At 40.2% G+C, this 144,179-nt stretch overlaps 3 protein-coding genes and 1 long non-coding RNA gene across 4 annotated transcripts in view; 2 read left to right on the forward strand and 2 right to left on the reverse strand.

The window, feature by feature from the left end:
* The first annotated feature begins 3,196 nt into the window (after nucleotides 1-3,196).
* LOC133223113 (uncharacterized) lies at nucleotides 3,197-7,033 on the forward strand. Its single transcript, XR_009728469.1, has 3 exons — nucleotides 3,197-3,310; nucleotides 5,855-5,960; nucleotides 6,522-7,033. It is a non-coding gene; the product is annotated as an uncharacterized LOC133223113 (long non-coding RNA).
* Nucleotides 7,034-17,833: 10,800 nt separating this feature from the next.
* EIF3H (eukaryotic translation initiation factor 3 subunit H) lies at nucleotides 17,834-102,727 on the reverse strand. The gene is made up of 8 exons (XM_061373426.1): nucleotides 102,571-102,727; nucleotides 82,663-82,819; nucleotides 34,850-35,017; nucleotides 33,259-33,358; nucleotides 31,727-31,876; nucleotides 23,267-23,387; nucleotides 20,600-20,732; nucleotides 17,834-18,094 (listed from the first exon to the last, which is right to left on the reverse strand). Exons 1-8 carry the CDS (start codon nucleotides 102,688-102,690, stop codon nucleotides 17,997-17,999), a joined length of 1,047 nt encoding a protein of 348 aa, XP_061229410.1. The 5' UTR covers nucleotides 102,691-102,727; the 3' UTR covers nucleotides 17,834-17,996.
* A 12,333-nt stretch (nucleotides 102,728-115,060) lies between these two features.
* On the forward strand, nucleotides 115,061-119,392 carry UTP23 (UTP23 small subunit processome component). Its single transcript, XM_061373427.1, has 3 exons — nucleotides 115,061-115,306; nucleotides 117,825-117,999; nucleotides 118,896-119,392. Exons 1-3 carry the CDS (start codon nucleotides 115,119-115,121, stop codon nucleotides 119,280-119,282), a joined length of 750 nt encoding a protein of 249 aa, XP_061229411.1. The 5' UTR covers nucleotides 115,061-115,118; the 3' UTR covers nucleotides 119,283-119,392.
* A 23,614-nt stretch (nucleotides 119,393-143,006) lies between these two features.
* RAD21 (RAD21 cohesin complex component) overlaps nucleotides 143,007-144,179 on the reverse strand; it is an 18,794-nt gene continuing 17,621 nt past the window's right edge. Inside the window, exon 13 of the mRNA XM_061373428.1 lies at nucleotides 143,007-144,179. This exon is cut by the window's right edge and continues 662 nt beyond it. The gene's annotated coding sequence lies outside the window, so the exon portion shown is untranslated.

Below are 144,179 nucleotides of genomic sequence, written 5' to 3' on the forward strand. Positions count from 1 at the left end.
CAGGGCAGCAGGGTATTGCTCTTCATGTAGATTTGCTGTTGCTATAACCAGGAATGGGCTGCAAAGTGCCTGAGGCAAAATAGCAGGATCCCTCTATTTTAAGGAATGTGTGTTTACGCTGAGTATATAAATGAGATCTGACATCCAAAGCGGCAGACAAAATTAAAAGAAAATGAAAAGAATGCTATTTATGACTGGAAAATAAAAGAAATCACTTTAAGATTAGGAACAAGCAAAAGAGAGCCGGAGAACTATATTATCCTGTTGCCTTGTCTCTTCCTGTGCTTTGAGACAGCAACAAAACCAGCCACAACATCAATGTTTAAAATGCAGCACATGCCCCAAGTGTTTTTACAGTGGCTGTTCAGAAGCAGGGTTGAGCTCTGCTGCGGTGTAGCCAGATTTATCACTTCAGCCAGTTACCCACAGAAGGAGATGTATGTACCCAAGAGATCAAGTAGTACAGCCTATCATCAGCCACTCCCGAAAACCTCGGCCTGACCACGCAGATTGAAAGCCCAGCTGCTAAACTGTGACCTGCCTGCTTATTAACCTTTTCACACATAATAATTAATTTACGTTCTTTATCATTATCATATCATTACCTGCCTTTCCTGAGCTATCTTCACCCTCTATTGCTGTGGGAACTGCCCCACACGTAGGTGGATGCAGGGAGCGGGAACCCACCATTGTTACAGGACCACCATGTCTCAGCCTGAAGTTGCAGACTGTGCGTTAAACACTAGTACATGGTGTCTTTTTCAGGCAAGAACAGCTTTTTCTTAGTGTTTACCCGAAGCCTCGGTCACAGGGATTAATGGCAGTTAATGCAGTGGTATAAATCAGGCACTTCCCACTCTCTGTCGCGGCCATGCATTCTCCTGCCAGACCCCCACTGCATCTGTCAACTCCTCCTCGGGGAAGAGATGATTTTCAGTTTTAAGCTGCTGGCCACCAGCTAACACCTACTGACTCCAATGTCCACAGGCTCCGATTTGACACAGCATTAAAACCGTTGCCCAGAAGGACCCAGCCAAGGTGGGTACAGGGCAGCACACAGCTCATGCCAGTCTCCTGCCAGAGTTTCATTCATCCCCAGGAAGCACCTCGTGTTCCCTGCGAAGCAGCAAGCTCAGCAAACCAAGACCACACTGAGCTGGCCTGGAAGCCCAGCTCCTGTGGAACTTTATTTTTATGTTCAGATGGGCTAAAAGGAGCGCATCCACCTTCCAATTTCCTGTCTGCAGGCACTTTGAAGTTGGCTCATATTATTTAAGTGTATTTTTTTTAATGTTAAATTAAAAAATTCCTTCATTTAATACAGAACTTATTATTACAGAGGCTGGAAGGCTTCTAATGTTTCACCTGAAATGCACACATTAGATTAAAACCTTGGATGCAATGTGTGAATTAATGTAGAGCACTGCAAAGAAATAATTGCTAAACTTAAGCCTATATGAGGACACCAGTGAAGGTGGATCATTTCAAAACAAGGCATGTAGGACTAGATAGGAACACAGATTGTACCTCAGCTGCTTGTCAGTATCAATGTACCTGAGACAGGTGATTATTTCAGGGAATATATGTAACAGCACATAAATCCTTCATCTATAATGCCTCCGGTGCAGCCTAAGTTCATGAGCAATAGTCATCCAGCTCAGCATTGCTCCGTGGGGCCCATGGGCAACCCGCAATCCATACGGCACCAGAAGGTGGTCCATGAACTGATTGCAGAAGTATAATTAAGAAACCAACCAAAACACACACACGCCATCCCACGCGGTTGGCAGGAGCTTATGTCAGCGCCTGCCTACAGGCACCGATCGCTCCCTGGCTGCTGGTGCTCACATCAAAGAGGACTCGGAGGTCCTTTGATTTTTAATGCTTGTTTAGCTTCTATGAAACAGGACAGAGCTGTGACTTTGGTTTCTCACCGGCAACCCACCCATGGTCCCCTATCTGGGAGCAGGACAAGAAATGCCTGACCCCAAAGGGTCTCTAGTGCAATAGAGGATAAACCACAGCTGCAGCCAGAGGCATGCAGCTCATCAGTAGTTAAATAAAAGGTGAAAGGGCCCCACTATTTACCTTTGTTTTCACCAAATGAAAAGAAAAACTGGCAAATCATAGCATATAAAAAATATTTTCAGGTACTACAGACCCCATCACTTTCCAGTGAGCAGTTAGCATGGCCTGCTAGGAGGTACTGGGTATACATGTTTAGCTGATTGATGGATTTTATTAGCAAGGCAAATTTTTCTGTTTCAAGACCTGTTTAGGGGTATGAAACTGTTGTTTCTCCCCAGCAGAGAAACCAGTATCTTATAATTACTCAGAATAAAAATGTTGTTCAGGGATATTATTTAATTACCCTGTATTTAAATAAAAGATGTGGATTTTCCCCCACCATTTGTGCGCAGAACCAGCACCAGCAAGCTCCCTGTTCCTGCTTGTTTAGAGCCAACATCAAAAAATTGCCTGACAGTTTTCCTAAGAGCCAAGAAAGTCAGCTAGTAATCATGTGGGGCTGTGTGGCCAAAGGTACATAAACTGACTTCACATGGGACCAGCAGTAGATCAGATTGCATTGGGCGGAATGAAATAAAAAAATCCCAGAAGTCTAGTTTCTTTGGAAATGTACCAAAACTGTCTCGCTACACCAACCTGGCACATCATATGTAAAAAAGTGACTATTTCCTAGTAGAGTATATGGGGTGTTTTATAGAAGTCAAAAAATCAGAATGGCCTTAGTTTAACATCATAAACACAATATACTGTAATGTCATTGAGAGACTACTTGTTAACCTACTTGTCCCAGGATTAAATGCTGAAATCGAGCGCACAGACCTACCTTCAGTTTCCCTCTGAGCACAGACATGCCAGTAAAATCTCTTTGCCATACAACTTGGAAATAATTACAATAACTATGTAATAGTAGAAACCACTTCTGTTTAATTCACTGATATTATTTACATCAGCCCAGAATTTACTGCTCTGGAAAGCGATGCTATGAGAATGACACCTTCCTGTGCAGCAGTTCTCCCTGTCTGCAGTTACAGTTGTTCTGCTTGCTTTGAAAGCAAGGCTGTGTTCAGAGCTACAGGGCATTGTTCCCTGAAAGGGACCTGGAGCATCACAGTGGGAACAGGAGCCCACCACCACCAGGGTAGGGCAAACAGCCTGCAATGAGGCACGTCTTCAGCTTGGGTTGACATATCTGATGCCATCCAAGATTTATTTCCCATCCCCTATTCAAGATGAGGCCTGCAATGGCGATTTTGCAGATAAAAGAACTGCAGAGGATTAACAGGTATCTCTATGAAGCTGATATGGTTTAGGGTTTAATGAGAAAGAGCAGAAGCAATATGCTGTGCAAGAGGTGCAGTTATAGTTGCTCTCTTGGCAAGAGGGCAGGAGGGAGAGAGCTGTCATGATCCCAGAGTCACAGACTTCAGTTGTTCAAGTTACTGCATCCTTAATCTATGCATATATTTAGGAAGATTAGATTATGTTTTTTTCTAACAGGCTGCACCACGTATTGGAGTTAGTGCATCATCCTTGCTGAGTGGGATATGTTATCTCCAATGTAACTTACAGATCAGCAGCAGCCTGGAAGCAGGGACTTTCAAGAATAAGGAAAAATATACTTAAAAGATCTTGCGGACGAAAGGATAATATGATTTTATGCAAATCAAGGTTTTTTAAATGTAAACCATTATTTGTTAAGAATATTTTCTCATGGATTAGCTTGTGAACTCTGAAAGAAAAACATTCTCCTCTTATGTAAGATGCCCAGCCTTTCACAGCTATAAAATTTGAAATGAAACAACAGCAGTTATATCGACAATGTTAACTCCAGATACCAATCACCAGGTGTCTATAAGCATGTAGGTAGCAAAAAAAGTGAGGAAGCACTAGGAAACCAGTACAACTGACTTCCTAAGCAGCACTGGACCTAAGCTGAGAAGCTTCTTCATGCAGCTCCTGCATGCCTAGCTGCATTCAAGTGAGAGTAAGTCAGTCCTGCTTGTGGAAGAACTGCTCCCACAGTTAATGGTTAATGGTTAATAATGGAGCTGCCCTTCCCTGCAAAATTGATCCATGCAGTTGAGATTCTAAATTCTACTTACGACACTTGGACCTAAAGACCAAAGGTATTTCCCAAAATGGGAGTCAGACACAAAGACTTAGATGCTCTTTTTTTGCCTTGTATGGTTATTAACACGTAGCAATTAACTTGGCTGCTTTCTTATTGCTGCTATCCCCAGCAAGCAACGCTGGGTCTCAGAGTTTGCTCTCCTTGCTGCATTCCTCAGATGTACCAGATGTCAGTCCCTTCCTTTCAGAAGGGCTGAAAGAGCATTCAAAGAGAGAGAAAGTTCACAGCCCTTTCTAACCTCTCCATGTCTGTCTTGGGTTTTTTCCCTTTCTCTTGTCCTGAAAGGACAGAGCACTGAGGAGCTTAACCCAGTACAAGGTTATTCAAGTTATCTGTTTGTCATTAGGTATCACTGTGCAGCACTGAATTATTTATTCCAGCTTCTTAGGCAGGTGTGTGGCAAATTTCCATACAGCCTTAATGGGAATCAGATTGCCAGCTTCAAACCCAAATTCTTCATCTGCACCACAGCATGACTGTGGAGTGTTGCTGAGCAAGGGTGGGGTGAACAGCTATGTAGGAACAGACCGCACAGTCACAGCTGGAAGAAGTATGTGGGTCTCACTTAATAAAACTTGATAGGAAATATTTGTAGCTATACAAAAATATCGACAAAGCCGGCAACACGATACACTGCATGTAACCAACACAACTGTCCCACTCAGACAAGCACGTACTGTATTTCAAAGCATGATTACCAGTAGGAAATCAGTGCATGCAGGAGCTCACATGCAAAGAACCTGCTGATAGAGCTGAAGGTGGCCCAGCTGAGCAAAGGACACTCTGGTGTTCTAGTCCCACTACCAGGTAGAAGTTTGGAGTCGTACATGACCAGGATGAAGAGATGGATCTCGTCTACTGGTGCAGGTCCTGCACTGGAGTCGGAGCAATCCCAAGCACTGGGCTGCAGCAAAAGGAGCATGACCAGCAGGTCGAAGGAGGTGATCCTGACCCTCTGCTCTTGTGAGATCTCACTTGAAGTATTGTGTTCAGCTCTGGGGTCCTCTATGTAAGAAGGATGTGGAACTGTTGGAACAAGTCCAGAGGAGGGCATGAGGATGACCAGGGGACTGGAGCACTTCTATGAAAACAGCATGAGAGAGGTGGGGTTGTGCAGCCTGGAGAAGGCTCCAAGGAGACCTTAGAGCACTCTTCAGTACCAAGAGGGGGGCTACAAGAAATGTGGAGAGGGACGTTATACAAGCACATGTAGGGATAGGTCAAGGACAAATGGCTTTAAACTGAAAGAGGATGGCTAAGGGAAATCTAGATTAGATATGAGGAAGAAGTTCTTTACTGTGAGGGTGGTGAGGCACCGGCACAGGTTGCCCAGAGAAGCCACGGCTGCCCCATCCCTGGCAGTGTTCAAGACCAGGTTGGACAGGGCTTGGAGCTGCCTGGTCAGGTGGAAGGTGTCCCTGCCCATGGCAGGGCATTGGAACTGGATGAGCTTTAAGCTCCCTTCCAATCCAAACCTATGGATTCTAAGATTCTGTGAGCTACATACAAAGGGCATACAGAAGATATGGATGAGCCACGACAAACAAGGTGGGACCCTTAATCCTAAAGTGCTCTCACCAGAGGTACCGGGGGCTATGTTCATCTGGCTGACAGTCTGTGTGCACCTGAGCAGGTAACCCTGTGCCTTCTCTGCAGATAGCAGAGCTCAGGACACAAACGTCTCATCTGAAAGAGGTGCTGACATCTGGTGCCCTGATTATCAAAAACTGCACTGAGAGGAGCCCAGAAGATCAGGTCCAACACAGGCAGCAGAAGCCAGCTGAGATGAATCGAGTTGTGGGTGAGCGATACTCAAAAGCCCTTTGCAGGCGGTAGCCTCTAGATGAAAGCCAGCTTGTGTGGCCTCATCAAAGGGCTTGCTCAGGCCAGCAACCTGGGTGGCATGGCAGCCTGGATCCTGGTGGTACCAGTACTGCTGGATCTGGGCTAGCAGTAGCTGGTGGGGTGCTCCCTGGGTGGTGGCTTCCAATAGTGCTTTCCTGCCAAGTCAATTGCCAAACATTTATCCTACCCAGCCCATGATTAGGAAAGTTTCAAGAGGAACTATGGGATGGACTTTCTGTGAGCACAGCACACACCTAAGTGCCCAGGAACAAGTAACATTTTTCACAGCGAAACAGCAGAATCGCTTTGTGTATTCCTGCCAATGTCACACATGGCTCAGAGACAGATGTTAAAATAAAATGGCCTGATTTTTACTGCCACTACTGCTTTGTGCTGATTTGGTCAAAAAAAACCCAACCTGAAAAACAACAAAAACCGGCACGGCTCTGGAATGACAAACCAGGTCAGTGCCGAAGAACAAAAAGTCAGCACAGACTGAATTTGTTTCTTTTAATAGATAAATGTCTGTGATTATCACAAAAGGGGTAGAGCCAGCAGTTTCACTGAAGGGTCCTCAACTGAAGGGTCCTCGCTCTCCATCAGCTTCCACACAATTGAATGCAAGGCCAAGCTCATCTGCCTGCAGGGCACCAAGGGTGGCTGAGAAATGATGGCCTTGGTTATGGAGGGGAAGAGCTGGATACCGGCTGTGTTTGCAGGGCTGTAGCTTGAGTGCGTGACTACAGCAGCTGTAGCTGCTCAGTATGGTGGAGCAGACAAAAACGTTCAGTACACCTGAAATCTCAGAGCTGCCTCAGATTACTGAGTCTTTGAATTAATTCAAATCATTCTCTAATAATCATAATCTAAACACCTTTAAGGTGGCTTCTGTGGGTCCAGGGCACCATGCAACCTCAGGTGAAGCAAGTACTTGGGGGCAAACTTTACCTGAATTATTCACTTAAATGAGTAAGAAAATAAAATGGAAATGGAAAGAACAAGTTAAAGAAGTTCTATTTTGGTTATTAGTTTGATGCACAACATGGAGATCCATTATTTGCTGCTGTCTCATCTGGATCCATCCCCAAATAAGGTGTTTCAAACCATGATAACTACCCTTGTGAATTAACATAGAGGGCTGCATAGTGAAAACAGAATGCAAAAGTGAAATGGAAGCTCTGCAATGCTGTTAAAGTTTATTCCTAAAGAGAGACACACGTGAATAGAAACTGCGATCACTGGACAACACAGGACAGTGCTGGGGGATGCAATGAGGACGGGAGCCTTGGTGAAGGGACTGGGCAGTGGTTTTTGCAGGCCTAACTGGTGAGGACACACTCCAGTTCTCCAGAAGAAAGAGCCAACTGTGAACTAATACCTGAGAATAACTAATATTTAGGAAAGTTTCCTTTTCTGCCAATTTCACTTCTATTTAGCTTTGCCTCTACTCAAATCTCTACTTTCTCTTCCCAGCTCACTGTCATTGTCCCACGGCTTGCAGCACACTGCTCATCACTGGCTCCAGTCTGCTCCCATTCATGATTTTCCTATGGAGTTTCAGCTTTCTCCAAGCAGCACTCTTCCCACTCAGTAATCTGAAAACCCACATTTGCATCCAACTTTAATGTCTTCCTCACACATGGGTATTTCTTCAAGCCAGCTAGTTTGCTAGGGCAGGGAAATAGCTCTGTGTCTTCCTAATTGCTCCCCTTTCCTCTCCCCCACTAAGACTTTTCTATATGATCCACCCTTTGAATATCCTGATAATGATCACCTTCCTACCTGTGTTTGTGAAACATTACCCGTTTCCAAGCTGGCCCCAGCATACTGGACTGGCCAAAACACAGGCACTCACTTCCCACAGCCCTCCCAGTAACCTCTGTGTCCTCCTGCCAAAAGCACAACACTCATGAAAACCCAAATTAAGAAACAAAGGCCTAAAGCAGGTTTTTCAACCCTTCCATGACAGAAAAGACCAATACTCTCAAATACCCATTAAACTTCTTATACTCCCTTTAGAGAGTTCAGACTTCATGTCTTTGGCAAACCAGTCTTTTTAAGATAACCTGTGATGGGCATTCCCCTTATGAACAGCTGAAGAAAGTCTTGGCTGGGAGATGGCAAAGCTCTTCATGACCACTATGAACAAAATCACTTGTGCTGAAACAGAACAAGTTTAAAACATAGGCCATTAGAATACACCTTTTCTTTTTTTGTCACCTGCTCTTTGTGACAGATTGGAAAAGGCCCTGTTATTTCTGTATGTATTGCCCTTCAGAGCCTAACAGGGCTCATGGCTGAAAAGACCACAAGACAGCAGAAGACAAAGGCATCTTCCTAAGATGGGCACAAGGGAAGAGGTATCTACTTGTCAGAAGTGTCTTCTCCTGTGGGACCAGAGCAGCCATGTCCTCTGCCAACTGGTCATCATGGGCTGCTTGCCATCAGCATGCTCCATCTCTTCACATACCACCCCTTTTTACAGATGGCCTCACCTGAGCCCACTTCTGACACTTGGGGAAACCCATCTTCTTATCCCATGTGCTGCTGGCACTTGCTTTTCAGGAAAGCAAGCTCTCTCTGGTTCTGAAAGCCCAAATCCTCCCCTGGCTTTCCCACCTTCTCGTTCTCCCCTGCTCTGAGAGCCTTTACCAGGCCCATGGGCCACAGGAGCTCATTCCTTGATGGACATATGTACCTTCTCCAGCATGAGCCTAGCTGCTGCTGCATATTGCTTCCACTGCACCCTGTGCTCACTGCCCATAGGGAAATGTAGAGTACAGTACAGCTGGATTTCCAAAACCAAGACTGCGCTGGGAAACGGCATCACTTAGGCAGCACCTTCCCACACTCCTAATGAAAAACAATACAGAATTGGTGAGGCCTAAAAGACAGAGAAATAATGTAGATTCTCTGTGTAAGGGTCCCAATAGCTCTCAGGAGATGTTTCCTGGCTTTTTATTGCCATGTTGAGCAATAGAGATGGAGAAAAGTATGAGTGGTCATCTCAGGGCACAGCAAGAAGAAGCAGTTATGATCCTGAGACGAGAAGACTTCATTCAAAGGGACAAATAAAGTCATGAATTAAAGTATTCTGGTGGCGAAAAGGCTATTACACATGAAATAAACAACTTTAATGAGGTTGTAACCCTGGATTTATAGTCTCATCTCTGTGCACAGGACTTCAGGTGCGTAACTCCATTAGCACTAATGGGACGTGCACAATTAAAACCACACACACCAAGATGCTGCTGCTGCTATTAAAATCAGCCACAAGCAAGGTTCAGAGCAATCCAGAAGAGGTGCTCATTTGTAGCTGATCTGATCACTTTGCAAGGTGGTAAAATAAGAGCACTCACTGTGAGATCTCTGTGGTGGGTACGAGCTGGTGGATAGTCTGTGTTTTGGGGGTCAGATGTTAGGCCTGTCCCTGCACATCTCATGGGACATCAGCTCCGCTCTGCTGGGAACAGGCTCCAGGAATGCTCAGTAAAACCCTTGGCTTCAGTCACCATCACCTCTTGCTTTCAAACTGGGAAGGAGGGAGCACAGACTTCCCATCGTGGTGACACAGAATCCTCTCATCTCCCTGTCTGGTCCCTGGCACACTGTGAGGGATGAAGTACAGGCTGAGCAGAGTGGCTCAGCTCACAGGTACAGCGTATTTGCCCTGCAGGGCTCTCAGACTATGTACTGTGCATGTCAGTGCAGTGAGAAAACACTCCAGCTAGCTGGGCTATCACAGCAGGCTAGGAGGACAGTTCTCTCAGGCAAAGAGAACTGCTTCCTCCAAAAGCCAGCCCTGCTCTGTCCTGTGCCCTCACACAGCATATTGAGCTCTGAAAAAAAAACCTCTCTGGGAACTGAAACCCAACATGAAACAGCATTGAAGGTACTGCAGACTTGCATGGGGGCAAAAAATTGCCTCACGCATACAAAACAGAGGACAAAACAGATCAGTATTTTAGATCTCTCTATGTCTCACCTGTACTTAGGAGCAGAGCACATATTGCTATGCCTAAGTGACGATGTGCCAGCTGAGACCTTGGGATGCTGCTTGTTTACCTGCTATTTAATAGTGGCAGTGATCACCAGTTGAAAAGGGCAGCAGCTTGAATTACCAGGTTTTTTAGCAAGTAATGCAAGCAATATTCCTGGAATGGCTTTCTTGACAGAGAGTGGTAAAAGCCATTTAAATCTGAATAACACCACAGCGTATCTGAGGGTGATGGAATAAGGTGCAGAGGCTGCAAGCAGAACTACAATGATAAAACATTAAATACCAATATGACTTTGGATATAATATTATGCTCTCCCGAGAGCTGTAATTCTCCAGATATATGAAGCATTCAGAAAAATGGAATTGAACCCTTCATCACACTTTTTTTTCCCCCTACAATATTAAAAATGTAGTTTTACCAGAAACAATGGGGACTCCTATGTTCTCACAGGTTTTTACAAGCTAATGTTAAAACTGACTCAAATGCCACACAATGTTCACACTTAAGTCTGGTCTGAAAGCTGATAATTTCAGTTTTGCATTGTAATGTCTGTATCCTTGTATTCTTAATGCTCACAGATTTCAACAGTGTAAGATTCAGACATTATTCCTGTAAAGTCCATGTTCCCACACAATCCAACAGTTTTACCATCAGCTTTAGTGGCAGCAGCCTTAAGCCCAGAAGTCTTAAATCTGATAGACATTAAAGATGGAGAAAATTTACTCACTAATCTAATTTAGCTAACACAAGAACATTCTCTACAAGGCCAAGGTTATTAATGGCAGCACAAGTGGCCACATTTATGTGGAGGCTACTTAACATTTTCCATTGTAATACTCCGCTTCAGGATAACTTTGAACAATTCAGGCTCAACATTCCTGATGTTAGCTGTCTGACTAATAGGATCTTTTTTGGGAAGCTTTTGCTCAAGGGATTCAGCTATTTCCAAGACTGAGGTTACAGAAAAGAAGAGGAAAAAAAAAAGGGAGGAAAACTACAGTTTTATGTGAAAGGCCGCAGTGCTTCCATAGAGCCCTACCAGAGTTCTGATCATCACCCTGCTGACAGCTCAAAGAATGACCATGGACGAAGGCTGAAAACGAGCACAGAGGAGGGCTGAAGATTAATGTGATGAACTAGTTACAGAATTAAGAGACATAAGAAATGAAAAGCAGGTGCTAAGAAGAGGCTAGGCAGAACAGCCTTATTTGGCTGATAGGGTTACATCTACACATTTTGGCCTGAACACTGCTTTGCTGTCTGGCAAGTGGCAAAGAAGCCCATTAACAGCTCTCTGCTGTCAGGTACATACAGCAGGTAGTTGCATTGTGCTGCTGCTTTCCATTCTCTTGGCTCTGACAGGATATCTGTCCTTCCAATGCAACCTCAGAGTACCACTGGCATGACAGTCTACACAGATTCATAAAGTAAAATCTTTACTAACTTTGGAAATCTGAGATATCCAGAGACAGGAAGAAATTGAATTGTCAGTGCAACCTTCATCCAGTTTCTTAGCACACAACCTTTTAATGGCCTTATCATGTACTATTTTCTCCATAAGATGTAATAATCAGGCAATTATACTCCACAATTATATCAAGGACCTGCTGAGCATGGGCTGGATTGAGCACATGAAGCACTTTAAATGCCCATGACTGACAGCATGTCTTAAGGAGCTCGCACTCTGAAAATACAAGAGAAAGAATCATTGCTTATTGCATCAGAGGAGGAAGCACTGGGATTCCAGGACCTGCTCCAGGTATTTATCTGGACCTACTGTATCCAAGTTTAGACACAGGATTCCTACTGGGCTCACATCTACATTGGCAGGCAGTTGTGAACAGTGAAGCAGCTCATGTCTCATATCAAGAAGAGCTCCTCCTGATATGTAATATAAGGACATTACTCACCTGTGTCTACTAACAGCACTACTCACTCTAGTAACAGGAGTGGTAAATTCCCAGATATTGCCTGGGTGGCAGGCAGAGGAGGTGGCAAGGAGAGCTCGTGGCTAATGGGCCACAAGACAGGGATGAGTTTCTCTAGGCATGGTGGCTTTCTCCTTTGGGACTGCTCAGCTCATAGCCCAGGTCCCCTTTCGCCTCCTGCAGTGAAGAAAGCCCTCCTACATTTTGCTGGAGAGAAGCAAAGCTTTGGTTGTCCCAAGAGAGGAAGCAGCAGCTGCCTACAAAGCAGACCAGAAATTCAGAGAGATGCCTGATGTGTACCTCTTCAGTCATTTAAGATAGCTAAAAAATGCCTTAAGAAATATTCACACCAACAAATGCTATAGGATTTGATGTTTAGGCCAGTGTGTGCAATTTGCAGACACCATCCAGTCACTTCATGACCAGGTTAACTAGTTTAGTGCTCAATTCAGAAGCCTCTCTTCTTATAAATCACCTTACTTCCCTTCTACAGATATATAAAATCTCTAGATATCCTCCCCAGGTGGAAATTTCATTGAAATCTTATGAAAATCAATAGCAAATGGGAAAGTTTTTCATTTCAAGTAGCTTGTTCAACTGCAGCCAGTTATCCAGCCCAGGACAGATGCTGGTGGTCCATGAGAACAAAGATCTGCACAGCTTCCTCTTCATGCACACACAGCCTGTACCATCCACAACCAGTGAAACCAGCATAAATGATGGGGGATGTTGAGCTTTTCTAAAGAAGCAGACCTTATGCAGCCTCTTAATTCCTCTCTGACAACTCCCAAACTCATTGGTCAAGTGCACCAAGATGGGTGGGCTGAGGCACCGAGGTCCCAGAGCAGAGCTGCACAACACACAGCCCAAGCAGGGCTGGGAGCAGCAAGTAAGAAACTGCTGTAGGGAGCTGGAGATGTAATGTGGCTGTTGTGCGTAGGAGTCATTGTGAACAGCTATTTGTGGTTGAACTAAAGTGACCAAAAACCCACAAGAAACCATGTCCACCACTGCTTGTGCTCACATACATCACTGTACAAACTGATTTCCCCCCCACACTCCTCGGCTGTACTAGAAACCTAGATAGTCTTAGAACATGACTTCAGGAGTCATGTTAAAAACAATTAAATGGAACATGACCTTGTAGTCCATGTAAACCAGCTGCTAACATCATCAAAGCTCGTAACTGCTAATCCTTTTGGAAACTGCTTTTTCCACAGCTACAAATAAGGAGTTTGCCTGACTACTGTGTTGTGTTAAATGTTACGGCAATTAATGTGACTATGCTTTTTTTTTTTGCTAAAACACCAAAATAAATGTGTGAAGTCACACATTTGGTCCAAAGCAGAAACTGCTCAAGTGTTACAGTCTATTCCAAGACAGACGAGCCTTGATCATCATGTTGCTTACTACTTCACCTAAAATATATGAATTGGTCATTATTAGACTTCACTTTTAGGCTTATTTATTACCACATCTTGAAAGAGGCAAGTCTGTCGCAACTGGAGCATTCCAGTTGTATAATGTGTTTTCCTGCCTTAGATGCAATCTGCAAGCTAATAATTGAATTTGCTAATGTTCAAGAAGCCAAGTGAAAGATTCAGGAACAAAAAAGTTAACCAATTCTGTGACAGACAAAATCTACTTCAAATCCCCTGGTTTCAACATCAGGATAAGCAAGAAAGAAAACATGGGATGTGGGATGAGGCCCTGAATCTTTCGAGATGCTTTCAACTTTCTGCCCTGTAGGATATGACTCTCCATCAGTTCTACTGAGATATGAGAGATGAAATCACACACTGAATGATGAAAATGATGAAAACAGCATACACTTTTGCATATTGCTCAAATCCATAAGGAGGAAAGATAAGATCAAAAGCCTGATGTACCATACAGTATTTAAGGAACACCACCCTCAGTAATAGTGAGATTAATAAATCAATCATATAAACCGGAATGGAAGTCATTGTTGCACACATTTTTATCTCATGCAGCTTTTGAAGCCTTTAGCTGTTTCTGCTGGATAAATACATTGCTACCCTTCCTTGTTTATTTTACTGACACTCTAATGTCTTTTAATATCATTGTAAAATGGATCTGGCCATTTTTCCTCACATATAAATGTTTGCTTTAATTGAAATAAGACATTAACTTTTCTTCCGCTAAGGAGCCTTTTGAGAAGCTGTTGTTTTTAAAGACATCCTTTACGGTTCTGTGCAATTCACTACTGCTCAGCATACGATCAGTTGTGTCAACAGCAATCTGCTCTGTCAATTAAAAGATAAAAACATAAAACACAGGCCCAGCTTTATATAAACTGCCTTCCAGTTGTAAAGTTGGTATGAAAAACTCCTGAATCACCACCTCTGCACAAGCCTCATAAAGCAGCAGCACCACCTCCTTCAGTCCCCTGCACCTGAAGACTAGGGGCACAAGAAAGTTGAACTCAGGACCATACCTGACACCCAAGTGACTGTTACTTCTACCATGACTTTGATGTTCAGATCACAAAATTTACAGCATATTTCCAACTGCAGAAAAAGCCTTCCAGAGGAATTTGCAGAAAAACAAAGCACACAATGACAGATGGCACCAGATAAGGAACAGTATGCTCTTTTTGCTTAAAAATCAACAAGCTGTGGGCAAAATCTGAAGAAAATTAAAAGGAGGCATAAAATCCAGGGAAAAAAAATGCACAGGCACAGAAAATCATGAGGGACATATCTCTCGCCCCAGGGCTGGCAAACTGGATGAGAAGCAGTTCTACAGAGAGCAATTCAACTCCTCTTACTGCACACATTGCACATATCTTGGCTGGGGATATTATTTGCATCACCAGCTCCTAATGACTTCTGAACAGAGCACTAGGAGTCCTTTGAGTATCAAGTGAGAACCATTAAATAGTGCTTACTTCTTAAAGATGTCTCAGATTGTCACCAGTGATTTGTCATATCAGAAATTCATCAGAAGGCAAAAAAATGAGGCAATACAAGAAGATTAATGAATGACTGTACTCAGAAATGTGCAAAGCATAAAAAGGATGAATGTGAAGATGTCAGATGTTCTTTTCAAGTGCCAATCCCATCCAACGTCTTCATTAGCACCCAAAAGGACATCTGCAACCTCACCCAGACCTTCATTGCTCTGTGCAGTTGTTTACATCTGCACAAACACACCCATTCTTACACTCGCACTGCTCAGCTCTGCACAGATGTCCAAGCTTTGACAAGATGCAGTGGAGCAGAAAATTAGCTTCCACAATGTTTAATTATTTGGGTGAACATCACATGAAGCTGAGAAGAAAAAGTCCATGCTAACCTGTGGAGAAGGAGGGACAACAACCCAGGCTTCCTCTATGCAGGCGGTCGGCAGCAGAACGCTTACAGTTTAGATGGAGCTTGGTCCAACTTTGAGAACACAGAAAGGAGAATGGAAATAGCGCATTGTATCTTGATGTTGAGATAAGGGCACACCAAGTACGCTTGGATTACAGGCAGTAGATGCTACAACAAAACTGAACCTATCCTTGTGAAGATCCCAAGTATCGACCAACTAAAATACTGTGTTTCTTCAGCATCAAAACTAAAATAATCACCCCCTTTTTTTCCTCTTTTCAAACCTCACTTTTCAGCTTAGGAGACTTGCCTGTAAGACTCACACCCATTGGAGATGGATTCTAAATTAACATTTTCTCTTACAAAGGTTATAGTTCTGCACAAATAAAAACCAACTACAAGCTGCTTATCTCAACACACACCTGCATTGTCAGGAGTGTGACAGGAAAGACAATGGCTTGATCTGGACTGTGTGTATAATGACTGCAGGGACAGTTTTCCCTTACATGCACATTTTGTCTCCTGTGCGCATAACAAGTTACCTTCGGACACTTGATGGAGATGGAACCACAAGAGAGAGGCCTTTCATGCCCCTGCAACGCCAACAGGATCGCCAACCAAAAACAGTGCTAAGTTCTTTACAGGTGATTTTTAAAGACTCCCATGCCACTACATTTTTATTAATATGCAGAAAAACCTTTCACAGCCAAGGAAGGAGAAGAAATAGGCAGGGCTATGATAATTAGAAAAGGAAGGACATGTCTTACAGTGTATGAGCCGCCAGTTCACTCACACTGGGGAAGGAACATCTAAAAGCAAAGTTCCAGGAATATAAACACAATGGGAGAAGCTCATACTGAACACAGCACAAAGACACAGCCCCATCCCCTTTTAATTCCTAATCTCCACAAGCCATTTTTAGAGCAACATCTTCAACTGACTCCACCTCCCTCACTCAGGGAGAGTGACAATTCCTCCAATTATTTCCACCATGACAGAAGCCTAAAGCGTGATTCAAAACAGAATAGTCAAATAATCTTCGAAGTCTACTTACATCTCACCTACTTTTGTATCTCATTCCCCTGTCTGACTTGGGTCCATGCCTTTAGAAACCATGAATCTCTACTGAAGTCTTCCATATTTCTTCATGGACTTTAACTGACACTCAGCCCATTCAACGTAGCTGTATAAAATTCACCCATCTTGTTAAACTCTAGAATATTACTGCCTTCTTTCTTGCATTTATATCCTCAATCTTAAAGAACTAATTCAAAACACACAGCTTGTTTTTAACCTATTCCAATAATTTATTTTGCTAACACCTTCTAGTATATATAATGTTACTCCTGCTTCCTTCCGTACACAGACACTAGAGTCAGTCTTCTATTCCCAGTTATCCAGATGATTTTCTATCTCCGATGTCTCATCTTAGTCTAATTATCTGCTCCTGCTTCTGTTCCCTGGCGGTTATTTTGGTCCTTCAGAAAGCTAAAAAATTCACACTGAATATTATTTGTATAGCAAATGAAACTCAATCATGTGGCACTGTAGCAGGATCCTTAACTAATGTTTGACCTCAGAGATGTTCACTGTATGAAAGCTAACACACAGGTGCCCAAAGTTTCCAAGGCAAAAGGTCAGACTGGCAATTTACAAGATATGCAAGGTCTGAACAAAATCTGCACCCATATTTACGTAAATACTGCAACCACTATAGTTTAGACTGGAAATAATAAGTTCTATGTCTAAGCCCCAGTTTTCACATACTTCTGACTTTCCAAAACATTCACGTTAGAGGCTGAAATACCCCATGCAAGGACCGCATTTAGAGGATCTTATTTATTTGAAGAGACCAAACCACAGTCCTTCAGCCATTTTAGGCTCTCAGAACTCATCACGCGATGAGATGCAAAAAAGAACTCAAAAAAGAAGAAAAAAGAACCACATGAGTTGCCACATGTTAAACCTGCAAATTAACATTCTTGTTAAAGAGGTAAGTAGCCTGAGTTCAGGAATAAAGCCACCTCCAGATGGCAAAGTTAATACAGAGTAGGCATGGTGTCCATAAGCATCACACTAGCCGCTCCAGGTTAGCTACTTCTCTAGTTTCTGTCATGAAGACTTCAGTAGCACCACTGGATTTCACAGAATCACTTCGGTTGGAAAAGATCCTTAAGATTGAGTCCAACTGTTAACCAGCTTGGGGATCACTCTCCACATAAAACTAGTTTTGTATGTTCCAAATGTGAAGCCTATGAAATATGGAAGGTCCATCACACCAGACTGTCCAAACAGATTAAAATAAAAATAAGCAACTGCTCCAAGTGACTGGCACATTATGGTTGTAAGTTCTCAACCAAAACTGGGAAATCTTCACAGGTTTCTTCTGTGAAGTCAGCTATACCGAACGTTTGTAATAACTTGTTTTCATTTCAGATTCCAAGTTAAATAAAACCTGTATTATTTGCTATGACTAAACATGAATAACTGCCAGACACTTAGAAAACCTGAGTGACCACAGAAAATTCCAGTCCAATAGGGCCAACAAATAAGGAAATACTAAAATATCATTAAAATTTGCCTTTATTTTTCTTACAGCAGAATTCTACACAGACCAAGGTGACTGTTTTACAAGACTCTTTTCCCAATATACTGAATTTTCAAGAGAATCATGAGCAGTATAAAACTGTAAATAACTTTTCCTGCTGAGGGCAACAGCAAAGTTTCTTCAGTTGTTGTAATCTTGGAGAGCTTGAGCCATGAAAAGCTTGCCCAGGTTCTGTGCATTGAACTCCTTAATATTCTGGCAGTAGGTATTAATTTGACCTGTCAACAGGAAAGAGGAGGAAACCCTTGTCAACTTTCAAATTCAGAAAGATGTCCTAGAACATAAATTTTAGAGAGCCAAACATGCATGAATCATTCAGGATTATAGAGAGAAGCAACCAAAACAGCTCAACTACTCTACACATGGAAATTTTACATTTTCAGTATTCCCGAATAGGTTTGGGAAGAAGAAGAAACTAAACCAGAAGGATAAGTAAGCTGGTATGCTCAAAGTCCCCTTGATTTCCCTATTATTCTATTACTTACAAGTTCTGAAAAGATTTCTGACAATAAAAAGAATAAACAATTCTTGCTGCAGTATTAGAAGCTTAATCACATTAACAGTTCAATTTAGTTGCTCTAAAAATACTACAAGACTGATTTTGACTTCTGTTCTTATGCATCTATGGTCCCTCTTAAAATATTTGTAACAAAGATTTTTCAGTAGCAGATTGAGAATTGTGGTACTCCTGTTTGACATTTTCCTAGCCTTTTCTTCCACCTAATATTTCACTTTATTAGCTATTTCAAGAATCATCAGGGTATGAAGACTTGTCAGTGCTTTACAAATCAAACGTGCCCATCAAAACATTTTTATACACGTACTGCTACAAGTTATTTCCCTTGTTAGCTAGGAATAGCAAAACATGAAGCCAGTTTAATCAAAATTAAGGCTGTTTAGAAGGCCAATAAACTCTCAATTTAATGCTCTATTTGAAAAGTTTTTAAATGCCTCAGAGACAAAAGAGCTAAGTTTTATTCTTTATCCACAAACTTTACTTCATCTAAGTTGAAGTGGATGCTTTCAATTCTTCCCCTGACTATGGTAAAAGAACAGAGAGAGTGCTTTGGCTGAAAACTGTTCTTTATTTTAAGTATAATAGTTTTTAATTCCTCTTCTTATAAGAGATGATTCATCCTAAGCTATCACTTTCATAAAACAAACGTGTACACACATACACACTTCTGTTGCATTTTTAAGCTATGTTGAAGCTGAATGTTTAAGTACTTCAGTGCTGCTAGGATTCATTAACTGGTAAAAACTAACAAAACAGTAGGGGTTTTGAAAAACTCTGAAAGGAATAATAAATCAAGAACCCCATTTCTTCTAAAAGCAGCACTTCTTAGCAGTGTGAAACAGTATTAATATTAAAACAATCATCTCTTGGTTACTCCAAGATTTAAGAGTGGTAACTCAAATGCACTTTTTTTTAATGTCAAAGCACTCTTTTCTGTGCAGCAAATGACAGGACTTTGGTTTAATTTTCTCTCAGTGCAAAACGAGATAACAGCTAACTGATCCAAAAAGCCTGCTAAACAATTTGCTTTCTAATGACATTTTCCAAATTTAGATTACTGAGCAGGGCATCCCGGGTTACTGCTCTCTGCTGCCATTGTGAGGTCCCAGATATTTTCACCCTTGCAGGAGGCACAGGACAGGCACTGGCTTTTGTACCAAACTGTGGCTACACCCTGCATCATAGCAGCAAACTGAAGAAACTGGGTGGTGGTGAGGGGAACACCTATTCCTATGCTTTGTTCCACTTCTATTCTTCCATTTCCCATGGGGTACAGGAAGATGGGGATAGTTTCCCTAAAACTCTGGCCATAGAAATTAAAAAAAAAATATCCCAAGTCAGTGAAATCTAACAAACTAAAAGTAAACTAAAAGTAAAAACTAAAAGTAAAATCTTCTCAGCTGGGGATTCAGTTCAACACCTGAGGATGTTACCAGTAACTCAGGGCTGCAGATAACTGCTCTACTTTCAATCAGTAGTTACAGCCCAAACAGCTTATTCCTGCCTCTTGTCTGTACAGCCCCACTCCTGGAATTGAGTGTACGAGCTGGGGTGTAAGTACAGGGAGCAGCATATTGACTTCAGTAATCGCTATACCCATTTGTGCAGAAAACCTGCTCCGTGGGGTATTTCTCCAGCTTTCCTTTACAATTCTACTTCATCCTCTCAGAATGGAGCTAGGAAGAGGGTCTGGCTGCTTCTCCTGCCCTTTCCCATCAACCCAGGAGGCACAGATGGTCAAGCAGGAGCTAGGTACCATGGTACAATAAAAGGGAGAAAGTGTCCATATATAAAATTTAAAGCTTTATGCAGCCACTCTGGTTAAACACAGTGGATTGCTTTCAAAAAATTACATATGTTCACACATACATGAGTAAAAATCTTCTGTTACTTACCTGGATGGTTAAAAATTCTGCTGTGTGTGGAAGCTTACTTCCTAACAGAGGCATGGGCTGCCTACTACCACTACTGTTGTTCTTAGCTTCTTTATTTAATACTTCAGACACTAGGCTGTATACCACAGGTTGAAACCACTGCCTTTGCCTAAACAAATGGTGGTATTTGGAATACTACCAATGCCAAAATATCACACCATAATGGCAAAGATAATGAAAAATTAAGATGCTTTCTAAAGTAACAACTAACTTTTTCCCAAGCTAACATTCATATATGAAACGACAAGTTGAAGAAGCTGCTAGAACATTACCTGCAATAAGGAGTGACTCCATTCTTGGAGGTGGCTGTGGTGGTTTAAAGAGTTTATTTATGTCCTCCTCGGGAAGAGGGGCTTCTCCTCGGCTCTGACGCTGCATATTTTCTTGCTGACGTCTCTGCTGGTACTGAAAATGAAGCGACAGAAACAGAATGCAACAGGACTTCCAGAGCAGCAAAAACCTTTTCTCTTCAGATGCTCCTTGTCTAACTAGCAAGTATGATTTTAAATTATGCTTAATCAAAACAACTCAGTTTATTTCAAATAATGTAAATGCAATTCACAATTGATTTTAATTCACTGGTAACAGGCATTTCCCCCCAAGCTCGCACCTTAAACAAGTGAGAAGTCTGTGGTTCTGAAGATGCAGGGTTCATTTGTAAATTGTTTTTCATTGCGATAAATACTGTAGGTTACGGAAAGAATACAGCACGGTAGATGAAAGCCTCCATTTCCCCACATAGAAAGGAAACCAAGTTTGGAATATGTAGGTATGAGAAGCCATTACCTCAAATAGTTATACAGACCAGAAATACTCAATTTTATGCCAGTTAAAGGTCAAAACAATATTAGTGCAAAAGGGGAAAAGAATCTCATTAAACAAGGTACTTTAAGCTACAAAATATTAACTCTAAACTGAGAACAAAGCGGTGGCTGAAACAAAGCATAACGGTTCATTTCTCCATTCCAGTTATTTAGTTATTCTGCCACTCTGATGACATTTCTTTGTGGGTTACCAGAAGATGCACTAGAGTAGCAGCTTGCAGAAATTACTCTGCTTTGTCTCCAGTGCTTCCCTTTGCCATGTAGATTACTCAAACTTCATACAAATTAAAGCAGACCGTTTCTTCGGCTATTGGGTATGTATTTGTTCTTTCAGAAGTTTCTCACATTCAGAAACACGTATGTGAGATTCTGTACTGTACGTCACAGCCAGGAATTAGTTGCAAGGTTTGTCTATCAAAGCCCTCACGTTCAACACACAGAAAAAATATCTTTAAAATAAACAGGCCAAAGAGTACGGGGTGTTTTCTCTCACTTACTTAAATGTATCTGTGCATAAGACCCTGAAAACGGTTCAAACTTGGTGGCATACTCAAATGAAGTAATATTTTTTCCAGTAGTAGTGACAAATACATGTTTTTGGACAGTGTTAAAAATAAAATCTTAAATGCCCATATTTGTATGTGAATTGCATGTAGTTTCTTCTTTCTTTGCATTACCCCATTCACTTCTCAGCAGTCTGCCTATTATTCTCTATTGAAACAGCTTGCTCTTAATCACAGTTGCTCCGTTTTAAAAATGAAGTTAAGACCACTAACTATGCTGCAATGAGCCACTACTAAAGCAGCTATAGTTAGTAAAGAAATTAAGTGAGACACCATGGAACCTACTCTGCTCTGCTTTTCAAAATAAATAGACCCCCTTGTTGTTAGCAAAAGCCTTTGAAGTGGATGCCATCTTTCTATTAAAATTAGGCAGCAAAGGAAAATAAATGTTCTGAAGATAACAACCATGAAGCTTTTATGTCCTCAGGAAATACAAAGCCAGAAGGGACCACTGACCACTGCTGCTTTCCTAAGATACTCCTTGTTCGAGCTACACTTCACTGAAGTGAAAAAGCCAATTTTGATTTTAAAATAGTCAGTGATGAAGCACTTCACATGAACTACAGGTGCTCTTTTCTTAATAATTAGCTACTTTGTGTAGCAGTACCTGCAATATTTTATCTTTAGAGTGGCCTGGCCCATTTTCAGTTGGCCAATACTGAATCTTGTCATATCTCTGTCTGCAAGATTAAAGAGTTCAATTTATTTTTCATGCAGGTACTTCTTGAGTAAGCAAGTCACTCATTAACTTAATTTATTATGTGAAGTGAATTGCATTCACCAAGATCTGCTTTCCAGGCTTTTACATCACTCTCATAGTGCTTTTTTCCAATTTACCAGCATTCTATAATTAGACACAGTATTGCTTTATCAAATGCAGCAACAGCAAATGAAGTAACACCATCTCCAAAGCATAGAACAGCTGAGGGTGGAAGGGACCTTTGGAGGTCACCTTGTCCAACTCCTCTACTCAAGCAGGGCCACTGAGAGCCAGCCTCCATACTTAGTATTCTCTATTCAGACTACTTAGCATTTTAAAAAGGCCCTTAAAGCATCAGGAATTAGAGACTGGCATCACCTGATCAGTATCACTATTTAATGATACAAAACATGACTAAAATGTCATTTCTAATCAGAGAACAGTCTGCTGTCTTTTAAATATGGACTGTGTTTCTTTATCTCTAGATGCATGACTACATGTGATGGTATTAAAACAGTTTATTTTGGAACAGTTCACTTGTAGTTTCAGCTCTTTCATTTCATTTACTAAACGCTTAATCCCTGTGTCCACAGCATATTTATCAATGATTCTGGTTTATCATAAATTACTAACAAACATGTAAAACAGCAAAGGAAGACCAATCCACATTACATGTCAGCACAAGTGAATCCATTCCTCAGGGACTAGCACATTTTATAGAGCTACTTAATAGATACGTTTCTGTAAGAATTTTATCTTGCTTAAATCCAAATTCATCTGTTTTACATAACACCAGCCAAACCATATTCTGCCGGAAAAAATCTTCTCATTCAGGTTTTCCATGCAACTGACCTGGTGTTTCTGCTGCTGCTGTTTGCTTACATTCCTCAGGTAGGTATTGTATTTAACAATGTCTTGGCTCATCTCGTCCACTCTGTCCATCAGCAGCTGCAGACTCTTCCCTAGGTGGTTACTGAAATAAAACATTCATGAAAGATTAAATTTGTTTAAAAAGTCACTTGACCAGCATTTCTGCACTAATGGCACAGTTTGCAAATTTTTAAGATCCTGGTTATCTTTGTTCACATATTCATTTGATGATGCTTTACATGGCACCTCCTCTAGCAACCTTGCCACACTGCAAACGCCAGTCTTTCGGTCTTTGCAGGGAACCTCATAGTTAAAACACCACCTTGCATGGTTTTACTGATATTGCAGATGCAGGTAAAATGCTTAAAAGGAAAAGCCTGATGTTTTTGTGGCGTGCAACCCTGGTTTCAGGAGATATGTTCAAAGAGTCTGGTTTCAAGCTACTGCTAGCTCTTTCACAGATATTTAACTACCCCTCTGCAGGGATAGTTAAATATTCTTCATAACTCTATCTCATTAACTGGTCCATCAGACCACACCTGGAAGTTCGGCAGACATCGCTGCTGTTGAGAGGGAGTGAAGTATTGCGTCCAGTCCAGCCAGCTTGACATTCCATACCATAGGCAACATGGAAGCAGCTAGGCTGGGCGCATCCAGCTCCAGTTATGCGATCTACTGCTTTGGCCAGACAAATGCTGTCTGTTAAACAACTTTTATTGTAACCATTTTTAGCAATGGATTCAGTATTTTGCAGGAATGTTCAATTTAACGTATACCTTCCAAGTCAAAGTTTTGGAAGTTTCTAGGCTGGTGCCCATGGAGACAGTATTCATCCTAAACTGTGTTCACAGAGCAGTGCAGTAAAAGAAGGATACTTACTGCTCTCTGCTGATCCCTTTGATCAGAACCTAGTTTGCTGGCTCTGATATAAGCCTTACCCAGTCCTACTTGGCTGAAGACCAGTGACTCAAAAGCTAAACTCCATCTTTCTCCTCCTCAGCCGAAATCCACTACTATTCGCAAGAGTTTCTTTCAACTAAAAAATCTGGTACACTTCTCTGTCAGAGCAATATCCTTCAGTCACTGCTCCTTCAGGTTATCTGAGATTCTTTCTGCTGTTTGCAATGCATTTCTACCCCATCCTACAGCCTATGGACTGGAGAAACTAACTGGAAGAGACAGGCATAAAGTGAAAATGGAAACACACGTAGTACTATGTACGTCACTTTTAAAGTCTGAATTATTAACCAAATCCATAGAAGCCATAGCTGGAGACAGAAGCTCGTAACGTACTGAGGCACTAAAGGTTACCTGCTGAGAACGTAGCTAAAGACACCCTTATATCCAAGAACTAGGACAGCTACTTCACTACCTGAGCTGTCTGCTCACTGAACAAAAGGCTGTATCAGTAACTTCAGACCACAATTTATTCACAAGCTAGAGCTTTAAATCTCAGTTGCATACAGAGGCAGATGGTGAGGAGGACTTCAGCTACACAGCAGCAAGAAAGGCGCCACTATAATAATTATTTTTAAACTCCTTGGGTTTTCTTGGTTGAGCATTTCAAGCACACAATATTTAGAACTGTGGAATACTGCCCTGGCTAGAGCTGTGCATATTTTCAGGTTTTTACAGAGTTTATATTATACAGAGTTAACGTTAGAACTGGAGATTATCAGAAATGCCTATGTAGGTACACACTTGTAGCCTTGTAGAGTATGTGGACATCAGGAATACATAATTATTTTACAGATAGTGTCCATATGAAATATAGCTGGTTACAAGGAATAATTTTATGTGAATATCCTTGGGACCAGCTTAGTACAGCAGAATACAGAAACAGAGAGTTATTGTTAGAAGTAGCAGTAGTATAGTGTTTGCTCTCATTGCTAGGGAAACAAAAAGCTAAAACCAGATAACTTAAACAGATGTGAACTGAGACATGAAGTGATAAGTATGCTGCAAATACAGGACCAGTTTTTTCCTCAGTTCTCAAGTCACTGATACCCTTTCTTGCTTCATCTCTTAAAAAATAGCCCAACAGGAATTAATTTGTAAAAACCTATAGATATGATGCTTAAGCAAGTTTTGTTCAGCTGAAGCTTATTCTGGTGAGATTTAGGAAATTAAATCGCATTGCTCCAGCCCATGAGACTCATCATACACTTATTCAGACCAAAGGCTCTTTTAGGCACCTCCCTACCTTGTGCAGTCCCCTAAAGCAGACCTTAAAGATGTCACTGCCAGGTACCTAAATGCCCCCTACATGTAAATGCAACTGAAAAAAGTAAAAAAATTAAAAAGAAAAAAGAAGTGGAGTGCCAGTAAATCCTGCTCACATCCCCATCAAGGCCAATTTTCCTGTAAGTCTCTGTGATAGTCACATGCTGAGAAGGTGGAGCTCAGCATCTGCGTTAGTTGTTCTGAGGCACTGGCAATAAAGTCATGCTTTTCCAATGGAGGCATTTCAGCCAGCTGATGCAGTGAAAGAGTCAATTAAATTGAGTTTACATTTAGATTAGTGAGTAGTGTGGAGCAACAGGAACAGATCTATAAAGCAGAACAGCTGGTGCTAAGAAACCAGTGTCCACACCACATGTGTCCACTGGATGTGGTCCAGTGATCTTAAGCCTTTTTAGTGGCTAAAGCCTGAAACAAGCCAGGTCTCAGATCACCCAGTGATGATGATCTGAGCACAGTCCTGAACTGAACTAAATGTTTCACCTTAATATAGCACCAGGGCACCACCAAACCTCAGGTATCAGTGAGTCTTCCTGGCAGAAAAGTACCAGCTGCAGAACTGATATCACACTAAGCAACAGGAAGTCCACACATGGGGACTGCGTTCTTATCTGGGGAGAAATATAGATAACAAAAGGAGAAAAAATCTAGAAGGGAGCTTTTCCTGCAGTTAGGACAGGCAAAAACAAAAAAAAAAGTCATGTGGATTCTTACACATCTAACGAAGAAATAATGTAATGTGAGAGAACTCCTTCACCAGAATTATTAGGATCACTCACCTGCAGTGAGTTACATGTAAAACTTTCAGAAATTTATCATTTGAGCCTTATCTATACAGCTTGGATGACACAATCAAACATGCCAAAACCGGACAAACAATACAAACTGCCAAAGAGAAACTGTTCAAGTCTGTTTAGCAAAAACCCAAAACAAAACAGACTAGAGAGTGTAACCTGCAAAGCAATTTCTCATGCTGTGAATTTTTGCTGTAACAACCATATATTTGATGAATTACAATCCTTCACCCAAAAGGGCAGATATGAACTTGACTCCTTGATACATGGCTTACTTTTGACTCCTTGATTAGCAGTTATCAAAGGTCAAATAATTCTGATGGTGAGAAGTAGAAACCTGTGAGCAGAGTAGCCTCATCTGCAGATAACAGCCACCATCCTTTCCGTCTTCTTCCTGTTGGCGAGCCTTGCATTTGGTGGTGTTATGGTCTAGCATCCACAGAAGGGTAGGACGACAACTGTACGTTAACTACACGCATGGATCACTCACTACATGAGGGCATCCTGTTAGCATATGGATCTGGATAAGGGACCTGAATGAATGTCTCCCCCTTCCTGAGGCAAGGCTCATACCAGCAGGGAGAACAAAGGTGCAGTCTGCTGTTGCCAGCAAAGCCAGTTTAAGAGGTTCCAGCATCAGCATCTTCCTGCCTCTCCCTCCCTCTTTGCCCAAGGATTACAGCACTCTCAGCTGCATGGATTCAGCTGTTTACGTGGGCACACTTCAAACCCTCTCAGTGAAACAGCCTACTGTAAATGCAAAAACACCCTCTGTTGGGGTTTCTTTTTTGTAGGGAGGCTGAGGGAAAGGCTTGAAGGGAAGAGTGGGAGCCTGACTTTTTCCACCAGACTATTCCACAAAGCTATTTGTACAGCCATATTCTGAAACAGATGAGGGAATAAAAATCTTTGAGGGTGGGAGGGGTGTAGAGATGAAATGGGGGTAGTGGGGAGAAATGATGCAAGCAGCTGGGGCTATAACCTCAAACTGGCTCTGCTTCTGTAGCATTCGTAATGGGGAGCTACACATGAAGCCCATATTTACTTCAGCATCTTTAATCAGGAAAGAACTCCAAACACACACTCGCTAAAGGTCTGAAATACCCAAAACGTGGCCTCCAGTCAGACACAAAATCTTCAAAGAAAGGCAGCAATTCACAGCATGCTAAGCTTGCCATGTCGTACTCATAACTGTCTCTACACACAGCTCATGAGCCCCAGCTCACACTCTGCCCACTTACATGCGCTGGCCTGGGAGGGAAGAGAGGCACCCAGCCTCTAAGATCTGAATCACTGGTGCACCCAGGCACCTAACTTTCCGGTATAACGATTCTGAAGCTGGAGGTATCCAAAAAACGACAGTCCCCTAAACTTGCCTACAACTGCCATAAATTTATCCCCTCACTGATTTCATTTTGCCCACACCCTGGCCAAGGAAGATGAGAACAAGGAGCAGCTGGAGGAAACGTAAGAAAATGCTGTATTTGCTGCTCATTTTTGCTACTTTCCACCAAAGTTCCTCTCAGAGTCGCTGTTTTTGGGGAAAGGTGCCAGCCTGTGCAGTATTTCTCCTACTGGTGGAAACAGTTTTGGATGGATTAGAGAGGTATTGCTGGGCAAAGCACATTTTTTTTTATTAAGTATTTCTAAGGAACATTCCCACTGCTTAGCAAAACTTGTTTACATCTCAGCATTTCAGCCTGAGTTCAACCTGTGCTCTTTTTAAGAGGATTTTGTTTGAATGAGATATTTAAGTCAGGAGTCTCGAGTTCCATTCCCTTTTCTACTCTGACTTTGATGTGTGCCTTTGGGCAACACATTTACCCCCTCTGTGTCAGCTTCCCCCACCTGTAAATTAGAGATTTTCATAATTATTTTAATAATCCGTTAAGCACATTGAGATTTCTGAATAAGCAGTACAATGTATAAAGGTTAATAGTGTTTTCAAAAGCCAAAGGAACCCTCCTTATGTCACTTTCGCAAACATACTGTGTCTGATGTTTAAAAAATGTATCTGCCAAGTAGATGTTGCTGCAGTAAATGTTCAGCACATGTTTGCTTCCACTGACGCACACTATTAGAAAAATTGCTTGAGACAAATTGAGATATTATAGAACAACCCTATTATGAAGCTAGACCACAAAAAAGCTTTTTTTAATTTAAGCTACATCATCAATAGAATAGGGAAGAGATGGATGAGAATGGGAAAGTTGGTTGTAATTATTTCTCTGAAGATCTGGAACATTATCTGACAGGATTTTAATTCCTGAGTCTCTATCAAAAGACTGGCAGTACTCCAAGGTCTTCAAGACATTTTGGTCCTTAAGGGTAGCAGGAGGATAACAGTTTGAGCAAAAGGCCTTTGCTTGCTATTACTTGCTAGTCTTGTGCTATTATGCCTGCAACTTCTTTCCCCAGAATATTCCAGTTAATTCAGATTTCACATGAGAAACACAAATTTATGCCCCAAAAAGTAAACTGCTTTATACAATTATCAAAATGTACTTCAAAAGGAGAAAGATATTAAGATGCAGACAAAGTACCTCAAATGGGTACAGCTTCAAACTCAGACAAGGTGGGTGGCTGAACACGTGAGAATCTTGATGAAACAAACTCCAGAGAAGAACTATGGGTAAATAATCTCATTGCCAAAACCATTGCTTCAGAAGATTAAAAAAGGTTCAGGGATGCTCACAAAAGTCCAAAAAAAACCCCCCACAACCAAACACCAAAAAAGCCCAACCAACCCCAAACCCTAGAAAAGGAAAAAAAAAATAAAAAGAAGAAAGAACAGACAAAAAAGAAAAAGTAGCTTAAAGTTACTGCCAACTACTTCTACAATAGCAAAGGTAAGGGAGGAAGATATGCACCAAAATTAAAAGTTGGTATCTGAAGTGTTTTAGCCACAACTCTTCAAAGACAAAAATAAGGAAACACGAAGCGAAAAATAAAATTCCAAAACAGTGGGGGTTTGAACTCCCCTACTTCAGGCAATATATGCTCTGATAGAGAAATCTTCATAGTTGAATTCAAGTAAAAACTAGTCAAGTATTTCAACAGGCAGTACAAGTCACTCTACCTTGAATAAACAAGCATTAAAATGTTTTCACCTGCCAGCTGCTGAGTTATACCACTGCAAGGTATTACTGAATGTAACCTGCCCAGTACCTAAAAGCAGTTATCAAATATTAATAATAAATAAATATAAAAAGTACAAAAACCTCGAAATAAACCCACTGGGGTAATTCCCAAAGTTTTCTCTCCTTCAAACTAAACTAAGCACCTTATATTCCTCAAACAGACCAGGCAAGCCAGAATTCTGCCAGGAAAATCAGTTCAGGAGACATAATGCAGAAAACACCTCTGAAAACTGATGAATGTGTTGAATTAATTCCCCATTAGTGGGAAATTTTAGACTTCAATAAGGTCAAGAAAATGCTGCCAGTATATGGGATAGTAACTGGTTAAGTTCAAAGAAACACACTTAATTGAAAAGGCACTTCTAACCAGGTTTATGAAGAATCCCGTTCCACCTGTGTCATTGTCAACAACAGCACTGCACTGCTCCAAAAAAAGCCACCGAAAAGAAAATCTGACTCATTAAGAAAAAAGTTATCACTTTTTTTCCTGTTGTGAAGGGTTCCTACACACAAACGATGATGTTTCCTTTTTCTTTGGGGCTTGTGTTTTTCCTGTTAACTTCTCATCCTGTTTACCTACATAAGGACCAACATAAAAGCCTGTCTTGCACCAGGCTATTAACACCATCATTTCAGAAAGGAAATTAATTTGTACAGCTCTTACCTTTTATCTTGAGTCAGGGCAGTGCTACAGAACAGTTACTATATAAGATGTAAGGCCAATGAAAAACTTCAAATGTGCTTTGTGATCTGTTCAAATCAATTTCCATTTCCAAAACTGTACTGCATGACTAGCAACAGCCTGTGCTAGGATCCAGGCTGCTGGGTAGCCCCAGCCTATTTTACAGGAGCAAACCCATAGGAACAATCCCGGGAAATGCTGTCTGGTCACCTGGAAAAATTGCTCAGCACAATCCTCCTCTTCACAGTAAAGTGGTAGAATTCATTAGGAGTCACTATCATGTCTTAGATCCAGTGCCCACCCTCTCCTCAGATGGAGAAAACTTTGTGATCTTTGACCAAGGAAAGAACCTGACAGAAAGCCTGCAAAGTCAAGCATACTGAACACCTCAGAAAAAAATTATTGCCACTGTTAATTCCAAGGTGCAAAGTCACAATTTGACTGGGCAAAATTAGGGAGTAAGTACCTCTTGTGGCAATTTGTGAATTCCCTGGCAGCGTTCAACACTACATCTGCTCTCTCTTGACTGATTTCTCTAAAAGCAAACAGACCCCTCGATACATCCACATAAGCTCGAGTAAAGAAAAAGGAGTAGAAAATTTCTGCTAACTCAGGCAACATATGGACCACTAGCACTCCTGGTCCATTAACCAGTATTAGCCTTACATGTGAAGGGGGAGAGGGGAGTGGAAAAAAGTAAAAATTAAAGAGGCCAGTAGTATTCAGCTAGCTTGGTTGTCAGAGTCAGAGGGGATCAGAATCTTGGCAGACAGTATCTTGACATAAAAAGAAGTGTTACACCCCAAAAACCTATTGGTGACTACATCCCAGTTTCTACATTCAGCAAGACATTGCATCATTTTACGTATGTGGTTATTTTGGTCAGCCCAATAATAATCTGATTAACTGTACTGTGTTGTGTAAGATTTGAGTACCACCAAATTTCTAATCATAATGCTACAGGTCATGCCTATTCTGTTATCATAAAGGTATTTTCAGGGGGAAAAATACTACAGGAACAAAAAGTTATTCCTACATAAAGTTATGAGAAGATCATTCCAAAAACTCTTAAAACAATTTCTGACATCATGAATGCTGGCTGTCATGACAATCAGTCTGAGCATTTTTGCCAGTTTCTCAGATAGAGGCTTTATTATGTTAGTTTAGTTTCAAATGCATCCTGCTACCAAAGTAGAACAAATGTGCTTTATTTTTTATTAAAATAATTCCTAGAATTACTTAAGAAATATTTTTTTAGAAGCAACTTTTATTTCCAGATCTATTTGCCTGAATTATCAAGGTCAGTATTTTCCTGAAGAAACATACACTTCTGAAAAGATTACACTTCAAGAAGTACAGGTATATACAGATTACAGACTGAATTTAGCCCTTCAATCTAAAATTATAGTTTTACCACACAGTTTTTTCCTTCAGCAAAAGAACATGAAGGCTAAAGTCTTAACCCCACTAAAAGTCAAGGCAAAGCTTCCATGGACTGTAATGAGACTGGGATTTCACCCAAGGTGTTAAACTGTGGTTTGGGAAAGCGAATAAAAATACATCCATTATTGTAACAAGTACTTACCTGCTAGCCAGACTGAGCAATTCATGTCTATCGGCTACTGCGGATTTCTTTTCCAGTTCCCACAACATCACATTGATCAGGTATGAATTCTTAATTACAATGGGCACTTCTTCAAACATATTTTCATAAGCAATATTTGCCTTTTTCAAGCTGTGAAAAAAAGTTTAAAAAACTTTTATTAATATAACCAGTAGCTTCCTTGTTCTTTTTGCTGAACTGCTGTTCCAGCAACTGGCGATTTTGTAAAAACTCTTGATTTTCATAGTTCCACAATCAAACAAGAGTCAAGTTTTGTTAAGAGAGCATCTGCATGGCAAAATCTCACGTTTACAAAGACTAGGAAAAGCTGCTCTAGGAAAAACTCTCAGAAGTCAAGCAGCCGCTTTGCTTGCTAATACATTAGTTACATGAAAAAGCCTCCAGCAAAAGACTGTACTAACAGGATTAACTCTGCCCCTTCCAAATATTTCACTGATCTCCCTGCCATCAGGGTTTCTTAAACAGAAGTAAGCAGTTAGTTACCACATGACACTGATATACCTTTAAAATCATAACTACTACAATGAAAAACAATTTCCCCAACAGCTGAATAATTAAAATTTTTACTGACCAAAAATTAGATTGGCAAAATAAAACAGTGTGTGTTTTGGAATAACTAAATTCCATGGTGGATATTAATATAAATTTCCAGAGTATATTTTTTTAACAATATACACATAAAAACTACTATTACTGCTTTATAACAAGGTAGACCTTTCATAAAAGCCTGGAAATGCAAGCATGATCTGTAAGTTTTTAAGGAAATATATTCTTAACTTCTTTGTATGCATATTGGTTTTATGCTTTTCCTTCCCTGCTCCCCCTCGCCCTGTTTTTTTTGACTAAGCACAGATTTGTTTATCATGGAAATGTTGTATTTTCACTCCAAGCAATGAAATGTTTCCATCTTTCCTCAACAAAGAATGTTTAACAAGTGCTTTTGCTGTTGAACACCAAGCTGTTTGAGGAAAAAGACTACCCAGGCCTACATCTATTACAAGTGGCTAATCTTTTATTACAGACTAATTATTCTGCTTTACTCCAGAAACTTCTGTCCACACGGGGGAGTTAATTTGGAATAAATACAGAACAGCAGCTATTCCAGAATACCTGTTCAATTTTCCTTCTGGAAAAAGAAAAGAGCTTTTAAAGACAGACCAGCTATTTCCTTCTCCATTTCTGTTTTTATATTCTTGACCCTGTTCCCAGATACAGCCATTTTCACCATGGTCTTTACAGCCAGTCCACTGACCACCTCCAAAATCAGTTCAAGTCCCACCATTTCAGCTCTTACTCAGATGCCCAGACAGATGTTCATGCCTTCGCAGCCCACTGTATAGTGCACATCTGTCGGTACCCATATATAGCCAGTTTTCCTGGCACACACTATTACATGGGATATTAAGATACAGTATTTCACCACCCTCTGTACCCCTCTGCCTCTCAAATTATCCAGCAAAACTGATGAGAAAACATTCTTTTAAGTCACTTACGCTTCTGGAGAGAAGTCTTTTTCTTTGCAAACTTCCATCAGTTTAGGAGTCAGCCTATACGCCTTCAGTGACAACGACCCTTGGGCAGTCTTAATGGGATCTGTAATTTAAAATAGAGGAAGTGTATTATTACTAACCCCAGATTGGTTTTCTTTCTTTTTTTTTAATATCTAAATGACATAAACAGGAGGAAAATAATAGGAGGAAAATTCAGACAAGCAGCACAGAAAAGCCACTACAGCAGAAGTAAACCTATTGTATTGGAATATAAAATACGTCCAATTATACACAGTGAAGATAACTAATAAAAATAAGTTGGAGAACATGGGGGGAATCTAGATCCATTCTACTTGCAACATTATTTCCCTATTAAAGGTCTAATTCACATTTTCTTAATACGAACTCTCCACAAACTTATGTAAGAGCTACCTCATCTAAATACAGACTTTTCCCTCCAGTCATTAAGCACTAAATTAAAAATCATTAAACTCTACTTTATACCAAAAAAAAAAAAGTGATTTTAGAGTTGCAATAAGCTAATTCAGATCAAGTTGCCCTGCTGCTTTGTGCATAACGATGTAACTGGTATATAAAAAGATTAGCTTTGCCTTGACAAACTCTACTGAATTTAGGGGGAAATTTTCTAAACAAACTGTTACATTCCTAGGACAAAGAAGCTTAACACTTGCAGCATGATAACGGCTGTAGCATGCCAACATGAGAATAAAAGCTGTGTTAACATTCATGTTGTCTGAAACTTAACACAGTAAAACTTTTAGCAATCGGTGATAAAATGAAAACCAAAATAGACTGAAACAAGTGGAAAATTCATCAAGGTCTGATGATGCAATGTTTCCAGCCAATATAAGTATACTTTAACAACTTGTTCTTTACTGTAATCCAATTGTTAACATACTGAAACAATTTTGGGGCAGCTCATAAGATTGATCGTATTCATTAGTATTTTTTCTGACAGATACTCAGGACGTTACATTTACTTCTCAGCTGGAAACTATATGCAAGTCTGCCAGATATGGCAAACTGTGAGTGTTTGGGGAGGGGGAGGCTATAAAGCTGTTAAATTGCCTACGGTTCTGATACAGCACAGAACATCTGGTCTGGAGAGCTTGAGGAAACACCATTAAATAGTCAGAAAAGAAAAAAATCTTTGTGCTAAGAAACAGTCCAGGTTTTGTATGCTTCTGTCAGAGGTATAAAAAAAACTTGGCAATTCGTGCGATGATTGGTCAGTCACGTACAGAGCCAGACACGCTAGCAAGCAGGGTTTGTTAGACATCTGGTCGGGTTCCACCAGCCCCTTCGACAAGGGAGGGGAGATGAAGGAATAAAAATGAAGCAGCTACTCCAGCATTCCAAAACGTACACATCAGGGCTCTGATAGCAAGAAAAATAAACAGAAAGAAGGAAACCCTGTCTAGACTTAGCTGCTGCTGAGGCTGCCGTAGACACAGGGTTGGTATTTACTTGAAAAGGCCTGCCAGGCTACTCTTACAGGCAAAAGACAGAATACAAAAATAGTAGTAATAATATTAAGAGGGGAAAAGAATAATAAAGGAAACCTCATACTAACCGTAAATGAGAACTACAGACTCCTCAATTGCGTGCTGGTAACTGAACTGGGAGTCCAGGAGGGCACGAGTGACAAAAGAGCCATAGTATGTGGACTGGTACCAGCCAACGTGAAGATGATCAATGTTTACATGGCGAAGGCTTCGCATCATTTCCATCTGGTATTGAACTAGGTTAAATAAGAAGTATGGTTAAAAAGTAAACTTACACAATCTGTACTATTTTGAGAGACAGCTTGATATTAAATGAGTAAATTGTATTCTATTTTGGTTTCATTTTTGCAAAAGCCTTTAAGTTTGTTTGTTCACTGCTGGACTGTCTTCATTAAAATCCAGAGCTTCCTCAGAAAATTAGAATAAGACTAAGCCTGAGTAAGCAGACTTTTTTCAGCTGCAGTTAATTGCTGAAGTGATCAACAAACTGTTACACGTCATTTACAATGTGCATTACCTTGCTCATTCATAAAAAATAATAATAATTTGGATACTGGGTTCCATTAAGCACTAACATTTTACCATTCAGTGACAAAGAAATACTGTGATTTAAGTTGAAATACTGTCTGGAATTAAAATAGCTTTTGGAATCCAAAGGCAAATTATGTAGTGACTATATGATACAGAAGATAAACTATTTATGTCTTTTTCACAATGTAAAACTACATTTCAGTATTAGAGTTTAGGGGACCAGCTATAGCTGTCAAATAGTTTTGACTGCATTTATCTTCAATTTTTCAACACTGTTTACTCTTTTTAGATGTATATAAACACATAAGTTTGCATGTATGTATATATTCTACATAACAGACATGCATATTTATATACACTAAGTTACCTTAGACTGTAAGGAGTATTTTTTGTCAGGCTTTTTATACCAACAGCTGTAATGTTTCAATGTACCAACACATAAATCCTATTTCTACTAAATGCTTCATTCAAACAGATTGCCTTGATGGAACAGAATTCTGTTCAGGAATGTTTAGCATAATCCCATTAAGCAGATCAGCACACCTTATCACTTACCAGACCTTTTAAACAGACAAGACACTGTGCCTGCTAGTTAAATTTAAGGAAACAGATTGCAGGGCGATTATCAGATGAAGCAACGCTCAAGTGATAGGAAATCATATGCAATAACACCGCACAATCCTTAAATTTTGTCTGCAGCTGCAAATATGATATCCATTATAAAAGAAAGCAACATAAATTAAGGGACAGACCATGCTACATTTTCAGACCCCCACTTCATATCCTTTCAAGAGCAAAATAAAAGTCCGACCATATTCCATAAAGATATGAGGAGACATTTTTCAAGATTGAGCGAATATTTTTCCAGCTTATCAGCCTTTCAGCACAATCTACATTCTGCAGCCTGCTGGCCCTTTTCATTTAATTGCCGTATCTTACTGACTGTATTTTTAAAGTAATCTATGCACACTTATACAAACCCTTGCAGACTTTTTCCATCAGCAAATGTTGGTGCTTGTATTCTAGTTCACAATATCTTAATAGAAATGACTTGCAATTTGTGTTTCATCCAGAACACCACGATAATACAGTGCCCCAAAACTAATACAGCAAATCTATCCAGGCTACAGTCTGAAATCCTGTTACACACAGCAAGGAAAAAAGAGAAGACCTGCACCATTTGGGCAAACCTAAAGATGCCACTGCACACTTTAGGACAGCCAGGTGGCAGAACTGGTCAATCAGCTGTCCTGAAGTCAGTATGAAAACCTTCCCCTTGCCACATCAAAATAAATCTTAAGCCTGCTTTTATTGCACAACTTTCAGAAACATATTTTGGTGTTGCAAGCACACTCTTCACACAGCAATCCCCATACTCTAGCAGGTAGCACCCCAATGTTGCTCACAGCAGCAAAACTAGGATCTAGCTTGTCAAAGCAGCTCAGTCAAACTTGAAGATTTTGCTGGGTTTTGGTGGGGGGAGAGGGGGTGGGTGGGAGAGAAGATGCTAAGTTACTAAATTTTACAATTAAAACAAAGAACAAAGACCTCCCCAGAACAAACTAAAAGCCTCCTGCTGTGACCACAATTTTGAATTGAAAAAAACATATGATCTATTTATTAAATGTAGGCAGAATAAACTATTTTGGTTTAAAGAAGCTTTTCAGAGATATCTCTCTGAAAGAAAGACTTGCTTTCATGACATGCTACAACATGCTAAAACATGAAATTATGGCTAGATCCTTTCAAGCCAAATGAAGCTATGAAAAGGAAAAACTAGAAAGGGATTTTCAAAAGGAACTGAAAGAGATAAAAGATTTTTTGAGAATTAATGTAAATGTGAATTTTAGATGGCTGAGGCTAGACTGCTCCTTGCAGCGGCAATTCTCTTATAATAGAGGATACTGTCAAAGTAGAGGTAAACATAATACTGGGAAAAAGACACATCTAGATTCCTATGAAATCAAGTGATTGACCCATTCAGATAACTTCTCCCTTAAGAGATGTAATGTTAAAGAGAGGAAATCACTAGAGGACATCCAGATCTTTTACAAACTGGAACAAAGGTATATCATGCTCTTAAAAGTGTGCATCTGAGAGGTAACTGATAACCAACTTCCAGGACAACTTATTTTCTTAAACACAGAATAAGCAGCAATATGTAACTGAACATAAATGTAAGTGATACTGTCCAGAAGAAAAAGGACTCACTGAAAACCATCCAGATTTCAAGTCAGCAATTCCTTCTCTCATGACTGTTAGCAGTTAGATGATAATGAAGGCACTAGCGGAAAAATCTCAAAGAACCAATAAAGCATCAACAGCTAACATCTCTGCCTTGGGAAAACAACTGCAGAAATTAAAACATGATGCAGTCCCCACCAGGGAGAAATGGAAACTCTTTTAACCAAACATACATATTTTATAACATATATTAGTAGCTAGATAGCTCCAACAAGCTGCCAACTTGCACAAATGGATAACAGCCCCCAAGCTGCTTTTATTGGTATCGTTACTGCTGTTTCTTTACAGCTTTTGCCCAATCTACAGAACGTGGTTTTACCTAGAGTTTAGCACAGACTAGGCAAGGGCTCTCTCCTACACAGCCCTCAATCTGTTAGGACTTGGGAGAGTCATGTGCTTCCAACTAGGTTTCACTGACTCAATGATAGCCCTTTCCAAGCCACACTACAAAGGTGCAACCAAGCAGTGCCACTAAGCCTGACAGTCCCCAGAACAGAGGTTAGAAAGGCAAAAGGCAGGAGAAGAGCCACATTAGGAAGCTTCTCTCCTCTCCCTGTCATTTAGACAGTACCTTCATTTTTAAGCAAACTATTTGTTCAGGAGTGTCCTTATGATGACGAAAACCAACAGCCATGCTTGCACTCTTTAGTGTGCTTCCAGCATTGAGAATGCACAGCCTGTCTCCTGGGCCATCATCATCTCCTGAACATCTCTGTTTCTTTTTAAATAGAAGATTCTCTCTTTTGCTATTATTTACAAAAAATAAAATAAAATAAAAACCCTGCCTCTAAAAGGGCAATTTTTTTGTTAGTCTGCAAACAGATGGGGGTGGGGGTGGAATTAATGAGGCTAGAAAGTGTTACTATAACTTGTCTAAAGCAGATAAAGTGCAAAACAGTATGGGTGTTTTGCTTAAATATGACTGACTTGTGTGAATTTGTACTAATAGAATCCCTTGACTGAAAACAGTAAAACCTGTTACAATAATTTGGTGGGTATTTTTCCCCTGAATCCAACTACATTTTAACAAACTTGGAAAAGATTAAACAAAACACTAAAATAATATGAAAACATCTTCCTTCTGTAAAAAGTACTGGCAACATTAGAAACTTTATCTGGGCCTTAACATAAAGGATGTATATACCCTACCTTACCAGTAAGAAAATAACATACCCAAAATTACATAAAAAATCAGAGACAAGCCAAGAACTGAACACTAATGTGATGACCCATTCAACAATGGGGCAACTCAGCCACGTTCTCTAAGTACCTTAAGATATCCTCGGTGAATAACTTCACTATTTGAAAACCTATTTTAAGAATAGGTCAAATCAACTGAGACACTGAAAAACAGAAACAAGGTCCACGTGAAGATTTCAAAATGCAAATTTAAGACACCAGAGCCTACAAAAAACTGGCAAATTCACATCCTTCCTGAAGTTACAGTTTATTTCTGAAACAATTCCAAAGCAAGTGCTCTTGTAGCAACCTGATAAATGCTGCAAGTTTGTCATTAAAACTGTATTATTTGTATTTCTTTATAAACAAGTCATAAAATCCAGCTCTCAGGAGGTCACATATCAATGTACATGTTGCTGAAATTTAGTCCTTAAATAGTTATCATTACCATCAGGTGAGAAACAGTTCAGCCTGGCTCACTGAGACTGCTAGTAAATATTATGATATATGAATCCCTGATCGAAGATGGCCTGGAAGCAATATGGTCAATGGCACCTCAGATGCTCAAGTCATTAATTTTCAAAATTTATTTTAAATTGGTATGTTTTAAGAAATCTGGTTTTAAGAGCAGCAACTAACACAGCTCCTAAAACGCCAAGCCCCATCAAAGCGGAAGGACTTCATACCCAGTACCATATGCCGTAGCCTGGCTTTACCTTGCTGCTCACCCAGCTCACTGCAGCTTATGATGGACACAGGCAGCACTGCCAAAGGAGGTAATGAACAACTCTATGCTAGGAACCACTAACATCTGCATAGCCTTCAGTCCGGATTTCACAGTGAAGTGTTTGTTTTGACTCACAGTTCACAAATTTGTCATTTAACTATGAGCTCAACCAGGAGTTACACGTGTCTTCATAACGCAAGTCACTGATTCAAGAACAAGGCAGACCTTCACTGCTCCCTCACTCACAGCAGCCTCCTCAAAAAGATTCTTTGGAGTACCTGTATTTCCTTGCAAAATCCTGGGCATGCAGAACACAGATAAACTGAAACTTAGGGTTGTCACTAAATAAAATTTACTCAAGACTCTGCATGTTTTCCAAGGGACACAAAAGTCCATCAGAAGAAACATACAGCCTCCATGCTAGCAATTGTCTGAATTTAACTGGCAACAGGAACATCACAAATTTCAGTTTTTCTGGTGAAACTATACTGAAAAACAGCTAAAATATTCTTTGCATGGCACCACTACTAATGTGGAGAGTATTTGTAAGGCAATAATTTGTTTCTTTTGAAGTGCTACCATGTGGTAGCATGCGTACTGAACAAGTGCTATACACTTAGCACAAAAAATTCTGGTTTTCTATACATATTAAGCTTTGCCAAACCACATGTATGCTTCAGACAGTATCTTCAATGACTAAAACAAGTTAGCAGATGCTAGTTCAAGGAACAAGCGTATGCATTTGAAAAGATGGAAAATTGATTTATTTAATTAAACACAGAGAATTATGAAGACAACAGATTCATTCATTTCCCTCTATAGACACAATCTCAATTAATTGCCTAAAAAACTGTGAATCATCATGACTGCATCTATTGATAACAATTCCAATTGTGAAGATACAAATCTAATTACTACCACAACCAACTTATTCTGATTAAAAAGTAAAAAGGATGGGCAAAAAGAAACAAGAATTCAGAGATAATTCCGGCAAAAGCAATATTTTACCTCAAAAAGACTTCAGATACTGCTGAAATATATTTCTTAAGCCTTAAGTGTGCAGAACACAGGCTTGCACATATTTGCAGATTTTTATCTATATCCAAACCCACACACACTTCTAACCAAGACAAATGCACAAGCTCAGGAACTCAACAATTCTCCTATTCAGGGAGAAAAAAATTAAAAGTAAATATTGCCTTCCTCAATAATATTCATTTCCTTCTCTGAAATATCAAGTCAGGGTTACAAAACAGTACTCTATTTTATGCACTTCTGCTGTACTGGGCTGAAAGCACCTGATCTCCTCTAAACTTGGAGGCTAAGCAGACCAGGGCCTGTAAGTAGTTGGATAGGAAAAAAAAAAAAAAAAAAAAAAATCACTAAAATCACTAGAAAATAGGCAAAATTCCAAGAGTCATAGTCAGTCATAAGACCACAAAAAGAGTCAAAAGACTTAATTCAACTCCATTTTAATTTCTAAATTCAAGGATTTAAAAAAGGGCAGAATATATTTGTCCAAAGTACACGATTTTTTTCTTAAGGAATTGTTATATTTTAATAAGTTAGCCACTCTGGTGGAAAAACTGCACACCATCTGAAAAGCATGCTTTACTAAATCACCTTCAACTATGCTACTGATGCTACTGTTGTAGTCAGTACTGATGTACTGACTGAAGCCAACAGTCTTCCATGACTGAGGCTTTGCTAGCGCCCTGATGCTTTCTAAAGGAAAAAGTCCTTCATTTTATGAGAAGGGGAGAAACAGAAAAGGGAAAACTCTAAAGTAACTATTCCTTGTGTAGGTTCAGTGAACTCATTTTTAACCTTGATCACAATTCAAGGCTAGTTTTACTACAGCACTGTGCAATACTGTGCTCTGCAGAAAAAGGTATGGGACACCCAGAGGAGGTACCACAATCAGTAGGTGAATGGTGAAAAATAACAGCAACATAATAAAAACATGTTTGGAGTGCTTCTGTCTGGAGACACCTGCCCAAGACGTAAGCATGTATCTTGAGACTGTCATTTACTATCAATTTAGGCAGCAGTTGCCCCTGCATGAACTCCACCAGAGTCGATGGGTAGAAGCTTGACAGACCAGGCAGAGACAACTGTCTTCATATTTGGGACATGCAACCACACCATTGCACGTGGTAACTGCTCATCACTTCCTTGTTGCTTTATAGAGGCGGCTCCAAGACATGGGCCAGCCTCAGGGCATACCTCCTTCCAAGGCAGGGCAAGGAGGTAACTCTCTCACTAGTGGGAATAAAGGAGGATGAAGACAAGTTTTCAGAGTAAAGGAGTAAAGCAAGGGACACCGTAGCATGGGGATGTGCGTGACAGGACAACAGGAAGCATACCACTTCCTGCACATGTGCTGGCACTCGCCCAGTGTTTTCTGACGGCAAGCTTAGGGCTCTGGTCTAAGCACATAACCACTGAATTAGGAGGCAATCAAACCAATCAAGCTATCATATCATTTTATTAACACCTGAGCAAAACATACCAATGAGTCTTTGACAGACTGAATAAAATTCACTGACCACACAATTCTCTACACAACTCAAGATAATGGAAATTTGTGCTGTTCTTAAACAAATACACCAGAGCTTCAGTAATAGTCTAAAGAGGACTGTCAAGATAACTTGCAAAATTGCCTTCTAAGGCATGCAACATGATTTTAAAGGATAAAAGCATTTTAATACTATCTTCAAAAAATATTAAAACCCTCGAGTCTTCTAAAGCATTTTTTAACTCAGAAATCCATTTTAAACAAACATCTTGAAACTGAAGTAGAAACCAAGAGATGTAATTTCCCCGTTTGGTTGACGATCAACTTTAAGGAGCAACTGCCAGAAGAGAACGCAACCTATTTTGAGGGTTTTCTGCCATCTATTTGGAGGAGTTTTCTTGGCACTTATAGAAAGCTCCATCTTCACAGTACCTTACAAACATTCATCACTTAATCCTCAATCTCCTCCTACACTGCAGGTAAACATTACCCATATCTAAGCACTCATTTGACTTACTACAGTGTTATTTTAATGTTGACTGAGATGGATTTGATACAAAATCAAAATCTTTATAAAGAAAAAAAACTTCCAGTCAGCCTACACTGTCACGACAGCAGTGGATGGTATCACTAAAAATGCCATCTGAGCAAATTAATTCTTGCTTTCTTTTTAAAACAGCAAGAAGAGACTATCTCATTTCATAATAAATATCAAATGCCTAATGAAAGCATCAAATGTTTTCTATTAGGAATGCATTCCCATGAGCTTCAGCACTTTGAAGCCTTTACTTACACGATTTTTGTCCAATAAATGTCATTACAAAGCAGGATTAAAGGCATGAATAGGAATCAGCACAGTTAAAATCCAACTATATGTTAAAGTAACCTCATATCTGACCAAGCACCTCCTTAAAAAGAAACATATTTTCAAAAATTTAGTAATATTTCCTAAAGTTTCTTTAGTGGCCATTGATTTCTTTCTTGTTTACAATGTGAGGCTACCTCAAAAGATAAAAGCTCTTTCTTTACAAAGTATCTACCTTAGTGCTACACATTACAAAGCAATTGAACACACACTAACACAAAAATATATGGTGAAAATCTAATTACTTTCCTACATAAATGGTAATCACATTAACGTATTTTTATGGCATTTTATATTACATAAATGCTCAGAGAAGTTATTAAATTATCTGGAAAAAATTGGGAAATGTTTAAAGATTAACAAATTACATGGTCATTTTTGCTTTTTTTAATTTAACACAGATTTTCATATTCTAAACAATCTGAAAGCAGAATGGGGACAAGCACTGACATGGAAACAGCCCAGCAACCACTGCACTTTGAAAATAAGTGTTGTACAGTACATACCACAAGGAGGTCAGTCTCATTGTGTCAATAACTTTTCAGTAAGTGAAGAAAAACAATAATGACTTCACAGAAGAGGTCTGGGGGCTTTTAAATGCTCAGTTCCCCTTGAAAAGCAGAAAAAGAATTTTTGTAAAGCTTCAAAATTTGGGTATCTTGTAGCACTCTTCAGTGTTTGTACTGCAAAAATTCAAAGGGCAGAGGAAAGAGGAGGGACATCTTCAACAGCTTACTTAAAGCCAAAACACTCGTCTTCTGTTACCACATACAATAGAGTGAGTGGTTTTCTGATGCTTTAGTATTAAATATCCACATGTCTGTTTTGAAGAATCTCTCACACTGTTCTTCAGTTTCAAGCTCACAAAATGTGGTCCATACACTGTAGCAGACATAGCCACCATACAACAGTTTTCCTGAATAGTCCTTATGGTAAATCAGGATTCATTAAAAGAAAAATCATTGCTACAGACTGCTTCTTCAGTTTAAAGTTACACAAGCTATTTGTTTTCTATGACCTGCATCAGTCCATCATGCAGGGATAACACTGCTAAACATTTGGCAGGGAGAATCAGCCAAGAAAAGTTCTACTTTTTGGCAAAACAGAACAACATGGTAGCTACCCCCATAAACACATCTTTTGAATCAAAATTACACAAGCATATAGCTGTCGAACATGTTACATGTGCTTGGAAAAAAGACAAGCGTGTTTTGAGCCTCAGGCTTACAGCTTCTTCCATTGGGGGCCTTTCTGCATAGAGCAGTATCTCCCCATGCACCAGGCAAGGCTTAAAGCAGTTAACATCTACAGCTCCTTTAAGGAAGCAAGGAGGACCCCACATAACCCCCAAAATTCACATCAATTTTATAAAATCTACCAGTTTTATCCAGCCCAGGTGCTGTTACTCACTGAGCAAACAGCAGTAAAATGTCACATTCACTTCTTTATTTTCAGTAAAAAAACCACTTAACACTCACCCCTCATTTAAAGCAATAACTAGGACTTTTGTATAATACCTAGATGAACAAAATGTCACAAGGACATTTCAGCATATCTCTTGCAACACTCTTAAAACACCACCTGACATTTTTCTGTAACACATCCCCGTTGAGCAGAGAGCCATTTAACTGTCCATGACACAAAGAAAGCCTGAGATATACCATCAACTAACGTAAAGAGTACTGATTAAACTCTATGAAATCTCCAGTCAAGAGCAGCTTCCACAGATCTCAGCTGTAGTACCATCTATGTGCACTCCTCACCACTGTCAGCCATGAGCAACATAACTTTAATTCACACAAGGTACAAGTAAGAATCCAGGCAAAGTCCTACCTAGTAGATGGATGAGAAAACATCTCTCCACTATGAGACCAGGGCAAGACATTCGCTTTACCAAGCACTGACTTTCAGATAAACTTAATCAAGCCCTCATGCTTGCAATCTTTTCCACAATAAACATCTTTGTCTTTCTTTAGTTTGCTGACAGAAAGATCTGAGAGTGATGGGCTCCCTGCTCGTTTAGTTCTTGAGCTACAAATCCAACTGCACAGGAGACAGACATATTCAACATTACTTACCATTACGGGACAACTTTTTAAAAGGGGGGTGGGGGGGGAGAATCAGCTTTTACTATCCTAATGCTAATACAAAAAGTTCTTAACATGCAGGTTTCCAAAAGGATAAATAAACTACCCATCCACCTAAACATTTCTATAGACACAGTGAAAGGCTTGTGTGGAACATGTGGAGCCCGTGGATCCACACTTAGCTGATGACTAATGACAGCCAGAACTATCTGAAATAATCGTTCCTTTTATATTTATATATATTAAAATATTCATGGGGATACATGTTACACTGCTATTTTACTGTAGTATGAAGGTTACCAAGAGCTGCTCTCAATTCTCACTTAGGGTAGTTCAGAGTTTGTGAAACAGTATGAAGGAAACTGATTGTAGGTGGGTCCAAGAGTACAAGATCTTGGTTAATATTCCCCACAGTGCTTGAAATATACAATTTTGAAGGAAGACTGTGACCAGTGGTTCAGAGCTTGTGAGAGAAGGGGCTTGAAAGATTCCTGAGTTATTGCAATTACATGATGAGACATTTTCACATCTCATGAAAACCTATGCTTTTTTATTAAGTTCTCTGTGCCAAGGGCCATGGCACAATCATTTTGGAAACTGGTGGCTACACCAAGAAACAGCATTTTAAATCAAATTCTGATACAGGCAGTCCCTTCCTGCATGTACAAACTAGCCTCATTCAACTCCTGAAGCCAAACAGTACTATGTAAATGTCACTAGGACAGGCAATAACATTAGCATGGTATTGGAGATGCAAATAGTTATTCAGTGACCATGGATGTTAGCAGGCAGCCACAGCTCCCAGTGACAAGAAACATGACATTCTGACCAGAAAATTATCATCCAGAACTGACGGCAACCAAATTTTCAACACATCTCATCCCATACAGCTAAGCACCGATGTCAGAAGAAAAGCAACGTGTTAAGAATTTTGGAGCTGATCAACTAAGAACTGCATTATGCTTCATTAGGTGAAACATTGGGTCTTCCGCAAATTCCAACACAAGAGATGTTCAAGAACATCACTACTATATCGTTGCACTGTCTCCTTATGACTGCTGCCACAACAACTATCAATTAAGTAGCATGTGAAACATTTAATTAGTTAAACAGTCTTAAGGTACTTAACACTTTAAAAGCATAACAATACAGATTTCTAAACAGTTCCAATACAATGCTTTAACACAGGGTCAGCAGCTTACAACACAGGTGCCACGGAAAGCCAGCAGGTAGTTTTGAATGGTGTAGTTGCTTCCAGTGAGCCTTTCTGACATAAGAACCATGAAAGTGAGTTTTTCCAGTTCTCACTATCTTTCTACCAGAATGCTCACTCCTTAACTGTGGGAAGACAACCACAATTTAGCATGCCATATTTGAAGGTGGGGAACACAGTCCTTGTTTTAACATACAAGAATCTACAGAAGTATTTAAACAAGCATGGTTCAGTTTTCAAAGGCTTTCCACATGGATGTGAAAAGTAAACTTGGTAAACCTGGTACAACTGTGACATTTCAAGTGGCTGAAACAGATCCAGCCCAACTGTGCTGCCACATAAACATTCTCCTAATCCCCAAACTATTTCTATATCAGACTTCTGACCTGAATAATTAGCTATCAGATTACCATATTCCTTCTTCCCAAGGAAATCAGATTTATCATAATCACTTACTGCTTCTTTATTTTCACGTATGTGTGTATGCATATGTACATATACACAAATAAATACGGCATGGGAGGTGGAGGGGGGTATACTCCCCCCATATTAAACATACATTTAACCAAGAATCAAGGTGGACACAACGGTAAATGTTAACACACATGGTCATACTTTCATATACTTGGAAAAAGGACGTTGTAAAGCAACTTCAGCAATAAGTAATGGAAAGGCAACTTCTCAGCAACAAACGACACAGAAGCCTGACAGCATGTTTCTTTTCAGTATTACAAGGTTCATCTCTAACCCCCTCCCCAACAAAAACAACCAACCAACCAATCAAAAGAAAAATCCAGCTTATGATTTCACACCACTGCCCAGATAATAACCTGACAGGGAATCCAGACCAAGGCAACTGAAAACAATTTCATTGTGCGCTAGTGCTGCAGTTAGGAGCTATAGCACTGCACAGTATCTACTGAGTAGCATTACTACTGCTATTACTCAGTCAAGTTTCTAAAGCCCAGGCTAACACGAGCAATGCTTGTCATTAATATAACTTCTTCAATGTGTCCTCAAAGAAACAATAAATTCGGTCCAGCTTCAAAATGTCTTTCCCATAGCACAGCAAGACAAACAATAAAAACAGGAGTGGTTAGATATTTGAGGTGGAAGACAGTCATGCCTTCTCACAACCAGCCTTTGGCATCTTAACAACTTAGGATCATGCACTATGTTCAAATACAAGATACCAATTAATTTAAAGAAAACTAAAACCCACAACAGTTTCAGAATATTAAATTTGGACAATAAAAGCTCATGGTTTTTAGATCAAGCTACACAAGACAAGAGCTGGGGTGAAGTTCTCCCCTTTCAAGGGCTTGTAACATCATATGGCAGGATTCTGCAAGCCAATGCCAGTATTTCAGCAACACAGCACTTGCAACTTTTATATCTAAGTGTGGCTTGTTCTTTTAAAGTAGCCAAGAACTAAACTCACACCCTGTTTAAACAGGCAGAAAAAGTGCTCTGTGCCAAGGAGGAAGTTTTAAACTTCAAGTAGGTTTTGTAAATGGGAAATGAGCTGGGAAGCAGAGGGGCAGATCCAGTCCAATCAATTCTCTACCAAGAGAAAAAGCACAGTGCAAAGTGCATCAAAGCTGGAGGCAGGAGGCTGCGGTTCTGCTGCTCGCTCAGCTGAAGGACTCTGTTGGGGGGCTGGACAAGTCAATTCTTTCCATTCTTGCATCTTCTCCGAAGCTTATAAACCCTTGGGACAGCATTCACCATTTACTTTGAACACAGCCCCAAAGCAAAATGGCCCTGTTCGAGAAAAACATGAATCACTGGATCAGTTGGTTCTACCTATCTGTGTTTCACTGACTGCCAAAATGCCTTTGTAACTGAATTATATTTACAAGTCTGAGTTACAGCTGGAGGAAAAGTAAGTTCATCAAGATTAAAGCTATCTAAACAGACTTCAGATAAAAGACACAGTGACAATGTCAGGGTTGTTGATCAGCTGCACAAAGTCCAGCTGGAGGCCAGTCACTAGTGGTATGCCCCAGGGGCCAATACTGGGTCCAATACTCTCCTGTCGTATTCATTAGTCTTCTCAGCCTGGAGAAGAGAAGGCTGTGTGGAGACCTAACAGAAGCCTTTCAGTATCTGAAGGGGTCTATAAGGATGCAGGAAAGGGACTCTTCATCGGGGACTATAATGACAGAACAAGGAGTAATGGGTTTAAACTAAAACAGGTGATGTTAGATATAAGGAAGAAGGTTAGATATAAGGAAAAAGTTCTTTACTGTGAGGGTGGCAAAACACAGGGACAAGTTGCCCAAAGAAGCGGTAAATGCTCCATCCCTGGCAGTGTCCAAGGCCAGGTTGGACAGAGCCTTGGGGAACATGGTCTAGTTTGAAGTGTCCCTGCCCATGACAGGGGGTTGGACCTAAATGATCTTAAGGTCGTTTCCAGCCCTAACTATTCTATGATTAATTACCTGGATGACAGCACAGAGTATGCCCTCATCTAGTCTGCAATGACACAAAACTAAGAGGACTGGTTGTTACACCATATATTTGTACCGACATAAAGAGTGACTTCAACAGGGTGGAGAAATGGGCCAACAGGAATCTCAAAGTTCAGTGAAGAGAAGCACAAAGTCTTGCCCCTCAGGAGGAATAACCTGAGGCACCAGAACATGCTGAGGCTGACTGGCTGTAAAGAAACTGCACAAAAGCTCTGGGGTCCTGGTGGAGCCTGCATTGTCCTCTTCCAGCGATGAAGGCCAGCAGCCTCCTGGGCTGCAATAAACGAGTATTGCCAGCAGCCTGAGGAAGGTGACCCCTCCCTCTGCTCAGCACCAGTGAGACACATCAGGAGTGCTGCATCCCATGACAGGCTCCCCAGTTCAAGAGAACCATGGGCTTACTGGAGAGAGTTATGGGACAGGTTCTTGAAGATGACTGGAGACTGAAGCTGTAGAGCCTCCATCCTCAGAGATGATCAAAGGCCAAGTGAACAACCTGTTCTAGCTGCCCCTGCCTTGAGCAGTGGGACTGGACCATAGACTTCTAGACATCCCTTCCAACCTCAGCAATTCAATGATTCTATTACTAGAAAAGATGGCTTAGTAAATTAGAACACAGTAAACTAAAAAAAAAAAAAAACCAACAAAAAAAAACAAACACAAAACACAAAACCAAAAACAACTGAACAACCTCACCAAACCTTAATTCACGTCATATAAGACATTGTTGATTATTTTATTCTTTGAAAAAGGCCAAGATAACAGAAGTTCTGCTATATACTAAAGAAAAATCATGGCAATCTAAATACTCTGAGTTTGGTTTGAGTGAAATACAGGCTTTTAGAAACAACGAACCATAGTGTGAAATTTCACCAAAGAAGACTTTTTGTGTTTGAAAAGTAGTTATTTTCATTCTGCATTCATCTTTTTGTTAGTTATTGAAAACGTTAAAAGCAATTATGCAGAGCAGTATGTAATTCTCAAAGGATTCAGCCTAAATACTTTTTCAAATGCAAACAAGACACTAGTTACAATAGGTACAAAATTTCTGGTTAACAGCCACAGCCTATATTTATTTTACCCACTCTCATTGAATGTCAAAAATGTAGCAGAAATGGATTCAAAAAATTAGCAAGGGTAAGCCAGTCTGAAAATATTTTGCTTCACAAACTGTGCTTAGATTTGAAACTGCAGTTCAATATGGTAAGTAAACATGAAAACACAGAACTGTCAAAGGACAGAAGGGAAACAAAGCCAAGGACTGAATAACACTGAACTGCTATGTCAAGAGGACTTGAAAAGAGAGGCCTAGAGAATTCATTTTATTCAACAGATGGGGAAACACGGCAGAAAGAAATACAGATTAAAAAGCGTCTTAGCACACTGACCATGATCACCTCTGTTTAAAACTACCTTTAAATCAAGAAAATTGAGAAATACTGCTGCAGCCATCAACAGCAAAGTCAGTAAATTCTCCTGAATAATAATCTAACCAGAAAAAAAACCTAGACAAACTGCTGAAGATCCCTCTGTAAGATATTACGAGGAATATTTTCTGAAGTATTTCACTGAAAACCACAATTATACATTCCTATCAGAAAACAGTTCAGAATAACGAAAATTTAATGAGCTGCACAGTGACAACTCTGAGGTATCTGGAAGGTGATAATTCAATTAAAATAAGCTCAATTTTTGTTTACTTATAATAACTATTTTAAACTTCCCAATGTATTTTATATATCATAATCATAGTTCCAGGTGCCAGCAGGAAATACTGCAATCTTTGTCAGAAGCTTTCTCTGCCTCAAAAGAAATATGTTTATAACATTCTCAGAATCACCAACCAGCCACTTAAAAACTGCAATTTCTGTTTCCAACACCTCCTCCATGTTTTATCGTAAGCATATATTCTATGAAGCTGAAAGTAAATAACCCAGCCTTCTTTCTGTAGGAAGACTGCAAGCCGCAGCGTTGTACAACAAAAAAGGTTTTTTTCCACCTAGTAAGTTGTTTCAGTTACTGATTAGCTTAAGAGTCTAACACACTTCCTACAAATAATCTTTCTTGAGTTTTTACACTTAAGAGTTGAAGGGTGTTGGAAACCATGTCCCACTCCTCTGGCTGGTGAAAAAGAAGATTCTGTGTGAAAAACGGTCTCACCAGAATCCTGTGTGTTAAAAACACTCAATAAACTCACAATTGCACTACCAAAACTTCAGTGTGGGAGAGCTGAATCCAAAATGATTCCACAAACCAAGACTTCCACTAGGGACTTGGCATAACCCAATCCATGGTAAAACATGGGCAGCATTTGCAATGGACAATCCTTCAGTGAGATTTTTTTTGGCAACTGTCTAAACTACTGATATGATCCCTTCAACACAGCTGAAAATTTGCCTATTCCACTGTTGTCTTTTAAAGAAGAAGCAGAGCCCAGGCCGTTATCTACTCCTCTACTGCCACACGGCCATGTGGCAATGAAAGTCTACCCTCAAGGCCTCCTTTCTTTGGTATTACGTTGGAAGCATGAGGAGGAACAAAATACTACCCCAGACTTCATGACATGCCAACTTGCTTTTATGATAGACTTCCAAATTCTATTTTGGAGAGCAATGCTGATCACATCACGCTGGCTCTGGTAACCAGCTGTTGTTTTAAAAGATAGCTATAAATACATGAAATACTCTCCTGATACTACTTCTTTATGTAAGCAATTGTAGCTGTCACAAGGAGGCTATGTAATTAAGTCCCAAAGGGGAGAGATGCTTGCACAGCCACAAAGGAGAGATCCACAGACGGAGGAGTGTGTACATAGAAGAGCCTTTTGTTAAGTCCTGCTCCATGTTACACAAGAGTTCACAAACTCTTGATCCAAAGTGCTTTTAAAAAATGTCTCCTACTTCTCCTCTCAAGGACAAGAGCAGTAAAGAACTTGTTTTCCAGTACTGCAAGCGTAAGAATTGCACTTGATGCAAAGTCTGACAACTTTTCTATAGAACTCAAGCGTCATATTCAGGTCTACAGAACAGGGTCAGATTTAAGTGTTTACTTGGTTCCTACTGACCTTCTACTCGAAGCAGACTTACAATTCACCCTGAGGTTTTCTTTGTAAGTTTGTGAACAGGGTATTTCTTTTTCATGGAACTGATACAATGAAAGAAAAAAGCAGAAAGCAGAGACAGTGCCCAATGAGCAGTGCCATTAAATGTGCTTTGTAAACAAAAATCACTAAACAGACTTTACAGACATTAAACTTAACATCCTCTACAATTTTCACTGATAAAACTTTCCAAAATGTGGTTCTGTTAATGTTCCTGAACCATGAGTAACAAGTACTAAACTTTTTGTTATCAGACACCAAACATGCATCAGCTTTAGGACAATCTGGTAACTCACACATGGCAAGGACAGCACACGTTTTTACTCCATGCACTTCACAAGCATGTGAGCAGATGGAGGAACACAGAAGATGAATTTCTAACACCCTGTCAGGCACAGAGGTGACTGTGCAAAGACAGGGAAACACAGAAGTGTCCCAAAGATCAATTTTGTTCTACAACTACCCTCTCTGAGGGATCTCTTCTTAACACTCCCAACTGTGGCTGAAAATAAACACTGAAGCTTCTTCCACCAAAAGATTATTTTAAGCTGTAAATGAATTTTAACAGCAAATATGTTAGATATTAAATCACATTAGCTATTAATGATTGAAAAAATACACAATGAGCTTACATAAATGAACAAAACCTGCTCAGTTTAGGGCTACATTATCTTTACAAGCAAGCTTAGGGTAAATCAAATTGGATCAACACATGATACTATAAAGTATCTTGTTGAAATAAAGTTTAAAAGAACTTTATATTTAAAAGTTTAAAAAATTATATATTTAATGTGAGACATTACAATGCTTCTCCAGGTTATAAAAGGCTTCCTTTATCTCCAAATGCCCATAACATGTTTAAAATACATTCTGAATTTCATTTCTCACAGTGTTTGATATAAAAAACAAACCAGAAGGCTGCCCTAAAGATAAATGGAACATCTGGTGAAATATGTAATAAGCTTCAGGCTCACATCTGCTACTGAAGTTTGTATTCCCGCATCATAGCTACAAGCTCCATGCAAAGCTCTAAAAGAATAACTGAGAACAGGGAGGATTATAGGGAACACATTCCTCAATCTAAATTGATATTTCCTCTTCCATCTGAATCAACATTGTGCTTCCATATGTATGCACTAATGTCCAGCACTAATCCTCAGCAGAAAATTATTTCTAAAAGTAGAGTTGTCCCATTTAAAACCTACCCTATTATTTTATGTCACTGGGGGGCTTAGACAGTTTTATGCATGTACAACCATTTACCTAGGCAAATTTATATACACATTTACAGATGAATGTGACCTACATGAGATCTACATACGTATATATAGTTTTCACTAGACTTAGACCACAAGCAAACTTACAGTTAATTCATCATATGCCATTGCATTTGACAAATCTTATTCATAAAGAACAAAAGGCTTAATTATCATAATTAAAGAAAAGTGAAGACCCAAGTACTCTCAAGTAGTAACTGATAAAACTGAATCTAATATATTTCATAAGGAATAAACTATGTGTAACTTGCATTCCTGTTTCTATAAGAAGGTTGCTCAATATTTATCTTATTTTTACCCATTCACTCCTAAACTTTCAATTTCTTCCATAAACAATGACAGCAAAATGTTTACATTTAATGCCAACATAAATTGTTTTGTATTTGTGACATTTTTAAAAGACCCTTTTGTGCCAGGGAGAGTTTAGAAAAAGGCAGATATCTGCACAGCAGGGGAAAAATCCACTTACATTTTGCAACAGCTGTGAAAGATCAGTCCTCCGGAGTAACTGAAATCAACGGCAAACCGAAAAGTGTTTAGGAAATAAAATGTTTCCATCACCTCATCCTATCATTCACTTCCATTAGCACTGATGAAAGAGAGGCTGGATTTTACAAAGTGTTATAAATAGTAGGAACATTACTGACAGTGGAAACAAAACTGGTCACTAAACAACGGTTAGTGACCAAGAGAACTGGTCACTCTTGACACTCTGGAATTCCGACATCAAATCCGGGACAAAAATCAGACGAATAAATACCCTTTGTGGACATTTGGTTTTTCAAACTTGGAAGACAAGGACGTGATATCCAGACCCAAACTTACTTTTCTCAGATACAAATTTCATAGTAGAATTGAGTAAAACGTTTAATGCCGTCACAGGAACAGATACTTTTTCAACAGATCACATGTTAACATCAACTGTGCCGCAGAGAACTCTCTCAGTACAGGGGCCTCTTCTCCCACCTACCTTTGCATAATAGCCTTTATTATTATAACAAAAAACATTTTACATGAACTTAATGCAAGACATGAGGCAAAAACAGGGAACAGATGAATGTGAAGCGGTCAACTGGGGGAAACAGAGATTAAGAGCCGGTCGCGGAAAACACAGTTAAGGGAATCATGTCATGATATAAATCATGCATGATACCAAGAATCTATCATGCGGAGATAGAATTGCGATACCAAGCATACCAAATTATTAGGTGTTGACGTTTGGCTTGTGTCCTGCCCCTTGACACCCTGCAGAAAAGTGATGAAAGGTCCAGGAGAAGAATGGATAAAGAAAGAGACATAATGAAAAATGGGGGAGGGGGGCACTTGTGCTTCTTTGCCATTAAGAAAAAAGCAAGCAAGCTTCAACTTCTGTTCAATAACTGCTGGAATAATCTACCTTGCAATGTAACTTTGAAATTTTTTGAATGTAAGTGTGACGCAAAAGGCTTTAATAACTCAAATCAGCCTAGGGGGGGTGGGGGAGGTGCGAGACCACAAAAAACCACCCTAAACCCTCAAAAAACAAAACCAGTACAAATGATCAAAATGTGATTCTAGCATGGATAGCCCTATGATATCTATGCTAGGGTCTATAAATCATTATCTGCTTACGTTACCTTGTCCATGTACGGCCCTTTGGGGGAATCTCAAGCAAAGTATCCTTTAAAAATAAACACCTAGCTAACCTGACTTTGTGAGCTCAAAAGTAGTTAGTTCTTCCCTTAATGACAGACACAACGGTTACTCAGCTTTTCACACAATTTCACACATAAGCTGTGAGACAGATAATGTTTTGCTCAGGTTTATTTCAGAATTACTGTATCTGACATGTTATTGAGATATTCAGCAAAGAGTAAAACAAGTCACCTCCATAATGCTCTCTTGATCATTTGATAATAAAATAAACTCCAGTGTGTTAGTAGAGAATAACAGAAATAAGACAGGAACAAAAATGATACTTTTATGTTACACTCAATCCTTTACCCCAAATTGCTGCTGAAACGGGTGGTCCCTCCCCTTCTTCCTCCAGCTACGTGAGCTGCATCAACTTGTTGGATTCACTCTCTAGTGGACCAACAAACTAATCTGACTCACTTTGTGGCCATGCAATTGCAAGGGAGGAGGCAGAAACACACAGCCAAGCACACAGAGAAACAGCCGGGACCCCTCCCTTCCCTTGGCTGTTAGATTCGATTACACGTATTATGAAAGTTCACCTGCAGACAACAAATCACTCCTGCTAGAATGAACAGTATTGTAACTAGAAACACCCAATCAATTCTTTTTCTTTTTTAATACATCATCTAAAATGAGTTCTAATAAAATAACAAAGAAGGGGTAAATTACATGTTACAGTTAATTTACTATTCTTGAAACCATCCAACCTAATCAATACACTGCTGCTTCCAGGCCGCAATATAAATGCTTCTGTTACCTAAGATTTGCTTTGCCAGGGAGTGAGCTCTGAATGACAGATGCTTGAATTACAAAATCTAACAGCCAAGAGACCGCTGTAAGAATATACTTGAATTAAACACTACCTCCAAAGGTCTCCCTGCAACAACCATCATTTGCTTCAGAAATGGCAGTGCAATGAAATGGTCTGCTCCTAGTAATGCATGCCCTAACAAGAGCTATAACTCATTAGGAGTATCACAAGAAACTTAAATAGCATTAAAATGATTAAAGCCATTCAGAACTTACAGGATTTATCAAATAATATATACGCTTTAACTTTGTTTTTCACTTACGAGAAACTGAAAAATGACTGCAAAGCTCAAGACAAGAGCCCTATGACATTAACTAGAAACTTCAGTTCACTAATACTGGACAAATCCATATTCAGACTACCCTACTTATGGAAATAGGATTTATGCAGCAAATGATTAAAAAGGAGTGTTGGAATTCTGAAACAATAAATCTTTTTTTTTTTTTTTTTAAAAAAGTCTTCTGTGTAAAAAGCTGTGTGAAACATAAGCATTTGCTTTGTCAGCTAAAACAGGTATTTTGCCAGTAGTATGTATCAATACAGAAAGTACCCTAATAATAAAGGAAAACTCCAAAACAGTTAGAAATAGAAAAACATGCAACAGAAAACTGTGTTAATACTCAAGGTCTCCTGGCTGCTTGGAGTTAGAATTACTGATTTATTTTTATACAAAACTACATTATTTGGAAATAGTCTCTGAAAAGTTGTATCACCAAGTAGAGTTACAGGTCTTGGAAACATTACTGACATATCTTGCTTTAAGTCATTCCTTATTCTTCTGCCCATCCTGCAGTGCATGCAAACCACTTCCCGCATACACATAGCTTTGTGGTGCTGGCAGCAGGTTGAGCAGGATCAAATTGTGCAGAGGATGCAATGGTACATACTGTATTTCACTCTATGATCAATTAACAACTACATGAAATTAGTCAAGATAGGAATCATCAAATGTCTTTCCCTCTGCAAAACTCTACACAGACAAGATGAATCAACGAGTACTATTCAAATTCCAACTGTGAATTGCATTTCTTGTGAGAAAGAGAGAGATTTCTATTCTTGGGAGACTGGTGCAATTAAAAGGACTGAAGCATACGTTCAATTTTGCAGAAAATGCAGGATAAAGCCCCCAAACTGAGTTTGATCCTTGAGATTAGATCACAACAGCTGAGTTTTCCCACCGCACTAGCTAACACCTCCATGCCCTTTCTACAGAAGTGACATCTTTGAGTATCTTTGTATTGAATGAATGCTACTTCACCAGTTCAGGCTTTATACCAACAGTCTGAATCACCTTTTATCCATTCCTTAAAACCTCTTGATTTCACCTCTAAATAGGAAAGCTGATAACAACTAGGCAGTGTATTTTCCTCCTCTTTCCAGTTGGCCTTCTTCCTTAGTTTGACATTCCCTATGGCTCATTTTCTTGTCAATCCAAGCCCACTTTACTTCCCATGGAAAATCCCACCTTGGAATACCATCTACTTTTACTGATACATAAAGCTCAGTAAATATACTTCGTACAGGCAGCATGTGAAGATACTCTCAAGTTTTATCCTAGACCCTCCCACAAGGAAGTCAATCACAACTAAAAACAGCCATTCTGTGCACAGGATTATAAATCTGACATTTGGTTTTACCAGAATACTTTCTTCATATCAATTCACAAGCTGATATAGGTAGTTATATACAACTTCTTTAGTCCACTCTAACGCAGTATATAAAGGCAACTGGAACAGAAAGGAAGAGGTGTTAGTTACAACAAATGCAAGTTGATCTCTCCACTTTTAAGGCTTTTGTCTGCCTTCCCATTTTGTGCATGTAAAATTCTATTCAATAGTGAATGAAAGGCTCGTTTCCTTTTCACTATTCCCACAGCCCATACCCGTCCCCATTTATTTTTTGTAGTATTTAGTTAAAACTTCAGAAATGCACAAACACTGCCCTTTTTGCTTATGAAGAGCCGCAAATCCTTCTCATTACTTTTTGAGAAACCACTCCTCTGTCAGGAAAGTTAAGAAAGCTCAACAGAAGTCTATTAATTTATCAGTTATATTTTAATAGCCACGCTCAGGTTGCTGAGACTTCCAAGCAGGTAAACATGGGAGTTTATGCATCCCACAAGTGCAAGGTGACCACATTTTGGTTTGACAAATATCTTCACATAAATAAGCAAACATGTAGCAATCCCTTTGGGCCCTCTTTTCTAATACAGGATTTAACTGCTACACCACCAAATGAATGCTGCAGGGAGTAGGACACTCCTATACATTTAGGAACCGAAGACCCATTTACAACTTCTGAGCCATTTAAATGTAATTTACGGGAATTGGGTGAAAAAATAGCGAGCAGCTTCTGAATGACTCAAAATCCTCTGAGACACTCAGCTTTTAGGCACGTAAGAAACAGCAGAGAAAACATGCTTGTGTTTGAACAGAGACAGCTCATTAAACTGCATACTAGGAAGGCTGAGGTACCAAAAGGATGCAAATAGTAGAATACTTTTTAAGAACTGATCCAGTATAAAATTAAAAAAAAAAAAAAAAAAAAACAAAAACACTCACAGATACAGTCCCCTCCATCTCACCAGAACATTAAGTGCAATTAGTTTAGAATGTGCTTAAAACAAAGAACTCATGATGGGCTTTGCAAAAAATCAACATGTATCAGCTAAAGCACAGGGAAAGAAAAAAAAAAAAACAACAAAAACAAACCAGATTAAAAGCTAGTACCTTCTTTTAAAACAAATGGTGTTACACTGAAACACCATTTGTTTTATATACCTTGAAAAGTAATTCTGTCTCTAGTAAAATACAGGATATCTCACCTTATCCTCTCTTCACTTGGGTGTTTCTGTGAGGGTGTAACATAGTAATGCCTTATAAACTTGGAATGAAAAATTATCTCTTTCAGTAAACACTTTCAACATTTAACAGCTTAGTTATGCACTGCTTTAAATATTTATTTTTACCATTTGTTGCTTAGTTCCATTCATTGATGTGCCATTGTTATGGCTAGATCACAGATACCTCCTCATTTTGGAGTGAAATGTCAGTTGAGATCTTTCCTGCCACCAAATCAGCTACTCCTTTTGAGCTTCTCCCTCACAGAAATGAAGAGCCAGACTAGGGAGATCTGTGTCAAATTTGACCTCTGAGACATTGCCAAGGGACTTTAACAAGCTACTACCCTATCTTTCCTCCACCTCTGTGAACTGCTCTCTTTGTCTGCAATTGCCCACCGCTTCCACAGCAACTACAGCCACCAAGATACACAAAAGACTAGAAGTATGAGAAGAAACTACATGATACTTTCATGTAATTTAAGAAAGTCAAAAAAGGAGTCTAAGAAACAGGATTCCTTGTGTCCAAAGTGTCGAGTGTGACCAGATCAGGGTCAATGCAACTTGTCAGTGTCGTTTCTCTCAATTATCTATTAAAATTTTCAGAACTGGGTAGGCAGCTGTCTTACTCTAAAGAAATGCTTAAAAATCTTTCCCAATCTGCGCACTGCAAGGAACAGTGCAGCCATCAGGCTTTGTTCATCACCTTTTGTGGAACTTTATTTAAAATAACTGAAAATCTGTTGGGTTTTGTTCCCTCCCCCTCCCATTAGTCATAACTGACTTATACAAATTACACTGAAAAACATTCAGAGTCATTAATTAATTACACTTACAAAAACAGCACGTTAAAATATTTCTACAAATTTTACTTCTTCTTCCCCTTCAGTATTATAGTAAGAACCACAAACTTTATTTCAGAATGACTTACAACCTATTTTCTTCTAGCTGCTTATACCATTGTCCACTGTCTTCTAAGAGTTGTGTTAGCAAGTCAACTGTTTTTCTTTCTTTTTCAACTTCCATGAAAGCCATCCACATATAGCATTTGCTGCAATTTATTTTCTTCTTACTTGTGAATTGAAAATACTCCTACAAAACCCAGCAGGCAGAGTAAGCTTCAACTACCATGACTCTGGTATCTGTTCAGGTCTTGTTCAGCAGCTGGGTTCAAAATGACACAGTTAAACATCCCGGGTGATTTTTGAGAAGTGTGTTTCTGTCAGGGGGAAGGGAGAGCACTATTTACATGACCAGTTTTCAGATAAATTATGTTTAAAATAAAATCTGGCCCGAAACATCAGAATACGACTAAGTATGGCGTGCCAAAAACACATACCACCATCTGATGGCACCTCAGACAGACTCATCTAGTCATTAGCTTTGTGTGTATACTCAAGTGACAATATTTTGTATAAACAGATCTCTTGCTTAAGAAAATGATCTGGTTTTGTTGAGTAGAAGCAAACATCTTTCCTAGTATGCAGATAGATCACCTTCCATAACATCTATACAGTACACTAGCTTCTTGTAATCTGTGCCTTATGTTTTTATCATGACATACTGTCTACCATGACGAAGCACATGATCAAGTATTTTCAGCAATATTTAGAAAGCCAACAAAGAACGTTCCTCTGAAAAGAAGGGAGGGAGCTGGTATGCTTTAGCTCTTCATATGAAGGACAACTAATAAATACTCAAGAAATGAGATGTTTCAGAGCTATTTCTTCATTTTTAGAAAAGCAAAGACATGGTTTAATATCAACTGAGAAGATCAGTCCATGAAAGACTGAGGAACAATAAAATTAAAAAAAAAATCTTTTTTAAACAGAAGCCTAACTGAAAATAGAAATTATTATTACAAAAAGAAATCACCAAATGTTCTAGAACAGATGCCTACTCTTTGATTTTGTAGTGTTTATTTAACTGAAAAACTGAAAATCAGATGAGGTGACACAAGGCAAAAGATTACCATCCTCTTTTCATCCAAAGCACAGATTATTACCAATTTATGGTGAAATACATTCATTGCTGTCAGATGTTCAGCAGTTGTATTACTGGGAGCCACAGAAGAGCCTACATGAAACACCCTATCTGTATTTCTGGCATAAATAAGGGAACACATACCAGGCTTCCATGCAAAAGTTCTCTTTACTTAGTTAGCAGCAGGAGTTATTTTAAAGAACTGCACATTTCCCTCAGTGTCAAAAACTTGCAGGTCTTCAAGTCTCTCCTGGAGGTAAAATAATCACTTAGCACACAGTTCATCAAATTTTGCAAATGCTGGTTTTATGCACTGAATCAAATACTTTGATTTTTACAATGTAGGAAATAAACTCATCCATTTTAGCCTTATCTGGATGAAAAGAGAGACTATGCTCAGAAAGAAAGACCAGTACTTTGCTCTGTTACTTCTACTTCCCACCACCATTTCACTCCCAGTAACACCAAATACAACTCACACCACAGTAAATACATTACATCTTCATGTATAAATTCTCCTTTTTCCCAATCTCTCTCTCCACTTCTTATGCTGTGATCTCTCTTAGTCAACCTAATGCCCATATTTCTTTCCGTTGTCCCTGCTGCTTAAGCTTTGCCTGTTTAATTACGCAACCCCTACTGAGTAAATACAAAAGTAGTAAATTATCATCTCGCAAACATAAAAGTAGTAAGCTATCATCGTCTGCGTTTCTTTTAAGCATTACTCTCCAGTATGTTTTGCTAATCCTTCTTTGCCTTTCTATTTACTGCTGGGGACCAGGGCTAATCTACCTAAATTTTATATGAAAGCCTATTAAACACATCCTTTTTCCCAGTATAAACTGTAAATGGGCTACTAGATAATGTTTACCCACTACTTAAAATTAATAACATACTTAGCCTGTTCAAGTCACAGTATGCAACTGTTTGGCACACCTCTATTCCTCAGCAGAATGGACCTGTAATATTATTTGACTGTTATAATATCAATTAATTACCACATAAAATCTTCATGATATGGAATCATATAACTTCATTATAACTATTATGTTATATAGAAAATATTTATTTTCGATAAAGATAAGAACATCTCACAGCAGTGTTTCTTAAATAATGAAAATGTATTTTTTTTTAATGTACAAATTAATAAAATGTAATCTTTAAATCTATGTTGAGCTGCAGGTGAGATCACTACTGTCTTACTCTTCTTACGAGTAAAATCTAATTAACTTGCACTAAAAGTAGCTAGTTCAGTTAAAAAAAAAAAAAACCCACAAACAAAAAAAACAGATCTCCTTGAGGGCTGAATCACTAAATACTAACAATTTCATTTCCAGCCCACTGTGAAGGGTAACATTAAGTATGTGTTTCAAGTAGGTCAGCTGGATTTTTTCTGTAAAGACAATAAAACCACCTGCAAAGAGGTGCGTTTTTCTGGGCATTATTATTTGGTGAACCCTTCTGTAGAAGAGGCAAAGCAAATAACTCTGTCCTTCAAATGAGCCATCCAATTTTCTTAAAAGAAGTCTCTTCATATTTCTGGGCTTTTCTGCATCTTTTAAAAATAATTGTGTAAAGCATTTGGGAGGCCCTCCTCCTTAGCATGATACCAATTTAAAAGAAGGAAAACAACATGTTCTTTTGCCAGATTCCAAATCAACTTGATGTCCAGGCCAGGAACAAAGAACCACCATGCTCTCAGATAACAATTTAATAAATTTGTGGCATCTGAAGTAGCAATCTTTACCTCAGCAGGATATTCACAGGCATCAGATTTAATAAAATGACCCCAGCAAAAGTTAATCAGAAGTGTTTAAATGTACTGGCAATAAAACAAATTTTATGGCCAGCAGAGTCAGTTATCTTCTGTGTGACAAATTAACTGAGCACTGAAAATGGGCGATGAACCAGTACCATTTCCACAATGAAAAATGCATATAGGCCAGGCGGGAGAGAAACCCCACACAGGAGGAGCATGTAAATTAATAAAACCCCCACTACAGCATACTCAGAAGAGAAACAACCAAAGGTGTTTGTTTTTCTTCAAGACCACCACAACTTTACTGAGGCTAAAGCAACAGGTACTCCAGTAATGCCTGCTCTTTAATTACACCCCAAATGCAGACCAAGTACCATTAAACACTACAAGAAAACAGCTATATTCGGAAGGTTTCCCCTTACAAGACAAGGGATTCATTCTGCTCAGCTATCATCATGCGAGTTCAAACACTTACCAGTATGAATATCTGAAATTTGTAACATACCTAATGTGATCATAGTTAACTTTCTTGGAGTTACGATAAGCTATAGAGAGCTGGTTAACAGTACACATGTGCAATACATGACAGGAGTAAAAGCATCATTTTTAAAACCAGAAGTGGCAGATGTATCTAGCTCAAAACCACTCAGCTTGTTTTCTGAACTTGAAGTTTTCTCCCCGGAAACGATCCATTACCTTTCCCATCACAACAGCCATCCTTGTGCCATCTAAAAAGTTTCTAAAATTGCCTCCTGTAACAAAGACAAGCTTTGTCCATCTGTTTCAAAAGATGGCTAAGAAACTAGTCAAATGATGTTCAGCTCTAGCTGTTCCTATTTTAAGGAAAAAGTACTGCACAGCTTTGCTAAATGAGATGCAGATCAGAAAAGCTGAACAATTAAACAGTAGGTTTTGGATAAAACCTATGTAAATACCAATTTTCATCTATCTTGATGACTTGACCTTATGATTCTGCCTTGCAGCACAAGATGCATTACTGCCTTTCAAGAATGAGAAGAAAAAATACTTTATCTCATGAGGCAACAACAGCTGAAATGAAAGATTAAAACCAATTATCAGTCTTGTCAAGTCTGCAGTATCTTAAAGGAAAATCCTGTTTACTTTTTTCTTTTTCTTCTCCAAAGCCAAGGTCAAAAAATGTGTTTTGGTTATTGAGCACATGGCTAATACCAGCTTTCCTTCACCACCTCTCACTGTCCAGTGTCTTAAAACCAGAAGGAAGTCACTACTAACACGAGCCAGTACATGTAATAAGGAAATCGAGTTTCATTAACTGGTGGGCGGTGGGGGGCAGGGTGTATATGAAGTGTCCATTTTTATCCTTGTGTGCTTCAAATCAGAATAAAAATTGTCACAGATCCAAGAAATCTTGAAGTACTTTTCAATCTTTAAAATTATTTACTACTCTCGGTCGCCTTTCTAGAGCTAACTTTACATACATCCTACCATAAAAGATGCAGCCTGATGTAGCAGTGTCTTCCTGAAAGATAAATTTTCATATTCTAACACCTCTTCAACCGAATACCCAAGGTATCCTCTCCCAGCACATATTATAACCAGTATAGACAAGCAAGAATTTTATACATAGTTAAAACAATTAAAAAGATATCTCTGATTATTTTATTCCTCACATGAAAAAGGCCAATTAGGAATAAACTATGAAAGTTTTCTTTGGGGCAGAGAGGTACATTCATACACTAAAAAAGAAATGTAATTTTATTTAATGCCCCTATGTTCTAACAGAGACAAAGCCATGCCTTAACATGAGCACTGCTAGTTAGTAGCGTCTGGCTCACGCAGCATGGCTAGAATGCCACCAGGAATTTATCAAAGGAGCATGGTACCTCAGGCGCTACAGGATTAACAGTTTATGATTTCTCTAAAGGACAAGAGCAATGGGGACCACAGGGAGGAGACTGAAGACAGCTCTATGTTGAGGAGAATGGGAAGAAAGTCAAGACTTTTCATGGTAAAACTGCACTTCAGCATCTAACAAAGACGGACATGTTGCAGTGCTTATAACTCACAAGTAAAAGAGCACTTCATTTCCCTTTCCAACAGTTCCCTACAGCTACCACCTGTAAGACTACAGTTCAAAGGACCACAGGGGAAAAACACAGGAAAGGAATCCACACAACTGAAGAGCTGGAGAAGCAAGAAAAAGCGAGAATCGCTTATTGACTTTTGTTTAGGGAAATTAACTGCTGTGATGTTAGACATCCCAAAATTAGCACGAGAAACTTCACATGTTTCTTCCACAGCTACCCAGGCATCCCAAAGACTTCACTGAAATTCTTCTATGCATCAGTTTCTTTAACTGTAAACTAGTGATAGTTTACCTCACAGAGAGGTTATGAGGCAATTAACTGATCATAAAGTGTGCCAAGATCCTCAAATGAAAGGTGCTATGCAAGTGCAGGGTATTAATCTCACACTCTAGGTACAAATCATTCTCTTATCCCACCTTCCACCTAGTGTTGGCAGCTTTACAACCATCAAAACTCCCCGCTACATATGTTGGCTAAGCTCCCTAGAGCAGACATCTTACACACAGTACACTTTTGTGGTTCAGCTACCTACACTTTCCTGCATAAAACAGGGAATTTGGTTCAAGACATCTGCAGCCTCAGGTAGACTGCCCAAATACACAGCCTGCGAGCGGCATACAGAGGGAGAGGTTTTGGCTGCAGTATTACAAGATCCGTAGAACTCCTGTCAGCTGCATGTAACACATGTTGCCACATACCATCTAACTTGCATAAAGAGCAGTAGCATACAGGGAGCAAAAGGAAGACTGGCCATCTTTGTAAATTTAACTTTTAATTCCACACTTTTCAAAATGTGCATTGGTTCTATAACCAGCCAAAATGTTTACGCTTGACTCATCATAATGCTATTTAAATAATATATTAAATGAAGACTTCCTTCTAAACTAGTAAAACAATCTTAAGTTTGGAGCAGGCAGTAACATGAACACTGGAAAAAAAATCACAGGCACCATTCACCAGTGATGTGGCTCCAGCAAAGGCAGTAAAAAAGAACAGTGCAGCAAAGAGATAGTGCTTTTATCAGTCTGGTCTGCAGGTCAGAAGATCAAGTAGAGAAAAGGTTTCAAAGCAGGAAGTACAGGAGAAAAAGAGCAGCGGAGGGAGCAAGGGCAGATCTGCTCTATGTTAACAGGACAAGCTGGGGGAAGGAAAGAGAAAGATCAAGGAGAGAGATGAAAACAGCCGTAAATCAACTGTTACCCTAATGCTGTAATCTGGTGGGAGAGGGGAAAGACTTTAGAGAAAAGAAGTGACAGTAAAAATTAATTTACCATAAAGCAATAGTCCATACAAAAAGATGGAAGAAAAAGCAAAACACCTCAGAAAGTTAAAGAAAATATAGCATTTGCAAGGTTCCAGATAGGACGGAAGAATAGCAGTTTTGGAGTCTGCACGTGTGGATGACATGATGACAACAAAGCCGATTCAAAGACAGCCTGGTGGGACACTGCAAAGGAAATGCAAAACAAACCCTAATGATGATCAAAGTTATACAACACTGGCTAAATACACTTTAGTTCTGCATTCACTATAGCTTCTAGTTATGATTTACTAGTATAAACAAAGCCTTTTTTTTCCTTCCAGCAGCTCAGAAGTGCTTTGCAGTTCCCCAGGCCTGAAACTGAGGTCCCTTTCCATTCTTTTCTTCCAAGTCTCTTTTGAGTATTTTTCCCTTTTCACAGCGCCAACAGCAATAGTGTTTTATAGATGTGCAGTGCACTATACACCTTTCTGCTATATGGAGACAAAAAGCACACATATCCGTTTACTGAGGTCCTGACTGGAGAAGTAAAGTATCCTGGGAAGAAAAATACCAACGGCACTTCTAAATATTTAATACTTTTTAAATTACAAGGCTGCTGAAGTGTTTAAAAACACCTGATCAATTATGTTGTTCATGTCATGACATATTAACTCTATTCCTACATAACAAAATGGGGGGTTTCATTAACTTGCAGGAGTTTGAATGGATTCATAGACAAAACTCATTTAGTATTAATAAATAAATTTAGTGAAAACTTCAGTTATTTAGCCACATATACAATTCTCATAACGCTTTTAGCCGTTTCTTGATAAACCCAGAATGGTGCTCTTTTTTCTATCAAGATATGATAGTGATCTTTCATGAGAGGGGAACCTGTATTACTTTATTCACAGAATCACAGAATCACATTCCCGTAACACTTTCCTGTAATTTTCAAGAAAATGGGGATGGGCCTTTACCCAAGCCAAAGATCTGCCAAGACCTGACTAGGAAATGAAAACAAGAAAGTCCACCCGAGTTGAAGGCCCAGAATTTAGCGGTCTACAACAGCTTATACAAAGTTAAAGTTAAAAGTAACTACCACTATTTTTACCCAGCTTTACAATAAGCAAATCATTTGATCAATTAGCTTCCGTACTTAAACACACACATTTGGCAGAGAGAATCAGAGTATAGTGGAAGTTGCGGCACTATTTTAGCAAACTTTAAAAAAGAGTTAATGGGACTGGGAGTGTACATTAATGATATACTTTGACACTTGAATATAAAAATGACCGCTACCGTTTGCTTTTTTTGGCCAATACCTTTTTTACCATCAAGCTCAGTACCATGTTTGAGAACTGATCCTGACAGAAACAGACTCACTGTAAAATGTATGTGGAAGTCTCTTAAATATCTGGGCTACGACCAGATAACCTCAAGCAGTCCCAGATCTATCCCCATTTCTACGGCACTTTCCAGTTCACACCTGTACAAGCAAAGGCTCGGCTACAGATCCCTATGGAATAATGGTGCACATAAACCATAACTTATAAGGAAGCTTTAAGTTTCATATGTAATCTGGAAAAAATAATAATCAGACGTTTAAAAGTGGGGAAGATTTGCCCTATTTCCCTCACTTCCACCCCAATAATCCTCCCCAGATGACCTGTTTCATTTTACAATGTCAAAGACATTTGGACATTATACTGTGTATAATGTGTTCATATCAACTACCTTCCTCTGTGCCTAAAGAGAAAAAACTGCAACACATACAACTGAGTAAATTGCTAAATAATAAAAGTAAACCATTATTTCTTCTATTCTGAGATACCCGAACTACAGGATTTGAGATGTTTTCATGCAAACTCCGGTTTTCCATTTCATAGCCCTAAATACTCTCAGTGAAATCAAACCACCTTCACATCAACCTATGCACAAATGATGACTTCCACGTATAGGGAGGGATATGGAAAATATTACCAACCAAGTTGATCAAATTACAGATGTTGAAATGCATACATTTCAGTAATTTAGAAGTTTCTTTCAAATTCAGGATAAATTGGATATCAAAATCATAGGGACAGAGCTGAAAGTCATTTGATAGCCATTTCCTCCTATTATATGCTGTTTGCGGAAAGCATTTGGTTAATGTGTCCTTCGAGCCCTCCTCAGACTTCCCCTCAACCTGCCATAGCGTACCACCACCCTCACTCGCAGTGTTTTTCCTCAGGACTCACCCTGATAAACTGCTGTTTCTTGCAGCCAGATGGGACACAGGAAAAAAATACTTTCTTCTTTTTTTACAGAAACCTTTTCTCTTAATGGAGATTTAATCAAATGTCCCTTCACCCCAATGACTCTAAAAAACCCCAAACATGACTAAAACCAAAGACAACCCAATTAAGAACTATGACCATCCTTATTATTAAACACTACGCTGTTATATACTGGGGGGGGAAGGATGGGATGGGTGAATTTTCAGTAGCAGGTAAGTAGGCAAGAGAAGTAGCATTGTTAGAGGATAAATGATACGCTGAATTATCCATGACCAAACCAAACGCACAGATGCCATGAAACAAGCAGCTCTCTTAACTCTGCCTATCAGCAAAGTCTCGGGAGGTTACAACCTAGACATTTTGTATATAGTGATAATTTTATTTCATGTCTGCAAAACCACACCGTTTTATTAAGAACAAAGTATATTCAAGTTAAGATGGATTAGATTTTATTAACTTATCAACAAGAATGAGCAGAATCACAGGACTGACCTAAGCGTTCCTTCTTTCATGTTAAAGTGCCACTTAAATGCATGAAGGGAAAGCAAAGGAAAACCATAAGGAGTGCATCTGCATCATACAGAGAGCAACACTGGGAGCACGAAACTGGACCAAACTCAGGTGTTTCATGGGGCAATGCAGAGCTGTGCACATGACCTACAGTCTTGACACAGGCTCCCAAGGGACATGGCTGCAGCATGTCAACATACACACATCCTTAATGATGTCTGCCCTGATCCCTCCACCCGAGACAGCAGCACACTGCTCCCTGTGAGCTCTTCTGCCTGTTCCCAGCACCCCCAAGTTGTTGCCATTGCTCTCCATGGTGTGATGCAGATGTGTCACACATCTGCTGAAAACCATCTACTGCTCTTTCAGATTACAGGTCTTGTTTAACAGGTGCTTTTGTTCCAACTCCGACACACTGAACTAGCATCTCTCCCATACTAATTTCTGATTTGAGTTCTGTCTTGGTTTTTGCAATCCCTTCGTACTGTGTCAGATTAAAATCTAAATCACAGTGATGCACTGACACTATAAACGGGTATCTCTTGAAATAAAGTTGTGATCAAAGCATCAAGTAGCCTAATAAAACCCAGGTGGCTCCAGCTTATCACATGCCACATTTATTATTTCAAGTGATCCATTTAATAGATTTCCAGGTGGCAACAAAAGGTTTGTTGCCAGTTCTTTCATTTCTGGCTCTGCTTATGTATCTGGTGCTTTCCGATAAGAAGGTCTAATTTCAAAAAGGAAAAAAAAAGTTTAAAAAATACTTATTTGAGGAGTCAGGCTTTTTGCCACAGTTGGCAAAACCACACAAACCAGTGTGGCTTTGTATTATTCACTGTCTACACAAAGCTTAGTTAATTACAAAAGAGATACCAAATGACTCATGTTTGCCATAGTTTTCTGTGGGCCAATGTGTTTGTCCTGGAAAGTAAAAAAAATTAATGGCAACTTTAAGACACTTAAGCTGCAAGTTTCAATTAAAACCACAGTTAGTATTTTTAACTACTTTTGCAAGTCTTTAGATTTAAAAGGAGTATAAGCTCTGACAGTAAGCAGACAAAAAAAAAAAAGATTATTTGACATTTATTCTTCATTTTAACTTTGTGCTTTGTGCATCCAAATACATCAGTTAAGTTTTTGCTCGAAACATCATTACAAGAAAAATGGCTTGGAAGATTCAGTCAAGCATCACAGAACGGAGCACTGTGAATAACAGGAACCCGTTTGCAAATGTCATTTTTAAAAGTAAAAACAAGAGCTTGAATTCCTACATTTGAGGACAGAGGGACATTTGCTTTTAACTCTACACCACTGCATCAAAGTCAAATTTTACAAGGAACTCCCTCATCCCTCACCCTGCCATCCATTATTTCAAGCAGTGTCTTGCTTTCCCTCCCCTCCAAGTGCATTTTCATTTCTGACCTATTCAATATTCACTATTTCAATTCCTTTTCAAACAAACGAGTGGATAAAATCTTTGCATGGAAATCCGTTTTAGATTTTTAAAATGCTGTGACATTTAGCCTTCCAAACTCCCATTTGCCTTTCAGTTGTAACTGTAATTTCAGTTTCAAAATTAGGCAAGTAGAGATGCCAATATTCCATTGAAAGCCATTAAGACCTGGACACCCAAACTCCTGCGCTGTGTCTAAAGTCTTTGAGCAAGTATGTGTTTGTACAATGTTTAGGACAACCAGAGCCAGCTGACGCCTCTGCACACGCGCAAAGTAATGTGTAAATCAGATTGTGCTCCCTAGTCTGAGGCCTACACAGCTTTCAGGATGGGAACACTAACCTTCTTCCAGTTTACATCTAAGCCTTTCTTAAGCCCACTCCTCACTCCATCACCTCAGTATTCCTCTTATCTTCAGCACTTGGTGCCCACTGGAAATTATCGCTATGTTTTCAATTCCAGTTTCGATAACTTGATTAATCCCAAACCAATCCTCAACAGTCCTTTCCTCTAGTCTTCCATTAGTTAACACACCACCCAATGATTTTAACACTGGACTATCCGAACAAGCTACAAAAACAAAAAGAAGTACTTCCAGGGAGACACTTCATTCCTGTTTTGCTTTGCAATTATTCTTCCTATTCCTGAGAACTGCAGTGTCTGATCCAGTTCCTGAGCAACTGGCACTGCGAATCTGTTCTTTATGTATGTGATGGGAGCTACATAACCAGAGAGCAACACATCAAGTCTAGAAAATTATCCTCATACAATAATAGAATTTTAAAAAATCCTACCCTTGTAGCATTAGTTATTCCTTTTAAGAGCCAAGAATATAATTTTTCAAGTAGAAGAACCAGTCGGCTCAGGGGACGAAGACCTTCAGAATTTCCCAAGTAACAAAGACCTTCATTTTTAAGAGTGCTTGTTGTTCCACTGCGTGAGAACGGCTTTCGAGCCTCACTGTGTACCAGGAGTGGCACCCAGTGTCCAAACTGCATCCTTACAACAGCGTCTTCAATTCCCTTTTGAAATGATCTTCCCTCATTCCTTCCTCTCAGGCTGCAGCCACAGAAAATCAGCAGCTCTATGCTCAAACTGTACATTTCCAAAAGCATACTTTAAGTAAAGCACTTTACATAAAGCTTTTGCCAAACTGCTTTAATCAACAGTGCATAGATGAATCAAGTTTTCAACTATTTAATGTGGAGAACAATGATCAAGTCCAATGAAATACTTCAATTAAGCCATACATCTATGCATTTAAACTCTGAATAAAATCAACATTTGTGTAGACTATGGTCTTTCAACTGTACTCAACAACTGACTTAACAGCCACAAGCTGATTTATTCCCAATCATTAGTAATGCTTTAATAGTCCAAGCCATTTTTCCTAAATACGCGTTGTTGGAGGAGAACTAAAATCACTTAAAGAACTGGGGAAAATAAATTCCTGTATTCATGTTTTGCAGCTACATGGGACGTTAAAGATCATCTGTTGTGCTTGGCTAAGACAACTGAGTGAACATAAGAGTAACAAATCTAGCAAATACAGTCCTTTTCTTTCCTCCCATAATTGATCAGAAGGATAAGACTTAGGTTTAAACAAGATTCAGCACCTGGAGTAAGCCTTAAAGTAAGCTTCTCCCAACCTGCTATAAAATCTGCTATTTCTACTTTGGTTTTTTCTTCCACTATTACGAACAAATCAGTTGCATAACTGCACTAAACCACTTAATGATTAGAACAATTATCCTAAAGCATTAACCAGCTATTAAACTACCAGTAGATAAGAATGCAGTATGGAGCAATACAACCTGTTAAAAATTAAAAAAGAAAAAAAGAAAAAAGACAACATGGGTAGGGGGAACAAAACTATTTCCATTTAAACGTGGAAGTCAAATTGCGAATACCCTTTTCAGTAATTTTGCCAGACTTCAGCTGGTCAGTTTTCCTGTTTCACTAATACCAAAATCTAACACCCACCATAACACCTCTCCCCTCAAACAACAAAGTCTAGCAGTGCCGATCGTTCTTGCTATCTGCCATGAATATGCTAGTTCAAGGAACATTACATGCACCTCTCCAGGAGTCAAATGCCTTACAGCTAAATGAAATTCTGACTTCATGTGAATGTGAAAGATTAGATCTCAGTTACACTGCAAATATCTCTGAACCAGCTTTCCTTTTGCAACCAAAGGCACAAAACTGGCACAATTCAACAGTTTATCAAGAATTCTGAAATTGTGATGTTCAGTGCCTGTAGTGCCTCCCTAACTTACCCCTCTAAATTTCTCTGCTGCATAAATACACACTATAAAAGCCCCAAGATATATCACACAGATTAGGCTTTTACATATATATACACACACACATGTAAGTATAAATATATATTTTTAATATATATATTCACAGACACATACTGAATAGCATGTTCAAGCCTTGTTGAATTGGTTCCCTGTTAAGATTTATTTTGTTTCTATGAGACTTCCACTTGCAAAAACATGCACGCATTGCAGAGCAAATATATCCCTGTTAGGTGCCTAATATGGCCAGGGAAACCATTTTGATTACTCTGTGCCCGCTTATGCATTGTCCTACAAAACAATAAGATAGAACAGCAAGAAACGAGCAATTAAGAGAGTCTGAATGCACATCGGGAATCACTAAAATCCACACTAGCCAATTCAGGAACAATATGACTTATGAATAGACCATGTTATATTAGGATTGTTAGCAAGTGTTAAAAAATTATCCTTAGCAGATGTCCCTTCTGACCTAAATATATCACACACAGAACATGCCTATCTTGTTTTCTAAACAAGTTTTAAATCTTCCCACTTCTATTACTGACTCCACGATGCTGTATGTTCATGTTGGCTATAAATATGTGCATCAAGGATTTATCACACTAAACCTACAAAAACATACAAGTATTTTACTGAAAAGTAAATAATCTATTTTAATGTGTATTTTCCTACTGCATGAATTTACACTGAACTGAAGCATGTAATCCAATAACTGTGTATTCAGCAAACAGTGAAACAAAAGACAAGTGCTGCAAACTACAGCAACTTTTCAACCAACACACCACAAACCAAAATATAGTAAATGTCTTTAAGTTAGATGGGTGAGAACAACCTTATCTGCAATAAATACATTTGCAGGTACAGTCAATAAGGAGTTTCATAAATTTAAGCTACTATGCACTATGATATGTGCAGCTATGCATACACCCTGCTCATCTCCAATAGAGCTTTAAAGAAGTTATTTCCTTACATTTTGCCTCTGTTAAGATTCAATACACTTTCTTATCAGACTACAGCAAAATACATGATCTGCTCAGCTTGAGCTTTCACAGTTTCTCCATATATTTTTGACCACAACACTGGAGTTAACAACACATATTCATCATAAGTAATGCTAAAATACAGACATAAAATTCACTAAGGATTTTTCTCTTTTCTACCAAAGACTAGTATTTCCCTACAAAATCCCTTCTGCTTAGTAATCTTTGAGAATCAATTTCTTATCCCTTCTACTGCAGTGCTGCAGTTTCCTGTTAGCAAAATGGATTTCAAGTCTGTTTCTTAAGTATTCAATTCAATATTCAATACTGAACCTTGGGCCAATAACATGTCTGTCTTTCAATCAAGAAAATAAATGCTATAAACACAAAAGCTGCTTGGGTTTATTGTGTTCTATACCTCTAGTATGTAGCATTTTCTTCCAGAAGAGAAAACTGGTCCATAATTTTTCCAGATTATGCAGTTGAGAACATAACATTGTGGAGCAAGAAACAAGAACCTAAAATATTTTTCTACATTTACTACTATTACTTATTTCAACCAGTTTATATAATTTTTCACCCAGATGTATGGATTTGACTTGTTCAATAGGACTATAGGCATTTCCTTCATTTTGGCTCTCAGAAAAAAATACCAGCACGTAGGACTTGCTCGTTTTGTCATGCTTTTCTACAGCTCCCTCAAGTTTATTGCAGCATTCTTCAGGGAAGGAAATGGCTACATATTTGCATTAGCAAAAAGCAAAAGAGGGGGAATGAAAAGAGGTAATACCAACGTGTTTAAAGAACATTCACTTCCTCTTGATCCAGTCACACTGGGAGAAGTCTTACCAAAAGAACAAACAAGCGTAGAGACAAAATAACTGGCTGAAGCTTTGGGGGAACAGAGGAACCACAAGCAATCAGTCTCTTAAGAAAGGACATGCTACAGGTCAAAACAAGGCATGCAAAAAGCACAGTGACCCAGGCAGCCCAATGGAAATGTCTGCTCTTGTAGCATGTTGTCTGAAGAGCCATAACCAGATAAAAACTTAGCAGACTTGACAGAACCATCTTTATGTGGTCTGAGCTTCTTTCTGGATTAAGGTTTATTTCCTCCAAAGCAGCGTAAAGCTACTACTTTTAGGCATCCAAGGCGACACCTATCTCAGTTGGGTAAGATGGATACAGGATCTACCAGGATATCAATTGCCTGAAAAAACTCTGTTTCCTTAATATACAACTGGTTACATCCAGACTTTTTTTCCTGAACTGCAGTACAGTAAAACTGAAATGCTTAGTTAAACATACATTACATGTGGGGAGGGGAGGGAGGAAGCCAGCAGGTTTCATCTTTGCCATATGCTCACAGCAATACCGTCTCATAAACTAATCTGTAGTAGAACAGCTAAAAGAATTACTTGGGAGTCTCTGCTTTTAATAGGAACTAGCACATTAGACAGAGTTTACCATAATATTTCCACAAGTTGATGATAAAATAAAAACACACAGTCATTTGCGTCTGTGTGATTTAAAGTGTGGGGGAATACAAAATATTTTCATATGTCAGGGTTCTTGCATATTCCCAAAACGGAGCACATTAAACATTAAATGAATCTGTAAAAAACAAATAACCTTCATATTTTTTGTAACTCATTAACAATTATTTTTAAAACTTTTGAGTACTTGGGGTCCATAACCTAAACATTTTCTCTCCCCTAATAAACAGTAAGCATAAGGCTTAAGGTTTTCAAATCACAAACTGTAATACAGGCATAAAATTCAGACTGATGCATGAAATCAAAGAACAAATATCAAACATCTGAACATACTTTATTATTTAATTGGTTTTCCTCTTCTGTGCACTTTTATATCTTCAGTCAAAGTTGAGCTCATTATATTAGCAAAAAAAAAAAAAAATCAAATTCAGAATAGCTCATTTGCAATATTTTACCCAAATTGCAGGTAAAATAAATTGGGCTTTCATATTGCTGATTACATAAAAATTAATGAGTTCCTGCAAGTGTTACAAAGCTATACGAAATACTCATGTAGCAAACTAAATGATCATATATCATGATTATAAATAAAGAATACAACTAAGGTAGAACACAAACTCTGAAGTAAAAACCTCCCAGCTTCAACAGCAAAACTTGCAGATAGTGAAATTGTTAAATGCAAAACTGATCTGGATACAATCTTCCAGCTCATTCTAATGCCAACAGAAGACAGTTAAATACAGCAAACTACCTAACATTGAAAATAGATGCTTGTCTAACTTCATTTTTAGAATTACTGAACAATTATTCTTAAGCATAATTTTCAGTAAACTTCAGCGTGGCAGTTATTAAGATACAACAATAATATCAATTGCAATTGTGGATTATTAAAAAAATAAAATAGTCAACAAACTATGCCTGGATTTATCAGAATCTAGGCAACCATAAGCTTTTTATGTTTAAAATTACTCAAGTAAAAATGCCATGAAAATATATTTTCCTTTAAAAAAAAATAAAAAAAAACACATAGTAAATTTCTGCATTTAAAATCCAGTAACACAAACTTCTTTTGCAACAAAATTTTAATGGAATTGAGTTTAAATAAAACATCAATATGGCTGGTGCTTTAAAGAGCAAAATTATTTCTTTTTTTCTTATTCAAAATTAGATGTTGAATGACGGGATTTACCTACCATTTTAAAGCATTGCCTCTATAGTAAAAAAATCAACTTGAAAATCCAGAAATGCAATAAACACAGCATTTCAGGCATTTCGTGCAATACTGTCAGAAAAGGAATAGTTTATATACATCTTTGGAAAGTCTGCGCAGTCCAGTAGTATAACCCCTCTTAAATAACCTCAAGAAGTTCCACCACAAGTGCTATCTCCTCTTCTTTAGTTACATGTGGTAGAATTGGGACACGAAGAACAGAACTTGCAAAACAAGAAAGCTCCTGTTCTGCTTTTAGGTACATACACACACAAAAGTCTGAGTCCAATTCTAGCTAGCTATATAGTTCCTTAGAACACGCAGCACAGTTAGGCTGATTTAAGAAACAAAAAACTACTGAGTCAGTAGAGGTGTATTTAATTCAATGCACTTTGTAACATATTTTCGGAATTCACTTGTATAAAAGATTATATGAACCTTATCAGATGAAAATGATTTTTATCCCTCTCCTGCCTGCAAGCCGCAGGTCTCCTGGCTCAATAGCAGCCAGCCAGAGCTGGTGTGCTGGGTACGAGTGCCCTCTAACGGGGGCTATTTCCAGACCGCCTGCTACCAGTCCACAGGCTGAGTTAAGAGCTTTAAAATGAAGATGAGGATGCACACACGTACTCTTCACCCTTCTCAGTCATATTCAAGATAATTAAAAGTACTTTTTCCTAGAACTTTTTATCACAAAAGCATACTTTGGAGTACACTGCTGTTTGTGACACAGATGTGTCCAAGTATCAGTACATACAGGGCACTTTAGACTGTGCCCTGAAAATTAGCCTTTTATCTGAATTTATTCTTCTTTGCCCAATAAAGACAAACCCAGTAGAGATAAGTCAGCACAATATGAAAACAAAACATCACCATGCTGCATGCCTGCTACTCCACTGAACCATTACAATTATGCAAACAGTGTCAATATTAGCTTCCCTTTAGGAAACAAATCAAGAACTCACACTAGTGACAGGTAAAGCACAAAGGTGTGATTAGCAGCTTTATTAAAGAACCTTGGTTATATGATACATCTTATAACATGACAATTAAGCACACATAATAACCAAACTCTCTGACAATCAGTAATTTCCAGTATCAGTTCTGGCTACTCACATTAAAAAAACCAAACCCAAAACGTGGAAGACTAGATGAGACAGTTCTGTGTGTCTAACAAATGACCACCCACCTTCTGCCACAACCACCTGAATTCCTTAGACAAATTAATCCTCACCAAGTCTACAGACTATTTCATTAATTCCTCACACAAAATAATAAATTAAAAAAAATCCAACTTGATATTCAAAATCGTTTTTACATATAGCACAAAGTGAAACACATAAATGCACACACAAACCTGATGGGCTTTTGCCAGCACTTTGCAACTGATAAGTCAACATTCATGTAGTATGGCTTTTTTCCTAAGTTACTACAGGAACTGAGGAAAAATACAGGTGAAGAATACTGATAAACGGACTGTAACTCGAGCCAGAACCAAGGCTGTGATTTAGGTGCTTTTGGATCATCTGTTCCTGTCCTTAGTGAAATAAAACTTTGATTTCATATAACTGGATTTCTGCAATTCATAAACATTCAATTTTCAAGTAGCAGGCAATACACATGACCACCTCCATTTTTGCCAACTGTGATACCTAAAGAGAATAAACCTAAACAAAAGAAAACAGCAAGGAATTTGCCAGCTGAAACTGCATGTCTGTTCAGAACAGTTACAGCATGCTCAAGTTCTGTCCTGAAACAGTATGAGAGAAATAAAAGACCTGCCTACAATGATAAACCTTTGAGTTATACTAGCAGATTTAAAATGGGAGTAACTGAAAGTTGTTTGCCCAAGAAAAACTGGCAAAATTTAGCCTTGATAGATGCCTTTACAGAAAAGACATGAATCAATAGAAATAAGGGGGCTGTGATTTAATGACATCAGGATTTCTACAGCAATGCTAGCAAAAGAAATCAGCCTACGCAGTGTCTCAGAGATCCCAGTTTGACCATACAGGGGTTTCAAACTACCTCTCTGGTTGTACTCACAAGGCTGTTTGTGGAGCTACACTATTAACTACTAAAGCAAAAATGTGAGTCCGCAAGATGGAAGTCTGTTTTCTGAAGATGTTTTTTAAAAAGCCAAAACAGTCCTGCAAACACCACCACACCTCTGCACTGAGACACAGTATGCTGGGAAGGTAAGAACTCATGTGACTTAGGTCCTGAAGTCCCTATAACGCCAAACTGGCGCAGACCACCAGCTTCAAGAAACATATCCAAGAACAAGGCCTCCAATAAAACAGAAGAGGCTTCAACACAGCCAACACCTGCTGAGTTCTCACTGCAGCAAGCAGCAGATCAAAAGGACACGTTCAGTTCATTGCTCTACCTTAAATTAACTTTTCTAAGCATGTTCCTTTTAGCTATCTTAAGCCTTCTGCTTCTGCAAGGGTCATACATCGCAAGTCACTGTACTGACAACACTGGAGGTAAGGCTCAGCAGTGTAAGGTAGATGCTGCTACCCCTGGCCAATGAAACCCATGTAAAAGTACTATGTAAGAGCTGTAACATGTTTCTCCATATATAACTGCATTCATTTGAGGGTAAAGAAAATGGTGGTTTTGTGGAAATGTTGCACTATCTTACATCTAGATGCTACTGACTGATGAAACAACTAAATACAGCCTACAGCACAGAAAAATGCAGATACTGGAGTCTTTAATCATCTAGGTACTTCTAGTCTGAAAACTGAAAAATTAACCTTCTCAGGTAAGAAGGTAAAAATCATGTTGGGGGCTGGGGGAGGTATGTAGAAAGTGGACTCATCTTTTCATCCGTAGCATTTCAGAGCGAATCTAATGAAAACCGCATAGTTATAAAAGAAGAAAAAGTTACAACCTTCTAGAACTTATTGTGATGTATAATTACACAGCCGTCTCAAAGTTTCTATTGGCATAATTACCACAGCACTTAATTTATTACCTCAGCTTTCTACGTAAGGTTCTAAAACATATCAGCTTGATATAAAATCTGTTTTGAAATACTTTATCAAAATAATGTCTCACAAGATCTATAATGAGTTACAAGATGTATATTACATTTTTAACAGTTGCTTTCCATGAAAGGAATATAAATTTCCATTAAGTAGGGAGAAGAGCTACTCAGTAAACAGCACTGAAGATAGAAACAAAGTGCAAAGGATTGAACTTCACCTGTCACTTAGATACAAAATTTACAGTCAAGAATAATACATTTTATTTCTTAGACAGAAAATAGACCTCATGCATTACACCTTTTGTGTAAACCTCAACTGAAAGAAAGCAAAACAATGCTCAGAAAAAGCTTACGAGCACCCTGAAGTGAAAGCAATTCTCAGAAAACTACTGCCAGAACCACAAGCTGGGGTACTGCATCATTTCACAGAAATGCCTAAGCCAAAAATCCTTACAGCAGAAATCCAACTTTCCCTAAACACGAGCTGAATCCATCAGCTGGAGGATGGGAGGGAGGCACATGGGAATAGGGGCTGTATCTGTAGATAACGAAGTATGTCCTTAAAATTAAATACCTGTGTTTTGAGAAATAAATTCGATACCTGTGAAGAGTTAAGTGCACTAGTAATAGGGAAACACAGTTATCTGAAAAACACATGCCTGACAAAAACTCAGAGTGCAGCCCCAAATCATTTGTGAAGCACCTTTTGCTGAAGACTCAATAACATACCCCTGTTCTGTGATTTTCCTTCATTAGCTCACACATCATCAACCAAACTTCACCTACAGTTTTCTAACTCAGAAAGCTGGTTGAACCCTCTCACCCCCTCCAAAAATCTCGTGCTGCAACAGGCCGAAGTGTTTTAAGACTTCCCTGACAGCAAAACCTTACCAAACAATGACACTTTGTAAAAAGGATCATAGGAAGACAACACTGCAGGAGAAACTTTGCAAGATGAAAAACACCTGTGGATTCACATAAATGGTAGACAATCCTTCCAGATTTGTAATGAAGATTACTTGAAGCTAAAAAAAACCTCGTATTTTCCACAGTTTCTAGATATAGTCCAATTCAAAGTACACTAAAAAATGTTCTTGCCTTAAAAAAACAAGTCTGGGTATGCTTGGGGGGGGGGGTGTCTTTAATCAAAAATTTAATTTTTGAAGCAATTCTGTTGCAGCAAGTAGTCAAAATTTAGTATTACCTCAGGCATTAGCAGCAAGAGACAAAATGGCACCCTAACAGAAGCATATCTAAGCATATCAGAATAAATGGTTGTTGCTAACAAGTCAGAAATGCATGTTTATCAAACTGATTCTTAAACGTCATGCATACCTAGTTCAAGTTCAAATTAAGGATATTTTCTCAGCACTCTCAAAAATGTGTTTTATATTAGATTTGCTCAGTTTGAAAAAGGAAAGCATTAGCTTAAATGCGTCTTGCCAATTATCCAACAGTTTGCTTGCTCAAATAACAGTCTCCAGAATGTAAGCTCAATTCTCTTAGCAATGATCACCTCAAGACCACAAGGCAAACAAATATTTTTGGGTGACCTGTTCCTAGAGTTCTTGCAAAATGATATGGAAGAAATGCTTCTTGGGGGTCTATCCATTCAATTCTCAGTGTAGCAGATTAGGAGTTTGCCAACAGACAACCATACCACAGTCACTCGCCGGTTCCTCCCCTCAGGAGAAGGGCAGCTGGGGTAGTGTGGCCCCTTAGCCAATACAACAGTTATGTATTAACATAAGATCAGGTATGACCAAAGTCTGCTGCAAAATGCTTTCTGCAGGCCCAAAAACTTGGCATCTCAACAGGATCGTTCATATTCCAGAATTTTGACAAGGCAGAAGGGGAATACACTAAGGAAGAAATGCCAATACAATGTTCTTCTGACCAATGACAACAACATTAAGCATCATTCTGGGTGACAGAGGCACTAAAGTGTCAATACCCTTATACTTTCCTTCCACATCTCTGGATCTGAATTTGTGCAAATATATAAAGCCAGCTATGACACTGATATAACATACAAGTCTTGTAGGCAGGGAGATGCTTTGCTTGGTTTGGTTTTTAACATCTGAATTTGAAAGTTCTGGCATGTAACAACAGATTTCTCTACTGGAATGCCTGTATCTAGAAGAAAAAATGAAGCTTTTGAAAATCTGGCAGGATGCTTGCATAGCGAAACATGGCACCAGGGAAAACAAACAAGAAGCATTTATAAAACATTGTTTTTCACATTGGTAAGACAGAAAACAACTCTATATACAGCCTAAAAAAGTATCTAATGCTCAAGCTGGCAACCTCAAGAGCCATTTTATTTGGGTTTTCATCTTCCCTAGCCTCTACTACATTGGTCAAAGGGCTGAACAGGCCCTAAGTAAAGAGAAAGCAGAATGAAGGTGTGGTGCATTTCCTGAATGGTTCAGTCTGTTTAACTGTATTTCACTGAGAAAAACACAGAAATAACACCTCTGTGAACCACACAGGAGACACTGAGGAAAATGAAGGCACAGAAAGAAGAGCAAACCCTAGCCAGAGCAGAAGTGAAACTACCACAGTGACACTGATGCATGCCTCTAGCACAGCATCCAGGTGAAAGAAGCTCCACAAGCATTGCTTTTTGCACATTATTAACAATAAGATTATTGCCTACTTGCTAAAAAGAGAAAAACTAAGAGCAGTAACAAAGGCCTCTTTCCTGGAATGAAGTTTCTTCCAAGCAGGAACAGTTTAACCTTGCATACCAGATCACAGACTTACAGCTTAAGCATGGTAGTCCCCATACGGTGAAATGAATCCACCTCTGAAACTAAAATTTATTTCACTCCTTGCTTGCCTATCAGCTACATGGAAATAATTCAGCCATTTTCTACAGGAAGAACTGAAGCATGGGCTATAATTAAAAATTTACATTATTCCAACCCTTTGAAGAGCTCCAGAAAAGAATGAATCTTTTAAGACATATTTTAGGCTTTAATAAAATATAGCTCTGACTCAAGCACCATATTAACGTAAGACAATTCAGATTCCCTTGTGTTTTGCCTTTTCTTTTTTTTCCATATATCAAGTTGTATAATCCCACAACAGAAGCAATAAACAGCTCAGAAACCTTACCAAGTTGCAAAGAATTCTTAAAATACTCTTTCAAAAGGCAGAGCCGAAGATTCTTTTGTAATAAGATATTAACTGAATATCTAATCTCATTATAAGCAAGAAAAGGCAGTTTATACTTAAAGATTAAGTAATCTTGCTCAAACTGAATTATCAAAATTAGAACCAAGCTTCCAACCACTATTTTAACTATATTGTCTCTTTAGTTACTCTTGAAGTTAAACTGTCTCTCTTCAAGCCCTAACAAAGAAGCATTTCTACTAGCATCATTAACACACACATATATCTACATTACAAAGATTTGAACTGAAAGCCTTTCAAGTTTACTTTATAAATTGTATATCATTCTGTGTCAAGCCAATTATACCGACTTAATGGCACTAACAAAACATCACTAGTATCAGCAAGGAAACACCAAGACAGAAACCACTGATGCTACTTCTAGCTTGCTTGGAGAAAAGATCACACAGATTTCAAGTTATCCAGAGCCTATTAAACTTACAAAGCTCTGCTCTCTCCAGGCTTTCAATAAGTACTTAACACAAATCCTTAGGGAGGCAATCTATATACCTGACAATGTACATAGGTGTATGTATGCATACAGACACATACATACAAAGCCATTTTCATAAAAAGCTTTAAAGTCTGTATGAATTACAGACTGGAGACTAACACAACTTCCTGTGTGGACAGTCCTAATCCAAAATAAGTGTGTCCACATAATACAGTATTTATCTGTACAACTTTCCTTATACAGACAAGCTTTCAACTGGATGCTCAGTACGGCATTGCAAGCAACCCACTGGTGCCTCAAGTCAAACAAAAACACTCTCTGATCACATACAAGGTTCTTGGCCACTGTGGAAAAAAATAAATCATTTTTTGCACATATGGGTTTTATATTCTTTTAAAGTTTTTCAACACTGTAACCATTACCTTCATCAAAGTCAGCATCATCTTCTGTATGCTGAGGGAAAGGGAAGCAATTTGTGATTTCAAGTCTGTCATCCACCACAAGACCCAGCAGCACTCCTTGGACCACTTCATTCCCCTGGCCTTCTTCTTGGTAATGTTTAATGATCTTTAACACAACCTAGAACACAAAACAAGAAAATCATAATATGCAATGGGTTTTTTTGTCCTCAAACTACGTATCCGGAATTTTGAATTTATTTAACTGCTGCATAAATTAGAGCTGCAAACCAAGACAGCTACTGGCTTAAACACCACCAATTTTAATGCAAGTTGAAGAATAAGTGGCTGTTTTAATATTACAGGAGAATTAAAAAAGAGACAACTACATGAACGGTGAAAAATGCTGCTCTAAACCAATCTGCTGAAACATCCTTGTAAAATGAGATATTGATCTTTTTTACTTTACCTTGTTGCTGTAACTGTTAAAAGCTATTTTGCAGGGGCAGTAAGCTCCCTCCTAAGGGAAAAAAGACACTAAGAAACACCTTAAAAGTAACTACGCTGAAACTGGTAGGAAGTTTTTAAAAGGTATGAAATACACCAAGTTTCAATTGCATCAACCTTGAAAATTACATCTCATTGCAGTTTTACTTCAGGTGAGAGTTTAATTTATATTTTGTAAACTGTGTCATAGGATATTTCAGAATAATGGTAAAAGAATCACAAATTATTCAGCATATTTTTAATAAAGTAATTCTAACTTCCTTCCCTAAATCTGGACTCTACAATGAATAATTCTCATGAGGCAATACTGTAAACTGGAATAGTATGAACAAAACCCCTCAAAAATACTCAGTCATTTGCTAGAAATATTTTATACTTAAATAACATTTTATGCTTAACAATAAGAACCAGAACAAGCTAAGACACTAACCACAAACACAGACTTGAAAGAACTTACACCTTGTCCAGCTTAAGCAGGTTTTATTTCACTAAAACTTAATCCAGCCAGCAAGCATCAGAAATCATCTGATGACTATATTGTCATTAAAGCAGTACTACTTTAACGCCTATTGGCAAACAGACTAGCCTAATAGGTTACAGCTCAACCACCCTGAGAACAGATTTTGTACAAACACTCGCATTTATTAAACATTCTGCAGGGGAGAGAGGCAGGAAAGTAACGTTAAGTTCATATTCACACATCAGGAACACATATTTGTCCTTAGCTTTCCCATTGGTTGTTTCACAGAACTTTATGTCACAATTTTAAAAACACCATTAATGAATTAAAGCATCACTATGTAGGTTAAAAGAAAGAAAAGGTGACTAGAAAATAAATTCTTTACAAATACATTGTCTTCTTGGGCTAAAATGGGAAAACCAAGACCTTCCGCCTGCTGGAAGATGACGAGTGTCAGAGAATGGGAAAGAAATACCTTTTCCAACAAAGCTGAATGTAAGTATCAAACACAGCTAAAACCCACTTGATTTCTTGTTTATTCACAGCATTACTCACTTAAGCTGTCCCTTGCACCTAAATACAATTGCATTGAGGCTCCTCAATCTCAGATGGGTAACACCATTTCACCCCAATACACATTCACATCTGTTCCTCAAGACTCTTGAAGCTGTACCTTTTTATCCAATTTACTAAAACAAATTTACAGAGCAGAGAGACAAAGATACACTTTGGTGATATAAATCTCATTTCATGGGAAAATAGTAAGGAAATTAAGATCAGACAGTGAAGTAAAATTTAACAGTGCTGAAGACTATAGAGCAAACACCAGTTTGAGATCATCTGAATGTAAAAGAGGGATGTCTTCCACCATATAGCCAGAACATAAGTAATATTCAACCTGAATTTAGTATAAAGGTAACTTTTATCATGTATTTGCCATAGGCTCTGTCTTACATGGTTAAGGAGTCCATAACTAACTGTAAAGATTACAGCACAGCATACTCTCAGACTACTATATAACTATTCTCAGCTCTTTACATTTGTGTAAGCTTTACCTTCTGTATTTTTCTCCTCATCTGCTCGAGTTTTCCATGCACACTGACTGTCCTTGTTACCGTGAATCCTGTTTGCCTCTTTAATTGCATTCTAGGAGATTTGTGACAGGGCATCAATTTTATTTCAGCATTTCTAAAGATAACTGCTCACAGAAAGCAGATGCAAACAAAATGAGCATCGGCCGTCACAAAGTATTAGTGATTTTTCAGGGAGATAAAACCAGAAGTTCAAAACTCCTAAATGCTAACCAAATACCCTAATGCACAATGAAGTTATTACACAAGTCTGCAGTTTTCAATCTCCAGCTGAAGACCACCACAGTTGTTATTCAGGGAGGTACAGACACCTATTTGGGCCTACCTGCAAGCTTTTTTCCTAACAGAGTCTGAGAAAGGTAGCAGAGAAGGTCAGGAACTCTCTATTTCACACCCATTAGCAAGCTGCTGAAGTTGAGGTTTATGATTGCACTGAAAAATGCATTAGCCACCAAAATAATTTATAAAAAGATAAATTAACAAGTCTGAGAAATGCATCCACGGAAACACCATTCTTGTTTTACATTTTGTTCTTTGTTTTATTTAGCACATAACACACAAGTATAGAAGGCTCTTAAACATGGATTGAAAAACCTGTCATCAAAAAAATACCATATGACTACGAGGGAAATGTGCACTGGAGCTTGCGTTTCAGTACTAAAAAGGAGACCTTCAGGTGTGAAGTAGAACTATTTCTCTGGTGATAACAAGACCAGTTTCAAACATTAAAAATGTCATTTCCATTTATCGCTAGTCTAGATAAAGAAGGAAGAGCTGGTCACTATACAACAACATGACAAAGCCATGGCATTTGACTACACAAATCAATACTTCATACTGAGTAAAACACACACACACAGCCAAAAACTGAACACTACCCTGTATCTAGACATTTCCTAAAAAAGATGTTATGTTGATGAAGCATCAGAACAGCATCAGAATACTTTTACTGTTCTGAAAATAAAGGTAAGAAAGCTTACTATAAATAATGCAAGTAACAACACACAGAGAAATACAAACCAATTTTTTTAAATGACACAGGAAAAGAAAAATCCCAAGGAAATCTAAATAAACAACATCTAACGCATCCTTCATCCAGTGCTGATTCACTTTGCAAGCACTATTTAACAATTCCCATCCACCTATTCATCTAATAAGAGATGTCTCTTTGTGCAAACTGGTTTTAAATACCCCTAGACCCTTCACTGCTGTACCACTGCTATATGAAATTAAAAGTAACCAAACCACATTCCAACTATTCCTGTTAAGTGATGCAGCTGGTCAACCAGGAAAGGCTATGTACTCAAGTAGAAAAATGTATCAAGCAATCTGACTTCTAAATTTGGATACCTCTGAACACACAACACAATAACGCATGCAGCTTGGATTTAGTAAATACAATTAGTATGTAAGAAATATTCAGGTACACTAAGAACCTAAAGGATATACAAATAATTCCTAAGTAAAACTCAAGAGTCATACAGCTTTGTAAATTCAGTGTTCAGAATACCAAAGCAATTTAATTACTTGGAGTAGCCACTTGTCAGATTTTAATGGTCATTAATTCAGAAGTGCTTCTAATCTTAAGAACTTCAAAGCACTCCTCAAACATTAAGAATTAAGTCATACTACAAAAAAAGAACCATTCTGAAACTATTAAAAACTTCAAAGATACATATTTTAGCTGCAGAAGTGTAGCGCCAAATTGTAACCTTGGCTACATCCCGACATCATTTTGTTTTTGTATTTCATTACAGAAATACCTGTAACATGAACCACCAGCTGAAGTATCGTAAGCCTTGGGGGGTCTTGGGAAGATTCTGCTGCAGGGACATGAACATGCCAAGATGCATGTTTCTGTATCTCTCTGAAGAGAGACAACAGCAAACCAAAGCACTGAAGCTTCATTTATGATTGTGTTCCAGAGAGCTGAGAGTTGCCACATTGAAACCAGGTTTCCAGTACCTGTGCTGTGTCTTACAGATGGGATATCAGACAAAAGAGAGCATCTGTTAGCCCACTGGATACATGACGTAACAAGCCGATTTACAGTCCTAAATAAAACATTTAAGTCTTTAGGAATGCTTAACATTTTTTCCCACCCAAGAAAGCTTTTGTGGGCACAACCACTAGCACCAACTGCCAGCATCTGCGGAGAGAGTAACACTGCTATGTAGGCGTTTGCAAACCCAACAAGGGCACCACATGTGGAAGGTGCCACGACACCCACATCCTCTCAATATTTGACACTAATGAAACTGTGATCAATATTTATCTCAGTAAGAGGCTTGAAAGCTATTATCACTAATAGTGTCTGATATATTCTGAATACATCCGTACCGTGTATGGTGCCTTCTCCATATGTATTTTTAAAACTCAAACCATGAACTTTGAAGTGTTACAGCATAAGCAACTTTACTTCAATTCTTAGTACAGACAAAGTTCAAGAGAGAAATGGTAATGTTTTGTAAATGCACAGGTATTCACTACTACTAACAATGACGCATGCAATTGAGCTTGAATTGTGCTAACCTCAAGGATGCCTAGAATCAAGCCATCTATCTGATGCGCATAAAATGTGTATGCGTCACCTCTGGAAAAAGTGTTAATCTCTTTAATAATATCCAAAAACTTACCAAACATTATACATCAAATTTTATAATAATTTAGTGGCCCTGCCTGCTTCCCCACCTCACACTACACCAAAAGCAAACGCACAACCTGTATCATGCTGAAGCTTAACCTATTAGCCACACAAAAATGGAATTTAGTTCTCAAATCCTCAGGTAACCAGTGAATGGCTTTGGTTTTAAACAGAAACCTTAAAAAAAAAAAGAGAAAACTAGAGCAGTATATAGTGAGACACCACCAATGTTAACATTTTTAATAGTTCCAGATGAGGTTTTTACACACTACAGATAAGTGCTTATCCTACAAAGACATGTTCTGGAAGCTGACCAAGCAAAAACTTGCCTTGAGCTGCCTTGTCTCCTGGCTACAGCACTTGATAAGATGGTAACAAAGTCTCCCAACTTTCCTGCCAGGAGAAAAGGAACCCTGAAGGAAATTAGAGATACCACTGCAGTGGTTAAGAGTAAGAAAACATGTGCCTAATACACATAACACTCTCCTCCAGATTATTAAGGAGACAGATGTTTAGAGACACACATGAAAAATTCCAACCTAATCAGAGCAGTCCACAGAAACATATTCTAGAAAGAAAGCACCGTCTGACAGATAATGTGTCAAAAGCACAACATCAACAAGTTGATGCCCTAGTCTTTTAGGTGCTGGATATGAAGCTTCACAGCACAAGACTGCCACCACAGAAAGTTGTGGCACGAGTGAATTGAGGATTTGAGGTGAAAGTCAGTTTTCCATTATGTACTAATCTTGAGAAATATGACAATCTCTGCAGTCAAACACTGAATTCACTTACATGCATATTCCAGCCCAACTGTGAGGATTTTCTAGATTCTCCTATTTAAACATTGCTGATTTTTTGACCATCCTGACATGACCGATGTCTAAACATTTATTCTTTTCTTCTTCATGCTGAACTTTGGAATACAAACTCTTACAACAGTTAGACCCATTTCATCTTGTGAGGAAAAAGAAGACGCAACAGCAACAAAAAAAGACACCAGTGTTTTCCATTAAGACCTTCAACATTTCAAAGGAACTGTTTTGACAGATACCTTCAATCCTAACTATGACTGGGGGCCAAAAAAAAAAAAGCAAACTATTTTAATTCCCTGACAAGTAACCAAAAAGATACTTCATCTGAACATACTGTTCAAAATCTAAGGCCAAAAGACCAAGACTGAACAGACCTGAAAGCAAGGTAACTCCAGAAGAATGTCATTTCTGAACTTGCTGTTCAGAAACAATGTCTTAGGCCTCACTCTTCTGTCTAGCAAGCTGGACAGAAGACCTCAAACGCCCCACAATATTTTACCTTTATCTTGACTGGCTAGAGCCCTAACACCATTGAAAATACAATTCTTGGAATAGTAAGCTTACATTTTATGTCACTCAACAGCTAATAAACACCCAATGTTAAAATCATATTTCTGAACTTGACAGAAATTTTGGGCTTAAAAAACAATAATTATATAGGAGGCATACCAGAATGATACATGACATTTCATACCAACCCAACCAGATGCAAATATCAAAATCTCTTTCTGACATGAGAGTGAAGTTTCCTGGAGCTGAGCCCAAATTCAACTACTATGAGTATCAAGGTATGTTGATGTGAGGTCCTTAAGCAGGGGATACTACACAGAATTTCACACAGAAATTGGAAATCATAGGATTTTGTTGGTTTTGTCTCAGGCAGGTCTGAAGTGATTACCAAATCACTTTGGCAATCTATGTTAAATTGAAGGGAAGATAGTACATCCTGAACTGTAGTGATTGGGGGAAAACGGGATGGGGACGTTTCATGCTTCTGTACAATTTAAATACTTTTGAATAGAAGGAAGCATATGAAAACCAACCAAAGCTTTTTGTTCCCTGGGTGACTTACTACATCGCTTGATAACACATCACCTGCTTAGTTTGTAAACCCCAAGATTTAGATACAAAAGAGAACATCATTAAACTTCAGAAAGTATGCAGCTCCACAATATGTAAGCTAGGCTGAAGAAAACTAAAACAATCATAACAGGTCACTGACTATTTTCATAGTATTTTCTATCACTTCTACTTGGCTTAGAAAACATATTACCCTGTAATTATAGGGATCTAAGTGGTTTACAGTATTATCCCATGCCTCATAAAGTACTTACAGCCATTTAACTCAACGTTTTTCCTGTGGGATTTGGAGGGTTTGGTTTTTTTGGTGTGGTCTCCCCCAACAGGACAAAGAAAGTGATAATATCCATACACAGCATTAAGCTAGCTATAATATACCTTGCCACTTTGACTATCTCAGCAAGTGGCTGACTCCAAGCACAACTCAAAGTCAGTGACAGGCCAAGCAGCATTTTGTCACTCCTTCCTTAACATGAACTGGTAATGTGCCGTCTCTGGGGCATGGCCAGAAGAGCTGCACCTTGCTTACCCTGAAGAAGATAGTTCATTTTTCACTTTCTGTAACTGTTACACAGACTATGTGTACCTCAGCGACCCGTGCAATGCAAAATAAATGCAGAGCTTAAGCCACTAGCAAATGCCCCACATAAAATACTTCAAAAACATCCACTCTTTTGTTATTTTGTTATTTCTCTTTTTAAGAACCACCTCCACACTACTGTAATTTAGCAGCTCTATAGTTGCCCTTCAAACAAGAGGGAAACCCAGTCTAGCAAGAGCAGGGCATTTCTCTACAGCCTGTCTGCACCTTCTAACAGTCTCAGTCTTCCAGCAACAGTGGTCGTTCACACAGTGGGAGTCCAAGCTCACTACAGGCACTGCCAAGTGATTGACACCCACACCGTATTTACTGGAAGCACATCCAGCTGCTGCACACATGTATTAGCTCCTCATTCTATTACTGGGATACTTCAAAAGCTGGAGGGATTTAACAAAAACATTAAGCCTATGAAAAAAAAAAAACAAACAAAACTATTCCAAATTATAAAAATCACTGATTTTATATAGAAATAAACACAGAAATTGAATAAGCCATTAGTTAATACCCAGAATTAAAACTGGTAAATATCTTACCTAAAAATATATATAATAAAAAAAATTCTGCGACTGACATAAATCAGAAGGTGGAATTCAGCCTGAAGAACTGAAATAGTAGATACACTAAGCCTGTATCTGTACAAACACAACACTAGAAGGGTAGATTACTGGAGTTGGGTTACAGGCCTAGAAACCTGTTGGTTTTTCATAGGCTGTGGTTTTCCTTGACTCTGTCAGGAACTTATGTTAATCAGCTAATGTCTTTTAGGTACCATGAAACATCTGTTCAAGTCATTTATTAAGCTTGTCCAAGCAAGCTACTTGTTCTTGCAAAGGGAAGAAGTTAAACACAAACTGCAGTGCACCAACGGAAAAAGTCATTAAACAGTGGAGAAAAGCAAAGCTTATTAAAACACAGAAAACCATCAATATTAAGGTGTGTTTTACCAAACAGACCAAAATCTCTTCCTGATTTTTGTTCTGCTACATTTTCATTTGTTCGGGTTTTTTTAGGACTGCACAACAGGTCAGGTTAACAGCCATCTCCATGATTGTTCTCAAGCCACTAGTATGCTTTAAATACTACCCCAGTATCAGTAAAAATGAACAGTTACATTTGTGTATTTAAATTCTCCATTGCCCTGTTTACACACTGGAATAACGTATTTCTCACCAGTAGAAAGTTTCATAACGCATTTCCCAGTACACAGACTCATGCTCATTGCCATGGAAACCATCAGGGCCACAGGCACTGCAGAATCACTTCCTTGTAAAACCATTTTTGTAAGGCAGCCCCAGGATTTCAATCATGCAAGCAGCAGGGCATTAGATGCTATTAGCACACTGTTAGGAAGCAGCAATAGGGCTGTAATAAGATTAATGTCTGAAATACTGCTACTTACAAGTGGGATGGAGCATTTCCCCAGGACTACTTAGTGTATTATTTCTCCTATTTCACAAATCTCACCGAACTCAAAACCTTTTCTGAACACATTCAGTACTTCGGCCAATTTTTGCAAATTGCAAATACAATTTATATTTATTATTTTTAATGTATTCAATATCTAACCATCACTTCAAGAATGCAAGCTGATGAATATACTCCTTTAGTAGAGCACAACATAAGGAAATTACATAGAAGCTGTAAAGGCAGGCACCGTTTCAACATTTTCTGCTCTATACACCAGAGCCTTAAGCTTATACTCCAACATACAGTTGATATGTATGTTCTATGTATTAGTGAGTCACCATCGTTCACATATCCACACAGCTCATTGAGCTGGTAGTGTATCTGCACGTGAAAGGATTTCTCTTTAGCATCAACTTCTACCAGGTTCCTATAAAAATACTTAAAGATGACAGCCAAAAGCAGCAGCAGCAGCAAATTTTATTTAGCCTGTATTTTAATCAGATTGTGCCAAACTTACCATTCTGAAGAAAAACTGCAAGACAGTAACCCTTATCTATTTGACCTTCAGAAATTAGTAAAACAGGGCACAGCTATGAGGGGAGGAGGGAGTGAGGGCTCATCTGAGACTACTGATCCTTTTCAAAGACCATACCCTGCACAACAGAACTGGAACACATATACTACTTAAGGGTGTGTCTTAACAAATCATGACTTCCATATGCATTCAACAGATGCTTCCAAGTAACCAGTAAAATCCCTACTGGACATGACTTCCACGTCATTTTCATGATTTATGAGCTTTTGTGCAATAATTTTTTCCACATTAAAGCACTTACCCTCTCTGGCAAATGCTCAGTTTTGTGCTAAGGGACAGACCCTCCTAGTAACAGGTAGTGCAATTCAAAGAACCAAGCCTGAACTGAATCTATTTTGCTGTTTAAAGTATAAAATTCAGGAAAGGGAATGAAAGTCAATTACTGGTGGTAATCTTCAACTTCCCCATCTTTCAGATAGAGACAGGACTTGTCTTGGTATCACCATCTGAACATGGCCATGTGAAACCACTTCCAGAAGAGCTCCATTTCTAGTAATAGCTACTGTGACTGTGAGATTAAAAACCACCATTCTAATTTTATCACTGATAGCACCAATAGATAAAACAATACACTTTCAGGTTGTTCCCAACAGGTGACATGGTAGCTGCAGTAAATACCCTGTATGTCATCTAAAGTTTAAAAACCCTAAAAAGTTTATTTTTTGCATTGAAAATAATGTAATATTAAAAAAATAACTGAGTCTTAAATGCAGAAAACTCAGCTCTATGTTAATGAGGAATTTTGCAATAAGATTGCTTATTTTCATTAGATTTGCATAAGAAACCCCCAAACATTGGCAAGAACTGACACCTCCAACTAATTCCTTGCTTAACACCAATAAGTATGTATATTGCATATTGCATTGATACAGGGCTCCATGGAAGGGAGAGAAGGTAAAGCAAATGGGCTGCAAAGTAGGATACAATGTTTAAGTAGAACAAAGGCAGACTGACAAGCCTTGTATGCTCAAAGCAATATCCTGACCCTCCTTTCCAGTAAAAGATCAAATATTTATAAACGAATTAGCCTATTATTGTATGCACGCAGCAAAATTCAGGTACATCTTCAAACTCCAGTAAGTAAATAAGCCTCTCCATTAACTTTGAAATTAGATTAGGCCAAAAGAAATTAATAAAATGCTTATCTGAAGTAAGTATCAACATAAAAGCCACCAAAGAATATTCCCACACGTATGCCTAGAGAACCTTGTGTATGCATGTTACAAAAGATATTATCAAAGTCAAATAAGTTATATCGTCTTCGTTTTGCCCTCTTGATTTTAGATTATTGACTGATCTTACAAAATACTAACAAGAATACTTATTATACAAGCTTGAAAATTTCAAATTTATTACATTATCAATATATTTGCTTTCCTTTAAGATTATACCATTATGCTATGTGCTAACATAATCAAACTGCTAAGCACTGCTGTTGGAGCAAGCATATCTCTGCAATCTTAATGCTGACTGAAGATCAAAAAAGAATATAAAAGAACAGCATGCTCAAAACTGTACCATCACTGCGAATGTATTTTGAGCATGTGTGTATACATAGAAAAATAACACACAAAGTAATCATATCCAAAAAATGTCTCTGACAATGACAGATTAATAAAAAAATATTATAGCAACAGTAATCTGAAAATACACTAGGGCTTGTTGGTCAAGTCTTGTTCCTCTTCTTACAAAGTATCTTACAAGGTCTGTAAGATTTAAAAGGTGGAGGTCCTAACACATAATAAGGCATAGAAGACGCTCATTTTATTCATACCACAAAGGGCCTTTCAGCATCTGTATGTGCTGGTTTTCTATCCATGGCTTGCTGTGTCTTGTATGCCTCCCTAAACTACATCATGCTGCATGTCAGCTGCACAGGTCTAATTCTGTTACAATAAACTGAAAACCAAAGGAGAATATTTAAGAGTGTTTCAGTGTGCAGGGGACATAATGTATTGTCTCTGCAACAAAGCCAGTAACTGTCACCTTCCCCACTTATAGATACCAGAGTCGAATTTAACACCTGAATAGCAAAAGTAACACTTATTATCTTGCTTGTTTCTCATGTAGTATTTTAATCATCAAAATGTAGTACACTACTCAACAGGCATTTGGTGGAAATGCTTTTCCTTGGCATTAACAGCCAAATAGGTATCATAAGAGCATGACTTACTGCTTTCAACAGCTACACATAGATACTACGAGGCAAAAGAATAGTTTGATATGCACATAACACAAACAAGAAAATAGGAAGTTTAACTGTTAATAGCAGTAGTGTAGGATGCAACATATTATTTCTCCTTGCACACAGCACAAAAAAAAGGCTGTTTTGAAATAATACTTTTCCCTTCAAGCTTTGAGGTATAATGCTGCTCAACACATTTAAGTCACCTCCACACTTAGATTAACTCCTTTTGTCAGCACACAAGTTTCACGGTATGAAGTGATACCAGATGTTCTAGTTTTAAATGCCTCACTAGAGTATACTTACCATGACACTTAGTAGATGCCGAGTGCACCAATGCACCCTTATAAATTATTTGAAGTTTGTGCTCTGTTAGCAAGTATACCTGCTATTCATTGACAAAACACACCAGAGTTTTAATCCCCAGACCACCACAATGTGGGTACTTTACCCATTTAAGGCAAAGAAATATTCACTGAGCCTGAAAAGTGTTATACTGCAAGGAGGTTCTTGCCCTTTCAACTTCCTAGTACACATCAATGCTTCCTCTTCTGAATGTAAGCATGGATTATATGTCAGAAGTTCCCCTCTGGGTCAAATTCATGCAACTCACTGTACCTGAAAATTAATAGAAAGTATATATATATCACCTAAGTAACATAAAACACTTCTGTCTTCTCCATGGTTTAAGGTATCCATGAACAACCCATCAAGCCAGTATTCAATTCACACACTAACCCTGTGCCACCATAATCTGATCTAAATTTTTAGGGAAACAGGTCAAGGAAAAGTCAAAGAGATTAAAACTCAAAATTCCATCTGAACTCCTCTGGAGGACACAAAACAAAATAGAGCCTGAAGGACATTATGTTGGAAAACCCCATTCTACAGCTCCACAATGTCAGGAAGCTGTACAGAGAGCAGCAGGCAGAACACACAGTCTGGGCACTCTTGCAAAGCCTTCAAAAAGGGTAATAAAGGAGGGAAGAAACCACAACAGAAGCTAGGAAAAGCACAATCTTCACAATTTAAGAAATATGAAAGACTTTTAGCCAGTTCAATACAGGCTTCACTGTTACTACAAATTACTCAGTAGTACAGAAATGGATTGCTTCCTTTCCAAGACTGTCAAAAGCTGTCATTTTAAAAAGTGCTTAAACAAACATTTGTAAGATGAATCTCAAAAATTGATTCTCAGTAAACATGGCATCTTATTTCAATTACTGTGATCAAACCTATCAACCTAAAGCACTCCTCACCCAACAAACTAACTAGGATTTCCCTGTTAACAGCTGGGGATACAATCCTGTCTGTCCTACACCTTTACGACAAAAATGGCTGGTAATACAAGACACAGACAACTTAAATACCACAACTATGAGTAGAGTAACTATCTAAAAACAATCCAATAACCTTAGGGTGTTTTAAAAAAGGTAAATTAATGTGGTTTCATCTATGTTTAAAATAAATAAATAAACCTTACACATGCCATAGATGAGAATACAAGCAATTACGCAGACTCCACCATCACCAAACCAGGGATGATATAATGAAGTTTAAAGTAACAACCTTTGAATAAATCAGTCATATCTGACACAAGAGAAATATCTGCACTATAGCCATACTGGTGTAAACACAAATGCAGAAAAGGCCTGCAACTTCTATCTTCTTGACATATTATGTTTTAGCCAATGTGTTTGTATTCAATACAATGACAAGGATGTCTTAGGGTTTAGTTTAAGTTCTATACAAACCTTAGGAAGTACACACACACATATATATATATTTAAAGATTTATAGAATTAAGTAGCTCAAACATCACCTGGCATTAGAAAATCACCTTCAATAGCACCATGGCCTCTAACCCTCATGTCAGAGTCTGACAGCATAAGGACTCAGGTATCCCTCACCCACTGCTATCCATGAAGGCTTCTGTTGAAAGCTCTTGCAATATTCATTAACTACAGAATGGCAATTTGTTACTACTATTGCATCTTTCCACATTAGCAGCTATGAAGGTAAAGGAACAGAAATTTACAGTTGTTTTGAGAAGCCTACACAACTTTTGCTAACATCTACAACATGCAAAATGCTGTAGAAATATTGCATACGTGTAAAAAGAATTCATATAGAGATTTAATAAAAATGGAAACATCATTTCCACTAATGAAATACTAAGAGCAATGTGCATATTAATGCTTTAGTGTACTGTTAAGGCTCCAGCTGTATCATTATACAAGAACAAGGCATAAGAAAACTTGACTCGGTCAACAAAAGTGTTAATGGCTATAATTTTCTGAATGTATACATAAATTCAAAAGATTAGGATTTTAAAAAGAGAAAGAAAAAAGTCATATATTAGTGCTTAAGAATGTAATTAGATGAGAATAATTTTCCTTTACTTTTACACTCCTTCCTAGAATATCCTCATGCAGAAGATTTGCAAAGAATGCAAACAGCTTCCCATTAACAACATACTTCCTTGTGACTACTCTGAAGGCTAACCTGATTAATAAGAAACACTTATTTGGCCTAGCAGGCAGCACATTTGCCTTGCTACAAAATCCCCATCTCCCAACCCACAGCTGTTATTTTCCCAGAAAAAAGTTTCCATATATCCATTATCTACATACCAGTGGTCAGACACAACCCACAGTCTACCACATGGAGCAACTCTGTTTCTTAATATTAGTTCAATTTCTGTATTACATAAGCTTTCATGCTCATCTACTAAAAATGTTATTTACCCTGCCTGACTTTACGTCTCCAAGCGATGCACCAGTTCATCTCTGCTTTCACAGCTTTTTATCTTGCCTGATATCACTTCGTATCAATTGAGCAGAGTTAGAAGTTTCACTAAACAACAGTCTAGCAAAGTCTTCAAGCGTTGAAGGAAATTCAGAATCTCTTATTAGAACTACACCATTTCCCAGTACTACCAACTGCAGACAATTTAGAAACTGGAGAATCTGCACATTGCTTCCTTACACAAAACTAAACTTCCATGTTTCCCAGGAATAAGCTTACCCATGAGCACAAGTTTGCAAGATTAGGCTACATAGCAATGGGAAACGAGCCTGTAAATGCAGAACTATCAGTCTCATAACACCCTGCAGCCATCAACCTGCTACTTCCAGTAAAGCAATGTGATACTGAGCCTAAATAACGTTACCAACACCGTACCAACATACGGTGGCTTTGTTGAAGAGAACACTAATACTGCAAAAGCAAAAGCTGAAGAGTTGCTACAAACATGAAACAAGGTTACCCTGCAGCTTCCATTGCAATAACGCAACAAACTGGAAGCGAGACACTTCAATGACAAACTAACACACTCCATCTGCTCTCACACAGCACAATTACTTTAGCACCGGAGTTTCTCTGTCCACTTCATTTACTCACTTTGCTGTGTGAGATGAAGGATGCAAAGGCACTACAGAGCAGATCTGTCACTCACAAACTTAAAGGCTATAATCCAGTGCAGATGTAAGAGGCCAAATAAAAATTGCAACAGCAGAATAGTAACTTGGGGGAAAAGGAGGGGTGGGGGAAACGAAACAAACACCAAATTGTGATAGATAATAAATAAATGCAAGAGAATGCAAGTGATCAGAATTGCTCATTACACTTGCTTCTAAAATTATAGTGGCTCTTACTTAAAGTCGAAATATCTTTAGCACTAATCCATTAGTTACACAGAAAACCAGAAGGACCTCTGCAGCACATGTAGTAAGAGCTACAAATTACAGTATTTGTTGTATCTGCTGCTACTTCCCCATTCAGCAGGAAAAAGGGATCGGACAATCTGCTTCACAGGAGCAACTGAGAAGAAAGATTATGTTCTTTCCTTACATGCATTCCTTGCACGCACACACCAGAGCTGTGCTACCCTTTCTTCTCCACATATAAAGCTTAGAAAACTCATGTCTTATATATCCTCTATTTCAATGAAAAAGTGAACAGATTATCTACAGGGAGGGACTCTTGGATGTCTGGTACAATTTTCCAATCTCCGAGTGGTGTCCCCGAAGTTAAATACAGTTGCAATCAACTGTGACTACATCCAGTACACCTGAAACTAGCTGCCCTGATCTACCACCAGAAAGGTGAGAGTATGCGGAACCCCAGAGCTAACAATAAACTGAAATCATTTTTAGTCTTCATATGTCTGAACTGTTTTACATATTCTCAAATGCCAAAAGATGATCATAAGATGATCTGTACTTCTTTTAAAACACAACTACAAAACAGTTGAGGTCACCATATCAGATACATGTTTCAATAAGAGAAAACACTGAGTCAGTAGAATTGTTAGTCTAGTTCTCTTCTGCAGAAGGAAAACTTCAATCATGTCCATGGTCTTCCACTTATATTTCCAAAGCTGCTGCTGATACTCTTAAACTTAAGAAACTAAACCTATTTCTTCAAGAAAGCTCTCTTTCCTATGGACTCCATGCAAGTATATAGCTGACCAGAGTAAAAAGACTATTTGAAGAATAAGCTCACTCACCTTCTAAAAAATGCCTTTACATAGCAATTCACACAAGCTAAAAAGCATGTGGTACTCCAAATGGACACACAGCTTTAAGAAGGTGTGAGCTCTAATTAGGTCCAAAAGCCTACTGCAAACCAAGCTGCAAAAACCCAATCATGCTTTTCCCCTCATCCCCCCTCTTTCAGCTCTTATATTAAAAGCTACTATGAACACAAGTTTTCTTTGGACTACTTGACTGGAGAGAACACAATGGAATTTTTATTCAGATTTCTACAACAGGAAGCAAAGACATCAAAATGTGATGTGTTGCACTCAACTTCTCATCCTTTTCTCATCTGAAAGAAAATGCACATTATAAATCCAGGTTACTGGAGGGTTGTTTTTTCCCTGCCATTTCTAATTTCTTAGACTAGACCACCTCCATCGTAAACTGCTTTCACTACAGATTTATTCATCAAGCCTGTAATTTTTCCAACACACTACTGTATCAACAAAATCTCCAGGTAAAAACTTCAACACACAGCATAGTCTGCTGAATCAGTCCAAGCACTTCATGATGGTATAAACCACTGACATTAGGACTTTCCACAGTATGCAACAGTTGTGTTATCCCTTAGTTACACAAATTCTTTATATAGACTACACGTATCTTCTCACTAGGGATGAGTTAAAATGCAGTGATCTGTAGAACAAGCACATACTGCCACAATCTTTATAGCTAAATAAACCCAAAGAAAATCACAATATCATCTTCAAAGGACTAACAGAAATCTCATACTTCTATTCAGCACATAGCCAAAACCACAATACCTATTCAATTAAAAATACAGGAGGTGACAAGTTCGAAAAGACAGCACCTCAAAGATGCCTTAATAAGCCTCCTGAACATCAATGGCTCTGAATCCACTTGCAATCAGTGTCTTTCACTGTGCTGTAAAAGCAACTGGATAGAGTCAATTTTCTTCAATACTGCAGTCATTCTTTGTATTCCTGAGCTGGATTAATAATACCACCCACTTTTGCTTATCACACCTTACAAAAGACATTCTTAATTCAAAACTGCCAATATAACCGTATGATACATAATACCTGTCTGCTGCAAACCTTTCAAAAATGCATCAGAAAACAAAACCATGCTCAAGCTATTAAAAACAGAATACTTGGAATCTCATGATCATGCTGCTACAGTAGCTAGGCACACATATAATTTGAGGACTGAGACCTCAGTATCTAGCAGGAAAGCTCATAGGAAAGGTACAGACTTGGATTTTTCTTCTCCTTTTGTCAAACTGTGAATATTAGAAATCAACATTCACTCTTCATTTCAGAAGCATTTTATAAATAAGTATTCAGGTAGCTCAATCAAGTTATCAAGTGTCTACAATGTGACACAGTTCTGCCCCCATCTTCCCAAATTTTGGTGCTATTATTTTTGTGGAATACTCTAACAGTATTAACATTTTAACAAGTTACGTGATTTTAGCCCATCCTATTAGTTCAGGTTTCATTGTTAGCTTTTACTCCTGCCATGGCAGTGCTTTATGTTTTATTATAGTGTCACCTGAAATACAACTAACTTGATCTAAATCCAAATTACAACATTAGGATGGGATTCTGTAATACTTAACAAAATAAGGAATTAATCCGATTAAAATACGAAAGAAGTTAACTACAGGTTGCTCTACTTGTACCAAAATTAAGAAGGAGGCCATAAAAGTAGGTATTCCTACATCATTATGTATTTTAATGCAACATACTGATATTTAGAACTTCTCTTCCTTACTAATACTGGTGTGTTTTTTTTTACTTTACTGGTCCTCTGAAATAACAAGCTTTCTAAAATTATTTTCACAACCTCACATACAGAGAAGACTGATGCATCTTCTGTTCTGCATACACAGATCCACAAGCAACCTACATACCGTTCCTTTGCCTTCAAAACAGCCTCGTCTGAAAGGGTTACTTATGCCACTGCCAGGAGACAAGGCAACAGTGGAAAGAGATCACCAACTTCCCTGACACCCACCAAAATCCACCCTAGGCTTTGGCACATAATCACCCTGTTATCACCAAGACGACTGACAAAGTCTTGTTACTTTGTGAGAGCACAGACCACACATTTAAATCAGGAAGATATTAAAAATGTTTTAGCAGAATTCCAGTAAGACATCTGAAGGACTTCCAATAGGAGTCATTTTTTTTGCAAAGGAAGCAAATTTATGCCAATGCTTCTCTTCACTACAGGTGTCACAGAAGTTTGTGAACCATACTGTTAGTGCCCTGAGAACACTTTGTATAAGATCCACTGGGAGACATCTTCAGCAGGTGGAAAGGTGAAAGCTTTCAACTGTTTTCAGTAAGTCACCTTCCTCCACACAGACTCCATGCAAGAGGCACCACTGTGCTGTACCAGGAGATTACACAAGGACGGGGTAGAAAACCAAAAGCATAAAGCAAAAGGAATCACAGGCATTTGTTAGACTGTCAGAAGCTGACTGTCAGAGCCACTCATAGCTGATTTGAATGAACAGCAGTTCACAAAGACGATTACACATCTAATAGAGAACAGTTTTCAAACACTTTTATTTCATTAAAAGAAATCAAATGTAACAATTGTTAAGTCCAAATCTGATAAAATAGGTTTTACACCCACAGAAATGGAATTAAAGGTGCCAACCTGTAGCTTGCTCTTAACTATTCACTTTTTCGTTACTCCCTCAATCCTGCTATTAAAAAGCCACGCACACACCCCACTGTCCGCCTGGCGCTACTCAGCTTGCAACAACAGCAGGCTGCTGTCAGCGGCCGTATTTTCATGGCTGTATTTCACAACTGGTCAGTTTTAACCACTCCCTGAAGACGATATGTGCATGAAAACCACAGACACACAGACTGCTGAACAGAGTCCTGCAGAAAGAAAGAATCTGAATTTGAGTCTTTCGTAAGAACCACTACACATAAATAAGTTATTCTTCCTCTTCACAAATATTTACTATACTGTGTAACTCCAGGATAATGACTGTAGACGATGACTAATAAATGCCAAGCAGGCTTCAAAGCTTCACTCAAAATTATGCTCTTCCTTCTCATTACCAGTATATCCATTCTCCTTCATGCTTCAGCTGAGCAGTGTTCTGCTGATACTTGGCAAAAATAATGAAGCAACAGACAATGCTTCTACTCTTAGGAAGTTTAAGTAGCCATGTTTTTCCCAACTCTGTGTCATTATGAACATTACCAAGTGCCCAAGATGTATACTAACACAAAGAGACAGCAGCAAAGCCAAGAACCAAGTTTAGTAGACGCTCTTCCATTTAAAGTTTGCATGGACTGCCTTTATTAGGATGCCCCCATTCTCTGCTAAGTCCATTCAATTTGTCAGTTTATTTATTAAGAAAACAGAGTAGTTGTGGGCAGCAGAAACAAAGAGGGGGGAAAGCACAACATAAAGGGAAAACCCACTATGCCCACTATCTCTTACACCTGCGTAGCTTTCACCAGCTCGCTGTATGAAACCCCTAAAAAGAACATCTGGGCACCACAACAGTGGAACTGAAGAATGAAAGGGAATATTTAAAAGCAATTATTTTCTGCCCTATCCCAGCCTTCACTTGCTTAAGGGTGCAAGCTGCTGCCCTCCCCAGAGATGAGCAAGAGTCAGGAAAGCTGAGAGGAGGGCAAAATTGTGAGGGTGGTGAGCCACTGGCACAGGATGCCCACAGAAGCTGTGGCTACCCCACCCCTAGCAGAGTTCAAGGCCGGGCTGGATGGGGCTTGGAGCAACCTGCTCTAGTGTAAGGTGTCCCTGCCCCCGGCAGGAGGCTAGAACTGGATGATCTTGAAGGTCCCTTCGAACCCAAACTACTCTGTGACTCTATGGAACCGCTCCTACCCCTCGGGACGCCAGTGCAGCCCCACGGAATGGACACGGTACGGACACGACTCCCGGCGCAGCACCGCCCCACACACGGGGGCAGCTCCGCCGGCGGCTCCACGCGGCCGCCCCTCCCCACCCGCCCTCCCCCAGCAGCCGCCCCGACCCCTCCGCTCACCAGCCCGTCTATCTGCACTTGCTTGACGGCCGAGTCACCCGTGGCGGCGGCCTTGCCTTTGCCTTTCGAGGCGCCGAACCCACTGCCGGCAGCCCCGGAGCTTTCCTTGCGCGACGCCATCTTTCCCCTCGCACCGGCAGGAAAGAGAAAAGCGAAACACCGGAAGCGTGCGCGCGGCCGCGGCGGTGCGAAGGGAAACGGCTCCGGGCGGAAACGCGGCGGGGAAGTTTCATAGCGTCCCGTGGCGGGTCTGGTGCTTGCATGCATATGAATCACCGCCATAGTTCGGGGTCAGCGTGGTTGCAGAGAGGGTTTGCTGTCAGGGCTGAGGGAGGCTCAGCACACGGAGCATTGGCACCTTATGAACCAGCTCAATACAGAGAAGCATTTCCAGGAGAGAACAGATCTAAGAGTGTTGGGTTTTACCTTTAAAAATGCAGACTGCCATGTATTGTCGGAACGAGTCCAGAGAAGGGCCACGAGGATGATCAGGGGACTGGAGCACCTCCCATATGAAGACAGGCTGAGAAAGTTGGGGCTGTTCAGCCTGGAGAAGAGAAGGCTGCATGGAGACCTCATAGCAGCCTTCCAGTATCTGAAGGGGGCCTGTAGGGGTCCTGGGGAGGGACTCTTCATTAGGGAATGTAGTGACAGGACAAGGGATAATGGGTTAAAATTTAAACAAGGGAGGTTTAGATTGGATATAAGGAAGAAATTCTTTCCTGTTAGGGTGGTGAGGCACTGGAATGGGTTGCCCAGGGAGGTTGTGAATGCGCCATCCCTGTCAGTTTTCAAGGCCAGGTTGGACGAGGCCTTGGGTGAGATGGTTTAGAGCGAGGTGTCCCTGCCCATGGCAGAGGGGTTGGAACTTGAAGATCTTAAGGTCTTTTCCAACCCTAACTATTCTATGATTTATGTGACATGGAGCTGTTGGAGTGAGCCCAGAGGAGGCCACAAAGATGATCAAAGGGCCGGAGCCTAAAAACAATCTGAGAGAGTTGGGGTTGTTCAACCTGGAGAAGAGAAGGCTCTGGGGAGAGCTTAGAGCAGCTCCCAGTGCCTAAAGGGGCCAACAAGAAATCCGGAGAGGGGCTTTTGACAGAGTGATAGGACAAGAGGGAATGGCTTTAAATTGACAGAGGGGAGACTTACAACAGATGATAAGGAAGACATTCTTCACTATGAGGGTGGTGAGGCACTGCTTGGAGCAGCATGGTCTAGCATGAGGTGGCCCTGCCTGTGTCAGTGGGTTGAAACTGGATGAGCCTTAAGGTCCCTTCCAGCCCAAACCATTCTGTGATTCTATGATTCTGTGAGATATATCCCACTTTCCATTTTTCATTTAAAAAAAAAGTCAAATGGAGATTGAAGGGAAAGTTTGGAATTGCAGCATAGGTGATGTCAGATGTGCCTTGTGCCTCAAAGAGACGGAAGTGTGCATGTGCAACGGGATTAGGGCACTGCTGTAAAACGTAAGTTTGGAGGGAGGTGGATGCAATAACAACTCCAAGTTTCAGGGCAGTGTGTTGTAGCCAGTGAGCTCTGTCATCATGTTCGTGTTGCAAACTTGAGTTCTACCCTTAGCAGGTTTCCATGAGTTAATGTTGCCCCCCCCGTCACTGCCTTTTGAAGTTTTTCTAGAGAATAGAGTTGATTGATTCAATGTTAATATTTCACTTTTCTGTTATTTACATATTTTAATTTACAAATATGATCAAATAACTTTAATTAAAGAAAAATAAGATTAGGAAATAGTATTATAGTAATACAGTGGTTTTCAAATGGAGATCTGTGGGCTGCTTCAAAGATACTGATGAAAGGTATTTAAATAAAAAAAAAACATACCTTCTGTCTGTAAATGCACAGTGCTTTACCACTGGCAAATTCTTTGGGATCTGAAAAGGAATGAAATAGGGATAAAAGGAATGGGATAGACTAATGCTATACGCTATTCCTGCCTATCAGTTTTTAAACAGAAACTCAGTGTAATTTTAAAAGAGAAGGGGAAAAAATAGCCAAAAAATCCCAAACCAACAAGTAGCTACAGCACAGAACATCAGCATGTTCAAAGAGGTTGCTGTGGGCACCCAAAATAGCCCTATTCAAGCGACTGGCAGAGGGCTCACATTACTTAATGCACTGCCAGAATAATTCAGTGAATTTGGTTAATTATTATTAACATGAAAGACAAAACTCAAATACCAACTTTCTACTTTACAGAACTCAACAGATCACTGTAGGCAAGAGGTCATACAGAAATTCAGCATTAAAAATACTGAATTCTTGAAAAGGAGGCCATAAAAAGGATGTCAGACTGAAGAATTTTAGGAGCATTGCCCAAGCTACTCCGGAAAACCACAAAACTGAAGAATTCCATCAAAATACTTTAAAAATTCAAGCAGCACAAACTCCATTAATAATTTTGAAATTATACTCTAAATCAAAAGACAGCTGGAGCCAAACAAAACCCTTTTACTCCCAAGATCTTCCTAAGTAAAAAGCTTGCTGTAACTGAGATGTGTTGTTCCCCTCCACAGCACCACTGCTCCATGTCAGTGCTATGAGCAGAACTAGTGTTGCTAAGTGGAAATTATCTGATTAAGGGTTCAAAGATGTAATCCCTTCCAAACTGTCAGACTGTCTTTACCTTAAGGGCTAAACCAACTTGAATTTCGTTTGTGTATGCTGTAGGCTAAGACCATGCACATGAATAGTTACCAGAGATGGGCTAACCTGCAGTGACTTGTTACCACTTGGTAAATGGGTCATGTCTGAATTCTGTGTTTTTCCTCCCTACCCTCTCAGCAATTCCAAATATTTCTAACCATAATGAGTACCTTAATTTCATTATCACAAAGTGTAGAGGAATAGGGAAGAATCACTTAGGATACATATATAACAGTCTGTACTTGCACTGAGACGTACCACCACGCCAAATGCAGACTTGCAGTAATAACTACAGCTGCCTAAACCAACATTAATTATCTACAAAAAAAAAAAACCTATTTCCAGTAAAATAATTTCCAAAAACTCAGTGGCAGCAGATTCTCCTAACACAAACTTTAAATTGCCTTTGTAATATCCAGTGCCCTTACAAAAGTTTTAGGATCAGAAAAGTTCAGTTTTCTCAAAGAGATGAAATATTCAGGCTTAAACTTCAAACAGCAAGAAACACAGGCATGTGGGCCATTGCCGTATGAATGTGTCACTGACATTTTTCCAGGTGCCGTTACATGCAGTGTACCTATTCTGGCTCAGCATGCAGGTGAATTGCTTTAAAATGAAGCAAGAATCTAATATCTTTTCTGTGTAAAGTAAGGCTTGTGTTGGGGGGAACTATAGTGAATACAAGGCTGTACTTAATCCCTATGTTCAAGTGAAAAGCTTACTCTGTGTGATTCCACACATGGCATGGCCTCTTTGCTCCTTTTGAAATTACTTTCTTATTCACAGGATATGTTTGATAGTAGCCTCTCACATACCCCTCTCATATCCCATAGGGAGAGTGAAAGTCCTGATAACAAGGTCCCTGTGTTTATCTGTGAAGGTATGTGGTGGATTGACCCCAGCCCATAGCCAAGCCCCTATCTCACTTCTTGCTCACTCCCATCGCACAGGATGGAGAGAAAATAGAATGATAATGAGAAGACTTGTGCATCACATTTCAGAAGCAATGGAAAGATGCAATCTCTTAAATACTCATTCATTTATTTCTTTTGTGTGTCTGTGCCCCAGAAACAAAGGGGTCAGAAGAAGATGTAACAGGAACCCTCAGGTCCCTCCAGCAGACAGTTTTGCCAAGTGCACACTTGAATAACTATATACAACTGTATAACTGTGATCATCTTCAGAAGCAGAGTGTGCCCTGCATAGGCAATTCCTAATATTCACTAGAGCTTCAGGAAGCAGTGTTTTGTGTCAGCCTTGTGTTATTCAAGGTTCTCAGCCATTTGTGTTCTGCTGACCACAGCACTGCTAGCCAAAAGGAAATGAAATATCCCCCAGCCTATCAACCCACATTAGCAAAGGTCCTTCCTTATAAATAAGGTCACACTGTACACCCACTGTGTTCAGATACCACTGATCATCAAATGCAAGTCACTAAAGTAAGGCCCTTTGTGCACTTCTTTCTACAGCACATACAACATTCTGTTTCACTGATAAATAATAATCTTCTGAAGTGTCAAATATTCATCCAGTGCTTTCATCCACTGCATCCATTCTACTTTCCACAGAGGAGCTCAATGTGAGGATGTAAGATCAGGCTACATAACTGCAGGCATTCTGTGACAAAGACTTTTTAACTACTAGTATTTCTCATGAGGCTAATTGTGATTTTGGAAGTTACTGGTTCCAATACTGAATTCCCTTCCACAATTTTTTCTAATTTTCTTCAAGAGAGTTAAAGTGAAGAAATTGGTTTTATGGTTTTGGGTTTTTTTTTTATTTGAAATAAGAAATTGAAAGTAATAAGGTGCAGGAGTGATAGAAGAATGGTAAAGATGGGAGTTGCAACAGCATAGAAAAACCCCCAGGGACAAACATCAAATGCAATAAAGGAGCTACAGGACCAGAATGTGAGCTTGGAAAATTCAATTTCTTTTCTGTTAAGAATGAAGGTTTCAGAGGCCATGCGTGGTTTCAGCCATGCTTTGAGACAGGAAACCTTTTAGCAATTGCTTGACTACATGTAAAAGCATTATATTAAAAAATGGAACAGGTATCCTGGACAGTAGCATAATAAGGTATTTCTGCACATGAAGGAAATACTTAAAAATGTAAGCTTTCGCCATGGGGAAGGTGGGTTTGTTTTTTTCCAGTGCTTAACTTTTTCATTTCTTTCTTCAGTAACTCTTTTCCAATGCATGTTTGTAGTTTAACCACTCTTTTTACATTCCAGGTGCTTATAGGTATTTTTACTATTAATGGATCATTTACTATAGCATGTCAGAGCCTTCAGCATACAAGTAGTCGGAACAAAAAAAATAGAGGAACTAACAATAAACTTGCCTAATTGAAAATGCATTTAATGAAAAAGACTGACATTTTTAAGTGTTAATTTGGCCTGTGAAACTAAGGAAAGTTATTTGCCCAGAGTTATGGTATGCTTTTAAGCAAAACCAGTCTCTTCCTATAGTATCAAGTTAGAAAATTACATAAGCATAGAGAGTAGATTATCATTTATCACCACAGTGTAAAGATTCCACTTCTCTATTCCCAGTTAACTGACTTCTCCCTGAAATCAGTGAAAGGGTGAAAAGACACAAAAGACACATCACAGGCAACTGAACTGAATTCTCTTGCAGAAATCAGAATTTTGGCCATGAAGTTAATTTCTTGTCAGAGATGGCTTCCCATGTCATTTTTGTTTAGATGTCAATTTGTTCAGCCTTATCTTCATTATCAGCTAATGCACCTTCTGATTCTTGATGATGCACAAGCTATCACATGCCAAATATAACAACCTTCTGTAAGGAGAACAACAAATGAAGTAAGCATACCAAAAATCCAAACGTTTTGTCTTCTAACTTCCTGTGATCTCCAAAGTAAAACCATGTAGTTTTCTAAAATAGCTAAAATAGACCTGATACATTTACTTAGAAATATTAAATGGGGAAGAGAGATGTTCTGTTCAACAAAAAGCAATGCCTAGTGCGGTGAGTTGACCCTGGATGCCAGGTGCCCACTGAAGCTGCTCTGTCACTGCCCTCCTCAGCTGGACAGGGAGAGAAATAAGGACAGAGAGAGATCACTCACCAGTTACTGTCACAAGCAAGACAGATCTGACTTGGAGAAATCAGTTTAATTTAATACCAATCAAATTAGAGCAGGGTAATGAGAAAGAAAATCTGATCTTAAAACAACTTCCCCCCCACCCTGCCTTTTTCCTAGGCTCAACTTCACTCCTGATTTTCTCTGCCTCCTCCCCTAGTGGCACAGGGGTACAGGGAGTGGGGGTGCAGCCTTTCAGAAACAGACTGCTCCAGCATCCATCCTTTCCATGGGGTGCATCCTTCTTGAATAGGCTGCGCCAGTGTGTGTCCTTTCCATGGGGTGCAGTCCTTCAGGAACAGACTGCTCCAATGCGGGTCCCCTGCAGGGTCACAGCTCCTGCCGCAAACCTGCTCCAGCATGGGCTCCTCTCTCCAGCGAGGCCACAAGTCCTGCCAGGAACCTGCCCCAGCATGGGCTGCCCATGGGGTCACAGCCTTCTTTGTGCATCCCCCTGCTCCAGCGTGGGGTCCTCCCCAGGCTGCAGGTGGAGATCTCCTCTCCATGGACCTTCACCGGCTGCTGGAGCACAGCCTGCCTCACCATAGGCTGCACCACAGGCTGCAAGAAGTATCTGCTCCAGCAACTGGAGCACCTTCTGCCCCTCCTTCTGCACTGATCTAGTGTATGCAGAGCTCCTGCTCTCACATATTCTCACTCCTCTCTTCCAGCTGATGTTGCACAGCAGTTTTTCTCCCTTCTCAACTAAGTCATCCCAAAGGATCTACCCCTGTTGCTGATGGGCTCAACCTTGGCCATGAGTCGGTCTGTTCTGAAGCTGCCTGATATTGGCTCTGTCGGACACCGCGCAACAGCCACCCCGTGGCCCCCCCACTACCAAAGCCTTGCCACAAAAACACAATACAGATCTTTCCATAGGCACAACAGGAGACAAGATGTAAAGCATCACTCCATTCTTCCCCTCTATCTACCTAGCACATCAACTATCACATATCAGTGTTTGGCAACATATCTTCTTGTCTTCTGTGTTCTTCCAACTCCCCAGATTGCAATTACAATTCCAGTCCTGGGAACTCTGCAAATACTTCCTATTTTCCTAGATCATGGCACTCTTGCATCACTCAAGAGCTTCTACAAGCTCTGCAAGTACAGAGGGAGCAGGACGGCAGCATGTTACACGTGCAGAATGGCAACTAACGAGTGCAGATCTTGATGAACCGTGCAGGAAGGAAAGACAACTCCTAAAGAGTGCCATTGTGTGTCCTTGCAACAGCATGAAACCAGTTGTTTAACATGCGTATCTTAGAGCTGCATCAACCAAAAATGCTGTATAAACTAAATAATGTGTATCAGTGTGTTTATTCCGCAAGAGAAAAGATTTAGTTAAATTAGGTAAGATCTCAGTTTGTTCATCATTCATGTGAATTTTGTCCTTGAGGACAAAAAGAGAGAAAAGCTGGTATAACGTTTGAGAAGCTATCAAGAATCCCACTGATTATTTTCAGCCCTGTAATTTATTTCAGCTCTAGTAAGAAAGCTGAAGTTGCCTGCAAATCTCAAAGTATTTGCTACTATAAGCAGTCACTTAAAAGCCTGTATAGATATCTGCTGTATTCTGTTTCTTACCCATGGAAGCCACCAGTGTGTAGCAAAACTAAGCACCCTAACCACTACATTAAATGTGTTCTTACAATATACAATTTAAAAGATAGTTATTGTGGGACATACTGTGATGGGCAGTTATGGTATTTAAGGCAGGAGTAATTTTCTTATTAAGGAGTATGGTAACAGGAGAGCCAGAAAGGTGCAGAAAGCTTTATCACATACAAAATTCTCACCTGCTGAGTTCATACCAATCCATAAAGAACAGAGCTTGTCACAGCCATGTTTATTATACATCAGCTGCCGCATTCTTAACAGATGCCAGAAAAGCAGGTGCTGTAAAAGATGAACTTACATGATGAAGGCTAAAATTCAAAAGCTCAAAACCAGCCCCAAGGCAATGAAAGGAAGGGGCAGCAATGAACAATAAACATTCTGACAAATATAATTTAGCACATTAAATGATTCTGTGGCCTATACATAGCTCAGAAAATTTCAAAACTACACCTAGGAAAGTATTTTGAGACACACTCTAACAGTGTGCTACTGTCCTGTGTTTATCACAGTATCACAGTATGTTAGAGATTGGAAGGGACCTCAAAAGATCATCTAGTCCAATCCCCCTGCCGGAGCAGGAACACCTAGATAAGGTTACACAGGAACGTGTCCAGGCGGGTTTTGAATGTCTCCAGAGAAGGAGACTCCACAACCTCCCTGGGCAGCCTGTTCCAGTGTTCCGTCACCCTTTATTATGGGTTTGTTTCCAAATGTTGTAATTGAAAACCCTACCCTTTTCTTCTTTTTAATTCAGTTCATTTTTTTCAAATTTAAGTGTGTCTAGTGCTAAGACTTTTTGCAGATAACCACAGAGCATAAGATTTGGCCAAAAGCAACACATTCAGATTAAAAAGGCCTGACAGAGGACAACTTTGGGATAATTGAGAGCTGTTTTTCTTGCCAAGCTATAAGCATTTGCAAAGTGCCAGCTATTAAGGGAAATTTTTGTTACCAGGCCTTCATCAAAGCTCTTGATAAAGAACGGCTTTCACTTCAAGTAATCCACATGTCACAGCAATTTCATATTACTTAATTCTACTTCTGCATCACCTAGCATCTCAAAAACAGAGCTGAACTCACAGGCCAAGAGACAGTCTTCTCTGCAAATAGCTATACTCTGCTGGAGCAGGTTTCATGTGCAATGTGATTGGGGAAGCCCAAGTTCCTGTGGTGCCTGGCTTATCTCTGTGCAGGTATGAGAAGCTCAGCATGGTGCTTTCCTCCCACTTTGGTATACAGAAGGTCTCCTTCAGTGGCACCTTTCCATAAATACTGTATATTTACCCACAAGGTATTAACATTATGGATAAAGTCAGAGAAATTGTTTTGTTAGGTCAGAACTGAACCCTAGACCTGTATCCTGTCCAACAGCAATCAAGGACTTCTGTTTCAGAAAAAGAAGCTCCCCAGTTCAAACACCTTTGGAAAAAACAAGTCACGTTAACAAAACAGTGGTGCTTCAACAGCTTCCACGCCTCCTTGGGCTCACTTCCACAGTGACACTGCTGGCAAGCAATCTGCTGATAACGTAAGTGGTGTCTTAGTTCTTCAATAAAATGCTCGCTTACAAAAAACCGAGACTCAGAGTCTTTTAGTGGTGCAGCCACATGATGAAAATGGATTCATTAAAAATATAATAATAAGTAATTTCAAAAAGGTATCTTTCTCTGAGCTTTATGACAAGCTTTGCTGTGCTACAGACAGTTTCTGTAAGTGTATGTGGAATATGAGAGCATTTGGTTCATTAAGTCATCTGGTTAAAGACTATTCAGTATGAAATAAATTAGAAACGAGAAAGGAACTGATATATTAAACACACAAAACTTGCCGGATAAGCAGGTGGTAACAAAGACAATAGTGAAGAGCAGAACTCTCCAGGCCATTGAAGTAGCTGCCCAGAAAGCCACCCTGAAGGGGTCAACCCAGGTTTTGTCTCTGGTCAGAAGGGGGAAACACGATTATTGCAAGTATCACATACTTGAGGAGGCAGATGGAACTGTGCAAAACATTTTCTGGGATATCTGTATGGGCTTGTGGGACCATGCAAAACTTTCTATGGAATGTACACAGAACTGGCCAAAGGTAGGGAAGGACCAGGGTGGATCTAGGAGGATGAGTGGGAAAATAGGGTGGAGGGAGGCTCACATACCAGCTGGCATCAGTCAGTACAGTTGCCTGGCCAAGCTCTCTGCCTGAGCACAGCAGCCTATCCTGTCTTCTTATTAAGCCCCTTTCTTAATTAGTTACCCTCCTTAATTAGTTATCTTTCCCCAGTGACTTTAATCCTGTGGATGTGTAATCGACTAGCAGGCTGAAGTTGACCAAGACAGCTAGTAGGAGTTCGGGAACCCAAGGTCCAGACATGGGTATCAGGCAGACCGAGGAGCCATGCTGATGTCTAATGCAGGTGTGCTGGTGAGTGTAGGGGGTTAAGGGCATGTGAGAAGTCACTTGGGAATTTCAGTGCTGATCAGCTGGAGAGGGGAGCAGGACTGCACTATCCATGCTTACCCTGTACATGATTTCTGGTAGAGTTGTATGTGCTGTTGTGGTGTGCATGGCTGGCTGTGTTAAGTGTCCTCCATGTGAGCATGCATATGCAGACACTTATCCAGGACACACATGAGCTGAGGAACCCTCCCAAATCCAAAGAGTGTACGTAGATGGACTTCTGCAGCCTGAAGCAGCAATCCCCAGGTCCCAGAGACTACTGGATCCAGCAGCTCCTGTGAGATCCTTAGGCTTATTGTTAAAAAGTCCACTTTACAGATGGATCATGGGAACAGCAAAAGAACTGAACTTGAAAGGAATATGGCATATTTTATTAGATGCAAAATACTGACAAAGTATCCAAGAAAATGCTGAAAAAACCTGTACTTCTCCATACTGTGATGGGATTATTTTAACATTTAAAAATTATTTAACATAATTTAAAAGAATTGTACAGAAGTGAAATACAATCTACAGAATGGTACTGCAAGTAGTTTATCCTACAGTTAATGCTGTCTTTGGTACAATGAAGGAGAAATCTGTGCTGTCATTTTGCCTTCTGGCCAGCCTCATGAACTTACTTTACCATGCCAATCGCATTACAACTTGTCTGTGATGGTATTATTTACCAACTGAACAGGAAAAGAGTATCTCACCACAAGGGTATTTAACACCCTGCTCTGGATTATATCTTACTTTGCAATTAGTTCAAATGATGGCAAGTTCAAGTTCTCACTTACTTGTTTGTCCTTTTTATCTCCATTCCCCAATAGCTGCTGTTACCACTGCAGATTCCCCATTCTAGATGTGAGATGTGGAAAGAGTTCTTAATAAGGAATAACTGCCTGTCTTTGAGCACTTAACCAGTTGCCACCGCTCCCCCCTAAAAAGGAAAAAAACTACATGAAGAAAAAATTATTAATCCACTAAAGTTCTCCTCTTGCTAAGTATTCCTGTCTAATTTTTTAAATAATTAAAGCTATTAATTATAGTTAGGAGTTAGATGGAGGAAGTGAGACTCCACACTACTGTGTGAATACATTGGCCATAGGACCAAAGGTTAATAAGGACCAATGAATTCAGTGTATTTACTTGGCTCACAGGCCTGTGGCCACTTATGTCCATGATACTCATGAACATACACAACTGTCCCCTGAAGGCAGCTGGAAAGAAGGCTTTAATGACAGAAAAATACTGTTAACAGTGTGAGATCCCATGGAAATACTCTGAATCACCCGTTCTTCACACTTTTCATCCTGTAACTACTTTTAAATATCCTCCCATTTAAACATTTGAATTTCTAGAATAGTAGTTAAATGCACTATTTGTCAATTTCTCTTATCACTAATTAACCTGCTGGAAGCAGATATTTTCCAACCAAATTGCTACCAAAAAGAGCAATACTACAGGCGAATGTTTGTTTAAATTAGACTTTAAAGTAGTCTGTCTGATTACAGCTAACTGGAAGGTACCAGCAACCTTTTTGCTTGCAAGACAGTTGTCCCTGGCAGAAAGATGTCTCCCCACAGTACCTGCACACTAAGACAGATGTCTGATCATGTTAAGGTACCACATCCCTTTGCTGCCTAAAATACAGGCATTAGGTTCAGTTTAGCTGCCAAATATATGGTGTGCTCATGTATTCTGTTGGACAAGGAAGAGTTTGTGTAGTCTAGCTTTCTGAATGTCAGTCATTTCTCCAGACTACAGTGAAACTGATTTTTCTATTTGTCATGGGAAAAGTATAATTAAAATGTAGAATATATCCTTTGGAACTTCAATTTTGTGCATACAGAGTTTACACTAATGTAGCCGACACATGCAAACATAACTAGGCATTGAATAAGGCTTCCTAAGAGATGTCAATCCATGACTAAACTAGTCTCTGGGACAGTAACTAATTTAATCAACATAGTATCACAGAATCGACTAGGTTGGAAAAGACTTTTTAAGATCATCAAGCCCAACCATTATCCCAGCACTGCCAAGACCACCACTAACCCATGTCACTGAGGGCCTCATCTATGCAGTTTTTCAACACTCCGAGGAACGTGATTCCAGCACTGCCCTGGGCAGCCTGTTCCAGTGCCTGACCACCCTCTTGGTGAAGAGATTTTTCCTAATATCTGATCTAAACGTCCCCTGGTGCGGCTTGAGGCTGTCTCCTCTTGTCCTATCACTCGTGTCTTGGGTAAAGACACCAGCCACCTCCTCTGTCCATCCTCCTTTCACCTAGTCTTAACAATAAGGCCTCCCCTGAGCCTTCTCCACACTAAACAACCCCAGTTCCCTCACGTGAATTAGACAAACCAAAACTGTGTTTCTGGTCTCAGCAAAGACAGGAGCTAGCACAGCACTGCAAACACAGGGTAATTAACTAGCCTCCAGTTAGTCAGTGCAAAGCACCAAGGTAGAAGAGGGGAGACCCCTCGCAGGCCTCACCTCCGTCGGGCAAGCAGCACCCAGCTTCCCGGGTGGCGCTCAGAAGACCCGGCCGCGGCCTGGCAGTGAGGCAGGGGCAGTCAAGCACTCGACAACCCAAGCACCTTCCTCACCAATCTCCCGTCTTCCTTAGACCGGGGGTGGGGGCGGAAGGCGGAAGGCCCCAAGGCCCCGCCCCGCTGAGCTTCCGGGTGAGCCGGTGGCTCCGTGCGGGCGGCAGCGCCATGAAGCTGACGCGGCAGAAGCATGCCAAGAAGAACATGGGCTTCTACAAGAACAACTTCAGCTTCCGCGAGCCGTTCCAGGTGCTGCTGGACGGCACCTTCTGCCAGGCCGCGCTCCGCAACAAGATCCAGATCCGCGAGCAGCTGCCCGGCTACCTCGGCGGCGCCGTGCAGCTCTGCACCACACGGTACGGCGGGCGCGCCGCCGGCACTGGCGGCCTGACGGGCAGCCGCGGTGCGCATGCGCGGCGGGGCGGGTCCGCTCCCTCAGACGCCCCTTAGGCACCGCGCAGCGTGGGGTTGGGGTTCGCGTGTTTGCGGTGCCGGGCTGGAGTGGCGGCTGTGGAGGGGAGGCAGCGCTGTGGTTAACCTGCAGAGGGGCGGGAGCTGCACTCGGTACCGGCTGCCCGTGTGAAGATGGGACAGAACAGATCACAGGGTGGTTTTGGTTGGAAGGGACCTTAACGCTCATCCAGTTCGAACCCCCTGCCACGGGCAGGGTCACCTTCCACTAAGAGCAGGTTGCTCAAAGCCCCGTCCAACCTGGCCTTGAACACTGCCAGGGATGGGGTAGCCACATCTTCTCTGGGCACCCTGTGCCAGCGCCTCACGACCTTCATAATGAAGAATTTCTTCCCATTATCTAACGTAAATCTGCCCTCTGCCATAGAATCATTGAGGTTGGAAAAGACCTTCAGGATCATCAGGTCCAACCATTACCCCAGGACTGCCAAGACCACCACTAACCCATGTCACTGAGGGTGTCATCTAAAGGGTTTTGAACACTTCCAGGGACAGTGATTCCAGCACTGCCCTGTGCAGCCTGTTCCAATGCCTGACACCCTCTCTGTGAATAATTTTTTCCCAATATCCAATCTAAACCTTGCCTGCCACAGCTTGAGGCTGTTAGCTCTTGTCCTAAAGTCAGTGTTGTCCCATGGTCAGTTTAAAGCCATTCTCTCTTGCCTGATCCCTACATGCCCTTGTAAAAGGTCCTCCAGATTTCTTGTTGGCTGCTATCAGGTACTGGAGGCTGCTCTAAGGTCTCCCTGGTGATTTCTCCAGGCTGAATAAGCCCAGCTCTCTCAGCCTGTCTCCATAGCAGAGATGCTCCAGCCCTCAGAGCATCTTCATGGCCTCCTCTGGACCTGCTCCAACAGGTCCATGCCCTTCTCATGTTGGGGCTCCAGAGCTGAACGTGGTGGTGGAGCAAGAAGTGACCACAGTGAGTGAGTGGCATCTGGAGTGGCCTCTTCCCACTCCCAGTTTCTTGGCAAAGTGAGAAGAACAGAGGCAAGGTAGGATCTCCTGTACATGGAGGGAGCTGCTGCCTGTCTGGAGTTTCAGCCTGCCAGTAAGGGATTGTTTCCAAAGTAGCTGTTCTCAAGGGAGAACAAGGGTATGCTAGACAAAGGTGTGGAAGTAAAGCATGCGCACTAAATACCTAAGTTGCCTTGAAGTTGCTTTTGCTTGTACTTTACTTTCCATATTGTGTATGGTAAGATTTCCCTCACTTGGATTTCTGCAATGACGAAACAGCCAACTGCCCATCATGGAGGCAAGTACTGGAAAGATCAGGAAGATGTATACACTAGGCTACAAAAATTGAACATTGAGCCATCTTGCAAAGCATACAGAACTGGTCTCTACTTCTAAACAGTATAAAGTATCAGATCATGACCTTAGCTGTGAAATTTTTGTGAATCACATTGATCCAAACTCTATTGCAGTCATGTCTAAATGACCTTTCTTGCTTCCTTCTTTCAGCAGTATCTGTTCATCTTTTTGACCTGTTTTCACGTAGGGCAGCTGAATGGACTCATTTTCTCTGCTGTCAGAATGCTAAGTTGGTGAGGCAGCACCTCAGTGGCATGACCAGAGGTTCCCTGTGGAAATGAGCTGTCTCGCTGTGAGAGTCTTTGCAAAAAGAACAGGCTCAGATCTCCACAAAGACTGTCCTCAAAGGCTAACCTTTCTTCTCTGGAAAGAAAAATAGTTGTTACCATATCCTTGAAGTTGTATTTCAAGGCCATACATTCCTACCACTGGCCATATTTAATAGTAAGACTCGATGGCAGGAGTAAATTGGGTTTCATCCCTTGTTCATTTCTGAATATCCTGAAGGCAGCATCCTCCTAGACTGCTACTTCTGTGTGAACATATGCTCTGAGTGCTGACAGGAGAGGTTTGGTTTTGCATTTTATTGTCTACTTGGAATGTTGTGGAGCCATAAGCTTCCAGATTTTTAATTAGATGGACAGTCTCTTTTCTTCTTCTGCTTGAGTCAGTTGGATTCTGATAGCAAGTTTGAAGCAGGTTGGTGGACCCTAATAATTAAACTGGTATGCAGTGATTAATCAGTTTCTGCTAATTCAAGTAATTTTGTTAAGTACTAGTTCCTATGCTGGGTGATATCTGAACATAAATGTCAGGACTCAGCATTGCCACTGATAGGAAATATTTTTAAATCATTTAATATAACTTAGTGTTGTTGCTTCTTAATCTTTTTTTGGAACCAAAAAAATCTTGCTGATGTCTTCAGATGGGCTACTGCTTTCAGGTTACTGGATGCCATTTAAAAATCATAAAGCTTGAACAACTAGGCATTGCTCCTTCCTAATTAACTCGTGTCAACCTTCTGCTGTTGTAAAAAATGTGTAGTTATTTTCTCTTTCACATTAAATCATTGATGCTTTTGGTTTTCAGATGTGTTCTAAAAGAGCTGCAGTCATTGGGAAAAGCTCTTTATGGAGCAAAATTAATTGCCCAAAGTTTTCAAGTTCGAAACTGTTCTCACCACAAGGATCCTGTGAGTGGTTCGGGCTGTTTACTTTCCATGATTGAAGAAGGCAACCCTCATCACTTCTTCATTGCTACACAGGTAAATGCTCATGGAGAATGTAACTTCATTTCAGGTGATCCTTTGATACATAAGGATAAGGAAACTTATAGAATCCTCTGTTATGATACTTTTAAATAGCTTGTGGGAATTAATCTTGTAAAGCCATAAAGCCTTACTGGCTTTTAAATGCATTTGTTAACTGTGAAGTAGGGAATCTTTCATCCACTTGAACAGCTAGGGTTTTTTATCCTAGAAGGATATTGCTTACTTTAGCAAGTGTAGAAAGCATGCTGACTACCTATTGACATGTAAGCAAACAGTTGATGAATGTTACTTTACATATTGATTCTGTGTGCATTCACTGCCCCTGTTCTGCACAGTATGAAAATAAAGTGTTAAATGACCATATAACTTTCATTTTAAGAAACTTCGGAAGTTTTAAGTAAGAATAAAGGTAGAAGTTGTGTACAAATAAGATGGACAGATTTTTTCTTGGGTCTGTTACTAGGACTGTATGTCTAACTTATATACAATATATATATAATGATTTACAGTAGAATGCTGTGTACTTCTGTAGGGCACAAGGAATCTAAAGTTCTTGTTATATGAGTATGAGTAATGATGTTACTTCTTGTGAAGTGGTGGAGCGATACCAATGAACTGGTTCTTCCTCCTCAGAAAATGCACGTATGCTTACACATGCATGAAAAAAGGAAATGTTAATAAATTTTCCATCAGAAGGACAGCTTATCAGAAGGAGAGAAATTGAAATTTAAATTGCTCTGAAATGCACTGCCATGTATATCTGATAGATTAAGTTGCTTATCTTTTTCATAATGTAATTTATCTTCATAGTTTTATATTAAAAGTAGGCACATTTGAATTGCAAATATCATTTAATCCCAAAATATTGACTAAAGTATTTAATTTTGCAGGACCAGGATTTAGCAAACAAGGTGAAAAAGAAGGCTGGCGTTCCCCTCCTCTTTATTATTCAGAACACCATGGTGCTAGACAAACCTTCTACTAAATCTTTGGCGGTTGTTCAAAAGTTGCAGACAAATCAGCTTGTTCCAGAGCACCAAAAACAAAGTATTGTGCAGCTTAAAGAACAAGAAGGACTAGCAAAGCAAGGAGGTGAAAAGAGAAGAAAACGTAAAAGGGCAGGCGGCCCTAATCCCCTCAGCTGTCTGAAGAAGAAAAAGAAGAAAACACAGGAGGGTCAGGAGCCTTGTTCTGAGAAGAAGAAAAGAAGAAAAAGAAAACGAAATAGAGTTAAAGCAGAAGCTGTGCAGTCAGTGCAGAAAAATGAAGAAGAGTAACCCCAGCTTTGTAAACAATGCAGGACTTGAACCTTGTTTGGACTTTGCAAAAAGAAAGGTTAATATGCTCTCATGTGAAATTAAGTTAATATTAAAACTTATTTTTATGAGGTGGTACAGCTCGTTACTGCATCTCAATGTTTGTGGGTGATTGTCCCAGTAATTTATTCTGTTGTTTAGTAACTGGGTTTCTGACAAAATATTTAGGAACCCTCGTGTTTCATTATTCTCTTCAGCATCCTGATACCTGCCAGAGAATTCATGTGATCAGTGAGAATTCTTTAGAATTGTTTGTGTTTCATATGGATTTTGGTGGGATACTAGACTTCTTTCTAAATCTACGTTGCTATTCATACTAAAACTAATTCTGATGCTTGTTTTGGTATAGAATGTGAAACTGACCTAAAAGAGCAGAGTATCTTCTTTATCTCTGTTGTTTAATAGTAAAGTTAACACTTCTGCAAAGTGACCAGATGCTCTCAAGAAGTCCCTTCCTGCCTAAGTTACTCTATAAATTCCATGTGAACTGGTATGTCTGTTATGATCTTTGTTATTAAGAAGAACCCAGAAGGCATGCAATTGGGTTCATACTCCTGACATTGTAATAGTATCTCTAGCTTATCTAGTTTATCTTTAGTTTGCAGGCAAGCAAAGCAAAACAAGGAGTTAATCCATCACTTCTGATGGGCAGGTGGGTGTTCAGCCATCTCCAGGAAAGCAGGGCCCTGTGATGTGTCAGTTACTTGGGAAGACAAACACCATCACTCTGAATGTCCCCCCTTCCTTCAGCTTCCCCCAGTTTTGCATGCTGGTGTTGAATATGGTGTGGAATATCCCTTGGGTCAGTTGGGGTCAGCTGTCCTGGCTGTGTCCCCTCCCAGGTTCTTGTGCACCTCCAGCCTACACACTGGTAGGGTGAGGAGCAGAAAAGGCCTTGACTCTGCGGAACCACTGCTCAGCAGTGACTAAAACATCTCTAACATCACACTGTTTTCAGCACAAATCCAAAACACAGCCCCATACCAGAGAGTGTGAAGAAAATTAACTCTCATCCGAGACAAGCACATTCTCCACCCCTTAATTCATGCCATTTGTACCATGCTCAGGTCCCATGCTATCCAACACATCCTCATTAACCACCACCACCATCCTTCCCATCCTTTGATAACAATATACAGATATGATTCCCTAAGTTGATGGGCCACCTCTATATAAAATCTGTAAAATGTCCACAAAATGTCCTCTGAATTAATTTAGTCCATGGCTTTGGGTTCCATCTGTAATGATGGTCCTTCAGGACAGGAGAGGTGGTTTGTTGTGTGGTGTTACTGGGCAGCAAAGCCAGCTCAGGTTGGGTCACTGCTGCACCTGCGCTGCTTCCCGTGAGGCGTCTACTCCATTGCTTCAAGTGGTTCTTGCTATAATAATTCCCATAACATGCAACTCAAATCCCAGGATGCAATGATTTAAAGGTGCTTGAAGCATAGTATACTGCTGCTGTGGCCTGGGTCAAAGCTGTTCCTTGCAATACAGATGTTAGGAGTGGGCTGTGCCTTCATTGTTGCATATGAGAGACCGCATGCCCCTTGGGAACCCACGAGAGAGGGAAGCAGCAAGGAAGGGTGCTGTACTGAAGTCGAAAGCTTTAGTTAAACCAGTCATTCGCATCATGGTATTGTTCCTACATTGATTGCTCATAGTGAGTCTTGAGGAGAACTTTAACAAATCCTAGAAATTCTGCAGTATATATGATTAATGTATATCCCCTTTCTCAAGCCGTCACATTCCCTTCTCCTTCACTTATTTGGGCACAGTCCCATGTTAATGTAGTTTTGCTTCACATTCACTCTTAAATATTCCCTGTACTTCCTCCCCCTCACCAAACCCACCCACAGAAGGAGCTGCTATAAGTAAAGCTTGGAGCAGACAGCAGAGGTGGTTCATTATCAAAATCTCATTCTGAGTCAAAAGTATATTAAAACCCACTAACTTTACTAAAAACATTGGCTTTAAAATGAAGAGAAAACACACCCTAATTATTTACAATGGTTTCTTTCAGTGCCATTGAAACAAAAAGCTTAAATAAACCTTTTTTGAAGACTACAGACAGACAAAAACTACTGCAAAAAAGAATATTTTAGCAGTCCTCTAATGACTCCCACCTTAAGGAATTTAAGACAATATTTATCCATGTTTCCTTAGTATTTTGTTAACACAAACTGAGTCATTGTTTTGCCATTGGGAAGAACTGGAATGCAAAGGGAGTGAGCTCTTAAGAGAAAAGCTGTGGAATTTGTGTGCAGCATAGCTGCAGCTCCCCTCCAGAGAGGTAACTAACTTGTCTTGCAGTTTTGGAAGATTGCTCCTGCCCAGGCAACAAGCAGAGGGATCAGCCCCTGTGTTGTTACCACTCTGAAATTCGGGAAGAAGAAAAGCCTCACCCTGGTTTCCAAGTAAAACAGGTCCACCAAAGCTGCCAGGTGGATGTGTATCATTAAAACAGTGATGCTATGAGAGTCCGGTGTGCTGGCTCTGTCCAGGCTGGACTCACATGGTGCTCACCAGCCTGGCTGAGTGCAAACAGCCCCATGCCAATGCTCTCTGACTGTGTTGCCTCTGCCAGTCAGGATTTGGTGGAGTTTTAGCTGGCCCGGGCTGGAAACCATGCTGGGATCCCTCTAATAATCCAGCAACATGAGTGGCTGGGAGTGTCCCTGCACACTACCTGTACATGTACCTTTACAGGTACTTCCACTGCTATGGAAGTAGCTGTAGAGCTAACTTTGCTGCTGTAGGTGTTCGGCTCCATGTTCTGCCCAGAGCCACTGCGGCCAGTCCAACTCCCTTATTTATCAACAAATGGTCTGGACATTTGGCCGCGTCTCTGGTAAGACAGGATTCCCAATATGACTTTTCTAATAAAGTTTAGGATTGTTTTGTTGTAGCGTGTCAGAGGGATTGGTTATGGGTTTGAAAATACAGAAAGCCAGAGGTACATTAAAAAGAGCTTGAGCAAGAACTTCTTTGGGGCTATTGATTTTCTCTTTTCTCAGACAGGATAAATAAATATCCCGAATCCTAGACAGTACCTTGCTACATCTCTTTTTTTTAAAAAGAGGGAAATAACTGGTACAGTACCATGTATGTCGTGCAGAGTAATAGAAGGAGAAAATAATAATGCTTCAGTTGCAGTCTGCAGGGCATTAATGCTGAATTTAGGACAGCATCTCATCCACCAGCAGAAGATATTTACCTAGACTGCCTGCCAATTAGATTGGCTGGATTTATTCGATGGTATGAGCTGGTATTGCACAATAAATTACTTCCTGAGCATCTGTTAACGACACTAAATAGATGAGTTAATTAGAAGCTTCTGGAACCTGGGATGTTTATGAATCATTAAACTAAATATGAATATGGTATGACTTGAGGAATAAATACATTCTGGTGGTGAAGGGAAAATAAGATGTCCAGAGCAGTCCCGCTCATTTGTTTTCAGCTACGCTGATAACAGCGTGAGCGAATTTTCCATCAGCTGTAGAGTGTTCCTGGAGTTTCTTGAACATGTTCTGTCAGATCCAAGATGAAGAACGTCAGAACAATACCATTATTTATACTCATTGCATCTTTCATATAGAACTTTCACAAGCAACTACTGTATATTTCGTACCTCTGTGTGGGCATAATATCTCACACAGGGAGCAGCCAGAGATACGGGGAATGAACAAATAAGAGCCCCAGCAGGTGTTACCATTTACAATTTCAGGCAGAAAGATTGCAGTGTACCGAGAGGGAATGACAGAAAGCAAAAGTTTCCGTACCCAGAGAGTCAGGAGTGGGAGAGAGACTGCACCTGGTGATTTAGGAATGGTCTAAGGAATGCCTGGAGAGCGGCTCGTGATGCATTTCTGGTGATTATTACGTCTGTGCGCTCCGAGCTGCAGATCTGTCTCAGAAAGCTCATCTGTCTGCCCACAGAGGCAGTGGTTTTGCACAAGTTGCTGTGGTTGTTACAGAAGAGACAGGCTGGGCTCTCTTGGAGGGCCTCTACTTGCTGATTTCTTCTCCTGTGGTTGAGAGGGAGAACGTGCAGCTGTGCTCTGTGTATGGATACAGGCAAACAACGAAGCTGTTAACAAGGGCCCAATTAAAAACAACTCAGAGCTGGGAGGAAGAGACGAGACAGTAGATTAGTCATGGGGATTTAAGAGAAACCAAGGAAGAGACAAAAATATATATGAGGGCTTCTGGGTGTGAACTGGGGGAAAGAATTGGTCAGTGGCGAAAGGTGAGCAAGAAATGGCTCCACAGCCAAGGAGAGTAGGAAACGGAATAATAAACCATAAACAAATTTTAAACCCCAGTCTTTCTCATTCCCTTAAGAGACCTTCATTGCCATTTCTGACTCAGTTTCTGCCCTTTTAAAACAGGGAGCTGGACTGACTAACCCACTCACAGATCCTGCACTGATAGCCCGAGAGTTCCTGCAGAATGAAGGGCTCATGGTGCCAAATGCTTTGTCTTTATGGTTTTTCAGTATGACACACTCTGCAGCACTGGAAGTTTGCAGCCAAATCCTTCTTCTGTGGAGCTGGCCTGACACTCCACGTGGCTCACTGCCCAGCATGCAGATATTACATCCAGGAGCGACCTTACCAGTGCCATTATTGATAGGGTGAATCCATGTAGCTTATTGGCCTGGCGGTACTTTCAGCAAGAGCCTGGGATAGACTGAGGCTGTGAGATCGTGACCCAAAGCATGGTATGAGGGTTTTTAAAGTCTAATCTCCTTCCAGGAACTCAGTAGGGGACTTCAAAAGTTTCTTTTTGCAGCCTTGACTTCCAGTTGATCCAGAATGACCTTTTTGCCATGTTCCTCTGGGGCCAAAGATGCTACTGATTTTGATTCTTTGGGGCAGTGACTTTTTCAGACTGTCTTGGAGAAACGCTGAGGCCATATTTCACTCTGTGAATTGGCAGCGGTTTCAACAGGCAGATTTCAGAAAACATGAAGAGAGTGGTTTTCTGGAATTCCTGGCTCCCTCTTTCCACCCCTGACCTCTCTTTCAGCTCCCAAGAACACAAGCAGGGCTGTTCTGGGATGGTCCAAAAGTCTGTCTCACCCAGCGTCATGCCTCCAGTAGTGGCCGAAAGCTGTTGCTCAGGAACAGGAAAAAAACAGACAAAACGTTTTTTTGGTACTTCCCCAGATGTGTTTCCAAATTTCTGGCAATTTGTGAGGGAGTTCCTGACCCAGACAAAATATTGTGTTTTCAACAGCACACGATGAAACTCTGTTTAACTAATTTGTTTGACCTCTCCTTGAGAAAGTGTAAATTCTAACCCTCTTGTTTTCTGTGGTGAAGAGTTGCACAACTTGAACATATTTATGACAAATACCATCACTGGTTTGAATGTGTTACCTACCAGCTAGCACTTTTAACAGATGGAACACTATGCAAACATTCCTTAGTCACCCTTCCCATACCAGTCGCGACTGCATAGACCTCTGTGATATTTCCCCTCATTCATCTCTTTTCCAAGCGTCTTCTGCATCACGAACAGCAGCACCTACAGGAAAGCAGATTGCAACTTAACTCAGGCCCACTTGAGCAGACACCAGAGTGTCTCTGCTTTCCACTGGATGTTCTTCAAGGAAGAGTCTTGACACAAGACAAGTCTTGTGAGAAAAGGTGCACAACAGGAACTCATTCAGCATTCAGCTCTTGGTTTGCCACCATCTCCCTGTGTGCCTCAGTCGAATGCCATTGACCGTGGATGTGTCTTGGCTTCTCGCCTGTGGAATTATGGTGTAAGTATTTCCCTGAGCCCCCAAGATCTTCAGGTCACTGGCACACACAAGTCAACTGGCTGCTGTGCTGACACACACATCGTAGGAGGTCAGCCTTCACCCAATACGCAATAAATCCTAAATATGTCATACGTTAGACTTATGGTTGTATCCCTGTACACCAAAATTATGATGTAAATGATAATTTGAATAGAACAGAATCATAAACCAGCCCAGATTGGAAGGGGCTGGTTTCTTAATGCTAGTGAGAACTGGAATATTATTACATATGCTTGACCATATGAAAATGGCAGACGCAGTTGCATATAATATCTGATGGATGTTTAATTTATTAGATTTTTAATTGGTCTCTGTGTGTAATGGACTAGGAAAAGGTAAGAAATAAGGCTGTATAATTCATCTGAAGATCTCATTTTGTCTCATTCCTTCCTTTTCAACTCCTGAGATTATTTTTTGTTGTTGTTTTGTTATTTATAACTTATTTAATTATCTGCTTTGCAATAATTTGTGGTGCATACTTGCCAGTTAACTGATACCCACTGCCCACTACCTGATGGTGTCACAAATACACCATCTGTTCACTTGTGCCTTCCAACGATCTCTGAAGCAGGGAGCTGACTCGAGCTGCAGGTGGTAGGATTGCTCAAAATACATAATCACCAAACTTGTAAATAGCAAAACTTTTCTTTCATGGCTATGTTTTAAGCCTCCATTTAATTAAGGCTTTCTCAGCTCCCCTCCTGTTACACATAAGCTTACCTCCGCCACAAACCAATCTAGTACCATTATGCTGAAGAAGACCGATGCCCTACTTTCACCTTATTTGAAGGATTTCCCAGCATTTCTTCTCCATGATTGGGCCAAAATTGTGTGTCCCAGTCACTGGGCACATTTCACTTGATACGAAAGCACCACTTGTTTGGTATATTTGAGAGTGACTGAACACCACTTATCCTTGGCTGTACCCCTGCTGGAAATTCTCTGCATCGAAGCCAGATCCTACCAGCCTTTGCCTCTCCTTTCCCCTCTTCTCCTCTCACTCCATCTCTTCCCAGGTTCTCTTCTCTATGAAAGCCACAGAAAAAACTCTGGCATTTAAGTGCATTGATCTTCTGCATGGGCATACAAGGTGTATGGACAGCAAACTGAATAGAGCCACCATTTAACAGATTGAGAACAAGAGCTTGGGGAAGGCACTGGATGCATTTACATGTACATTAGGCCCAGAAAAGCAAATCTAAGTTTATTAAGTTTAAATAAGTTTAAGTACATCTAAATTACTAAGTTCACTTTAACTAAAAGCTTAAGACTGAAAAATCTGCTCTTCAGCTGAAAGCAGAAGGAACGGCTGAAAAATGTATGGTATAGTCCCCAAAATAGTTATGCTTCACTAGTGCCCTTGGCATTAGGACTGTCCTTATCTGACTGTCCTGCTGGTAATCTTTTCCAGGAACGGCTTTATGATCAGAATCTCCTTGTACAATCACATGAGAGTTTCCCAGTTTCCCCTGGGAGGTGTTATCCAATGCTGTTAGGCAACTGACTCACAATAGAGTACTTAGGCACATTAAATGACTTTGTAAAACCCAATCTTGGTTCATTCTTCTACCAGATAATGGCAGGGAGAGTGGTTCTCAAACCTGGGAACACTGGCGTAGCCTCTTGATTGCACAGAATAGTGCTTGCGGCTGCTGTGCCCTTTCCTTCAGTTACTAATGAATTAATCCTTGTTAAAACGTTTTCAAATAAGAAATCTCAGTAGATTACAAGAATAATAATATAATTCTTTGGAAAGGGAAAACATTTTTGGTTGGATAGTGGATATCTCTGCAGGCTTTTGCTGTGAAACAGCCAGTGTTATTTCTGTTACTGAAGATTAATTTCTGTGCCATTATCAAATGTAACCCTTGAGGAATTATTTGCATTTGTATCTCATATCAAAGTCCTATTTATATAATCAAGCAATCTGGAACAGATAAGCCCCTTCTTGGGAAACCTCTGCTGCTCAACAATATTTGACTTTGCATCAGACAGGTTATGGCCCGCTGGGAACTGAGGAGCTCACTAAAACACCATTTGTAATTCAATGTGACAAATCCCGGAGCCAGGGCGATAATCTCTATAAACTCTGTGCAAACAGTCCCTCTGTCTCAGCAGAAGTGATTAATGGGCTCTGCAGAATCAGCATACGGCCCCCTGTATTAATTACTTCAGAGGGCTGCTAAATGGAAACCCCAAAGCTTGCAAAGGCTCTGGGGAAAGGATGAGGGATTTGCAGGGCCAGGTTGGATGTGGGGCCCTGCACTCTGGCTGTGAACTGGAGGGGTGGGAGGCAGTGTGGGGTCCCCAAGGCACAGCTCTGCAGGGAGCCTTAACGTTGCCTTTGCTCAGCACAGGGAGGGCACACGGGCACTGAGCTGCCTCTGGCTGCAGCTTGGCTCCTTCAAGCACTTCTTGTCCCCACGTCAGAACTGGGGTGCTGGTAGATGAGCAAACCTTCTCTGAACCTGGCTTCAAAGTGGTGATGGGGAGAGCAGTCAGGTGGGGACCAGGCACTAGAGGGGATGTGGTCATTCAGAAGGGACCATGGATTGCAGTGCTTTGCCGTAGCTGAAGTGATTTAAAATGCACAGGCCCTTCGTAAATCATTGCAGAGTTACTGCAGTGAGTGAAACCATGCCAATTTATCTCCAGGGAAGATCTAAGCCTAAATGTTTTACAGAGAAAGAAAGAAGATGAGGAGTGTGCATTTATCTTTCCAGTACATTCTCTGGGCCTCATCCAAGGGGAAAACTTCTACATCTTGTCTCAGGACCTCTAAATCCCAGCTGTGGGACTCTGGTTAAAGACCCCCACGGAAGAGTCTTAATGAATTTACCATGGATTTTTTTCTAATTCATTAGAATATGTCAAATCCAGTAAAACACGATATCCTGCCTGTGTTTTTCACTTCTCCCATAGAAGTCTATGGCAAGGCTATCATTGCCTATCCAGCCCTCTAGTCACTTGGTGATGGCACAGCCCCAGCTGCTGTGCTAGAAATGGTGTGTTTATGCCCAACAGGCCAAGCTCCCAGTCATTACCCTGTAAAAGTGATTTCATCTGGAACAAATCATTTCAACAAATCATTCTGACTGTTTGGTGTGATCCGGTGTGCACACAGGACTTTACTGCGCTCAGACAGGGATCGTATTGACTACTGATGGTACTAGATAAGGTGTGGAGCCACCCTAAGATTTGACCTTCTCTCTTGTGTAATAGCCTGTGCCTCTGACGATGGACATCAGCAAAGGAGGGGCACAGTTTTGTACCCTGTGTTACACAAAAGGAAGCAGAGGCAGAAATAACTTTTCCAGGCAAGGGGTAAAAAATACAGCATTTTGTCTTCTTTGTCTCATGCTTATCATATCGCCCTAATGAATCCTTAGAGAGTGTGTTCATCTGAGCTGTGAGCAGTTCTTGAAGCAATGCACCAAAATGGATAAACATAGGAAAAGATACCTACTGGGACACTTTGCACAGTAGGGTGCTCAGTACCAGACTGGTGGTTGTAAGCATAGGGAAATGAACAGGACAACTTTTGACTTGCCCAGGCATGCACTCATTAGTCATTACACCTGATTTCTAAAAGCACTGATCTGAGCGAGAGTTAGAAACTCAAAAGCTTACAAATCAGCTGTAAAGACTGTACTAAACCCCCTAAGAGTTGTCTGTCAGAATCTTCAAGCATCCTTAAAAATGTGGCTTTCAAAACCTCCCCAGTGAAGCCTGAACTAAGTCTCCACAGGTAAAAGCTCCCTGATTTCTTTGCACTGCTCTGTCCTGACAAGAATGCACAAGATATTTGGGCAATAGTTTTGGATTATGTTCCCATTAAATTGCCTGGATAAAGGCAGGGCAGCAGGAAAGTCACAAACACGGCAAGGAGGCTGAGGTCTCTCTTCGGAGGAGACAGCTTGGATTATAAAGGGACTTTGTATAAAACAAACAGTCAAATCAAATCATCATTGCAAACTGCTCTGAAGTCTTGCCACTGATTTGGCTGATTAGTGAGCAGGGAGGGCAGGGCACGTAGTGCATGTAGGGGCACGTATTGCACGTAGGGGCACTTAGTGCAGAAGGTCTGGAGGGAGGATGCACCGTGTCACCCACATGAGGGGCTTTCTGTGTGCCATGAGCAATCTGATGGACATTTTATACTGCAATAGCAAACTCAGGGTCATGGGTGTACTCAAAAGAAAAGTGTATTTAGTCTCAGGTAACTTTTCCACTTCCAAAGTCCTTCATTTGGAGCAATTACAACAGGGTACATTTATTTCTGTGCCAGAATAGCCTCTTTTGAAGGCACACAGGTCACAAGAGTTGTTCTTATCAGTTTGCTGATGGGAACAAGTGCTTGGGGAGGAGAAAGAGGAGTTGGTCTGAGGGCACCTCATGGAAGGGATCTCTGTTCTTCTCTGGGAAGTTTCTAGCTTTTGTGGTATTCAGAGGGAACAGTTAGCCCAAAACCGCTGGCAGCGGCTGAGCACGGAGAGCTCTGTTAGAGGGGAGCTGAGAACTCTAAATTGCATTTCCTCAAAATGAAACAGGATGGGATTGCAACATCTCCTTGGCATGGGCCTGAAAGCACACTGACTTTTCCCTGGATGAATAGTTTCATGCGCTGGTTAGACTACAGCCTGCAGCCTGGAAGGGGAAGAAACTGGCTTTTCCTTAAATTCTGCCCCTTGCTCTCACGAGAGCTTGGAGTAGGACTAACACAAAGTAATTCCTTCCATTGCCAACCTCGGACTCCAGTTTGATTACTCGCTGCATTAATTCGGTGATTCCGTGATTTGAGCCCATTGGTTTATTGATTTAGTTTTAATAGGAACCCTGATGCAATCACTGGATTGCTCAATTTTTAATTAACGTAGCAAATCTGTAAAGATTAACTATTGCTGCCCTAAGAGTAAACTCCCTTGCTTATTCTTTGCAGTAAATCCCATTTCAACTAAACCCACAACACCAATTTATTCTACCAGATATCTCTGTGGTTCAGAAGCCCAAGTGCACGTGTAATTTAGAATAAGATATTTCCAGGCCACTTGATTCTTCCTTCATATTAGTATGATTCCCTCATGTAATACATGGAGAGTGAAAGCAGCACAGAAGGGAGCATGGAAAACAAAGCTGCAGGGGGAAAAAAGACTTGCTTTCTTGTACTCCTTACTTTTCCAGAAACATGCTGTTGAATCATGTAATTATTTCTAACCTAACTACTGACGGGTAGAAAAGGCTCAGAAACATGAATCAGACATGGACAAAATAACTGCTCTTGCTGGTAGATGGATTTCCAGGTGTCAGACTATTCAGTAGGGTGGCTTTAAATAATGGTCATAGTTCATATTTATATGGTACCCTACGGCCCCCTCTGCCTTCCTGTCACATTTGATATGGAAATAGTCCATTTACTGTCCCGAAACTTCAACTGCAAGGCTCTGTAGAGAGCAATCACATATTTTCAGGGCATTTTCCATTGCAGCTATCTGGTGCTATTACTGAACTTTTCAACTCATGGCCCATGCTTTTTGCAGCATTATCATACCTCTTATTTCTTTCTCAGCACTCCTTCTGGTAGCTGTTGCTCACAGAAATCTCCAATACAAGTGCCCATGTGCAAAGTAAGGCTGCACAGTCCAGGCCTGTGGGCCTCAAAAAGGAAGCTCCTACACTGACTATGTGCATCCTTCTGGTACCTTTGGAAAGATGCTGGTTTTCTCTTTCAGTTTCCCTGGACCTACAAGTATCATATTTACATCTGGTACTTGTGTTTATCTGAACCAGAGCCAAAACAACTCACCACAGACTGAATACATTTGTAGATGAAAAGCCCTGTGAGTTGGTTGTCAGATTTGATTTTCTGATCAAATTATACATAGAGAGAAGAGAGATAATGGGTTTATTGCTTGCCTAGAAAAAAATAGGGTGTCTATAAATGAAAAGATGGGTAAGAAACAAACAGAAATTACCAGAATGATGATGCAGCTTGGTTTCAATCTCTAAAACTAACAAGCAAGAAAATGAACTGCATCTCAATGACACGTAAAGGAAACTGGGACATTGACTACAAGGAGCTTGAAGCTGCTCTAACAAAATCATTCCATCAGATGTGCGTGAACAGCTGGAAGAGGAAAGCAGCTGGTGTAAAGACCCTGGGATAAATTGCTCACCAAAGTAACAGAAATTGCAGAAATATGTCAAATTCACTCAGGTTTCAAGGAGAAAAGACAGCTCTGACCACACTGGTGCAAAGGGAAAGGTGGCTGCCAAAAAACCCCAAAGGTTATAAGGAATGAAACGTCCACAGCGTCAACAAAACAGATCCTCCTCCCAGCAGATCTCACCAGGACTTCTGCCTCCTCTGGGAGCTCACAGGATGGAGGGAAACCAGAGTCTGGAGGTTTCACTGAGCTGGTCCTGTACATTGGCACAGAGGGGAGCCTCCACTGGTGACAAGGCTGCTCCAAGCTCCTGCTGGTCCTGCTGCTGTGACTGGGATGCCCTGGGGACTCCTGGTACCTGCCCTGGGAGCCACTGGGACAGTGGATGGTGAGGAGGGGATGTGGCTTTGATCAGCCCATGCCAGGAGCCAGCCCCAAGGCTTTTGGTATCCTGTATGTGATGTGTGATGATAATGCTGTCAATATTCCAGCTAATTTTTGATGCACAATGAGTCCGTTGTTCCCTGCTAATGGAAATCTCATTTATTGCCATGCATTTGCCAGTTTCCAAATGTATGCTGACTGTAGAGCTCAAAGGTAATCCTGTGCATCTTGTGAGTGGGATAGAGCAAAAGGTAAGGCCACAGCACTGCTAGCTCACCCACTCATCCATTCAGAAGTCCATGCTTTCCTGATAAAGTGCGTTACAAACTAATAGTATACACCAAAAAGGATTAAGGTTTTGAAATGGAAAAAGCAGCTGGGTCACAGCTTGGTGTGCAGTGGGTGAACAGTAGCTGGAAGAAAGCCTGTTTAATATCAAATACAATGGGAACTTTACAGCATCCTGTAGAAGACACTTGGTTATATTAAAGCCTTGTACAATGGACCACTGTCACCCTAGTCACACACACAAGTAAATGAGATGAATCCTAATTTTCTGTATCCCCCACAGAAGAGTCACTTCAGACAGAAGTGTGATTCCCAAGAGTCCCATTTGAACAGTTTCAGTTCACAGCTCGGATCAATAAGGCATTCCTGTGCCTCAGAATAATTACTTGTAAATAGGTACTTGCCACCTGATTCTCTTTCTAATATAACAGGGGGTTTGTCTCAACAAGTGATAGCTGGAAAACAACCACATGTGAGAAATCACCGTCCTTCAGGAAGGAGACAGCCAAAACCAGAACTGAGCAGATCACAGCCCAGGGCGCTTCACCATCTTTCCACGTGAATGAGAGCGAGTGGAAATGAAATAGCCAAATCAGAGCCGATGGCAGCCTGCCTGCCTGCTAGGTGTGACCTGCAAATGGGTTTTAAACATTTACAACTGCTATCACAATTCAGGCTGCATATCCTTGTTACCTGCACCCAGAGGGACATCTTAGAGGGAAATGGGTGGCTCTTTTTCTGGCTATAGCTATTAATAGGTATGGGATACCACCAGACTTCTTGGCTTGGTCTGTGCTATCTTTCTGTGCTAGACACTCCTATTTCAGGTTCAGCAAATCACTTCAGGAGAGAAGAACCTGCCATTTGCCATTTGAAGAAACTGCCATGTGAATACTGCGCCAGCCCTGGCTTGGTGCTAGGATGCAGGTTCCATTGCACAGGTTGGAGCTTGGCAGGAGGATGTGGGAAAGATGGGTTTCAGGAAAGCAGTGAAGCACAGCAGAAGACCAAACCCAGGCTCTATTCTATCTTGCACCCTGCTTTCCAAAACAGCAAGGGCTCAGTGTCTGCAGGTTTGGGTAGGACAAGATATGCCAGATATCTGGGGGTCTTCTTCCAGGCATGTCTCTCACCCCCAGATTGAAACAGGTCAGGTGCCTGTCCATCAGGGTACCTTACTTCAGCATCAGGAGCATTTCTGGTTTGATTCTGTCCTGTAGTTTGAATTTAATAATGGAAAAGGGAAAGAAAAAGAAACAGAGGAAGACAGAGGCACAGCTGAGGAAGATGGGACACCTGAAATGAGACAGTCCTCGGGAGATGGACTATTAGAAAGACAGTGGGTCAAAGCTGCTCAGGGAATTTATTGCCAGGCTCTGTTGGCTTTTATATAGTTGTGTCTTACATCACAAGGACCTTTTCTCTAAATGAATGAAGTTACAGTTATGTGCACATACATGAATAAAATACCTTGTCCTAATTTTGTCAGACATTTCCAAGTATGCTAAGAACACAAAGAGACCTTTCTTGTGATTCCACTTTCTGCAAGAACATTCTTTTCCCCTTGTTTGATAATAGCCCTGCTCTAAAGATGGGACATCAGCTGGATTCCTTGTACTTCATTTATCAAGTTTGCAAGGCTACACAAAAGACATCCGTTAAGGGGCAGGAAGTTTTGATACTCAGAGAAATAAAATCTAACATCTACTTTGCTGGTGTAATGGAACAATTTATGCTTTCACAAATATATTTCAAATTGGGAGACAAAGGTTTTAGGCATTCCAGAGCAGCAGCGTCCAGGACAGCCATCACCCCCTGTCCTGTTACTATATGGCTTGTAAAACGTCCCTCTCCAGATTCCTTGTCAGCCCTTTTATGTATTGGAGGGTTGCTCTAAGGTCTCCCTGCTCATCTGCCACATGTTCCCAGTGCTTACCAATATGAAGTCTGCACAATTCCCCCAGCCCCGGTGTATGTCAGCACCACTGTCCTTGTCTCCATCCTTCAGGTCAGTCAACATCTTCCCATACTTTTCACATGGACAGTGTATGAACAGCTCCCTGCCCAAGAGGTTTCCTGGTGCAGCTGTATTGGAGTGAGCTGTCCTTCCTCCCTGATGCTATTTGGACCAAAAGCACCTGGTTCTTCCATACCTCCCTACGTTCTAGGTGATGGATAGTGTTTTGTACCAGGGAACAGGCCATGCATGGATCTGGATTAGCAAACAGCACTCATACACACTTTCAACTTGATGGACAATCTGAAAAAAGGGAATGTCATTTGGATGCTGCTTCCATTGCATCTGCAAGAGAAAACTAGAAAACAATGTGGTTCATATGGGGGAAATGCAGGAGGGAACACTTAATGCTTTTGTGATGCTTCACTAAGCTAAGTGTTGCTGTTGATAGCAGATCTGTGTCAGAAGTGCCTTGGGATGGGAATTTATGGGAGTGGAGAGAGCAATTGCCAGAAAGGGTGGGAATAGTAATCCTCCAAGGACTTTCTTGTAAAGAACATTTCTTGCTGGGCTGTTTCCTATCTGGGTAATTTAAAATGAGACTTTATATTCTCTCTCTGGGATATTTAGCTCTTATGAGTTGTTTTTATCAGTTGAGTAGTTTGGGTGATTCCCTTCGCTATCTGTGATTACTTCCAGGGCAGTTGGCTTGGCCTTTCCTGAGAGGTTTGTGCTCCAGTGCTGATCTTACAGCTTCCTTGGGCCTCCTAAAGCCTTCTGAAACCTCCCTCTGCTCAGGAGCAGTCCTTCCCTGTCCTGCCTTGCTGTCAACACCACCAGGGGAAGCACAGCTCCTGCAATAGGAAGCTGGTGTCTGTTGCCCAGAATTCCATCCCTTTATGAGGATGTGGATGACCTTGGCCCCTGGGATTTCACGCGAGGGCTCAAAAAAAGCCAATTAACCTGAAGCCAAGTCAAGAAGGAACTGGTACATTACTTTCAAAGATTTGCCACATGTAATGTACATTACATGGGAGCGTCATTAAGATGTGATCTGATTCTAACTAGCGGTGTGAAAGGATTCAAATGCCTTTTCTGCCTAGAAGACCTCTCAGATCTGAGACGAGAAGAGGAAGAGAATAGAAAGAGTCTCAAAATCTGTTTTCTATACAGCTAAACTTCTCCATGGCAAAGAAAGCATATGGTATGAATGCAGAAACTCATTAGTGCAGACCTTTGGGAGACACCACGGTTAAGTAAAACAGAGCCAGATGAACATTTGAGAGAAACAACAAATTGCCAGTGCTTGAGAGAAATAACCAAGAGCCAAGTGACTACAGTGCAGCCTCATGAAAGGAATGTTCAGGAATGTGGTTTCTGAGAAAGGCTTTTTCCGGGAAAGGTTCCTGGCTCCAGGAGACCAATGAACGAATTATAGAATCATAGAATAGTTAGGGTTGGAAAGGACCTTAAGATCTTCAAGTTCCAACCCCTCTGCCATGGGCAGGGACACCTCGCTCTAACCCATCTCACTCAAGGCCTCGTCCAACCTGGCCTTGAACACTGCCAGGGATGAAGCATTCACAACCTCCCTGGACAGCCCATTCCAGTGCCTCACCACCCTAACAGGAAAGAATTTCCTCCTTATATCCAATCTAAACTTCCCCTGTTTAAGTTTTAACCCATTACCCCTTGTCCTGTCACTACAGTCCCTAATGAAGAGTCCCTCCCCAGGACCCCTATAGGCCCCCTTCAGATACTGGAAGGCTGCTATGAGGTCTCCATGCAGCCTTCTCTTCTCCAGGCTGAACAGCCCCAACTTTCTCAGCCTGTCTTCATATGGGAGGTGCTCCAGTCCCCTGATCATCCTCGTGGCCCTCCTCTGGACTTGTTCCAACAGTTCCATGTCCTTTTTATGTTGAGGACACCAGAACTGCACACAATACTCCAGGTGAGGTCTCACGAAAGCAGAGTAGAGGGCATGGAGGGAGGAGGTTGGCCCAGTCCTTGACACTGGTGCAAATATTTAGGCTGGTAGCAGAGACCCGATGACATTTTTCTGTGGAGTGTTTCCACCTCAAAGTATTTTAAGCATTTCAACAATTTAAGGTCATTCCCTGGCCTGTCTCCGTTCTTGATCCTTCTTTTTACAGCGAGGTCCTCTAAACCACCAGCACAGTAATGCCATGAAGACAAGTTTCCTTCTCCTTCCAGAAGGAAACAGGGAATCACAATGGAAGATAAATACATGTGACCTCACACCCCCTTCTGTGAGCAGGAAATTAACTCCTTTAGCCTTTTGCCCACTGTTACATGGCTTTCATCAAGAATTCATACCTACCAGACTTCATGATGCTTCTAAACCCTAAGCCTGGATAAAAAGATCTGATATAGCTGATTAAAGGGCAAAATATACAGAGAAACTACAGTTTATAAAGAATTAATTTTAAAGTAAGCTACTTCTACTACATTTAAGTGGGATCTAGAAGCTGGTTGTAGGAGGATGTGCCTTAAACACATGCAGACTATGTATTATGGTGATAATCTGTCAAATCAAGAGCCAGTTAGTTCTGCAGTTGAACTTCATTAGTGTTGCACCTCACTGCTATCTGTACCTTTTGGTTAAACTGGATTTCTCTGTCCTGTGTTGGGAACAGCATTATTTTGGGCAGCATTAATTAGGCACTGAAGTGTTCAAGTAACACACACAGTACTTGCAGCAGGAGAGTCCGATCAACTTAAAATTATTTCTTGCTTTAAATATCAGTCCCAACCTTACTGGAACATTTTGTTACCTCTTCGGGTTTAAAACATGGTGCTAGTTTGGTACCTCTCCACTGGAGTAGGCTGAAAAGTCTTCATACACACCTCTGCAACTCAGCCGAAACTGGCTTGATTCCTGCTTAGAAGTTGCATTGTTTTCACACTCCTATTGTAAAGCAGACAGACATATTTTCTGTCCTTGAGCCTGGTCCTGGTACTCCAGTCTAAGTCTTACCCAAGTGATGAAGCCCATCAGTGACTTGAGTGCAAGAACCCTGTCCGAACTGTGAGGGTTATGGCAAGAGATGGTGCCTCCACCCCACTCCTCTGCTACCAGCAGGTCGTGCTGTCATAAGGATCAGAGTGCTGCCTTTCCTCTGCAGCTATCCCGTGTGATGAGTGTGATGTCAGGGCACACACCTCAATCACCTTCAGGGGGCTCTCTCACAGGCTTCACTCTGGTTAGCCATGATTAAGCTTTCCAGTAGGACAGGCTGGGAAGTCCCTCTGCAGGGGGCGGGGGAAAGGAAAATGGACACGTTATATTCTGGGTGACTTGTCAAGTGCTGTTCATTAAGGAGTGCTTGCACACGTGTACTTGCATGGTGCATCCCTGAGGAAAACATCAGCTCCTATGGAGCAAGCAAACCCTGAGTCCAAGGCTGTCAGGGAGCTCCTAACAGCTCTCAGTTGAGTACCAGACCTGGGATGCTGCATAAGAGCATCTGTTTTCCCTTTGGGCAGGAAAACAGGCCAAGGCTTTTACCTGTGTACTCAGAAATTAGTGTAAGTGGGTTGCTACACTACAGAAATTGACAGCTGTGGTACCCTTCTCCATAGCGCTGTCTCCCTTAACCAGACACAAACACTGATACCGTGTGCCCATTTTCTTCACAGATGGCAAGTTATAAATCACATGTACTGCATTGCCCTATGTCCAGGCATTTCGCAGCCCAGCTCCTCTTGTTGTAAGGAAGAAGGTGTTAAGTTCAAAACATTGCTGTTGTTTGGTTGTTAACTAAAATCATGCATATTCATACCAAACTAGAAGTGCCACACTTTGGAGGTAGGAGCATGTAGACACCAAAATCTAAAGAGTAAGAGTAGTCTTGGTTTTCTTTCCAGCATGGTAAGCATGTTTTGGTTGTGTTTTAATACTGATGATGCCTTATTTGCGTGTGAGGTAAAGGTGTGCTTTGCTTTACAATGAAGAATGAACACACGTAGCCTTAGCTCCAGAAATGTGGTCCTTTGACAGAAAATGTCTGGGTCCCAAAATTAAGCAGAGAACTCTCTTTTACAGCTGAAAAACTGGGCCTCTGGGACCATAGAAATGGAGAGGGGTTTTGAAGCAAGACCTCAGAGACAGCTGAGGTTCATGTTTGTACCTGTGGATCTCTTGAGCAGGCAGGTTTGTCATATCCTCATCCCAGCAGTAGAGCTGCAGGCCCTGGCTCTCATCCTGCTGAACTCAGTGCTCATGCATCCACCTCATTTGCAGTGAAAACTGACAACTCACTCACTGTCAGTCCATCCTCATGGCTTCAGAGCAGTATGGCTCTGCTACGTGTTACCCCAGTGCATCTGGCTGGATTTGGTACCTGCTGTATTTCCCTAATGCTCCTCCCTGAGCTAGGCTCAGCCTCCTCCTCTCCCAGACTCAGCATGCTGGGAGCTCTGTGTCTGCCCAACGGGGCAGCTCTGAGTGATGAGGACATGGAGTACAGGGCTGTATGGAAAACCTGCTCCACAGTGTGTGCACCAGAGGTTGAGCCACTTGCCCAGTTGTGCTGCATCAGGAGCAGCACCTTGGTAACTGACAAAACCTGTTGGACATCTGCAATGCTCCGATGGTCACATCACCCCTGCCAAGGTAACAGCATGAGTGATGGAATGACGCTGGCTTTGCTGCTGATGTGAAGGGTGGTTTAAGTACTCTTGAAACATTCTTCTCACACATGGTGGGTCTGTTCCTCTTGGGCTTGGTTCTAAACCTTTTCAGTGTGAGGCCTACCTGCTCAGCTCAAAAGCTTCCCTGCAATTTCACCAACTTGGTGGTGAAGGCAACAGAGATCCCAGCCCCAATTCACATCGCAGGGAGCAGCCTGCCACAATTAATGAACTGGAGCTGCTTCTGACAGATGTGAAGATGAAACTTAGCACCGTCTTCCGCACTTATTCCAGCCTTGAGAAACGATCAAGGAAAACCTGCAGCTCCTGTTGCTAAGTAGCTGCCACCATAACAAACCTTTTCATGCCTTTTCTGGCTCATTGCTGCCTCCCTCAGCATCAAGACCTCATTCAATTTTGTATGCATGTAACTACAAAATGCAAAATGGAACATGTCGTTTGTTTGTAGGGTCGCTCATCAGTTGTTTTATCAGAGAAACATTCCTGAGTTAAACATCAAATGTGGCTTTTTAATCCAAATGCTAAGCTGCTTCTCCTTCTATTTTTTCTCATAACACTGACTGTGGGTTTTTATTCCTTAAACATCAGCATTTCTTTTGTTTTGGAGATTAGTCCCGTAGTCAAGGAACATGAGAAGCAGCTTAATTTGTACAAAACCAAATGTAGCTGAACTTCTCTGCAGAACTGCTCAGCGGTGGAACCGTTTACAGTATTCCGATCCTCCGTGTCAGAGCTACAATCCACTGTGATGTGTGGTACAGGCTGCCTGTGAAGCGCACGTTGCCTCTAATTCTGGCTTACTCTCAAGTATGGTGAGGACTGGCTATATTAACTTTCACAAGAGGCACAGAAAGCCAGTGCAGACACATCCTCTGGCAGAGGCTGGATTTGGGTTCTGTCACAGAAATACCCCATTTGAGGGAGAACATTCAATTTCTGCCTTGGAAAAGCAGCCTATGAACACTGCTGTGCAAGCTGACGATGAACATGTCAACCCACTGGGTGCAACCAGCACCGGGACTCCTGAATTCAAAGAGCATTATTGTGAATCACTTTCTTTAACTGATTTAACACACATGCAAAGTTGGCAGAGCCACCTGACAGAGCAATCCTCACCACTCCCCTCCTCAGTTCTCCTGCCTGGTGCTTCTTGTGCTCTGCTGGCACAGGTTTCTGTGTGCCTGCCCAGTACGCAGGGTGCAGGAACTGATCCAGCTGGAGGAAAGAACCATGCTTCCTTTGGTGGGTTTTACCCTGAATCAGTTCCTACCATCCCCAAACCTAGATAACTAAATGGTACAAATAATTGCCAGCATTAGCTGGGCACTGCAAGGCAGGGAATGGGAAAGTATTCCAAGGAAGTAGCAGAACAGTTTAATTTGGAGAGGCGTTCTTGCACAGGGGACACGACGGGCTCTAAAATGCCATCTGCTCTAGAAGGATGCTAAGTACCATCAGCAAATCTGTGTTTCTCATCACATGTACTCTTATTCAATGTCAAATATTTATAAACATCCATGACTAAAGGTCAACCACACAGTCCTCAATTATTTAGTGTAAGTTTCAGGCTATGTTATTATGTTTAATGCTTTTATTGAAAACAAAAGTTGGGCAAACAAGAAAAGCAGAGAGGCTGGGGAGGGGAGAGCATGTAGAGACCTGGCTCGTGACAGCCAGACTACTTCTTGTATCCTTCCTGGCTGCAGGGGAATAGCTGGGGCCAAGTGAAATTGGAGGGTGTGTTCTCCCAGAAAGTTGCTGGCACTTTATTCTACTTCTAACACAACATTAACATTAGTGTTTGGCTAATGCGAATATTTTCTCCTATGTGAGTTTTCAGGTCCTGCATGAAAATGTTCTGAACTAAAACAAATGCTAAATCAATGTTATTCTCATAGCTCCTGTGAGAACAAGGGAAAACCTTCCCTTTCACTACCTCCGGTTCTTGTCTCTCTGGTGGCTTTATCAGATGTTTAGGGGTTAGCAAGAAATGCAGAGAGAATTGTCCTTCCTGCCTTGTGTGTTGGGACAGTCTATTTCCTGGTCCTTTAGCTTTGCTCTGCATTAATCTCTCAGTTCACAATACACAGCTCAGCCACCTCATGGGTATGACAGAAGAATCTGTGAAAAAGCACAAACAGGAACATGATGAACACTTGAGGAAGTATGTTCCATGAGCCCTGGACACTTGAGAGCTTTGCAAACAGAAAAACTTACCGGAACCTCACTCTTCCCTGCCCCAAGTAACGTTACATACCACCACACAGTTGTGCAGTGGGGTGACAACAGCAGGTGGAGAGCAACCCTTTGAAGCTTGACTTCCTCTATTTGCAAGGTGTAGGAGCACCTGGGAAGACCAAAGCAGAAAAGGCAACCTAGTGTCTACAAAAGATGGGCATAGCTCAGCATCTGTAACACCATGTACCTGAGCCTCCAATGAAGTCCCTGAAGTAAAGCCGCACATGAAGCTGCCAGTTGGGTCACTAATCAAGCTGGTTTAAAATCCTGAATTGTGAGTCCCAGCAGTACTTTCAGCCAATGCTGTTAGCTGTTAGAACCTGCCTTGTACACTGTCTTCTGGATGTCCAGAGCTCTCTGCTCCTGCCCTTCCTAGAAGCAGAGCTATTTAACCTACAGCTGTAGATAGCATTACCTGCCCGACTTCCTCCTTTTCACCCTGGAATGAGAACAGAGCTCTCTCCAGGGAGAGCTGGAGCAGGATGTCTTCGAAGGTGGTCAGACATGCAGGGCAGCAATTCATTCAACAACTTAATCTCCTCGCAGAAATACTTCCATTAACTGTTTTCCTTTTCACCCACCAGAAAGGAGCAATTTGGAATAAGGGCATGCCCCATAGTCACTGATGGAAGGGCTCAAGCTCTGCAGACAGAACAAACCTGCTGGCAGTGGGGATGATGGAGCGCTAAGGTGTGTTCACAGCAGTTCCTTCCCCTTGCGGGTGCAGGCTGGAGACATTCCAGCCTGGATGGTAAAGCATCAAGGAAGGAATAAATACATTTTACGGTAATGTTATCAATCTAAATCCCTTACAAGAAGATTGTTTTCCGAAAGTAGGTGGTGTTACTGCACTGCTAAGAAAAGGGCTTCTTATCTAGTGAAGACTAACTGAATGCTTATGGTTAATTCCTTTAAAACCCTTTGGACATTTATTTGAAGAGGAACTGTAATAAGATGCAGATGCTGTGCTTTAAGTACTCCAGCAGTTATAGGGAAAATAGAGTAAATGCTGTGCAACAGGTAGCCTTCCTGCATCTCATTATCTGTCTGCACAGTAACAGAGCAGGGAAATACGATTCCTGTAGATAGAGGAGAAAGAGAGAGAAAATATCCTTTGTCCCTCACTATTCCTTAGACCTTATTCAACAGCTCATCAGTGTATTACCATGAAGCCTGCTTTCCAAGAAATGCATGTTTGTCAGCACTACTTACAGGTCACGTTCAAACCCAGTAACAAACCTTGTACGTTACAAAGCAGAGCTTGCACTCATTGCCTCAGGTTATATTTAGTGCCATCAGGCATGTACACCTCTGCAAAATCAACTTGCTCTGAATGCTGATCACAGCAGTGTAGCAAAGAGCAAAACTGATCATAAGTGTCCTAGCTTATTGACATAAGGCAGAAAAGCTTCCTTTCATTCTGGTCCTAGTTACCCAAACTTCCATATTTCTCTCTCTTATAGAGCCTTAACCAAAGGAATAAAAAAACAAGTCCTTATTTTCCAGTGCAGGCAAGCTGCATGCATGCACAGACACACTCAGGGTAGCCTGTGCCCTGCAAGACTTAAGAGCACAAACAAAATCAGCTCAACTCCTACCACAAGTGGCACAAAAGCAGTTCAGGGGCTTGGTGCATGGAGCCTGGATTAAGTCAGTTTACTGGATCCTGCTACCAGAGGCAGCCCATGTCCAACAGAATCCACTGCCTGGAGCTCCAAGCTCTTGCAGGTAACCTGAGGGACTCTTAGCTCTGTGGGAGATGCACTGCTTCTGCAGGCCTGGATGATCCAGGAGTACAAAGCTTCACCAGCACTGATACGCCCACATGCAGCAGCAACTCAAGCAGCAAGGGAACAGCCAAGCTACAACAGCTCCAGCTGGGTATGTTCTGACATTCAGAAGTGACTGGCATGGAGATGAATCGCATCCCATACACTATCTCCCCTAATTTTCCACAGACATTCCTAACATAGAACATCTGAACAAAACCTCAGTATGGCCAGTAAAATAACTCTTCCTAATGGCAAGAGATCTATTTACATACTCAAGCTCTAAATCTCTCAAAAGAGCTACATCATTACACTTCCAGACCCAAAAGAAGCAACCTGAAATGACAGGTCCCTATGGCACAAGCCACAGGTGTTCAAACAAGATACAAAGCTAATGCCTAACAGCTTATAACACAACTTTTATTAGAAAAGTTATACATAACAGCATCAACTATTTCCAAGAATATCAACCTTGAAAAGCAACAAAACCAGACTAAAAATGTGTAACAAGAAACTAATGACCTTTTCTATAATTAAACATTCAAGTTATCTACAGCGTCTCTTTTTACAAAGGGGAAAACCATGGTTTTACAGGCACATCATGTTGAAAATAAAGCTGCAGTAACTTTATACAATTAACTTTTTCAAGGATTATTAAAACATGGTCATCATGTAGTCTCAGCTTTTTTTTTTAACATTCACATAATTTTACAGTTGAGGATACACTGAATTTTCAAGCGTCCCAAAATTATTTCACAAAAGTGCCAACATTAAAACCAGAACCTTCAGTGTGAATAATTTTGCCCTAAGAAAAGTTAAGACAGGTTTCCATAATCAATATATTCACATATATTTCTGGTGCTACCTGATCTAGCAGTAAAGCTTCATTCTCTGCAAGCAAAATCAAGTGGGACTTCTTTTGCCAAACTGATAAAATGTTTTGAACACAGGAGTGTGCTTTATTGTAAGAACTGATACTAAAACCATAAATATATCCAAAGAGCCATTAACACCCTACACAATTAAGTGGAACTGTGCCTGTTTGTACTGTATATTCAAGTTTGTTGCCCTTTCAGTACAGGCAGCATCTGAATTTAGCCTTTCTACAAAGGCAAACTGTTCTACTTCTCTTAATCATGTCTTCATACACCTGATTAATAAAAATCAGATAATTTACAATCTAGAAGTCTGTTTTAAAAAGTCTGGAGTTTATATACACCTCTAACAAACTGAAAGCATTTTGAGATCTTCGAAGTTTAAATGAAATTACTACAGAGTTTTCACATGATGCTTATTAACAGTAATCAGCCATTATCAGTAGTGGACCATCATGAGGTGACAAGTGAAAGGGAATGTTTCATCTAAAATGCTTACCACGTGTTCTGTCCTTCTGTGTATGCAACAGGATGACATAGAAGAGGTGCTCTCCACAGACACCTGTTTCCCTTTAGCATCAAGGGCTACAAAAAAATCTGACTGCAAAAATGCAGTGAGAACACAAGCTGACAGATCAGGCACTACCTTTCATATTGGCAGCTTTGAGAGACCCATGGTATGCACAAAGATCTAGAG

This window comes from Neopsephotus bourkii, unplaced genomic scaffold (genome assembly GCF_033783945.1).
Source record: "Neopsephotus bourkii isolate Nb327-2 ecotype Australia unplaced genomic scaffold, CSIRO-AGI_Nbou_v1 NB_1630, whole genome shotgun sequence".
NCBI lineage: Eukaryota > Metazoa > Chordata > Aves > Psittaciformes > Psittacidae > Neopsephotus > Neopsephotus bourkii.

What these genes read in the sequence shown, in the direction of transcription:
- EIF3H (XM_061373426.1), bottom strand. Translation starts at nt 102,690, where the DNA reads ATGGCGTCGCGCAAGGAAAGCTCCGGGGCTGCCGGCAGTGGGTTCGGC. An exon ending in AAGTGCAGATAGACGGGCTG is followed by an intron (nt 82,820 to 102,570) that starts GTGAGCGGAGGG and finishes TTTGTGTTCTAG; the next exon opens with GTTGTGTTAAAGATCATTAA. An exon ending in GGAGTCACTCCTTATTGCAG is followed by an intron (nt 18,095 to 20,599) that starts GTAATGTTCTAG and finishes TCCTGTTGACAG; the next exon opens with GTCAAATTAATACCTACTGC.
- UTP23 (XM_061373427.1), top strand. Translation starts at nt 115,119, where the DNA reads ATGAAGCTGACGCGGCAGAAGCATGCCAAGAAGAACATGGGCTTCTAC. An exon ending in GTGCAGCTCTGCACCACACG is followed by an intron (nt 115,307 to 117,824) that starts GTACGGCGGGCG and finishes TTTGGTTTTCAG; the next exon opens with ATGTGTTCTAAAAGAGCTGC. An exon ending in ACTTCTTCATTGCTACACAG is followed by an intron (nt 118,000 to 118,895) that starts GTAAATGCTCAT and finishes TTAATTTTGCAG; the next exon opens with GACCAGGATTTAGCAAACAA.